This window comes from Chiloscyllium plagiosum, unplaced genomic scaffold (genome assembly GCF_037043375.1).
Source record: "Chiloscyllium plagiosum isolate Xiang-an unplaced genomic scaffold, Cpla_swu_hap1 HiC_scaffold_48, whole genome shotgun sequence".
NCBI classification, from domain to species: Eukaryota; Metazoa; Chordata; class Chondrichthyes; order Orectolobiformes; family Hemiscylliidae; genus Chiloscyllium; species Chiloscyllium plagiosum.
This window is the reverse complement of record NW_028270186.1, coordinates 49,253,665-49,397,843: the sequence shown is the minus strand read 5'-3', so window position 1 is coordinate 49,397,843 and position 144,179 is coordinate 49,253,665. Positions and strand designations below refer to the sequence as shown.

Here is a 144,179-nt window from a genome sequence, read left to right as displayed (position 1 = left end):
TGGATCTTCATTGTCTGCCAGGACAATTCGTTAACATGTTTCCCTATGAGCTATAAAGAAAAAATGAACACAAGAAATAGGAGCATGAGTCTGGAATTCGGCTCCTCGAACCTGCTCCGATTTTAAATACAATCATGGCCGATCTCATCTATGAAGTGCTTGAAGAGGTTAGGAATGGGGGCAAACATTACCTCCGAGATTGATCAGGTCCTCGAGAATTCGCCTCGATCGTAATCGATCCATGCAGACCCCATCTCTCTGGCACTTCACTCATCTCTGGAACATCTGGATAACATGGACAACTACATCAGACTTCTGTATATTGGCTTTAGCTCTGCCTTGAAGACCCTAATGCCAATAAGACTCATCGACATTTCTGAGTCCTAGGACTTTCCTCACATCGAGAACTGGATCTTTAACTTTCTGACCTGCAGATCACAATGAATGAGGATAGTTGGAATCTCCTCCTCTTCAATAGTACGCAATACTAGTTCCTTCAAGGCTGTTACTCAGCCCCCTTCAATATTTCTTACCCTCTCATGACTGTCCCGCCAAATTCAGCTCTAACTCCATTTACAGATTTACTAATGACACCACGATAGTGCGTAGGTCTCAAAACCGACCTAGATTACACCTCCTCCCACCCTGCCCTCTGTAAAAACGCCATCCTATATTCCCAATTCCTTCACCTCCACCGCATCTGCTCCGAAGTGGACCAATTCCAATACCGAACAACCCAGATGGCCTCCTTCTTCAAAGACCGCAATTTCCCCTCAGACGTGGTTGACGATGCTGTCCACCGCATCTTCTCCACTTCCTGCTCCTCCGCCCTTGAACCGCGCCCGTCAAATCGCCACGAGGACAGAACCCCACCTTAGGTCCTTACCTAACACCCAACCAACCTCCAAATATCGTATCATCCTTTGTCATTTCTGCTACCTCCAAACAGACCCCACCACCAAGGACATGTTTCCCTCCCATCCCCTATTAGCGTTCTGGAAAGACCACTCCCTCGGCGACTCCCTCGTTAGTTTCACAACCCCCACCAACTCAACTTCCACTCCCAGCACCTTCCTCTGCAACCGCAAGAAATGCAAAACTTGCGCCCACACCTCCCCCTCACTTCTCTGCAAGGCCCCAAGGGATCATCCCATATCCGTCACAAATTCACCTGCACCTCCACACACAACATTTACTGCATCCACTGCACCCGATGTGGCCTCCTCTACATTGGGGAGACAGGCCGCTTACTTGCAGAACATTTCAGAGAAAACCTCTGGGAAACCCGCACCAAACAACCCAGCCACGTTGTGGCTGAACACTTTAACTCCCCCTCCCACACCGCCAAGGCCATGCAGGTCCTTGGCCTTCTCCATCGCCAGACCATGGCAACAGACGCCTGGAGGAAGAGCACCTCATCTTCCGCCTAGGAACCCTCCAACCACAAGAGATGAATGCAGATTTCTCCAGCTTCCTCATTTCCCCTCCCCCCACCTTATCTCAGTGCCAACCCTCGGACTCAGCACCGCCTTCTTGACCTGTAATCTTCTTCCTGACCTCTCCGCCCCCACCCCCACTCCGGCCTATCACCCTCACCTTAACCTCCTTCACCTACGCATTCCCAACGCCACTCCCCCAAGTACCTTCTCCCTACCTTTTATCTTAGCCTGCTTGGCACACCCTCCTCATTCATGAAAAAGGGCTTATTCCCGAAACGTCGATTCTCCTGCTTCTTGGATACTGCCTGACCTGCTGCGCTTTTCCAGCAACACATTTTTCAACTCTGATCTCCAGCATCTGCAGTCCTCACTTTCTCCTACAGGATATAGAGCTTAGTGACATGGTGTAAAGACAACAATTTTCCCCTCAATGACAGCAAAACAAGGGAACTGGCCATTGACTTCAGGAATTGGACTGAAGGACACACACTGGTCTCTGTCATTGGTGCTGATTTGGAGGTGATGGACGGCTTCAAGTTCCGAGTAATAAATATCACAAACAATCAGTCTATCCATGTCAACTCTACAGCCAAAAAAGCACATCAATGCATCTACCACCTCAGACGGGTAAGAAAATGTAGCATTTTGGCAATGACTCTGATCAATTTTAATATTGCACTGCAGAAAACATTCTATCCAGACGCTTCGTATGGTAACTGCTCTGGCCTTACTGCAAGAAATTGCAGAGATGCGTGTACCTAACACAATCCATCACGCAAGTCACATTTCCTTCCATTGACTCGGTCTTGAATTCCCACTGCTTCAGGAATGCAGCCAACACAATCAAAGGCCCCTCCCACCACCGCAATGCTGTTTCCCAACCTCTTCCATCGGACAGAAGATGCAAATATTTGAAAATACGCACCAATGCATTCAGGAACAATTTCTTCCGTGTTGTTATCAAACTTGTTAATGGACCTGTCATATATAGAGTTGATCCTTTTCTGCACCTGTTCAAAAGCTGTGAAACTATATTAAACTGATGTCCTTATGTAAGGTATGATTTGTACTGGAGAGAATGCAACACAATATGCTTCACTGTTTCTCAGAATGTATGACTATCACAAAACAAGCAAAATCAATCTGCATACCATACATCTGGGTCTGGTCTGCTCGATAACACTTTAAACCTATGTCTCCAGTGGTCTGTGTAAAAGACTTCCATTATCCATTACTTCCATGCCTGTCATAATTTCGAAAGGATCTATTTCGTATCCCTTAGCCTCGACGTTCATGTGAAAGAATTGATTTATTATATTGTCCCGCATAATTTATGATGGGAGCTGGCAGGACTGCAGAGTTTATGTCTGATCCGGGAGTGATGAAGTCAATTAGCCTTGTCTATCCGTTGCTTCTTATGGTTTCTGGCATGCAACTATTTCTGTGTCGTAGCCTCACCAGGTTGACACCTTACGTTTAGATATACCAAGTGTATGCACTCATAGAACATAGAACAGAGAAAAGTACAACACAGAACAGGCCCTTAGGACCACGAGATTTAATCCTAATGTCAAATATAGTAACTTAACCTACGCACTCCTCAACTCACTGCTATCCATGTGCATGTCCAGGAATCGCACCACTGTCCCCAATGACTCTGCTTTCATGACCACAGCTGGCAACTGATTCCATGCATTCACAACTCTCTGCGTAAAGAACCTACCTCTGACATCTCCTTTATACCTTCCTCCTAATATCTTCAAACTATGACTTCTCATACCAGTCAATCCTGTCCGGGGGAAAAGTCTCTTCCTATTGATTGTATCTATTGCACACATTATTTTCTATACCTCGATCAGGTCTCCTCTCTTCCTCCTTCTCTCCAGAGAGAAATGTCCGAGCTTATTCCAACTTTCTTCATAAGGCAAGCCCTCCAGTCCAGGCAGCATCCTGGTAAACCTTCTTTGTACTTTCTCCGAAGCCTCTGCATTTTCCTATAGTAGGGCAACCTGAACTAGGCACAATACTCAAAGAGTGGTTTCACCAGGGACTTGTAGAGCTGCAGCAAAACCTCGCAGCTCTTAACCTCAATCCCCGTTAATGAAGACAATACTCCATATGATTTCTTAATAACCCTATCCACTTGGGTGGCAACTTTGAGGGATCTATGTTCTTGCATACCCAGATCCCTCTGCTCATCCACACTGCCAAGGATCCTGTTTTTAATCTTATATTCAGCATTCGTGTTCCTCCTTCCAAAATGCATTACTTCGCGTTTATCCAGGTTGAACTCCATCTGCCATGTCTCAGCCCAGATCTGCATCTATCTATGTCACGCTGCAGCCTGAAGTAGCCGTTTATACTGTCGACAATACCTGCAACCTTAGTGCCACCTGGAAACTTACTAACCCAATCTTCAATCTCCTCATCCAAGTCATTTATAAGAACTACAAAGAGCAGAGGCCCAAGAACAGAGCCCTGCGGGACCCCAATCAACACTGTCCTCCAGGCAGAATGTTTTCCATTTACATCCACTCTCTGCCTTCTGTCAGCCAGCCAATTGTGAATCCAGATCGCCAAATCTCACCGTATCCCATACTTCCTGACGTTATCTACTCTACTCTTCATTTATCTTCATCTACTCTTCTTAAACCAGGTTTGATCACTGGCTCCAAGTCATAACCCTCCCATTCATCTGCTTCCCCTGCCCTTCCATTCTTCGTTGTCATGTCTTTGGAATGTACTTTGTTTAGAGCCTTGGTAAGTTTGTGCAGTGCATCTTGGAGGCTGTCATTGAGTTACACCATGCAGAAGGACTGGTTAATACTTACAAACAGTCTCTAACACACTCATTAAAAGGCAGAGCTCATAGGGACAGCTGAAACAAAAATAAACCAGGTTTCTTCAGGATTAAAGCACCTATCACTGCCGCGAACAGAGAGCTCCTGAGCAGTTGAAAACTTCCCTGTATCTTGTTCAGAGTCCCAAGCTGTTTAATTGCCTGAGAACCAATCACATCGTTGCTGGTAGCAGACAGCCTTTGTCAGTGGTGAACTAGTGGCCAATAATCAATAAGCTCCTTGTCACAAACAAAGACTGCATCTGTGTATAACTCCGTTCATCTCCAATCACATTTTAATAATTGGGTCACTATCAGGTAAATTGCTGTCAAACCGTGCAGCTATCCTCCACTTTCGATCTGTTTGTAAGGTCGCTCTTTTCACATTTTAGTCCACAATTACACTCAATTTTAAAAAAAAAATGTTTTTACATGTATTCGCCCTGAGAAAACTAAAATTCCATTTCAAAAACGCATTTACTTGCAAAATACATGAAGCCCATTTTTTTTTTAAAAAGTGCAGTCTATTTATTATTTCTCCCTTCTTGCAATGTTATGCAACCTTCACATTTCTTAAAGCTTTTACGTATTTCACCATTTGTATTTTAGGACAATATATCTGAATTCACATTCGGTTTTCTAGTGATCTGTATAATAAAATGGTTACAACAAACGACACCATCAAAATATGTTGCATTGTTAATTTGAAACTTTTAAAGAAGTCCAGTGGATTACAATCTGTGTAATTTTGTATTTCATTATTCTTTGTTGGGTGGTCTTCGAAGTGCTGAAGATCTAACAGCAATCCCAAAGTCCCCTTTCCTATGGAAGAGGACTTTTCCAATTATCGGCATTGATTCTAATAGAAATATCCTCCAGGTTCTCAATTCCTAATTCATCATCCTGGAACAAGACAGTACGTCGATCCAATTCAGAAGCATCAGCGGCCATTTTGAAAAGACTGGAAAACGCAGGTATGGTAAAACAGGTTCATCAATTCAAATTGCTTTCATCCTTTCAACATTAACCTCGCACTCTACTAACTAAACCACCTTTCTCTTACTTTGTTCAAAAACTTGTTAAAGGTGCAGCTGTCCAGACAAAATTATGGACAAATTTCCTGTAAAATCAAACAATCCAAAAATCTATTAATTTCTCATTTAGTTTTATGAAGGAAATCCTAATAGTATCACTTTTGCTGTCTCCATCAACATCTGTGCGCTTGTGTGTGTATGGCTGTGTGACTGTATGTGCACGTGTGTCTCTTTAAGTCGATATGTGTGCTTCTGTCTGTAGGAGCCTCTGCACATCTCTCTGTATATGTGATTGTGTCTGAGTATTTGTATGTATTTCCATCTGTCACACGCACACAGAGACAGGCACAAAATACACACACACGCACACACAGACAGGCACAAAACACACACACACACACACATTCAAACATAACAAAAAGCAATGTATCACTTCACGCCCAAGAGGAAGAGTCAGAGGTACAGATATATTGAGGTTTAAACCTCATTTCAATTGTTACAATCCCGAAAATAACAGAGAGCCCGCTGCACAGAGGTACAGACCCAGAGATACATAAACATGGAGACACACACTCATACACACAATGAGACACAAACACACTCACATAAGCACAGATACTCAGGCAGAGATAGATGGGTAGACACACAGAGAATCACAAAGACAGGAACACACGATAATACACACACATTCAGAGAAACACATGCATAAAGCCAAACAGATTCAGTGTGCAGTAACTGACACTGCGCTGTGTCTAACCATCTGCAGCACCATCTGTGTCCCATCAGCTCGTTCCCAGTTTTTACAGATGAAATGTTGATGAGAAAGTGGAACAGTCGCGTGAGGTATCTCAGCATAATTCCCGTGAAAAGGTGAATCTAGTGAAAAGATCATGTTCATTTGAGCAACTGACAGACTTGTACACCACATCCGTGTAATTACTGGATGTCAAGCTGTGAAATGGATTGATGATGATGGCAAGTAGTTATATTCCCCATAATTAGTTGGAATTAACTTGCATTGCAGCTTGCTCAGCACCACAGTCACAAACATTCTCTGTCTCCACCATCCACACTCAGTACCAATGGAATATACCACTGACAAGATGCACTGTAGAAATTACCCAAAGTTCCTCACAGAGCAGCTTCCAGAACCACAGCATTATCGCGTGGAACACTGAGCACAGCAGATACACGGGACACCAGTTGACAATGCCACATCAAGCCACTCGCCACCCTGGCTCGGAAAATCGTCTCAGTTCCACAAGTGCCATTCGTTGGAAATCCTCGAACTCCCTCCCTTACATCATTATGGGTTTATCTGGACAAAATGAATGGCAGCAGTTCAAGACGCCAACTCATCGTCAACTTCGCCAGAACAATTATATCTGAATAATACGTGGTAACCCAGTGGCAATGAGCCAAACACATTAATGAACCACAAAATAAAGGTCACTGTTTGAAACCCACGTGCTCCAATGCTGAGCTTTTGAATAAATTGTGTCCATATTCGAGAAAATTGAAATACGATTTCATTTGAATGCATCAAATTCTGAACAGGCTTCAGAGGGTAGATGGTGAGAAATTGATCCTGTGGGTCTGGGCATCTAAAACACGATAACGCAGTCTCAGGAGTTGCGGAAAAGCTTAGCATGTCTGACAGAATCTGTGAAGAGAAGTCAGTGTTAAAGTTACACAATTTACAGATCTTTTGGTATTATTGACAGCACCCTCAGTGTAAGGGTCAGTTTATTTGGGAATGAGATGAGGAGAGAGCGTTTAACTCTAAGGCCTCTGAGTCTTTAATATTCTCTGTCCCTGACGATTGTTGATGCACCCTCATTGAGTGCATTTCAGATTGGAAGACACAGATTGCTGGTTTCTCAGGGAGTCACGGGATATGTGGATTGCACAGGAAACTGGATATGAAATCTAAGTCTAGCTTTGATTGGATTGACTACTAGAACAGACTGAACATTTTAAACAGGCTGTATAGACCTCTCATTCTTTCTTCAGAGTTATCCCCCTTCCAATTGTTCAGTAATTATTACTTTTCTAACTTCCTACCGCTCTGCTGAATTCCCCTTCTCTCATAACACATGAGCTAACCTTACCCTTCTCTCGGCAGATGTTGCATGACCTTATCAGATTCCTCTGAATGGCCTGTGTTTATTTCAGAGAGAATTATAACTCCCTATTCCTGTTTCTGTGAGAGAAAACATTCCCCAAAACGATTCCTTTAATTCTATTTGTTCACAGAGAAAGGAGGCATTGTTCTGTCCAAATGCATTACATGCTCATGAGGGCATCAATATATTGTGATGATTTTTAAAATAAAATATATTAAACATAATGAAATTCATGATGAAAACACGAGACCCAATTCGATCTGTAAGGGGCAGGAATTCAGTCATGCGAGGTGAAAGTGAGGACTGCAGATACTGGAGATCAGTGTCAAGATTAGAGTAATGCAGGAAAAGCACAGCAGGTCAGGTAGCATCCGAGGAGCAGATGAGTCGACATTTCAGGCAAAACACCGATATCGGGAATGAGGCTGGGAGTGTCCATCGTGGACAGATAAATGGGAGGGAGTGGGGCTGAGGAGAAGGGAGCGGAGAGCGCAATTGATGGATGGAGGTGGGGGTAAAGGTGATTGGTCGGAGAGGACGGTGGAGCGGATAGGTTGGAAGGAAGATTGGCAGGTAGGACAGGCCATGAGGATGGTGCCGAGCTGGCAGGATGGAACTGGGATAAGGTGGTCGGAGGAGGAAATCAGGCAAATGGTAAAGGCCACATTGATGCCCTGGGGTTGGAGGTTCCTGAGGAGGAAGATCAGGCGTTCTTCCAAAAGGCGGCGGGTGGTGAGTGAGTGGTGATAGAGAAGTTCCAGGTCCTGCATGTCCTCGGCAGATTCGGAAGGGGAATTCAATTCTCCCTCCGCCAGTTGTTGTTTTGTATGTTGCTCCTGATCCATCAAAACGCAGATCTGTGTGAATGCACAAACAACCTCTCTCTATACATTTCACTCAAAATAATGTCAATGACAGGACGGATTAAAACAAAATGCAAACTGTGTTGAATACTGGATGTAGGGAATCACGTTACTGTAGAGGCTTTACAGCACTGAGATCAGGCTTTCGGCCCATCATTCACAAACCAGTCTGCACTCCCTCTTGAAACTTCTCCAATTACCCAGATCCCTGTCTGATTGAAGACTGTCTGGGTGGAGTTTGCACATTATCCCTGTGTCTGCGTGAGTTTCCTCCGGGTGCTCCAGTTTCGTCGCACAGTCCAAAGATGCGCAGGTTAGGCTGGAGTTGCAACGCTCAATAGTCAATAGTGTCCAGGTGAGTGTTGGTTATATGGTTAGCCATGAGAAATGCGGGGTTACAGGAATAGCGTAGAGGGTGAGACTTGGTGGGATGCATGATGAGCCGAATAGCCTGTTTCTACACTGTAAGAATTTTATGATCCTATGCTCCATCCCATCTATATCTGTGGATGAAAAGGACTATCACCTGATCAAATATCCCCTTCAATGGGTCAACGTTTGTTTTCTATCTGACAAAGAACTGCCGATGTTGCAGATCTGAGAGACAGCTCAAAAATTGCTGGGAAACTCAGCAGGTCCGTCAGTTTTTGTGGAGAGTGAACCTTTTGGATCCAGTGATTGTTCTTAAGAGCTGAAGGCTTCTGATCTGGTGTTTTCAGACCTGTTGACGTTTTACAAGCAATTTCTTGTTTTGCTTTCAGCCCCAGTTCAGTTGGTGACTATCATGGCCTTGTTGTGTGTGTTTGGGAAAAGGGACAATTGAGCTGCTAGAGCAGTGGTGGTGTACTGGTGAGCATAGCTGCCTTCCAAGCAGTTGATCTGGGTTCGATTCCCGGCCATCGCAGTGTTGTGGCTTTTCCTGTGGTTTTGCAAGGAAATGTCTTGAGCACCAACGTTGCATTCTGTGGCGAAATGGATTTGTCAGGTTGCTTTCGGGTTTTCATGGCGATGGTTCCTATTAATTGCCGTGACAATCCGGGCACCGTTGCTCGAAAGCTTTCCTCTCTGCTGCCCATTGCTAATTTGAATATTGTTCGCAACATAAGGTTCGTTTTGTTTTGTTGGAAAAGTGAGAGATTGCTATCGTCAGAAACCTTAAATAATTACAGAAGACGCTAAAAATTCGGAACAGATTCAACAGCTTCTATCGTGGACAGGAAGGAGGTTCAAATGCGTCAAATTTCTTCAAGGTAGCTTAAGAATTACAAACGTCACATTATAACTTTTCCTCATCCGTTCAAGTTTCACAATATCATTCCGGTAGCAGGAAGGCCAGATTTGTGTGGTTTATGCAATGTTACTATATTCGAACATTGACTGTTTCGTAGTTAAATGATGTTTCATTTCGTTCAGTTTTCCAATAGAGTTGGGTTAGTCCACACTTTGTTTTTTGTTTGTGTTACAACGATAGTTCAAAGTAAATTATGTTTCGGTTCAAGCCTGGAAGTTTCACCAATTGAATTGCATTGCCGTACATTTGCCTTCAGGAGAAAAGAAAAAGGGACTGAGACCATCTTTTTAACTCATAGGTGTTTGATCTGGTTCAAAACCTCCTCAATTTCGGTCAATAAATGTTCCTACAGTCCGCAACAATGATTTTCACAGATTCGAGGAGGATACATAGACATCGTTATTAATTGTTATTACCTCGGACATGAGACGTTTGGGAATGATATTTCTCAGATCATTGCTCAGCCAAGGTTTAAGGTCTGGACTCCGGCAAAATTGGGAACAATGCATTTTCCAGGAGACTGAGAGGTTACTAACAGAGCGGGAGGTGGAGAGTCGGTAGCAGAACTACAGGGACAGTCCTCTCTGATCGCTGACCCTTCAACGTCAGTATATCCAGTGCCAGGAATGACTGCCATTGGTCAGAATGACAAAATGTTGTTATGGAAAATAAACAGCGTGAAAGTAAGGGAAGGTTTATAGCATGAAAGCAAGGGAAGGCTTAAAGCATGAACCCCACTGGCGATCTGTTGCAAGGGGTCTGTAGAATGCAGGATGAGATAAGAATAGTGGGATTCTCTTACACCAAATAGCAAAGAAAGGTTGACGCTGAAAGGTCTCGACGGTGAGATTAGATTACAGTTAATAAAGTTAGGCTTCCTGTTAAGTATCATTATGACTCGATTGGGAACATAAATATTTGGGACATTGCATTAAATATCTAAATAATAGTTAATAGAGTCAGCCTGATTCAGATTATTGACAATAAATAACTAATTATGGCATCGGGAAAATATGAAGTATGGTCTGGAATGAAAGACCATTGTAGCGAAAGATTGACATTAAATATCAAAGCGTCACATGAGAATAACGTTAAGTAGAATGAACAATTAAAGAGATGATGGGAACTAAGATCACACTTTTATTGTGTAGCGAGTGTGAGGTGCTTTGATTACTATATTTAGACATGCTGATAAGCAAACAAAGCATGGCAAAAAATTATAAAAAACCATGGAAAATGAAGTTCGAGAGCATTCGAGAATCTGCTTTCTCGGTGTCACGGTTTTTCGTTTGCAAATAACAGACCGACTTCATGAAGAACTCTCTACGTCTCCTGGTGATTCTCTATACTTTTTCCACGACAAAACTCAGCAGGTCTGGCAGCATCCATGCAGAGAGAATCGTGGACAATATTTTACAATTTCATCAGAACTCAATAATCTCCCACAGGTACTGCCAAACCAGATAGTTTTGTCAGCAGTTTCTGATTTTGTTTCAGATTCCCAGAGGCAACAGTTCATTACATTAACCTTTAAACCATTGCAGAAAGTTCTTTGTGTTTCTTCACACGGAAATTTTCCGTTTGAGGAACATTTTCCTGCCCCCATTAGAAACAAGAAACACTGCAGCAGAGAAAACAGATGCTTTAACAACAACGATCGCTGTCGCCTTTGGAGATCTTGAACCACCAGCCTTTCATTTAATAGTCGAATACGCTGAAACGTCCAACCTAAAACCTTGCCCGAAGATCTAAAGCAGGCTGTGACAGACTTCAGTCTGTCCTTCCCAGACCGAGAAGTGTCCTCTTACCAGTTTTATTTTTCCAAAATAAAGTCTGGAACATTCATTATGGAGGCATGGGAACAGTCTTATCCCATCCACGACAGACACACCCATGTCACTGAGCACCAACTCTCCTCCAACTGGGACCATCTCCCTTCGAGCCTCCTAGTCCCTTGTGTGGTCCCGAGTTTTTTCATTGTCCCGGATTCAAGATGATGTATGTATTTGACATGTACAGGAACGAGAATTATTTCAATGTCTTAGATCAGTTCATGTCCCGAGAACATCAAATTTAATGGTCTGTCCTCTTAAAGAAGGGGAAGCTGCCTTGACTGTCTCTGCTCATTTGGGCAGTTCACCCTTCTCCATTCTCCTTGGATTTCTCTTCTCACAGAGTTTCTGAAGATACACAATGTTGGAAACTGGGTTAAATGGTTTGCCTCTTAAAAAATTTTTCCACCTGTCAATTGAAAATATTTTCCTAAAATCTCTTTAACACTCCTCTGCTTTGCACCATGTCCAGGGTCGAGATGTCCTGGCATTTGGAGAGAAAAACTGAGGTTTTCTTTGCAACCAAGACAGTTAACTGAAGATGGTAAAAACAATGACTGCAGATGCTGGAAACAGATTCTGGATTAGTGGTGCAGGAAGAGCACAGCAGTTCAGGCAGCTTCGAAGGAACTTCGAAATCGACGTTTCGGGCAAAAGTCTTTCATCAGGAATAAAGGCAGTGAGCCTGAAGTGTAGAGAGATAAGCTAGAGGAGGGTGGGTGTGGGGAGAAAGTGGCATAGAGTACAATGGGTGAGTGGGGGAGGGGATGAAGGTGATAGGTCAGGGAGGAGAGGGTGGAGTGGATAGGTGGAAAAGGAGATAGGCAGGTAGGACAAGTCCAGACAAGTCATGGCGACAGTGCGGAGCTGGAAGTTTAGAACTAGGGTGAGGTGAGGGAAGGGGAAATGAGGAAACTGTTGAAGTCCACATTGATGCCCTGGGGTTGAAGTGTTCCAAGGCGGAAGATGATGCGTTCTTCCTCCAGGCGTCTGGTGGTGAGGGAGCAGCGGTGAAGGAGGCCCGGGACCTCCATGTCCTCGGCAGAGTGGGAGGGGAAGTTGAAATGTTGGGCCACGGGGCGGTGAGGTTGATTGGTGCGGGTGTCCCAGAGATGTTCCATAAAGCGCTCTGCTATGAGGCGCCCAGTCTCCCAAATGTAGAGGAGACCACATCGGGAGCAACGGATACAATAAATGATATTAGTGGATGTGCAAGTAAAACTTTGATGCATGTGGAAGCCTCCTTTAGGGCCTTGGATAGAGGTGAGGGAGGAGGTGTGGGCGCAGGTTTTACAGTTCCTGCGGTGGCAGGGGAAAGTGCCAGGATGAGAGGGTGGGTTGTATGGGGGCGTGGACCTGACCAGGTAGTCATGGAGGGAACGGTCTTTGCGGACGGCGGAAAGGGGTGGGGAGGGAAATATATCCCTGGTGGTGGGGTCTGTTTGGAGGTGGGAGAAATGTCGGCGGATGATTTGGTTTATGTGAAGGTTGGTAATGTGAAAGGTGAGCACCAAGGGCGTTCTGTCCTTGTTACGGTTGGAGGGGTGGGGTCTAAGGGCGGAGGTGCGGGATGTGGACGAGATGCGTTGGAGGGCATCTTTAACCACGTGGGAAGGGAAATTGCGGTCTCTAAAGAAGGAGGCCATCTGGTGTGTTCTGTGGTGGAACTGGCCCTCCTGGGAGCAGATCCGGCCGAGGCGGAGGAATTGGGAATACGGGATGGCATTTTTGCAAGAGGTAGGGTGGGAAGAGGTGTAATCCAGGTAGCTGTGGGAGTCGGTGGGTTTGTAAAAAATGTCAGGGTCAAGTCGGTCATCATTAATGGAGATGGAGAGGTTCTGTTCTGCAGCTGTTTATCTTGATGCGGGAGGGAGCGGTTGGGATTGGCACATTGACGAGCAGGAGAAAGTATTGTCACTGAACAGGCTCAGTGTCCAGAGGACTGTGATTGAAGGAATTTAATGAAATGCAGCACTTATACACAGTAAATTCACAGAATACTGCAGAAAACCGACGGATCTAGCTGTACTTGTGGAAAGAGAAACAGAGATAACATTTTGAGAGTGATATATTTGTGATCAAGCACTCGACTTTCTAGCGCACCACACTGCCAGCGAAATTACAGCCAATGAAGTGTTTTTGACGAAGATTAAAGTCTGTTTGTTCATTCAAAAGTCAAAAAAAGACAATGCTGCAAACTCTCAGAGCTGGCACTGGACAGTGCAGACCGACCTTGAGGGTTTTTTCTGCTCTGATATTCACCTGGGATAATGTGGCACCAGAAGGCCTCCTCACAGTGGAAGGGGCCAATTATGTAAGACTTAGGTGTGGAGGATATTTTCTCTTTCAGAGGGTAGCAAATCTGTGAAGTTGTTTGCAACAGAGGGTTGTCAAGGCTGCATACATGCAAGGCTGAGAAAGATAGACATTTGGTCACTTCGGGAAACGAGGGCCACAGAGATGAGGCCGACAGGGGATTTGAGGATTAACCAAATCAACCGTGATCTCATTGAAACTTGTCGCTGACTTGATGGGTTAAATTGCTTCCATCTGCTCTAATGTCTTTGTTGTCATTTCGAAAATGTGAACCACCATTGCAAATTAAGAACAGCAGAAAGTTTAGAAGAGAAGATTACAGTCACACTGAGTCAACATCATTTTTGAAAGGAAAAACATACAATGACAATCTGACAGATTTCTTTGGTAGCATGACCTGCAGACATGGTGCAGGACGATGCTCAGTAAAGTTCATTTGAATTTTAGCAAGCAATCAATAAGGGGCTATATAAAAGTCTGTTGCACAAGATAGGAGTTCTCGGTGTTGGGTCATAAAGCAGCATTGTCTGTCCATTGTCTATTTAACAGAAATCACCGAATCAAGATTAATGAGCAGTTTTCAAGTTGGAAAGATATATTTAGTGAAATCCAAACTGGTTAGTCATCGGATTTAATGTTTTATCTGACCGAATGACTTGGAGGAAGTGGCAGAGTGAAATGCTGCGATACGCAATAGGTGGGTGAGCATATTGTGATAAGGATGTGGAATTTTGCAAACAGGTATCAATTGTATGAGTGAGTGGAGAAGTCTTGGCAGATGCAGTTTCATGTAGGGGCACTTTTATCTGTTAATATTTTCACAACTCTCCATTCAATTTGCAATGTTGCAACCCCACACAAGAGCGCATTCGCTCGCTGTTGGAGATTTTGTTGACACATTGTTACCACTGTTTTTGATCATGTGTTGGTTTCTGAGTGAAAATTGTTTCCACTGTACCAGAGGTGCCAGAGACACGTTTATCAGTTCAGCCGAATATACGATAAACAATGTCCCTTTCAAAACGTGAGGTTCCATTCCAACCATGTACCAACCAAAATATCCAGGGCCGTGGAATGCGAACGGCCACAAGCTCGGGGGATTGAGAGTGACGGCTCCATGTCAAATAGTGCTGAAACAAAAGTAACTGATTTAGAATGCTCTGAATGAAACCGAACGGAACTCTCCCTAAACTTTTCCCAATTCACTCGGAAAATGATGCTGTTGCGTGCACGTGGGTTTACGTAATGAACAGTTTATTGTCAGTAACAGGGGTGGGGTGGGGCAGGATAGTGAGGTTTCCGCGTGGCTGAGATGTGATCTAGTCGAACGGGGAATTCAAACGCCCACAGAACAGAGAGCTGGTTGATCCAGGAACTCAGTCCCATCTTCTGTTCCCAACCCAATTCTCTCGCCTTCTGTCTGTGACACTAAGCTCCCCTGAATTCCTGATCCAGTCTATTTCCCAGAATGGGTCTGAATCCGCCCCAAACTTCTCCACATCTGCTGGCAGCTGATACACCGCGTCTGTGTGTGATCGAACACAGTTTCAGTCCCACACAGCAAACCCCGTCTGTTCGGAGCAAAGCAATACCTGCTGCGGGACAGATATACGGGTCTCTGGCCCCAAATGTTTTTCTGCGAGGGAGGAGTTAGCTCCTTCACCACTCACGGCAAGGACTGGTGCTTCAAAATGTGGGGAGAAAGAAAATAGACACAAAAGTTTGGACAGGTTAGTTCAAGGGTTATTGTCAGCATCAGTGGAGTCCCTGCTTCAGAGTCTGAGTTTGAATCGCACAGACCTGGATCCAATTCGCATTCAGGAAATAAAGATTTATTTCTCTTCTTTTGGTTTATCTGAATGAAAACTATTTCCTGCTTCCACACAGCGCACAGACGCGGATCTGCCAGAATCAATCCAACGAGAAGGATAATTGATTGCATCCAACTGGAAGGATCATTGCGGCAGATACACGAGACACCTGTCACCGCAAATCGCCTCTAAGAATCTCGCCTTTCTCAGCTGAAACTATCTCACTGTTCCTTCAACGTCGTTTGTTATAATTCTCGGAACTCCCTCCCGAGCGACATCATGGATGCATCTCTGTGCTGAGTACTTCCACGATTCTGTAAAGTAACTTACTATCGCAAGCTCTGGAGTAATTATGGATGGGCAGTAAAGCTGATCCCAAAGATTGACTTGCATACTCCAGAAATTCGTTTCAAACGGCTGCAATTTCGAAGTGGAAACACGGAAGTATTCGGGAAAAAGTGAGAAGTTTCGAAGGGGGAGTCGGATAAACTGAAAGTCAATGATGACTGGGAGACGTGAGGCAAGAATTGAGTTTGATGCTGTTGATGCAAGGCGCAATGTCAGTGCTAATGGGTTAGCCCTTACTACCCACTGTTAACACCGACTCACACATCACTCCTGGTAAATTCACCACAATTACCCTGATCTTTTGGTATGAGATTCCCTCTGTGCATATTCACGCGTGTTATCGGCCCCGAGAGGATGAACGCATCCTTTTTATCCTGTCAGATTACAGAGGGGAAGGCAATAGTTTGAAAGCAAAGCAAGAAGAGATTTCCTCTTTCGGTGCATTTTCACTGAAGGAAGACCAGCTGTGAACTGTTCTTTCCTGCATAAGCACAGGTTGATATATATTCTCATCGAGCAGCTTTACTACTGCAAGGAAGTCTGAGTTACTGTGATCAAATAGTTAATTAAATGCACATATGGATTTGAAGAACACCGTATGTGGCTTTGTCAGTTAAAGCATCTGGTAATAACCAGGCGAGTATGGTGTGAAATGCTCTCAAATGTTCCGTACATTGAAAGTTCATTACATAAACTTATTGTAAAAGCCGTATTGTTGATCCAATATCGCGAAAGTGACGGCTCAGCATGCGTCTTGTGTTTGAGCTCAGCCCGTTGTTAGTTGGTGATACCAAGCCCTGCCGCCTGCTGTGGACCCATTAGTCAATGTTCTATCCTGCTCATCTAACGCCGAGATTCTTTACTCTGTTCAACAATGATTTCTCCATCTATTCTACTTTTAGTCTCTCGCTGTCAGAGCAAGTCTTTTTTTAAAATAATGAAGTGAGACAGGAGACACTGCAGACTTGCCAGGAAATGTTGTGGTAATAACGCATCCATTGCGAGATGACAGCTCTCATTGTCTGCTGTCACCATTCATTAATTTTAGGCAAACTGCAATGACGTCATTGAAATCCTATAATTGGAGAGAAACTGCTTTTCTTCTGGTCGGTTATGAATTCTAATTACAATTGTAAATGATCATAGTTTGAGGGAAGAAATGTCACCTGACTTCAGACCTAAGTGACAGAGATATTACCTGGAGATTGTGAGCCCAGTTCTACACACTCTGGCGGCGTGGGGGGGGGGGGGGGGGGGGGGGGTGGCGGATTGGGAGGGAGGCGAAGAAAGCCACCGAATTTCAGACTTTTCCAAGAGTAGGAATAGAAATTGAGGGATATTGACAGACAGAGAGTGGGAGAATGTAGAAGAGAGTGAGATGGTACAGAGAGACAACGGGAGACAAATAAATAAGCATACGAAGGTAGACACTGAAAACAGAAGCTCTCCATTCAACGTTGTTGCTCATGGACAGAAAGGACAAGATAAAGGTAATGAGTAAGGCCAGCCTTTCACCAACTTAGGAGAACAGCAACAGCATTACAGCCGATATGACATTTTTCATTTTACAGATGACGTTTGTCAGCTAATGAGAGATTCTGATATGTATGCTGATTCGTGAATTGAAAATGGCAATTACCCAGGAATTAAAACAATAAAATGCACAAGTAACCTGATTCTGTCGATATGAAACATTAAATCTCTTTGTCTCCACGGGTGCTGTCAGGCCGGCTGAATTTGTCTGTCAATTCCTGTTCTGGATTCAGATTTCCAGGATTCGCACTTACTTGTTTTACGCCAGTCTGAATCGTGTTTGTGACAAAACTCCATCAATTGCCAGCACCATACAACATTCCCTGCTTTGGGAAGGCTGTCAACAGGATAACCCGTCAGAGGAAATCTCCCATTGCCACAGCAGTAAGAGTACTGAATCCTTACCACTAGACTTCCAGGGAAATTGAATATGGTGCTGTATGTTTCCATGATGAATCCCCTTTTATCTTTTCATTTGTGATCATTTTAGCTGCACATCAATTTCCTTCTTTCTTCCATTCCTTTCAGCGTGGAAAAGGCCTTTCCGCCTATCTGCAGTGCGGGAGACCGGATATTTATCTACTCTCGTCCCAGTTTCCAGCATGAGGCACTTAACCTTGCATGTTCTGATGTTTCCAGGGTAAATTTCAATGAGATACTCCCTGTGCTTTAAATGACACAATCATAGGACTGAACTTTGACGTGGTCACACTGTATGATAATCCCCCTGAGGAAATCATCCTCATTTTCGTCCACACAGGTGGACAGACAGACAAATTTCCGAGAGCAGGAGAGATGTCAGGATGAGACCAGTTTAACGTGCTTCACATCCGCCAGTTTCTCCGACCACCTCACCGCAGCATGTCAAAGATTTCTGCAGCACAGAAAATGCACTTCAGCTGAACAAGTTTGCACCAGTCGAACACGAGTCCCTGACTGTTCTTGTCTCATTTTCCAACAGTTGGCTCACAGTTTCAAACGCAGTTGGTGGTAGACGTGTACACCTCAATGCGTCTCAAATTTCTGTAGAAATTTCTGCTTGTTGCACCCTGACAAGCAGTGGGCTGCAGATTCCGACCATGCCCAATTTGCCCATTTTTGTTGTTAAGCTGACTCTTCCAGTCGAAGTCAGGGAGTAATTTCCCTTCGCAATTATTGGCATTTCTCCATCACCATCAGTAGGATTCGAGGCTGCATGGTGAAAGCCATATGAATTTCAATTCCATTGGCTTAACCACTCATCCAGGACGACAGGACGACACTGTGCAATTCACTTCCCATGTCTCTTACCTTGTGGAGATGAGGAAGAGTAAATCATTATTGGGTTTGTTTGAATCCAATCATTTCACAGCTTCCAAACGTGTAAAATTTCGGTGCATGGTGAGGCTGGCTGCATCATCCTGATGGATGGAATGGGCATTTAGTCAAAATAAAAACAGAACTTGCAAGAAAACCTCAGCAGGTCTAGCAGCATTTCTAGAGAGACATTAATAGGCAATGTTTCAGAACGTCATCAGTGCTGTGTTTTCTCCCACAGGTACTACCAAATTGGCTCGTTTCTGCAGCAGTTTCTTTTTGGTTTCAGATTCCCACAAGTCACAGTTCTTGACATTAATCTTGACAGCAATGCGGAAATGTCATTGTGGTTAGTCACACGATAGTGTTTTCAATTTGGAGAATATCTTTTGATCTCATTAGAAATTGAAACAGTGCAGCAAAGCAAACAGATGCATTAAGGGCAGCAATCTCAGTCGCCCGGGGGGCTCTTGAATCAGCTATCTTTCATGCGCTGACAGTGCAATCCAGCACATCACACGATCCTCCAAAGTAGGCGGTTACTGAATCTCAACTTCAGTCTGCCCTTCCCAGAATGACAACTGTCCTCTATCAGATGTATTTTTTTCAAAATAAAGCCTGGGACGCTCATTATGGAGACATAGGAACAGTCTGATCCCACTCACTGCAGGCATACCCATGTCACTGGGAAGTCTCTCACACAACCAGGACAGTCTGGGTTCCAGCCTCTCAGTGTTTGTCTGGCCCGAGCTTTTTCAATATCCTGGAGTCCTCATATACAAAAACGAGAAATCTTTCAATGTCTCAGATCAGTTCATGTCCCGAGAACATCAGAGTTAATGTCCCGTCCCCTTAAAGAGGGGGAAGCTGTTTTGACAGTTTCTGCTCAGTCCGACAGTTCACCCTTGCTCATTCCCCTCCGATGCCATTTCCCAAAAAGTTTCTGAAGATCCACAAAGCTGGAAACTGGTTTCCATGTTTTGCCTCCTTAACATTGTTCCGCTCTCAAATGTCAATATTTCTCCAAAATCTCTTCACTATCCTCTGTCTTGCACCATGTCCGGGGGTGAGAATTGCCTTTATGAGGAGAGAGTCCAGAGGCTGGTAAGTTTCACGTTGGAGCGAAGAAGGTGAACCAGAGATTTCCTGAGGATGTTTATAATGGTGTGGGAGGGAGCGGTGGGGATGGGCGCTTTGACGAAAAGGAAGAAAACTTGCCACCGTCCAGGGTCAGTACATAGAGGACTGTGATTAACGGAATCGAATGTAAAGTTGCACTTTTGCACAGTACATTCAGAGGATACTGCAGAAACTCGATGCGTCCAGCAGTATCTGTGGGAAGAGAAACGGTCAAGGTTTTGATAGTCGTACGGTTCTGATTAAGAACTCGAGGTGACAAAATCAAATCGAACAACTGGCATGGTTTGTTGAGATTGTTCTTTTTTCAAGTTTGAGCGCGAAATCGTCCTTTCGGAAATCATTGAAAACGTAGTCGGCAGAATTCGAAACTGCGTGGGGATTCCCAATGGATATCTAACCCATCACCTTTCCCACTCGGACACGACTACACATTTACCTCCCGTGCTTAATACATCTTATGAAATGAATGGTTCCAACCTGAAACACCAGTATTTGGCTTGCCCTGTCCGCAGCCTGACCCCAGTATTCGCTGTCCCCCTCTCTTGGTTCAGAACGGAGTAGGATGCTGGGAAATCCAGTTGAATACACGCGTTGATGAGAGCTGATTGTGGCTCAGCAACTAGCACTGCTGCCTCGCATCACCATGGTCCCAAGTTTGCTTCCAACGTTGGGCCACTGTCTGTGTGATGTTTGCACATTCTCCCCCTGTCTGCGTGGGTTTCTTTCCACAGTCCAAACATATGTTCGTCAGGTGAATTTGCCGTTGTAAATTGCCCATAGTGTTTGGTACATTACTCACAGGGAAATGAGTCTGGGTGTATTAATCTTCAGAGGGTCAGTGTGGACTGGTAGGGACGAAGGGGGGCGCACTGGAGGGAATTTAATCCATTCAAGTGAATCAGAAGAATCCATTTTCATGTGCAGAGAGATTAATAAACATAGCAATGGATCGAGAAAATAAAAACGTTGTTGTATTGGTCCAGTGCATTCATCGCCAGCTGAGTTACTGAGGGTTACCTCAGATTACAACAGGATCTGTACCAGATGGATCAATTGGCTGAGACGTGGCAGCAGGAATTTAATTGAGATAAATGCGAGGTGCTGTATTTTGGGAAAGCAAACCTTAGCAGGACTTATGCCATTAATGGTAAGATCCTTGGGAGTGTTGCTGAACAAGGAGATCTTCGAATGCAGGTTCGTAGCTTCTTGAAAGTGGAGTCGCAGGTAGGTAGAATAGTGAACAAGGCGTTTGGTCTGCTTTCCTTTATTGGTCAGAGTCCTGAGTACAGGTGTTGGGAGGTCATGTTAGCGGCTGTACAGGGCATTGTTTAAGCCAATGTTGGAATATTGCGTGCAATTTTGTTCACCTTCCTATCGGAAAGATGTTGTGAATAGATTTCAGAATAGATTTACAAGGATGTTACGAGGGTTGGAGGATCTGAGCTGCAGGGAGAGGCTGATCAGGCTGGGGCTATTTTCACTGCTGCGTCGGAGGCTGAGGGGTGACCTTCGTGAGGTTTACAAAATTATGAGGGGCATGGATAGGATTAATAGACAAAGTTTTTTTCCTGGGGTCGGGGAGTCCAGAACTAGAGGGCATAGGTTTAGGGTTGGAGGTGAAAGATATAAAAGAGACCTATGGAGCAATGTTTTCACGCAGAGGGTGGTACGTGTATGGAATGCGCTGCCAGAGGATGTGGTGGAAGCCGGTACAATTGCAACATTTAAGAGGCATTTTGATGGGCAAATGAAGGGAAAGGGTTTGGAGGGAAATGGGCCGGGTGCTGGCAGGTGTGACTAGATTGGGTTGGGATATCTGGTCGGCATGGACGGGTTGGACCGAAGTGTCTGTTTCCATGTTGTGCATCTCTATGACTCTATGATTCTACGTGATCTTGAAGAAGATTCGCTTTTGGCAAATCTAATGTGCAATTCATGTCTGTTTGTGTCATCTGAGGTTAAGATATGGAAATGTTTCAAATACTCACAGCTGGCTCTGCAGAGTGAAGACCGATCTTCCGGTGTTTTTTCTGCTCTGATTTACACCTGGGAAGATGTGGGACCAGTGGGCCTTATCACAGCGGATGGGGTCAAACATGTAAGACTAACGTGAGGAAAATATTCTCTCTTTCGGAGGATAGCAAGTCTGTGGAAATGCATCCAACAGAGGTCTGTCAAGAATGGGTACATTCAAGGCTGAGATAGACAGTTATTTAGTCAGTCCGCAATCAAGGGCCACGGAGATAAGGCTGAAAAGTAGAGTTGAGGATTATACAAATAAGCCGAGATATCATTGAAAGCTGTCGCTGACTTGATGGGCTAAATTGCTGCTATCTGCTCTAATGTCTTTGCTGTCATTTGGAAAATGCTATCACCATTTAAAATGAGTAAAACACAACGCTTGGAAGAGATGTTTGCACTCAAACTGAGTCAACATTATTTATTGAAAGGAAAATCACACTTGCCAATTTGCCAGATTTCTTTGCTAAGATGACCAGCGGAGCTGATCAAGGGAGCTGTTCGGTATAGTCCTTTCGAATTTCTGTCAAATACTCAATTAGGAGTCATATAATAGATCATTGCACACTGAGAGAGTTCACGGTGTTGGGTAATAAATCATTATTAACTGTCCACTGTCTACTCACAAGAAGTCACCGAATCTGGATTATTGAACAGTTTCCAAGTTGAAAACATATAATTAGTGAAATTCAAAATGGTCAGTCATCGGGCTTCAATTATTTATCTGTCTTAATGACTTGAAGGAAATGGCAGAGTGAAATGTGTCCAGTTCTGCTGCCGATACGCAATCAGTGAGCGGGCTTATTTTGATGAGGACGTGCAAAACTGCAAAAAGATAATGATAGTATGAGTGAATGGAGAAATCTTGCAGTTTCATGTTGTGAGTGTGAGGTCATGCACTTTGTTAGGAATAATCAAAAGACTAATATTAATATGGAAAGAAACCCAATAAAAGTGTGGTTCAGATAGTTTCCAAGAAAAGACGGAAATTAAGTCGGCTGTAAAGTAATCGATGACCAAGATATGGCTTGTCTTGTTCTATGGGCCATACGTATTTTATTGATTATTGTTCTCCAAAGATTCTTTACAATAGAACCGGGAGTGGGAGAGGGGAAATTAAGATCACCCATGATTACTGCCATCTTTTAGCACTCACACACAGTACTTTTTCTTGTACGTCTTATTTCTCACTCTGGTTACTGCGAGTGGGATTGTCAACTGCACCTGCTACTGACTTCTTTTCTCACTGTTCCTTATCTCGACACAAAACACATTTTACATCCTTTTTTCCTGAATCAAGGCAATCTCTAATCATTGCATAAATATCACTAAAATCTCGGCATTTCGCACGCCTCTGAATGTGGTCTTTCAATATTAATTGATTCTTTACTGTGTTGTAATTGCACATGATAAGAGAAAGACAAAAAAGACATTGGTGGACCTGGGCTTCATACGCGCGTTATTGAAGTTAAAACGCAGATTCCTGCCCACAATACGATCATAGAAGCATTCACTTAATCTTCAGCAAGCACAGAATAAGTACAGTGTCGTAGGGCATGTCAAGAGTAGCACTAGAAACACAACAGAAATACTGCTCTGGGCTACTTTTTGTATGTATTTCTCAATGAGCAATAGATTTTTACATGTGTTCCATCAGGAGGTACTTCACACAAGGAAGTAACCAGTGCTGCAAACGGTCATATAATCCCAGTTCCAACTCCCGGGATCAGAGATACTCAGTGTCCTGCATATCGATATGAGGAACAGTTGTCCGTGGCATTTACGGGCTAGATGAACTTTATGAATTCAGCTCGCACGTTGTCAGCCATTTTCTCCTATACATTGTTTCGTGCAGTCCCTTGGTGGAATCTCGTCAAATACTTTGTCCTACACTTGATGGGTATTGGGTCTTGTGTTCTCAAACCCCAACAATCGGAAGCGGAAAATATTGATTGAAACTAATTCAATTCTTAACACTCACAGGACCGCAGCGTTTCACATGAGCTTCCGCAGCGCTGAGAATGTCATCAAGAAAGGGGAGAAAAAGGCTGGAAACCTTCTTCCCAGCTCCGCTGAAAATTCCAACAACAACTCCGAGGACCGGAGCTTCACATCTTTCTGCTCCAAAACTCTATGGTTTTCTGCCGCAGAGAATTGCACCCTCAACTCCCGCGTGCAAGGTGAGGATACCAAGTCCTACACTATCAAGGATGGTAGTTAGAGCGAGGGCAACACCGGTCACTGTCATATGGACAGCCACAAACACACTCTTTTCATATGGAAGTCCATTCCTTCACACTCTCTTCATTTTACCATCACCCCAGAGATTATTCTGATAAAACAGCTTTGCACTGCTTCTGTGACAAGGAGACCATTGATTTATAAAGGTCAGAAAGTCTGTCCACAATAGGCGAAATACTGCCTCAACAACACTCCACAACTCCTACACATGATTCATTTTGTAATGAAGGCTGACATTTCATTTCCTGTCCTGGTTAATGGATGCCCTGCATAAATTCTGTTCGTGATGTCTGACCAAGGACATTCCGGTCCTTTTTGGCAAAAGCACTTCCCAACCTCTCACCTTCGAATAAATACAATATGAAAATGAATGTATAAGTTAACAAAAAAGAACAAAGGAAATTTACAGCCCAGGAACAGGCCCTTCGGCCTCCAAGTCTGAGCCGATCCAAATGTACTGTCTAAACCTGTCGGTCAATTCCTAAGCATCTGTATCCCTCTGCTCTCCATTTACCACATCTGTCCACAAGCATCTTAAATGAATCTACCGCGCCTGCGTCTACCACCTCTGCTGGCAACGCCTTCCAAACGGCCACCACCCTCTGTGTGAAGTACTTGCCGCGTGTATCCCCCTTAATCTTTCCACCTCTCACCTTGAAAGCGTGACCTCTCGTTATTGAATCCTTTATCCTGGGAGAAAGCTTGTCTCTATCCACCCTGTCTATACCCTTCACGAATTTGTAAACCTCAATCAGGTCTCCCCTCAATCACCTTTTTATTAATGAAAATAAACCGAACCTACTCAACCTTTCTTCATAGCTAGCACCTTCCATCCTCGTAAACCTTCTCTGCACCCTCCAAAAGGCGTCCATATCCTTTTGATAATGTGGCGACCAGAACTGTATACAGAATTCTAAGTGCGGCTGAACCAACATGACTTGCCAGCTCGTATACTCAATACGCCATCCAATGAAGGCAAGCAAACCATATGCCTTCTTGCCTACTCTATCCACCTGTGCAGCAACCTTCAGGGCACAATGGACCTGCACTCCCAGATCTCTCTGCCCAACAACTTTTCTCAAGGCTCTTCCGTTCATTGTATAAATCGCTCTAGAATTAGGCTTGCCTACATGCATTACCTCACATTTGTCTGGATTGAAAACCATCTGCCACTTTCCGCCCAAATCTCCAGTCCCTTAATATCCTCCTGCATTCTCTGACAGTCCCTTATGCTTTCTGCTACTCCAACAATCTTCGTGTCATCTGCAATCTTGCTGATCATACCAACAGTGTCCTCTTCCAGATCATTCATTTATATTACAAACAACAGTTGCCCCAACACTGGACCCTGTGGATCACCACTGGTCACCTTTCACCATTTCAAGAAACTCCCTTCAAATACTCCTCTCTGTCTCCTGTTTCTCAACCAGTTCTTTTTCCACCTAGCTAGAATACCCTGCACACCATATGACTTCAATTTCTCCATTAGTCTACCATGGGGAATCTTATCAAACGCCTTACTAAAGTCCATGTATATGACATGTACAGCCCTTCTTTCGTCTGGCAAATTGCTCACTTCCTCAAAGAGCTCAATTAAGTTGGTAAGGCATGATCTCCCCTGCACAAAACGATTTTGCCTATCACTGTAAACCCATTATTTTCTAAATATAAGTAGATCCTATCCCTCATTACCTTCTCCAGCAACTTTCCCACCACTGACGTCATGCACACTCGTCTTTGGTTACCCAGAATCTTCCTACTACCCTTCTTGTACAGGGGGACAACATAAGCTACCCTCCAATCCTCCAGCACCTCACCTGTATTTAAGGATTCCACAAAGATATCTGTCAGGGCCCCAGCTATTTCCCCTCTCGCCTCCCTTAGCAACTTGGGATAGATCCCATCCGGTCCTGGGGATTTGTCCACCTTAATAACCACTAGCCTACCCAACACTTCTTCGCTACTTATGTCAGCATGATCAAGACTAATAAAACTTCTATCTCTAATCTCAGCATTCACCATGTTCCTCTCCTCAGTGAACACTGATGCAAAGGAATCAATCAGAATCTCACCCATTCTCTCAGGTTCGACACACAGCCTTCCTTCGTTATCCTTTAGTGGACCAATCCTTTCTCTAGTTACCCTCTTGCTTCTTGTATAAGAATAAAATGCTTAGCGATTCTCCTTAATTCTGCTCGCTAAAGTTTTTTCATAACCCGTTTAAGCCTGCTTGATTCCTCGTTTAAGACTTGTTCTACTTTTCCGATATTCTTCCAGGGCCCGTTCTGTTCTTAGCTGCCTAGACCTTATGTATGCTCCCCTTTTCCTCTTGGCTAGTCGTAGAATTTCTCCTGTCATCCACGGTTCACGAATGTTGCACTTCCTATCCTTTGCCTTCAACGGGACATGCCTATCCTGCACTATCCTTAACCTACCTTTCAAAGCATCCCACATCTCAAATGTGGACTTCTCTTCAAATAGCTGTGTCCATTCCATATTTCCGAGCTTCTGCCAAATTTTGAAATAATTGGTCTTGTCTCAGTTTAGTACTCTTCCCTGAGGACCACTCTCTTCCTTATCCATGAGTATTCTAAAACTTACAGAATTGTGGTCACTATTCCCAAAGAAATCCCCCACCGCAACTTCTACCACCTGTCCTGGCTTGTTCCCCAATACCAGGTCCAATATGACCCTTCCCTCGTCGGACTATTGACATACTGCAGTAGAAAACACTTCTGGACATTTCTTACAAATTCCACCCCACCCAGACCTCTGACGCTAAGTATATCCCAGTCAATGTTGGGAAAATTAAAATCTCTCATCACCACTACCCTGTTGCCTCGACATATTTCCAAAATCTGTTTACCTATTTGTTCTTCTACCACATGCTCACTGTTGGGAGGCCTGTAATACAGCCCCAACAGTGTAACTGCACTCTTCTAATTTCTCTGCTCCACCATAATGCCTCACTAACCAAGACCTCCATAGTGTGCTCCTTTAGCACAGCCGTGATATCGTCCTTGACCAGCAATGCAACTCCACCCCTCCCTTTTACTTCCCTCCCTGTCCTGTCTGAAGCGTCTATATCCAGGGATGTTTAATTGCCAATCTTCATGCCCTTACTTCAACCAAGCCTCTGTGATTGCAATGACATGATACTCCCAGGCACCAATCCAAGCCCTAAGTTCATCTGCCTTTCACACTATACTCCTTGAATTAAAGTAGACGCATCTTAGGCTCCCAGTTTTTTTTGTGCTCATCTACTCTCTGTCTACTCTTCCCTTTATGAATGCAATCTTCATAATTCTTACAGTCTCCGGTCTCCACATCACTGCCTACTTGTTTTCTCTTCTGGTTCCCAGTCTCCTGCCACATTAGTTTAAATATTCCCAAATGCAGTAGCAAAAAACCCACGAAGGACATTGGTTCCAGTCTGGTTCAGATGTAGACCGTCTATTTTCTAATAGTCCCACCTGCCCCAGAACCGGTCTCAATGTCCAACAAATTGAGCCCCTCCATTCTACACCATCTCTCAAGCCATGTGTTCAACCTGTCTTTTTTTATTTCTACGCTGGCTAGCACGTGGCACTGGTAGTAATCCCGAGATCACTACCTTTGAGGTCCTCCTCTTTAACTTCTCTCCTAGCTCCCTGAATTCTTCTTTGAGTTCCTCATCTAATTTTCTACTTGTATCGTTGGTGTCCATAGGCACCAATACAACTGGCTGTTCACCCTCCCCTTTTAGAATGCTCTGCAGCAGATCGGTGGCATACCTGACCTGAGCACCTGTTAGGCAACATACCATCCAGAAGTCCCATTCCAGCACAGAACCGCCTATCTACTCCCTTCACAAGACAATTCCCTGTGACAATGGTCCTACGAGTCGTTTTACCGCCCTTCTGAACAGAAGTGCCTGCCACGATGCCATGAACCATGCAACTGCTGACCTCCCCTGGTAAGTAATCTCCCCCAACAGCATGCAAAACGGTACACCTGTTTTGGAGGGAGATGACGGCCGGGGACACTTGCACTGTCTTCTTACTCTTTTTCTGTCTTTTGGTCACCCATTCACTATCTCCCTCAGCAATTCTAAACTGTGTTGTGACCAGCTCACTAAACGTGCTATCCACGGCATCTTCAGCATTACAGATGCTCCACATTGAGTCCATCCGCAGCTCCAGAGTCGTCACGCGGTCAAACAAGAGCTGCAGCTAGACACACTTCTTACAAGTGTAAGAGTCTGGAGCGTCAGCCACGTTCCTAAGCTCCCACATCAAGCAAGAGGCACAGGCCACGGGTCTGAGTCAACCATTGTTGTTTTGCTAAAAGGTTGACATAGTACAGTGGAAGTTTATTGTATCAATTTGCCTTACAGACATCTTACATTTCATGATTTCCCTTATCCATGGTGTGTGTGTGTGTGTATGTGTGTGTGTGTGAGACAGTGACAGAGAGAGAGAGGGGTGCTGACAAGAATCTTATTGTTATTTTGGTATACTCTAATTATATTCAGGGGTTCAGCCTTTTTTGCATGAATGTTCATTACTTCGGTGTTTGTTTGGAACTGAGAATTAACCAGAGTTCAGAATGGTTAGGATAATATAACTTGAGCAGCTATTTAAAACAAATCTGTATCTGCTCAAATCTTCAAATTATTGACTCACAGTCCATGACTCACGAAGGAATTAATATAAAGCTGACATGACAAAGAAAGGCTAAAAAATAACTTCGCAGGACATTGGGGCGCTATAGAGAAATATAGGTTAAGTGAGTAGTCAAAGGCCTGACAAATAGAGCTTTCCGTGGATAAAAGTGAAGTTGTCCATTTTGACTGGAAGAAAAGCATTTTGTTTTGATAGAGGGAGATTCCATAGCTCTGAGATGCAGTGGGATCAGAGTGTAACATTACCTGAATCACAAAGTGCTAGCAGTACGTAATTAGGACAGTGAATAAATGTTTTCCTTTTATCACGGGGAAATTTAAACACAAAAGTAGAGAGCACTGTTGAGCTTGTATCTTGAATCCTCTAATTCTTATCGGTCACCCTGTTTATGGAAGGAAGTAAATACATTGGAGGGAATTCGGAGAATGCTTACCAGAATAATACTTACAGAATGACTTGTCATACAATGGGAATTCGGATAGTCGAGGCTTTTTGTCAGTTTGTGGTTCGGCGAGGAAGAGGCAAATTAATTGAAACAAGATGTTTCCTCTGACAGAAGGGACGGGAATGAAGGATTGCTGTCTAAATGTCAGTGGTTGCCCATTTAAAACACATCCAGATGATTTGTTTTCTCTCAAAATGTGGAAACTATGGCACGTTATTAAAGCAGATTTTGGAATATTTTAAAGGCAAACATAAACAGTTTATTGTTGAGAGAGAGATGGCGAAAGGTTTTCAGGGTAGGCAGGAATGTGGATTTAAAGTTACAATTAATGAGACATATTCATGTTGAATATCTAACTCATCCCTGTTTGTATGGGATGTGGCAGGTTGATTAAACTGATAAATTGGAGTTTCAATGTAAAGATCCAACAAACAAGTTTATAATGCTGAAATCCTCCATCTTCAGAGCTTTTTCAATGGTTGAATTTTTCAAGTGTTTGTTTAAAATCACTTAATTTGTGCTGTAACAATAATTGCCGATATGGAAACTGTGACACTTCCAAGGCAGAAGAGATTCCAGTAATGAATGCAGTGATCACAAAGAAAGTTTTAGTCCAATGTGTGACTTAATTAAGATTCATCTGGAACACAACAATGTGAAAGAAAATGAGTGCCACTTCCTGTAAGTTCTATGGAGGGGCTTCTGTCTGAGTAATGCCACAGTAATGCAACAAACACCAACCTACGGCAGTCACATTAACAAATTTGCTTTAATATGTCTATAATGTTTGCATTTTTCTGAGGGATTAGAGATTTTGTTTGCTTAAAATATAGTTGCATCAATACAAAACCTTCAAAAGTGGTCAGTGGAAAATTGCTTGCCGATTCAATATTCAGATCTCAATTTGTATTCGAACATTTAGATAGCTGAACTCTGAAGAAAGAATAAATATATTGAACAATTAGGACTCCTATATCCTCTGCTCCCCTCATTATGCCTGTGATGTCTTTCAAAGCCCCTATGATAGTTTTAAAGAAAAAAAACCCCTACTGTTTTCCATTGTCCCACTGCCTCTGGAAGTTGATCTACTTAATAAATACAGTTGATCAAAGAATATAATACTGAATCCCTGAGCATCCAGCAATTTTATACCAGCCATCAGCCAATTGTGCATACAAGACCTATCTTAAAATGTTATCTTTCATGACTAATTTCAGCTGCTTATACTGTGAAGAACCGGGAAATCTAATTTCTCCAGGGATAGTTGCAGAAAATAAGTTTGCTCCAGTTTGTGTATAAATGATCCTTGATTCAGAATTCAAAGACGTGAAAGGAAATTGCTGGAGAGCTGTTGTTTAGATTGTTCATGGGCTGCCTCTTGAAAGCATGTGACAGCAGTGCAACAAACACCTTTGCAGACTAGACCACAGCAATCGCTCTAAATTTCCATCCCTAATGCTTGCTTTGTTCCTACTGATTGATGCTCTTATTTAACTAGAACAACAGAAAGCATCCAAATAAAACCCGAAAGAACTGCGAATGCTGTAAATCAGAAATAAAAACAGAGTTGCTGGAAAAGCCATTGCTTTAAAACATCCCAATCTCTTCAGTGAAACGTTTCCCCTTCATCAGCCCGGTCCTGAACGTTTTACCTCCCATTGACCTCTCTGGTCTGTACTGCAAGGAAAAATTCCATCTCCCCGACATTCTCTGCCTCTCCCCCCTACCTGTGCTCTGACCTCTTGCAAACCAGTTATGTAAGTTTGACAAAAAAACAATCACCAACTCATGCAGTCATCCTTCTGCAGTGTGAGCTGTTTTTTTAAAAAAACATATGAATAAGTGCTGTAATACTGAATCCAGATCCTTCAGCCATTCCAGCGGCTGGCACACAATTGTATATGCAGACAAATGCTGATTTCAGTGACTAAACTTGCCTGTTCAATTGCAAGCCGGGTAAACGTGACAGCCTAAACTGCGATGGAGATGGAAAACCGTGCCTTCCAAATCTAAGGCGGTCTCGAAAAAGTATGTTTGATACGATATGTGATCATGATTTTGCTTCATTCAGAGTACAAGAAAGTGAAACTAAGTTGCTGGTGGGCAGGCAGTTATGGTAAGATAACGTACAGACCCCTCATGAAAACACCACACAGCAGTGCAGAGATTACCATTCCTGACCATAGCAATCACATACTGCCTCTCGATTATCCACATTGTTCTTTGGGTCGGAGAGTTCTTTTCAAAACAAACAGTTTTAGGAGAGGACATCAAAGAAGCTTGAATTCAAATTGCTTGCAAGTTTGGGTTACTTATTCCTGATCATTTTAGTCTCTTAAAATGAATATATTCAAGAAATATGTATCCCATCACACACTCACCCTTATCACCAGCTATAGTGTCCTATGAAAGGGGTTGAAGAATAAAATCAGTATTGATTGCAGTATCCGTCTGGATTGTAAGAAGTTTAACAAAAGCAGCTGAACTCAAGCTGCACAACTGAATCCAGAGTCTTCAGCCATTCAAGCAGCTAGATTAATTTAGATTACTTACAGTGTGGAAACAGGCCCTTCGGCCCAACAAGTCCACACCGACCCACCGAAGCGCAACCCACCCATACCCTTAACCTAACACGATGGGCAATTTAGCATGGCCAATTCACCTGACCTGCACATCTTTGGACTGTGGGAGGAAACCGGAGCACCCGGAGGAAATACCACACAGACACGGGGAGAATGTGCAAACTCCACACAGTCAGTGGCCTGAGGCGGGGATTGAAACTGGGTCTCTGGCGCTGTGAGGCAGCAGTGCTAACCACTGTGTCACGTTCCGCACATCAATCATACTCCATAGCTGGCACTCAATAGTAGCTGGAGGCAAATGCTAACATAAGGATTTAATTTATCTTGCCTGATCAGTTACAGACATGGCAATTTTGACAATCCAAACTGCTTGGGGTATGGAAAATATAGTTCTCCAGTATTGGTTGCAATAACTACAAAATATGTTTGATCTTTTGTGTACTTCGTGCTTCATTTGATATTATATTCTCCAAGGCAATTACTGGAGAACAAGCAGTTCCTGTGAAGTTATGTAGATATTTCCTTCTGCATCCAGGAACCATGTAGCAGGCCCTAGTTACCACACTCAGCTTAACCCGCAAAATATGTATTACATCCAGAAGTTGGAAGATGGTGTTCTTTCTTACACAAGACCTTTGCAGTCATAATTTTATGAATTCTGGTGAAGCATGCTAGTTGAACTGAGAGCTGGATTATAACGCGATGGTTGGCAGTGCCAAGGGTGACATGGTACTGACAGTAGCTAATACAGAAGTTGCTGCCTGGTCACAAACCATTATTGAAATTGCATGATCCCAGGAGCTAACAGCAATACCAGAGTGAAGGCAAGGCAACTACGTTTCCTTTGCTGCCATTAGTGATGGGTATTGCTGAGCCTGTACTAAAGAGATTTCCAGGCAAAAGCTCACTGTGGGAGTTGAGGAGCTCTATTGTTCACAACACAGACAGACATGAGTGGCTCCCAAATGGTGCCTTCATTTGCCCACCACTGACAAGATAATATAATGGTGCAGAAGGGATTGGGCTTTGCTCCTGAACCGCGCTCCACTTGGCCTGACTCATCAGAATCTTGGCAAGAGCCAGGTGACGTGGAAAATTCAGCCCTGTATGTCGAGACAGTACCAAAGGTCCTCATTGGAGACATTGGAAAATTGGTTGCCTCGTCTCCATTTGGGGTTGGAACTCTTTAGTTGAGATATTTTGAGACGTTTCAACAAGTATAAAGTATTGAAGAAATGAATTGGTTGCATCGTATCTCCCTTCTTTGCTCCAACACTCCAACCTCATTACCTTGTCTTGCAAAGAGCCAATGAGGGTTTTGGGGTAATAAATCACCATCTACTGTAATTGTGCCTTGAACTAGTTTTACAAAACTAGCTGTCCATGGCTTGAAATACTTACTCAATGTTTCAGGTTAATAATGATGATTTTATTGTGGATGTAGATGTACGCTTAAAATGACTGAATAGCACTTTTCTGACTATTAGCAAACCACCTGACAGTCCATAGTACAAGGTCGATGGAAAATTGTACACTCCAAAATCTATCATGAAAAAAGTAAGTTTGAAAACAATATGTGATTAATGTTTTGTTTCATTCAGAGTACACAAAATAGAAAGGAAATTATTTTCTCGGTACTTTTCAGGAAACATCACACAGCAGCGCAGGGAACACCACTCCAGGCAAGAGCATTTGCATTACTGTCTCTCTGTTATCTGCATTAGAATTAGGGCTTCAGAATTTTGGTTCAAAAATATTGTATTAGGAGAGGACATCAAAGACACTTCATTGTAAGTTTGCTTTCATTTTGTTATTGAAGTTTCCAAACTCTGAATATGAATACATTCAAGAACTTGATATCCCCTTTCTGTCGCTAATCGTTATCACCAGCAACAAAGGTTTTTAAGAACAAATTCACCATCTATTGCAGTCACCCATCTGGAGTGTGGCCAGTTTCACTCAAACGGCTGAATGCAGGCTGCAGTCCTGAATCCAGAATCTTCAGTCTTTCCAACAGCTGGCACACAATTGTGGGATGGAGCTCATTTGAATAACTTCATTTATCTTTTATGACCAATTGCAGGCATGGTAAGTGCGACAATCCAAACTGCGATGGAAATGAAACCTATAGTCCTTCAGGAACAACTGAAGAAATTAAAGAGTCAGTTTGATCCAAAGTGCAATTTAATTACTGATTAATATTGTATTTGGAATAAAGGTTATTGCTGGAGAACCAGCAATTCCTGTGAAGTTATGTAGATATTTCCTTCTGCATACATGCGAGAACAATGTAAAATACGCTATTCCAGGCCATAGTTAGCACATGATGGAAACTGCTGGGCTCTGCCTCCCAAGTGTGTATTTTTTCTAGAAGTTAGATTGTGGTGGTTTTTCTTAAACACAAGCCATTTGCAGTAATAATGTTGTGAATTGTGGTGGAGCCCTGCTGCTTGGACTGAGAGCTGGCCCCAGCGCTGCTGTGAATGATGGTACCACTAATGTTGACATGCTGCTGATGTGGACTGATCAAGAAGCTGTTGCGGGGTCACTATCCCAAGAAGGAAACGGCCAAATCTAAAGAGCTGATGGATCAATTGGAGCAATAGCAGAGTGGCAAACCTTTCTGTGTCACTATTAATGTTTGCAATTGCTGAGCCAATACCCATTGATGAGGAAAGGTCAATCCTGTATGTAGAACCAGAATCCAAAGCTCTTAAATGGAGAAATTGGACAGTTAGTTGCCCTTCTCTAATTGCCCTAAGCTCTTTATTTGAGACTCTTCTAGACTGTGCAACACGTGTAAAGTATTGATGAAATGGGTTTGTCACATCCTTCATTTCCATGTTCCAGCCTGACTGTCAGTGGCTTGAAATCCTGACACTCCTATTAAAGTTTCTAAAAATATTTTTATTCTGAACGTAAATGTTTGCTTCAATTGACTTAATGGCACTTGATGACCATTTGCTGCTCTAAAAACATTAACTGCTGAAAGTGCAAGGGAGCTGGTGTTTCTGCTTCTCCAGAAACTAAGAAGGTCATTGAAAAGTAAGCTGAACACAATGTGTGACTGTCTACTAACAGCAAGCAGATCTGGCTGCATTTGTGGAGTGAAAGCAGAGTTAATGTTTTTCGTTGAATGACTCATGTTCACAACTTCAGATCTCTCTGAAGAAGGTTCACTTGACTCCAGGTGAACTCTGCTTTCTCTCCGCAGATGCTGCAAAATATGTTGAGTTTCTCCAGCAACTTCTGTATTTCTTTCAGATTGTCAACTTCCACAGTTTGTTATTTTACATTAAAGAAATTATTGACTGGCATATAATCTTTGCTCTATCGTTAGTCTTGTAAAAAAACATTTTAGGTGAAGCTTGCAGTGAATGCTGCAGACCTGATGCTGGGACTGAAACCTGGAGGTTTAGGCGTATGTTAAGGATGGTATATTGCCAGCAGTGACCAATGAAGAGATTCTTCATTGATGAAGGGCTTTTGCCCGAAACGGCGATTTTCCTGCTTCTCAGATGCTGCCTGATCTGCTGTCCTTTTCCAGCTCCATTTTAATCTAAAATGAAGAGATTCTTGCCAGGGTTACTCATCAGTTGACAGCGCAGCTTAGTTTCAAGAGTTGCTACTCCAGTAAGAGGGAGGACAGATCAACCTGCCACCTCCCAGTTCAAAGCCAGTGAATAATTGAGCATGCATTCACATAAAGTCGTTCAATAATCATTTCCAGACCTTCAATGTTCAGGCCTTCAGTTGTTCACTTCTAAGCACTGGACTGTGCAATGAGGCTAAACATATTGAAAACACATTGACTACCTAACTCTCTGCTTCCCAATACTATAACATCGGCCACCTCCCCTCATCCCCATCTCTTCAAAAAGAACTGACCATGGTGTCCTGCAAACCTCTGTGCAAGTTGAAAATAAGGCAACATATATTGCAGTCATAGCTTTTGAAAGTGGCCTTTTTTAAGAGAATGTAATGTGAACAGGAATTTCTGGAAAGCAGGAATTTCTGTAAGATTCCTCTTGACAACATCTCCCAGTGTTATAGCAACACCCCCATTCCAGACTACAGTCCCTCCCAATATTTGCATTACTCCTGGTGAGTAGAGTGATTCCTCTTTTTTTTAAAAAAATGTTGTATCAGCTCAATAGAGCCTTTTGATCTTCAGGGTTTATTTCCAAATGTTTGCAAATTGTTTATAGGTGTAAGCCTTTTGCTTAATTTGTGCTTCATGATGACTTGTGACTGGGGACGTTTTGACAGACCAGATTGTCAGGAGGATGGGAATCAAAGTTTGCCAGACGTGAGGGCAACCATGAGGAAGCAAGTTTGATTTGATCTGATTTTGATGTGGTTTAATTATGCTTCATTTGGAATACAACAATGTGAAAAGGGAATGTTGGAGAACCACTGATTCCTTTAAAATGTTTTGTGCAATGCGACAAATGCCAGTTCAGACAACAGCAGCTACATTAAAGAGGCTGCTAGACTGCCTCCCAAGGAATTTAATATTAGTGACAGAGTTGTCTTAAACAGTAGTACCACCACCCTAAATGCTGAGACAGGAAATTACTTGCTGATCAATATTGAGTTTTTGTTTCTGGCCATTGGAGCTATAGTGAAAATACTGAAGAATTGGGTTCCTCTCCTTCACCCCACCTCATCGCTTCTCTTTGTTTCTCTTTCCTGCTCATCCTCACTCCCCCACCCACCATTCCACACTCCCTCCAAAATCATTGCCATGGCCTCCAGACTTTGGTGAAATATGGCTATTGATTGGGACCAGCTCCTGGTCTCCTCGCCTTGTCTATCTCCCATACAATGTCGCCATTGAATGCTTCGCACTTTTTATAATTTAAGTTGACCAGAGGCCATGTGTATCCACGGAGTCAGGCACATTCCCTAGTAATAGTTATTTGTTTGAATCAAGCTTATAAAGTGCTTTCATGGTGAATTCAATACAGGCAGCATCACATCCACACCGTTTCACTGATGGCATCAATTAATCGAAGCCTAAATACTGAGGTCATTACACTGCTCTGGGTCAGAGACCTGTAATTATTTCTGGGTTCATTATGGTCAGATCTTGCAGTAAACTCCGAATGGATGAAGGAGCAGGAAAGGAAAAGGAATAAAATTGTCTTTTCAACAATACAGCCAATACTGACTAAAATGACATGAACCTTCAGTGAATTTGAAAAATGAGAAATTACTATATTCGGATTCTGAATCAAACATTGAGTTACAAATTGTGCTTGTAAGGGTTAAATTAGCAATAGTATGTGAAGAGCTTGAGTTTCTTTTTCAAAGATCAGGAAGTTAAACTTAAATCCTTGCATTTGGGATGTTTTCCCTCTGTCCCAGTGCAGAAAGTCTTTATTTGACCTCTTTACTCCCCAACCACCAGCTCCTGCCCTCACAGCCAAAACTCTCGATGTTGATAAGAAGTGCCAAATATTAACTTGGTGATCATGCACATATTTAAAATGATCTAACTGGTACTTTATGATGAGTTGCGGCTGTGAAAATGTTGAAACCTCAAACTGTGAATTAGGTGGAAACCGAAGTTTGTCAGAAACAAAAGGAAACAGATTGGCAAGTAAGTATGGTATAATGTCAGATTTAAAACTGCTATGTTAGGGATCCAATATTGTGAAAGGGAAGTGCTGGCAGTTGTTGTAAGATTATGTCAGGGTTGCCTCACGAAGGCATCCAATGGCAGTGTGGTGAACACTAACACAGATGAGAACAATCACAGAAAACAACTGCTTGACTGGTTCAGAAATGCTTGACTTATTTTGAGAGACCAATCTTGAATCAGCATAAAACATCCAAAGTTTTTCAATGGTCGGTTGAATTTTGCTTGTTTTTTAGTATGAAGGTCTTGCATAGCCCAGAAATGGCTATAAACAATGGTGACATACTAAATAAATGGTTTTCTCTTCTTTTCACCCTGTACTGACTCTTCCATACCCCGACCCCAGCATTCCCTCATTGTGGTGTACTGTAGACATCCTGTGGAAGTCAAAAGAACCACATACCAACACGACCACGATGGTTCATGATGCATCTTGAAAACAAATAAAGTCCCAGCAACATTTTCCAGATCATAGGACAGCATTGCCAATACACTCCAGGGGGATGGGTGGTGATAGCAGCAAAACTAATAACATTAGAAAGATTACAAGACTGGGATTCAGGGTATACTGCTTTGTCATTACCCCCTCATTAAATTCATCCTTACAAGGGTAAAATCGGGAGCATTGGAATCTTCACTGCTCACCTGGTAATTGGTTTAATTGCAACAATAGTCAAGAAGCTCAATATGATCAAAGAGATTGGCTGGCAAAAGAACTAACATACCTAATTTCCACCCCCTTCACCATCACTGAGCTACAATGTTGGGCTACCTAGCACTTGCACTCCACGGAATGGACTACAGCAACTCATTAGACTTACACTGAAAGGATATTTCCTGTCTATAATCTCTATTTCTGAAGAGAACAACGATCAGCTAAAGGCCTGTTACACCTGATTCTGACTTTGCATGGATATCTCTGTTCTTTTATTATCACTATGGCAAATAATGCGATTTATTAAAATTGCACAGTCATTGACTAACTTAAGAAAACTAGTCGATCAGGCTTGGAATATTGAATCTCAAGTCTGCGATTTTTTTTGTTAAATTGCTTTGGACTTGATTCTGGATAAGGTTACTGATGTTAAATGACTGAATTTGTGCTCTTTGATGAATTGCAGTTCTGGAAACATTGTCAGTGCGAACAGTGAGGGAAATGGGAATGCAGGTTCTCCTGGATCAAGTGAAGTAATTGCAAAGTAAGTTTAGTTGCAGGCATGACTAAGTTAGTCATTATATCAGAATATGACAAACCATTAGGAAATAACTGGTGAGCTGGTAGTTTGTGCAATGTTATACAACGATCAATGGTAACAGATCGGACACAATGATTTAATCAGCTCTCAAAGAGGAACTTGCCTATGTCCACTCCCAAGTCCGTTTACTATGTGATACTGCAAAACCTCTCCTTATGAAAATTGTAGATTCCTTTTGAAGACCTCAGTTGAAGCTGCCTCCTCCACTATACCATTAGGCAGAACATTCCAGTTTCCGATCTATGCTGTTTTTTGTTTAAAGGTTTCCTTGTCACCATTGATTTATTTTGTTGATCATCTTAAATCAGTATCCTTTTCTTCTCAAGCCTTTTTTAAATAGAATTCCCACAGTATGGAAACAGGCCACATGACCCAATAAGTCCACACCAACCCTCCACAGAGTAACAAATCCAGATGCATTCTCCTACCCTTTTACTCTACTCTATGCAAATCCCTCTTGATTTTGAACACTTGTAAAATGTCTTATTTATCTTCAGTTCTCCAAAAAGAGCAGCCCGAGCTTCTTCAAACTATTCAAATAGTTGCCCAGTTGCTCATCTCTGGTACCAATTTTGTGTACCTTTTGTGCACCATCGCAAATCCCTTCCTGAAGCGTGCTGCATAAATACTAGACATGAGGGAAAAGCAGGACTGTTTATAACCATTTGGCATTATTTCGTTATTTTGCATGCCACGGTCCTATTTATAATATTCATAATCCTAATGATATCTTCAATCTGCACTGCCAACTTCATAATTTGTGTGCATACACACAATATGTATAAAATGCATTAAATATTAGACTGGGATCATTTAAGGAAGCATTGATACTTGTATAGAAAGAATTTAGCTTGTGTATAAAATGAACAAGGAACAATCCAGAATAATTCTGAGCTGGAGGAGAGCTGAATTCAATGGGCCAAGAGGGCATTTGAGCACAAATCTGGGCAATGTTCAGCTTCAGCTGTACAGTACAGCTTAACATTTCCACAAGCAGGAAATGGTGGCAAAAACAATACTCTAATTCCCTGCATGATGTTGCAAAGAATATGGATTATTGTTTACCCCAGTGAGAATCATACTAAATATAGACAGTTCAGAGGAGAAATAAAGAGTAAGGGAGACTGGCAGCTAACTTTAAAACGGAATCTAAAAGTCATCATTAGTCACAAACAGTGAAAGGGTGGCAAAAGAATGAGTGGGGCCAATGATCATGAATCCCCTGTTTAAAATTCACAGGTGCAGGGGCCTGGCTGTGGTATTATGAAGAGGAAGTTCATGCCCAGTTCATGGCGAAAAAAAGTAGTTGAGACTTGGATGAGATGAAGTTTGACAGAATTTTAGTAAGGCTAAAATAAAGCAAAATTGCAGATGCTGGAAATCTGAAACAAAAATGAAACTGCTGGAGTATCTCAGCAGGTTTGGCAGCATCTGTGGCGGGAAAGCAGCGTTAATGTTTTTGAGTCCTGTGACACTTGAGCATCTCCAGCTATTTCTGCTTCATTTAGAAAGGCTGATTGTCATTGAGTGTTGGTAACTGACAACAACTGAATTGGAGCCACCTGAGGATACAGAGAAGAGGAGCATTGAAGCTGCCGCGGTAATATCCACAACAACCTAATCCTGTTCAAATAGAGGCATGGAATCAGAGACTGGAGAATCACAACATTTAAAATATTTTTGTTCAAAATTGTCTGGATAAATCCAGCAACCAGATTCATCTTAGTGGTGGGAAAGCTTCTAATGAACTGTAATCTCAGCCTCAAGCAACAATACTGGGAGATCATATGGACTAACTTTATATGCTGACTAGAAAATCTAATGTGTAACCTGTTTACCTAAATCATCTGATGACGGCTTATAATTCTGAATCTTCAGTTTTCTTGGATATTTAAGCCGGTTTAGAAACGTAGAAAATAGGAGCAGGAGGAGACCATGCAATCTTTCGAGCTTGCTCTGCCGTTCATCATGATCATGGCTGATTGTCCAACTCAATAGCCTAATCATGCTTTCTCCCCATGACATTCGATCCCATTTGCCCCAAGTGCTATATCAAGCTGCCGCTTTAATTGTAGTTGAAAGTGCTTGCTTGAAGTGTCTTAATTTGTCCTTACGTTCAATTGAAGCTGAGAAACAAACATGGAGTCCAAACTCTGTCCAAAGTCTGAGGAAGTTGACAATTTAAGTTCACGAGAAAAGACAGTGACAGTCAAAAAGTAAGTTTGATCCAATGTACGACCATGTTATGCTTCAGCATGTGTTCAGTCTCTTTCTGAACCTGTGCCAATCTTCAAAGTTTAAGTCCGTAGGATGTTGCTTGATTGGAACAGCATTTCCTCAATCAATATTATGTGTAGTGAGATTAGCAATTCCCAGGTTATTCCCACATATCTCCCCATGTGATTATACCAACTCTGTCAGGTCATTTCGATTTTCATCTGGAAGTAACTCAGCAGTTTATCCCAGTTTTCCAGAACTTCCTCATTGTTCAATTTAATTTGAGGAATGTCTAATTCACAATCATCTTGATTAGCTTTTGAAACAAAATCCATCTCTTCAAGCCACGGAATGGTCACAGAAATAGGTGGAGCAGTAAGCCATTCAGCCCCTTAAGCATGCGCTGCTGTTCAAAATGATGATGGCTGATTATCCAACTCAGTACTCTGTTCTATCATTCTTTGATCCCTTTAGTCCGAAAAAAAATCTATTATGTTTTGGACTCAATCAATTTCTATGACACTGAATTCTAAAGTGTCACCACTGTCAGGGTGAAGAAATATTTCCTCATCTCAGTCCAAAATGCCCGAGCCAGTCTCCTTAGACCGTGAGCCCTGGTTCGGGACTCCCCAGCCATGGAGAACATCCTTCCTGGTTATCTAATTCTGGACAGAAACACTGGCTTGTGCTGCATTTTGTGATCTTCGCCTGGGTCATGTATGGGGAGGGTTGTTCTCTGTATTGCCACACTTTGACAGTGCAAGTTAACCTCTTGCTGGTAGCAGGCTGGAAGCAGGGTAGCCATTTGTTGCTAAAAAAGAGATAGGACTGAGTGCTCACTGCCCATATTCAAAAGGGAAGAATGACCTACTGAGGAGAGATATTAGAGAACTTTTTGTAGCTTTAACGGGTGGACACTGATAGAAATTACTGACTCCAGTAGAACACACAGGGAATCAGCAAAGGTGACCCAAAGTACTGATTCCTAATTACACATGTTGCACTTTCCAAAAGACAACAGCCCATTTTCCTTTTCTAAAAATTAAAATGTTCAGCGATGTATGACACACCTCTGGAGTAGGTGGGACAGGAATCCAAATCTACTAAATCTAATTTAGGAACTTAAGCCTACTGACCAAGGGTAGGGAGACTATCATTCTATCATCAGAGGTCTGTTTTGCATCTCATAAAGAATTGATGCAATTGCCCTTAATTGCTTCATTAATCCCTGGGGATGTAAATAATAAGCTACTTGTCAGAGCATTGTGTGTTGCTCAGGTGCCACTGAGTATAATGCTGATCGCTGAGTCGGAGGGTTCAAGATCTACCCTCAGGGTTAGAATACACCAACTGATACTGCCACTGAAGTGCAATCCTGAGATAATCCTGCACATCAGACATGTATGAGGCATTAAACCAAAGCAACTCTGCCCTCTAATGGGACCCTTATTATTTTGAATTAAAGTGAGATTATATCTGGTGTCCCGGCCAATATTTATCGCTCAATCCCGATGAGCAGACCATCTGGTCATCATCTCCTTTCTTCTTTTCTCACGGAACACAAATTAGATATCACATTTCTGACATGTGACTACATGATCAAAAGTACTTCGGTTGTTGTATAGAACATCTCTGATTGAGAATTGGCTTTGTCAGAACCTGCATGTATTATTACTGAACTTGGCCGTTCATTTTTCACTCTCTTGACCCTCTGTTGTAAGAAAGCACTCCTTTCCAACTTCCACCAAAGGAGAATGAGACAAAGCTCAGTGCTGTAATATTCCACTTTATACTAACATCTGGATCAAACTGAAATACCATTCAATGCAAATATAAAACGAACTGAACCAGTTTTAAAGGATTAAAACAAATCATATTTGTCACCAAAGGAGTGTATTGAAATATTTCAATAGTTCTCATTGTGTCAAGTACAAGCAAGCAGTGGAGTCTGTTGCAATCTATTTTATCTTGTCTAAAGAATAGGCTGAGGAAAAGCATTGCAAGCTCTTTAAATTCGAGAATGAGGAAAGGAATACAGTGTGGAACAGTGACTAACAACAGGAAAATTATTCTTCAGATTAGAATAGATATGTAGTAGAATATACTAAAATGATAGAATGAGAGAAGCTAAAGTGGGGTATTGTCAGCGGAATGTTTTATAAGCTTGTTAATATCGGGTCAGTGAGGATCTTATTGAATAGTGGAACAAGCTCGAAGCGCCAAGTGACATATTCTCATTTACTGTTCATACCTCGAAAAAATTTTGTTAGTTACTCGAACGGATGTGTTAAACACATTTTAAACTGTTACATGGGCACATGCTGATATTTCCGTCTATGATTCCTTGGGTTTGATAGTATGTAGTTGACAGTGTCCCCAGGGGTTCTGCACTTGTTTCAGAGATCTGGAAAGAGATGTTTAGGATACTCTGAGGTGGCATTAAGATGTTATATAAATACGCAACTTTTCTACTCTGCTAGGGTAGAGAGGATTTTGCTCTCTATCAAACCTGTGCATCATTTGACTTCAATCTGCTTTTCTATGTTGCATTATTGTATGGAGTTTATTCTCTTAAGTCAATAGCCTGGGATTTGCCAAAGTTTAAGACATTTTTACTCAGATTGGTGAGTTTCTGGATCCCATGAGGTAGATTCATTGCAATCAGTAATGGGAAATATAGCAGATCAAATATAATGTTGTTAATTATTATTACATCTTTTAACATGGATAACTATGTGCTGTTCCATGAACCTCAAGATTTAAAAGCCTTTTCAGTGGAGCCACTGCTGATTTAACCAATACGCTATACTGGTGAACTCACTGATGCTGAAACATCTCTCATCTGGGACAATGATGAAATAGAAACTGACTGGAACTGCAACTTATCAAGAAAACTAGGGATCAGCGAGAGGTTGGGGCCGAAGCTCAGAATACAGAGGCACTGCAAACCCAAACACCCACTGACACAGTTTCTCAAGGTGAATTATGATGTGGTTCTGCCCTATTCGGTTCTGATCTCTGTGGTTTGTGGAAAAAAATGATATCTGCTAGAAGACAACTACAAAGCTCTCTTGCGATAATGTGACACAGAATCAAGTCAAATTTGGAGTTCCCCTTATGGGGCTTCTTTCATTCTTTCAAGTGGCAGCTGAATTTGCTGATCAGGTATCAGTTACTATCAAATTGTATGAAATCTTGATAGTGATTCCTTTATTTACATTTCCTTATCTCTGAGGTTTGCCCCATTTCTTTATTAAAGAGACAATGTGTGTGAGATCTCTTTAGTGCTGTCCATAGGATAGCCGTGCTCCTGCCACTGTGCAACTTCATATTGATATCTGCCTTTAAAAACAATCTAAATCAATGGTCAAATACTGGTGTCGGAACTAACCAGGGTTCATAATAGAATGACTAATTATTCAACTGCTGCAAACCAATATGGGCTAGATTTTCAAACTGTCATTATCACAAAGGTGATTTTGGTGCTACATTCAGTATTCAGAATGACAATTAGGTTTTCTGTCAGTGCAGAATTTCTCGCTATTACTTTAAATAATAGTGTGCTGTGTGTATGTGCATTTATTTATTCTGTTTCTATTTATTTCTGTTCCTCAATGGCTTTGAAATTGTTGTTGTATAGTATCAAAGGCAAAGTAATGTCTCCACAAGGACATTGTTGCTGGTTTTCCTCTGAGACCAGTGCAGAACTTTACCAGTTTATTGTAGGCCTGATACATTATAGTTAAGTTTCACCTCTGCCAGCTGGTACAACATGGAAATGTGAGTATTGATGAAAATAAAGTTTTTTTATATATAAATGTCTTTAATATTGTACTTAGCAGGACACTCTCAAGAGTTCCAATGGAAAGGGAGAAAGCATTTAATCTGTCTGGGTAATGAGTGCTGATTGATAAAGGCATGGAGAGTGGACCAGGTGATGGTTGGCAGTTAACTGCCAATGCTTGTTGTGATTCGACTAAATTGGTGATGGCCATTCTCTGCCTCATTTGGCATGACAATACCGTGACCACTCAGGCAACCTGCCAATTGAAAACATAACAAAGTTCAGTTGTCAACGTCCATCACCATCTGACCAGGCCATTTTTCCATTGGGAACATCTCGATCAATTATTGTGCACTTTCCAAAGCATCAGAACTCTTTTCTTGTTCAGTATAAAATGTTGTTTCCCTTTATGTCAAAATATTTCTGTATTTGCAAACAATTGTTTGAATTTGGGAAACTTTTGTTAATGGAGTATCCAACATCCAGCTGATATGATTAAAATAGAATCTAGTTTTTGAATTTGAAATGATTTAACCCCCTGACAAGCCCACTTTGTTCATGAAGATCCTCTTTGTATATTGTATCAGTCTGGTTGTTGAAAGACAGCTTTTGAAAGTTGTTTAATCGGTCAATTTCTATTTAATGAATTGCTGAAATGGTGCAAAATGCATTCTATTGCATTTACAAAACTAAGATATCTTGTGAAAGCAGGAGATGTGCACAGTGCAAATAAAAATCCCATTTACTGCTGGCCTGGACAAGACTGATAAACTTAAACTTGTGATCATAGAGAAAGGACTGAGATCTTCACAGGCTCATTATCATCTAATGTATTGAGTTTAAACTTATGTCGATCTCTAAATTCTTCAAAGCCTTGATCCACGCTGTCTCTTGTACCCCTTATATACACAATCTGTTCTTTGGTTCTCTGATTGCTTCATATCTTTTTGTCCATGAGTATGGCCAAGCCCCCTTAATTAGCTGTACTTTACTGATAAACTTCCTCAGATGCCATCTGGTACTGATTCCCTCTTTGAAAGCTTGCTTAAAAGCCGAATTCATGTTTTTGGTCTTGGTCCTAACTCTTCTGATACATGCCAATAAACTTCTCCTGTTTGTCATTTGGTGCATCCTTTTCTAGTTTGGAAGGTCGAACTCGAATAAATATAAGGCTAAAGACAGGATTCTTGTGGAGTGACAGAGGGATTTGGGTGTGCAGTACATATATCCCTCAAAGTTACCACCAAATGGATGGGTTGTTAAGAAAGCATTTGGTGTTTTGGCTTTCATTAACAGGGGGATCGAGTTTGAGAGCCGTGAGGGTTTGCGACAGCTCTACAAGTCCCTGGTGAGACCACACTTGGAATATTGTGTCCAGTTCTGGTCGCCCCACTATAAGAAAGATGTAGAGGCTTTGGAGAGCATGCACAGAAGGTTTACCAGGATTCTGCCTGGACTGGAGGGCTTGCCTTATGAAGGAAGGCTGAATAAGCTCAGACGTTTCTCTCTGGAGAGAAGGAGGAAAAGAGGAGACCTGATTGAGGTATACAAGATAATGAGAGGAGTAGATAAAGTCAATAGCTAGACACTTTTCCCCAGGGCAGGATTGACTGGTACAAGGGGTCATATTTTTAAGATATTAGTAGAAAGGTATAGAGGAGACGTCAGAGGTAGGTTCTTTATGTAGAGAGTTGTGAATGCATGGAACGCATTGCCAGTGGTGGTGGTGGAAGCAGAGTCATTAGGGACTTTTAAGCGACTGCTGGACATGCACATGTTTAGCAGTGAATTGAGGGGTGTGTAGGTTGTTATTATATTTTACATTAGGATTAAACCTTGGCCAAAGGGCCTGTTCTGTGCTGTACTTTTCTATGTTCTATGTTAAAGCATCTCATAAATGTGAGTATTTAATGTCCACTTTGGCAGAATTAATTGATTCTAATTGGAATGTATCTGCCAAAGCTTTAGCAAAACTGAATCAGCAAACAGCTTCAAACTGTGCACACATCCATCATATAACATTGCTGCTCCACATTAACGTTTCAAATGCACTGCTCCATTCCAAATAGCGGACCACCCGTTCCCTTCATAGAAATTTGTTTCTGATGGATGGAAGTGGTTGTTTCGGTACTTCTGCCATTTTTATGGAACTCATCTCAAGTTACACTTTAGAATTTAACACTCAGGCCAAGACTGTTTGTGTTAAGCTTTATCAATTTTGACCAGTTTGCCAGCTCGTCATGTTTTTGAATATTGGAATGGGATTGGGTTCTATGAGCCCTCTAGGGACAGGCTGCAAGGTCATTAGGTGGATAATAATAAGGGAAGGAAGGAGTTTCAGTGGCTCTCATATTTCCACCTCCGTAGTATTTTATTGATCCCAAATTAGGGAAAGGATGGCCACTCAGGTGGTCAATGTAGAGTCTGTTCCCGCCAATGCCGGCAGTTTGTTAGCAGTAGGTGGGTCCTCCATTGTGTGGGAGACCTCCTCCTGCATCCTAGAGACACACCTGCAGGATGTCCCTCCTAATGAAGTACCTTATGGCTCACAACAGGGTATCCCATCTGCATACTGGAACAGTCTCCTGTCCATGGTGGCGATCATTACGGGAACTGGAAATCAGAGTAAGTAAGTGAAAGAAGCCGTGAAGGCTAGAGTGTTCACAACATTCCCAGGACCAGGTTGGCAGTTCCTACTGAGACCATTAATAAGTCATTAAGATCCCCCAATTGGTGCATGGACACTGGGTTACTCCTGCTCCTAGTAAGAGTACTGTGATTACTGCTGTTTCAGTGCTATCAAGCAAATAGTGAAGTGTGGCCATGTGATAAAATCATTTATATTCAATGCTGAATATTTGAGACTTTTTTGTGAGAAACTTTATAATTCTTCTCGATGTTCTTAATACACTTTTTGTTTCATATAATGGTGATTTTCTACATAGGATTACAGAGGAAATACAGACCATTTGGCACAATCAGTTCATGCCAGCGCTTATGTTCCACTCAAGGTGTTTCACATCTTTTCTCATCTAAATCGCCCATTGTAATTCTCGATTCCCATCCCTTCCAAGTGCTTGCCTAGTTTCCTTGAAATACATCTCAACTATTGATTTCAACTATTCCGTCTGGTCACATATTCCCCATTCTCATCATTCTTTCAGTGAAGAGGTCTCTTCTGAATTCCCATTTGGATTTCTTGAGGTACCGTCTTATATTGACAACCTCTTGTTATGTTCTACACCATACTGAAATGTTTTCTCTGTACCTTCTCTTTTCAAAATCTTTCATAATTTTAGAACTGTCATCCTTCTTTTCAAGAGAGAAGTGAACAGCACAACAATTCTTCCTTGATATACACAGCCAGAAACTTGTGTAGCATTCTTATAAATCTTCTCTTCACTCTCTCTCATACATTCTATAATATGTCAACTCGAACTGCAGGCAATACTCTTAATTATAGTCAACCAAATTTCTATAGTGACCCTACTTTCAAATCTATCCCTTTAGAGATAAAGCTTAGAGCCTTGTTTGCAGTTTTATGGCCTTTGGAACCTGTGGTGAAATTGTTAGTGACTGATGTAATTGGCTGAAATCCCTTTGTTTGTCTCCCTCACTTAGACGTGCATCTTTGAATAAATGACCTGCATATTATTCCTACCAAGATCTAACACATTTCGTTTATCTGTATGGTTCTTCATTTGCAAATTATTTGAACATACCGTAAATTAATTAATGATCTCTTGCAACTTCTTGTAGTCATCAGAATTGGCTACATTTCAGCATTCCTTTCCAATTTGGTGTCATTGAATTGCTAATTTTTTTTCGTAATTAGATGCAATATTAGTTTGCAGTTTTACTTTATTTTGTTTTGAATTTTTAGAGAGGTGCAGTAATCCACACGGTAACTATAACAACTAAATGTAGAATGACAGATAGATGAAAATTATTACACACACATGACTAATTCATAGACTCTATTAACTTCAAGGTCAAAGCAGGGAATTATTTTTTACACGAATGATATGGTGAGATTATCCGTCGTGCAATCACTTTTGTCCATTTCTTTTTTGTTGCAGTTTATTTCCCCAGGTCGTTCTGTGCTACTGATATGAAATTGAAAAGGCACACATCCTCCATTTTAAACTAAATGATAATAAAAAAAAAACAGCGTTTATATAAAATGTAACATGATTTATGAAACCATCCCTCCAGGCTTATACATATTCACAGCCATGTAGAGTTATATAGCGAGAGGCTGAATGAGCTGGGGCTGATTTCCCTGGAGCGTTGGAGGCTGAGGGTGACTTTATAAGGGTTTATAAAATCATCAGAGGCACGGATACAGTGAATAGACAAGGTATTTTTCCCTGGGGTGGGTGGAGTCTCGTCTAAACCTATACTCGTGAGTATAGGTTTAGAGTGAGAGGGGAAAAAGTTGAAAGTACCTAAGGAGTAACTTTTTCATGCAGAGGATAGTGTGTATGGAATGAACTGTCACAGGAAGCAGTGGAGGCTGGTGCAATTTCAACATTTAAAAGGAATCTGAGTGTGTAGACGAATAGGAGGGTTCAGAGGGATATGGGCCCAGTACCAGCAAATGGGACTAGATTAGTTTAGGATATCTGGTCAGCATGGGCGAGTGAGACTGAAAGATCTGTTTCCAAGTTGTACATCTCTATGACTGTAAGATCTCCCCCTTTGCTCTTAATGTACGAGTCGAATCTCTTTGGATTATCTTTAACATTATGTCATTTTCCTTTCTTGCCCTCCTCATTTCCCTCTTTACAATGTCCCTGCACCTCTTGTACTCTTCGGGATTCACTTGATCCCATTTCTCTATATCGAATATACGATTCATTCTTAATCTGAACCAGAGCCTCAATACCTTTATTCCTCCAGTGTTCCCTCATCTTACCAGCCTTATCTTCACACTAACGGAACATCATGCCTCCGAACTCTCGTTATCTCACTTCTGAAAGCTTCACTCTTGCCGGCCGTCCCTTGAGCTGCAAACAGTCTACTCCAATCAACCCTTGAAAATTTTTGTCTCATACTATCAAAATTTGCCCTCGTCCAATTAAGAACTTTAACTTATATATAATGCCAATCCTTTCCATAAATATTTTACAACTAATCGAATTATGACCCCGGCCCCAAAAAGCTCCCCTACTAACCATTCAGTCACTTGCCCTGCCTTATATCAGAAGAGTAGGTCAGGTTTGCTCCTTCTGTGATAGTTACATCTGCATATTAATGAAGAAAATTGACTTTAGCACTTACCAAATTCCTCACCATCCAAGCTCTTAAGACCATGGCTGTCCCACTTTATGTTTGGAAGGTTAAAATTTGCTATTACTACAATCCTATTATTCTTACATATAAATAAGATCTTTCGACATATTTGCTACTCAATTTCACTCTGAGGGGGGACTATTACAATCGCATCAAAGAAATCATGCTTTTCTTATTCCTGAGTTCCATCCACATAGCTTCACTCGACCATCCCTCAGAAATACCTTGTGTTAGAACAGTAGTAATGTTTCACCACAAGAAAAATTGATTCCAATCTCCTTCTAGCTCTTCCTACTTCTGCCGTACCTTTGATGATGGAAGGGGCTTTGAACATAAATTATTCAACTTACTGGTGATGGTTAGTAGCTGAAAATAAAGATACAATGGGTGACTTGGGTGATGGGAAATAAAAGGTTACATTGTGTGGAAGGAAAATTCTGGATAGAAACAAGAATTTTAAAAGAACGAACTCCATTCTGTCTGCCCAGGTTTGCCTACACCGCTATACCTCCAGAGTACTTTCCTTTTATTTTGATGAGTTCAAGTTAATCTCGGCCGCTGTTTTGTACTTGTTAACCATTTGTTAACGGGTGTTTGCCGTTTCAGAATGTAGATTGCCTTATTATGTACGTTCTCAGAGTTCAGTGTTTGGAGTCCTTGTTGGTTCAACCTGTGCTTTGGTCTATAATGCTAAATTACAGAAAAATATTAATAGCAATTTAAAATAAAATGTTAGGATATTGGAAGAACAGCTAAGAGCTTCAAAGCGTGACAGAGGGGTTGTGGGAAAGGACATGGACAGCAGCAGGGTTTCCAGAACTTCTAATCTCTGCCTTCCCTGATCGAAATCAACCTGTGATTTATAATTGTTGAGGATTGTTATTCATTAATATCGGTGTGTCAGATAGATCTCAGTCTCAGGGAGGTGTGACCTGCTTCTTTGTTTTGTGATGAACTCAGGGGAACATACAATAGTAAGGGTGTAAACCCAAAGGGGTGAAGGAGCAGAGGTTCATCCGCGTGTATGTGCACAAATCAGGAAATGTACCATGACACATGGACAGAAGAGCAAATAAACCCAGCTTCATCACCCTACGCTGTAGAGAACAAACACAAAGCAATTGTGTTAAACTGAAATAAAACAGTCTCTTGTCTCACCTGGAATGTTGCATCTAGCTTCAGGTGCCAAGTTTTTGAAAAGAAATGCAAATTTATGAGATTGGGTGCGTGACTGATTCACAACACTATTCCCGGGATGATACACCTCACCAACTCTGAGAAATTGAGAATGTTCTCCTCTGCTGATAGTTTCCAGACTCTGTGAACAGTTGCTATGATTGGTTCTCAATTCCGTCTTGCGTTATATGGATCTCAATGGCCTAATATTTCAAGTACTCATGAGCTGTGCCTTGCCTGATCACAGCCACCTCTGATTTATTATTTTTGAGGTTTGCTGTTCAGTAATATGTCTGTATCAGATGGATCTCAGTCTCATTCCCTGGGATCTGACAGGTGTGGTGTGTCAAGTAGATCCCAGGAATTGTGGTCCATGAGATTTATGTGTGAGAAAAACTCCAGTTCTGAGAATCCGCCCTTGGATTGTGCAAGTGTTGTTGTCTGAATACCTAACAGAACGTTGACATTTTTGGCTGATGAATGTTTCGTCGGGCGCTTTAGGTGGCGATTTCTGCATTACTAACCCAGGCTGCCCTGACATTGGGAGTACTTTTAGGTTAGACAGTGCAGAGTAAACTTTCAAACTCCGTTGTCTGCCTTTTTTCCGCTTCTGGTGGAGCCTATAAAATTATCATGAGTTGACCCGAGGCCGTGACCCTTGGTGCATAAGCGGAAATGTTCTCTAATCATTCTGCCTCTGGAGTGTTCCATCAGGCATATCGTGTGAAAGATGTATTTACATTAGTGGGCTGCATGGTAGCGCAGCATTAAACTAAATGACTGGATGAAACACAACCAAACAGAACAAGTGAAAGTATTTGGCTGGGAAAGGAGTAGAATGTGGGAAAATGTATTATTACTGACTGGCCTTGAAGAAAGAATTAAGCAAACTCAAGGTTAGTGCATATTCATTCGAGATTTATTAACTATTTCATAAAACATCTTTCTCCAAAAGATTGATGTAAAAGCTAACAGAAGTGAATATAATGGCTGGATGCCACATTGAGACGAGAACACATGCGCTGTGAGCTGGAAATTTTCTGTACATCAGTAACAGTCACAAGAAAGGGAATACAAAGGCTCATCAGAAAGGGTAGGCAACCATTCTGAGTAAGGAACAAATAAAAACAAAACAAATGGGCTTCAAACAACTGGGAAGCTACAAATTCTTCCAACCACAACCATCTCAAAGATATCAAAGTAAAAAGGAAAATAATTGTCTCAGTTACAGGCTGATAAACTGAAGTCATCTCACTGTTAGAGTCAGCAACAGGACAGATTGGGAATTCAGAGACCTTGATAAGCAGATCAGGAAAATCAAAGGGGTCCACAACTCATTCACTTAATCTGGAAAAAGAGAGAGAAAGCAATGACGCAGATATTTATGCTCAGGGACTTTCAGATTTAATGTTTATTCAATGGCACACTTAGAGATTTCACAAAACATATTGGGCTGCTTGGCATGAGAAAGATGTGATTATTCTCACATTCTCCAGACTGACGGCAGCGCTGTAGAAAATACTCAGGAAGAACAAGGTGATGAACGTGGAAGCAGTTGTCCAGATGTTGCTGTTATCATCCTCATAGTCTTCAATCCAAGTGTGATCTATTGAATCTATGAATATAAAGCCGAGAGAACGCATTTAGATTGTGTATTGATCCAGATCAATCTATCTGCATCCAAGTCATGTAATTGGAGACCATCACATCTTCATAAAGCAGTCAGGTATTTCTCAAGTGTGACTCTTATCTGTATCTATTAGTGCATTATTGACTCAGCAAGAAATTACAAATACCAACTGCACATGTTCTTTCTTCATTGTCCATGTCAGAACGTTTTAAATTATTTTTCTTTTCATCTATTATTTAAGGATATTATTATTTAAGGAATGCTTATTACGAATGATGATTTTAATTATATCATTGTATTATAAATATAGGCTGTGACAGCACTTTAGTTGAAAATTGTAGCCATCACTGAATAAAAGTTCAAATGTGATTCTCATCTTTTATATTGGTGACCAATTGCTTGGCAAATCATGAATATAAGTGACATCACAGTCAGGACATTGCTTCACATTTTAGTTTGTAGGATCTGTATATTTAGGAATAAGTTTTAGTACGTGTGTCCCTTAATTTATTTGATCTACTGCTTGGTGTGTTTGTTTTCCCTTTAATGTTTGTGTATGTGGTTATAAGAGTCTCTTACTTCACTCCAGCCCATGTTGGAGTCTGTGCATGAATAAACATATTTCTGTTCCTTTACTACTGGTGTGCTCATGTGTTTGTGCACCTAAATTTTGGTCTTTTCCCAGTGTGTAAGCATCATCATGCTAATATGGCACTTCGTTGCTGCCTATGCTTATCTTGTAATGTCTTTGTGAGTGTTCACTTTTCATTAGTGCTATCTAAAACGTGTGCTTATGTGTCTGTTTCAGATCCTACCTACACTGGGTTATTTTCATGTTTATGCTTAATAAATGTTAGCATGCAATGTTATGTTTTGATGGATGTTTGTATTTATATGATGATGATTGCTTGTGTGGCAATCTTTCCCAAACTATCTACTGATCAGCTTGTTTGTGCTATTGTTTGTGGATGCTTGCTGATGCGTGTGCCCATTATCCTTATTGAATAAACACTCCTCTATTTGTTCATCTATGCACTTGTGTGTCTGCATGTGAGACTCTGAATTTGTGTCTGCGTGTGATATTGTATACATGCTGATCAATGTGGTTTAAAAAATAACTAATTAAGCTGCCTCTGACATCGTATGTTTGTGATTCTGAAAATGGGAAAATAATGATATTAATGTTTATCTCTGTGCACTTACGTGCCTGTGTGAGTTGACATGTGGGAGGACATTTTTCGGAATTTGTATCTGTGTGTTCATGTGTGTATGACTGTACGCATTGTGCTGTATGAATGTATATGTATTCATGCCCATTTGTGTGTTACCATGTGTCGATGTTTCTCATGGTTATGTGTGAGTACTCCTGTTCATTTGTGCAAATGATTTTCTTTCGGTGTATGTGAGTTTTTGTATGAGCTTAGGTGGGTGTTCAAGTACCACTTGCATGTGTGGCTCTGTGCGAGTATGTGTGTGTGACGTCTTATCTATATGCACATTTGAGTGTGCACATAAATATGTGTCTTTAGGTGAGAGCCCGTATATGTGACATTACGTGTGTATTTGCGATCATCTCTCTGTATCTGTTCTTATACCAGACTGCAATCTTTATTATTCTAATTTATTGTTCTAATTTTAATGCATTGCCCATAATTAGATTTGACCTTGGTGTTGCAGGAAACATTTCCCATCGTCGTGCAGAGATAAGCGTTTTATGAGCAACTCTTCTGTTGCAGTGATAGAATTTCTGTCTCTGAGAGAAAAGGCGTGAGTTCAAATCCCCACTACCCCAGAGATAACATTTCTGAATATGTTTATTAGAAAATGTCTACTTGTGTTCTGTATGTGAAACAAAATGATATCAGGTATTCAAATACCAGAATTGATCCCATGTGCTCCAGAAAACTGAGACAAAACTATGGAATTCAAACTGGGACGATGCAAACATCAGTTTTGGATTATGGGAATCAATGTTAATCATTTGTTAACAGAGCCAAGTGTGTCTAACATGCTTCAAAGGTATTGTTTTGCATGGAAATGTTAAACCTTTGGACAGTAAGCAAGAAGCTGACTGTTCCTGTTAGTAACTGGGTTACATTACAGAGGACATCCACCATGAAAACTCTGCACAGGGAGCAAGAGGACAGACCATTCATCGTTCCCCTCCCCTCTGCTCCACAACAACTTATCTGTTGATTCTTGTTGGTGTGAAAGTGAAGATACATTCTGTCAACTCATGCGCTGGCGCAAGATCCCTGGCGGTTCCCCAGAAACAAAGGTTGCATTCAAACTGTTCGGCACTCTTTACGATTGGTATGTTCCAATCAAATTTAATTTTAAAGTGTCTTAAATTTACATTTCCAATTGGTGTAATTTGGCAGTTTAAAACTGGCATGAATTTTGTAAGAATGTCCAATCGGGGGAATCAAAAACACCAAGTTCAAAACTCGTGCCCTACCCTTGACATAAAATGGACATTGTCAGATTTTGTCACAGAGGGATTTAGGATGAATAAGGTACTTGGTGGAATCCTGCAATGAGTGAGCTTTACTCTGTCACTGACCCAGGGTGTATCTGAGCAGAGAACATTAACTGCACAAGACACTCATCCTAGACCTGCTAATAATCCACTTTAACTACACAGATGGAATGTAAGTCAGAGTGAGAAACAACTAATTCAGTATTTAACTCACAACTGGAGGAAAAAAAAAACTTCATTACTTCTGTTAAATTAATAAATGCAACTTTGAGATTTTTATTGACATGAATTAACAGTGTCCATCAGTGCAAGTGAAATGTTTACAAAACTCGGTTTACCGCTGGATTTATCGACTGTTCTGTTGATGATCTTCAATGGAATCGCTTCATGTCCCACCACACAGGAGTAAGAAGCACCGCTGGTCCACTCCTCCACTGTAATGGATAACAGGCTGCAGATGAAGAAGGAGGTGTTGTCGCTCTCCGCCATCACCTCAGTGTTCTTGTAGTTACTGGGATTCACCGGCTTGTCATTGCTTGTCCATTTGACGAAGATCTCTCGGGGGGAGAAACCTCTCACTAAACAGGTGAGGGAGAGAAACCTCTGAGCGGAGATTTCTTCTGTTGGTGGCAGGAGGACCGACACTGACGGCTCCAGCGGATTAATCACTGCAGAATATTTGAGACAAATATAAATCAACCAAAAAAATCCTGAACCAATATCACAATTTCACTAAATATTAAAATACGCCATGTTTAATTTGAGATTTATTCACTTTTTTTTTGTAAAGGAGCAGTATGTTACACATTCTGTTCAGTAAAAAAAGGAAAGTTTAATGTGAAAGTTGCCTCCATGTTTCCATCCCACAACGAGGACATTCTGGCAATTTGTCATTGCTGATGATGACGTCACAACCCAGGTTTCTTCCCACTATATCTGACTTAATCAGAATACAATATCCTTTGGTCCATCTTTTCCTTAATCAGCTACTTAGCTATCCTGCCTTCAGATGCATCATTAATGCTCCCAACGGTGTTGGTTCATTTCCAATCAAAGCCTGCCATTGATGTAACTGGATCTGGATTACACATGGGATCCTTTGTGCTTTAATCTCACCGCTCACCTTTCTCCTTGTGGATGGAGTCTCTCAGCGGAGTCGGTAGATTCTGATGGTACACCACACATTCAAAAGTAACGCCACTCAGCCAGGCTTCAGTAGAAATGTCTAATTTGCTGATCACACTGTCGGGATTCTGTCCAGCCTGCTCAGCAAACTCTGATTTCAGAGGCTTCTTTTCTTGTCTCCAGGTCACATTGACTCCAGAAGGAAGATTGGACACAACGCAGGTTACCGTCACCGTCGCCTCCAGTAAGACTTGTTCTACTGGCGGTGGGAGGATTTTCACGGTGTTAGGGTGGCACTCGGTATCTTCTATGAAACAAAAATCAAAGTCAATGAAAAATGCCCCTTTCTGATACAAACAGCCAATCTTCAGATTACTCCTTCACAGGGTGAAGACACCACCTTCAAAATGGCAACTCCAACTATTGCTGAAACGATGCTTACTATTGTTGATGTATTTGATCTGTGAAACATTTGTGATTACCTATAACATACCCTGTGTAATTATTCCTAAAGAACACTGGCTTTGTAACAAGTGAAACCTGTGAAAAAAGTAAAATCATCGAAGATACCATCATGTAACCCATGGAATTATCTTTCTTTCTGAGTTTGTCTCTCACTTAAGACCATCCATTGATACTTGTGACAAGAGTAATCTGAATATAATGAGTTCATTTCCATGTTCATAACCTTTAGGTGCAAGTGCTGCTGGTCACACTGACTGCCAAATCACATCCCAAATTTTGGACAGATTATAATAAATAATAATTATTCGCTTTGCAGAGTTCTAAAGTGTTACAGGAGCAGTGAACAGCCATGGGTATTCTGTTCATTATATTTAACATGATTAAAAATACTTTGCGTTATTGGTGTGATGTCATTCTCTAAGTTATGTTATTGTTCCTCGTGGGCTGTGTTTGGAATAGATCTGAAAACAAGACATTGAGTACAGCATTGGATATCGAGAAGGACACCCATCTCCTTAAGTCTTTCCCTCCATTCAGTTAGTTCATAACTGGTCTGTCCTTTCACTTTATTTACCAATCTGCACTTTTTAATTTCTTCATAGAGCAGGGGAGGAAAAAAACAAACAAAAGAGTCTTAAATTAATCTACAAACGCGATGGAAATGTCACTAATTTTATAGACATCCACTACTCACTGTGTAAACATCGCCACCCCAAACCAGGCTAAATCAGCCTGTCTCGAGTTCCGAGTTCATTCATCCCTATTGGAGCATTCCCACCAGAATTTACTCTCCTGCCTCATCCACTAATTACAGAGAGCATCTTAAAGAAGCTCAGTGAGATCACGTTTATCCCAGTTTATCAAATGTGATAGCCACTTGGTCTGTGGTCTGATCCCATAAATGAAGTTAAAGAGCTCAGTACCAGATAAAAATCGATGTCGTACAATGTCCAACCAACAGGTCATTCCTGAGCAGGGAATGAAGCATTGAACGCATTTTGATTTATTTTCAAGTAAGGGTCACTGCATATGTTAACCATGTCAGTTTGATAGAGCATCAGAATAAGGCTGTTCAGCCAATCCAGAGTTTAGATCAGAATGATGCTGGAAAAGCACAGCAGGTCAGGCAGAATCCGACGAGCAGGAAAATCGACATTTCAGGCTAAAGCCATTCTCCTGCCTTCTCCCCGTACTAAACAAGAGCCGATCTATCTCTGGCTTGAGTACACACAATGGCCTGGCCTCCACAGCCCTCTGCAGCAACATGTTCCACAGACTCATCACCTTCTGGCTGAAGAAACCCTCCCCATCTCAGTTCTAAACGGTGCCCCTTTGACCCTGAGACTGTGCCCTTGGGTCCTAGTCTCGCCTACCAGTCAAAGCATCTATTCCACATTCACTCGACCTCAGTCTCTCAGTATTTTCTATGTTTCAATCAGATATCTCTCCAATATCCCCCTCCAACCCAAACTTATCCTTGAAGCAGCTACCAGGCAAGCATTCAGCACTCTGAATGTCTCTCCCAGCATGGTCAGGCAACAAACTATTTAACAAAGCTCACTGTCTATATATCTATCTTCAATAGAGAGGAAACATGCTTTTCTGACTTGCCTAAAGGTTGAATTATGAGCAATGCTAATGTAACACTCAAACTGAAATGAGATACGTGGCATGTTGGGAAACGAGAAGCTGTACTGTGCTGTTTACTCCGCCTGATAAATTAGTGTGTTTGATTCACATCAGAGTTCAGAATGATTTGTAGCTCTCTCAGTCTGTGTCTCTTACCCTGGAGTGCGGTGATGTTTTTACTTTGAGTGTTCTCTCCACGAGTGACCTGGCAGGTATAGACTGCGCTGTTGAACCATTCACCATAAGGGACCATCAGCCGACTCGTCACCGAGAAGTTCCCGTTCGCCTCACACACGGGAGACGTGAAGAAGCCAGAATCCAAGGGTGGCCATTTTTCAACCAACTCACGGAGATTGACTTCGGACGGAACTCGATGATTGAACAGACGACGGTTGCAAACTTGCTGCTTGCGATGTCTTCACTGGAGCTCACAGTTAGGAGAAGGGTTGGTCGGAGAGGACCTGTACCTTTAGGAAACACATCGCATACATTATCCGACGAATTTCATAACAAATACAATCAGTTCTCATATATCAAGGTTTCTTGTGGTTAATGTATACAAGAATCATAATTGTGCAGAGTGCTGGAGAAGCTGGGATCCACACAGAAAGATCAGGGCAATGTGAAAGGCTAAACTTAGAGGACACAGCAAGGGAGTCAAGGAGGCACAGAAACTATAGGCCAGTAACATCAGAAGGGAGATAGCAACGTTGGATGGTATTCGTTTTAATGACAGAGTCTGATGAACAAGGCAGACGAATTACTGGCATAAATGAAGAAATGATGCCGTTGCTATCACTGAGACATATTGAGAGCCGGGCAGGAGTGGCTATTCAATATTCCAGGATTTAGTGCCTTCAGGCAAGACAGGGAAAGATAGAAAATGATGGGGGTGGGGGTATGCGGTACAGAATGTTGTTTCTGTTGCAATTCTGACAAGAGTATTTTAGGCTGTAAAGAGAAATGAAATCATGGATACCTCCTTGAACAAAGGCAAATGGACAGTACTTCAAAACCAAAACACAGCAAACATAACTATTGGGAGAGCACGATAGACCTTACTATTGGTCCAAAATACCAAGTGCAAATACATGGGCAAATTTCAGAGACATGTAAATTAAATAGGGGAATGAGAAAAGAGGTTTTTAACTTCCTCAGCATAGGCTTGGATATTCATTTTATCAAAGATTTAGAGGGAGCACAATTCTGAAAATGCCTCCAGGAGAATATTTGAACAAAGTATGTGTTTAATACAGAGAATTTTAATCCAGACCTTGCAAGAGAGGGGTGAACCTGAACTTAACTTTAGGGAATGAAGTCGACCCAGTGGGTAAAACACCAATGGTGGAGCACTTTGCAGACAGTGATCGTAAATCAGTTGGATTTCAGATTGTACTGCAAAGGAATAGAAATTGGCCCAAAGTTCTGAAAAGGGGAAGGACAGTTTTAGTAAGATCAGGTAATGACTTGACCAGAGTGGACTGGAAGCTGACACTTATTGGTAAATCTGAGTTAGAGCAGTGTGACACATTTAAGAAAGTGATAGGAAAATCACAGGGAGGGCATTTCCCAGGAAGCCACTGCGTGGGACCAAGAATGCAGCGGGCTCTGGACACCAAAGGGCATGGAGGGGGAGATAAAGAGAAACAAGGGAGGCTTCCGGTCTATACTGAAATCTCAAAACAATAGAAACTAATATGGAGTACAGAACGTGCAAGGGGGAGTTTGAAAGACAAAGGAATTAGAAGAGCAAAAGAGACCATGAGAAAATAATAGCAGTCAAAATAAAGGAAAATATTTTTAAAAGTTACAGACTCATTCATAATAAAAGAATTATTCGGGAAACAGTATTGCCCATTAAGTGTTATTATTGGAGTGGAGCCGGAGGATTAGTTTGTGGTCAAAACGAATGTGTTGTGTCAGTGTTCACTAGTAAGAGTGACAATGTGGGGACAGAAATCATGGAGGGGTGTTGTGATGGACTTTCAGAAATTAGGACACATGACGTGATGTTCTGTGTTGTCTTGCTGAATGAAAAGTGGTTGTATTTCCCGGGCAGATGAAAAATATACCAAGCGGTTGAGCAATGCAAAGGATGAAATAGTTGGGTCGCTGACAATAATTTAGAATTCCTGTCTGGCCACAGCAGTTGTGCCGAGTGAGTGCAGATCAGCCAACGTTGCACTGTTATGCAGGACGAAGGAAAGGACAAATAATGAAAACACAGATCTGTCAAGCTAGTCTCAGTGGTAAGGAAACTATTGAGAAGTGAAATTAGTCTTCATTTGCAAGATAAATCAACAATTTTCAGCACGATTTTATTGAGAGGAAGTCATGTGTAACAATTTGATAGTAGTTTTCATAGAGATAACTCGATGTCCAGATGATAGCAATAATCAGAGCCAATGGGATCCGAGTTAATTTGGCAGATTGGATCTAGAACTGGCTGAGTGATGGGAGCTGGCGATAATAGTCATCGGGTGTCTGCGTGACAGGAAATCTATGTCTCCTGGTGTTCTGTAGGGATTGGTGTTGATTTCCTTGCTATTTCTCTTACATACCAATGATGGAGACTCAAATTTAGGAGGATTAACCAGGGAATTCACAGATGAAATGAAAACTGTCATGTTGGTAAGTCATGAGCACAATGGCTTTAGATTGCAGGAGGATATGAAAGAGTTGGTTGTATGTGAAGAGAAAAGTTGCAAATGGAAATTATTCTGAATAAATGTAAGGTGATGTAATTCGGCAGAAGAATCTGTGAGGTATGACGTTTTGAATGGTGGAACCATGGAAAGGCCTGAGGATCTTTGGTGCATGTACCCACCGATCCCCTATAGTACTGTGTCGTCTGGATAAAGAGGCTAAGAAAGTGGGAGGATATTTGCTTTTATTAGCCTAGACATTGACAATGAAGGGTGGTGAGATGATACTGGAACTTAATAAAACACTGGTTAGGCCATACGGAAGCGTTGTGTGCATGTTATCGAAGGAATGTGATTACACTGAAGGCAGTATTCATGAGAATTGCCAGGGTCTTGCCTGGGTTGGAGGGTTTTAGTTAAGAAACTAGTTTAGATAGACAGGGGTTTTCCTTGGAGCAGAGGAGAATTAGGGAGAAGATTATCATGATATCTAGAATTATTTTAGGCATAGACAGGGTAAACTGGATGAAACCTTTCCCCTTGATGGAGAGATCAATGCCTCAGGGGCACAAGGTGAAGGTAAGGCCAAGAGGTTCCAAGTGGATCTCATGGGAAAACAAAATCAAACAGAGGGTGGTGTTAGCCTGGAGCTCAGCACCTACAAGTCATGGAGAGACTGAGCCCCTCATTATAAGTAGGAAGTATCCTTGCAAGGGCAAGTCACACAAGGCAATGGATCGTGTGCTGGCACATGAGACTGGAATAGTTAGGTGGCTGTTATTGATAGATGTGACTTGGATGGATCAAAGGGCCTATTTCCTGTGCTATATAAGGTGATTCTGTGAAAACCTTCTTCATGTTAATCACAGATGATCTGTTTATCTCAGTTCCCACAACACTGACCTGGACATGGCATTACTTTTCTCTTGTGTGTCCCGCTGTGTTGAACCTCACAGGAGATTTTGCTGGGGCAATCCACCGCTGACCCGGGCAGGGTTAACTGGCTGCTCAGGGTATAGGTTCCCTTCTTGTTTCTCACTGATGGGTAAGTCTTCAATCCAGTCGTGATTAGCTCCCCACCTTTCTTCCAGGTTACCTTGGTGACGTCAGGGGAATAGTCCATCGCCAAACAACCAAAGATCACAGAACCGGTGTTGTGCTCCTGACAGGAGGAGACCAGGCCATAAAGCGTGGGGGGAGACGGTGTCTCTACAACAGAATGACCAATTGAGCATGTTAGTTTCTGTTAATTTGACCTTCTCAGTTACTCAAATGTATCCTCAGCTGTAAACGTTTGCCAGTACGCTCCCGCTGAAGTCGACAGCATAACTGGGGTTTATTTTTGTTTCCTATCAGTTGCTGATCATGATCATTGGTTGCCTCTTTAGAAACATGCCCTCGACCTTGACCATTGCCATATAATTTCGGAAGAAGAACATCCTGATGCCACCCCAGTAACTGTTTGAAGATCTCACCAACTGACACTTTCACTGGATTGCTGTGAAGAGCAGAGACATTTCACAAAATACAAACCAAGGAAATGCAGATTCATCGAATTTCTACAGTGTGTGCAAACAGGCCATTTGGCCCAACAACTCCACACCCACCCTCTGAAAAGTAACGCATCCAGACCCATTCCCCTACCCTATTATGCTACAGTTAACCCTGACTAATGCACCTAAACTCCCAATCACTGAACACAACATTTGCAATTCCCAGAACTTGCACATCTTTGGAGTGTGGGAGGAAACACACACAGACATGGGGAGAAAGTGCCAACTCCACACAGACAGTCACCCGAGGCTGGAATGGAACCTGAGTCCCTCGCACTGTGAGGCAGCAGCACAAACCACGGAATCAACTTCTGCTCCACGAGGTGCCGTGCTGCTGGAAATACCCAACAGCTGGCAGTACCCCCGGAGAGAAGTCAGAGTGAATCATAGAACATAGAACATGACAGCGCAGTACAGGCCCTTCGGCCCTCGATGTTGCGCTGCCCTGTCATACTAATCTGAAGCCCATCCCACCTACACTATCCCATGTACGTCCATATGTTAGCCCAATGACGACTTAAATGTACTTAAACTTGGCGAATCTACTACTGTTGCAGGCAAAGCATTCCATACCCTTACTACTCAATGAGTAAAGAAACTACCTCTGACATCTGTCTTATACCTATCTCCCCTCACTTTAAAATTGTGTCTCCCCGTGTTTGCCGTCCCCATACTTGGAAATCAGGTCCAGTGAGCCTTCCTCACTTATCAATGCAAGGCAGAATGTTCTCTCTGGGAGGAAGGTCACTGCAGCAGCAGCACAGGCAGGAGCTGAGCACTGGGACTGGGAGGATGGTTGTTACGGCTGAACTCATGCCAATTGGCTGGAAGTTGAAACATCTCATTTACAATTATCTGAATTCTGGAGGCCTCTGAAAATTGGAGGACCATTAAGGTTCAGCGACTTTGGAGTGTTACAGCTGAGTATTTACGTAAATATGATTTGAGAAACGAACAAGTAATCTTTAACTTTAATAACTATCAAACTGACACACAGTTCACCACCAAACCTCATGTCGCAGACTAACCACTGCACTTATTCTGTCTCGACCTAAATTCCCACTCACATTGACAAACCCTACCCTGCTATACACCCATTCATGCCCGGAACACACAACCCCTATCACACGAAACACATCCAAGGCAATCCATATCGGTAGTGTAGCTGAGCAGAGAGATCTCGGTGTCCATGTACATAGATCCCTAAAAGTTGCCAGCCAGTTTGATAGAGTTGTTAAGAAGGCATACTTTGTGTTGGCTTTCATCGATAGAGGGAATGAGTTTCAGAACCACGAGGTTAGGCTGCGGCTGTACAAAACTCTGGTGTGGCTGCACTTGGGAGTATTGTGTACTGTTCTGGTCACCACATTATAGGGAGAATGTGGAAGCTTTGGAAGAGTTCAGAGGAGGTTTACCAGGATGTTGCTTGGTATGGTGGGAAGGTTTAATGAGGAAAGTATGAGGGTCTTGAGGCTGTTTTTATTTGAGAGAAGAAGGTTGAGAGGTTACTTAATTGAGACATAAAAGATAAACAGAGGGTGGACAGTGAAAGTCTTTTTCCTAGAATAGTGATGGCTAGCAGGAGAGGACATAGATGACAGATGTCAGAGGTTGTTTCTTTACTCAGAGAGTAGTAGGGCCATGGAACGCACTGCCTGCAACAATAGTACACTCGCCAACTTTAAGGGCATTTAAAAGGTCATTGGATAAACATATGGATGAAAATGGAATCGTGTAGGATAGATAGGCTTCAGATTGGTTCCACAGGTCAGCGCAATATCGAGGGCTGAAGGGCCTGTACTGCACTGTAATGTTCTGTATTCTATGTTCCAGATGGACATATGATCACAATCCCTTTCACTCATTTACACTCCTGCCGCCCTGCACCTGGCCCATGGTGATTCTGGCCCTGACTGGATCTGGCACCATCATTTTCACAACCTCAGACAAAAGCCCACTACCCAAGACATGACCTCAGTCCATGATCACTGACCTCTCACCTTACCCAAGTCAACTTGTGCACATTGCATCCCAGCTCCTTTCACATCTGTCATTTACCACCCACCATTTTGCCAGACTCCGAGCTTTGCATTTTGACAACACGTCCCCCTGTCACTTCATTACAGTGACCTTCCACCCCCGAAACATCCTGGCACACTGCCCACCTCAACACTAACCAACCTGGCACACTGCCCACCTCTACACTAACCAGCCCGGCACATTGCCCACCTCTACACTAACCAGCCCGGCACACTGCCCACCTCTACACTAACCAGCCTGGCACTCTGCCCACCTCTACACTAACCAGCCCGGCACACTGCCCACCTCTGCACTAACCAGCCAGACACTCTGCCCACCTCAACACTAATCAGCCTGGCACTCTGCCCACCTCTACACTAACCAGCCCGGCACATTGCCCACCTCTGCACTAACCAGCCTGGCACTCTGCCCACCTCTACACTAACCAGCCTGGTACACTGCCCACCTCTACACTAACCAGCCCGGCACACTGCCCACCTCGACACTAACCAGCCTGGCACACTGCCCAGCTCTACACTAACCAGTCCGGCACTCTACCCACCTCGACACTAACCAGCCTGGCGCACTGCCCACCTCTACACTAACCAGCCTGGCACACTGCCCACCTCTCTATAAACCGGCCTGGCACTCTGCCCACCTCTACACTAACCAGCCTGGCACTCTGCCCACCTCTACACTAACCAGCCCGGCACACTGCCCACCTCTACACTAACCAGCCTGGCACACTGCCCACCTCTACACTAACCAGCCTGGCACACTGCCCACCTCTGCACTAACCAGCCTGGCACTCTGCCCACCTCTACACTAAGCAGCCTGGCACTCTGCCCACCTCTACACTAACCAGCCTGGCACACTGCCCACCTCTGCACTAACCAGCCTGGCACTCTGCCCACCTCTACAATAACCAGCCTGGCACTCTGCCCACCTCTACACTAACCAGCCTGGCACACTGCCCACCTCTGCACTAACCAGCCTGGCACTCTGCCCACCTCTACACTAACCAGCCTGGCATCCTGCCCACATCTCCATAGACCAGCCTGGCAAAGACAGACCTCCCGCATTTCAGCTCAAACTACCCCTCACCTACCAAGCACAATTCGACCAAATTATCCTGTGACCATTACCATTTACCTTGATGCCACCTTGCCAGACAGAATGCATGCAAGCTTACCCAGCAGCCAGCCAACACCTCACAGCCTACCAGCCCAAACTCTCCCACATGCCCAATCTAGCCCCTCACTTGCTCACCACCTTCTAACTTTGAGCCTACTCCACCATAAAGTCAGTGAGTCATAAAGTCATACAGCACAGAAACAGTTCCTTTGGTCCAGCTCATCCATGCTGACAAGAGTTCCCAAATTAAACTAATTCCACTTGCCTGCCTTTGGCCCATATCCATCCAGACCTATCCAGTTCCTGGAGCTGTTCAAATGTCTTCTAAATGTTGGACCTATCTCTGCATTTACCACTTCCTCTGGCAGTTCATTCCAATGTTTTGGACAGTTACAACATGAAGCCCTAACTCCTGCACTCAGTGCTCTGACCAATGAAGGTACATGTGCCAAACACCTTCAACACACTAGCTACTTGAGACAACGCTTTCAAGAATCTATGAGTCTGCACCCTCAGGGTCCTCAGTTTTCAATATTACTACCCAGTGCCTTACCATGAACTCTGTAAGACTCTATGAGTCTGGACCCTCAGGGCCCTGTGTTCAACATCACTATCCAGTGCCCTACCATTAACTCTGTAAGTTGTGACCTGATTTGACTTCTCAAAAAGCAACACGTCGTATTCATTTAAATTACACTCCATCTGCCACTCCTCAGCCCATTGGCCCAGCTAAGCAAGATCTCATTGTACGTTTGGATAACTTTCACTGCCAATTATAACACCAATGTTGGTGTTACGTGCAAACTTACAAACCATGTCCCATTCAATGTTTTCATGGCTTTCAACCAATATTGTACCCTGTTTGCCTTTCTCCATATATCCGGAGCATTTTTTTAAGGATTGAAGGAATCTATCTCCTTATTGAAATCATTTAATGTTTTGTCCTGAATCAATTTCTGTGGTGGAGAATTCCAAAGGTTCACCATTCTTTTGCTGAACAGCAAACAATCAGGTTCAAAGTTATTGGTGTGTTGGGAAGACTGGTGAGCAGCATGATTAATGTTGATCCCATGATTGGAATAGCATTCTAGAGGGGCCGAGGGGCCTTCTTCAGCTTCCAGATTGCATGCCGACATGTCCCTTTGACAGCATGTTCCAAAGCTGTGATCCTTGAGGATAAGGGCGCACATGCATGTAAATGCTTCACCTGAAAGCTCTCCTCCAAATTAGACTTCAACTTGACTCTCAACTATTTCGCTGCCCGTTTCCTCTTCCTCAATCACAGCCATGGGACTCACTTCCTAACAGCGGTGTGAATGTGCTAATGCCACACAAACTTCAGCAATTCAAATAGGCTGATGATAACTGGTTTCTCAAGGCGATATAAAAAGTCTGACACTTCCACACCTGTCTAGAGATTCAAACAACCACTGGAAGAATTGAAAATTATGTGAGGCACTTGTGTGTCTGCACAAGATGACGTGGTTTCCTTTTGTGTGATTTGACTGTGTTTTCACTGAATGAACAGAGCTATTTCTTAATCATGTATTGGGAAGGAAGCTTCCCTCATTTTTAGCAAGGCAATCACACATTATATTTCTTTATTCCAGGGAAGTATAGGGTTAAGTTAATGAAATATGATGATTGGGATGTTTCAATTGGAAATTGTCAGAGATTGAAAGTTTACTTTCATGAGCAATTAATTCCAGCCTCATTGTGTCACAGTACTCACAGGAATGTCTTTCAGAAATGGTGTCTCCCTTTGTTGCGGGCAGTCGAATCAGTAAATCTGGGATAGTTTTTGCTTGTTAATAAAAGGGGTTGAAGAGTTTTAGCCAAAGGGAGACCTGTGGATTTAGCTCACAGATGCACCATGATCTAAGTAAGTGGTGGAACAGCTCGAGGGGCTGAGTGGCCTCCTCTTGCTCCTACCTTCCTATCATTGTGTCATTCATTAAGCTAGCACTGGTGGTGAACACTTTTTATTAAAATATTTCAACAAATTAATTGTTTCACACATGCTGCAAAAAAACATTCTGTTGATTATTTGGAACGTGATCATTGACATTCTCTATCTGAGTGATCAAAATAACTTCCACCCAATTACAGCAGCCACTGCGCTCTGGAGTGTGTTGTTACTTCATCATAGTTTCTTGTGAAACTACAGCTCGAGATCAGGGCGCTCCAATTCAATGATTCTCTGATATTTAATATCTCTGAACATTCGCAATTTGTTCAAATGCATCTTTTCTCTGAAGAACGTGCTTCATCGAACACAACGTTTTTCAATGAAACAACAAACTTTAAATGCTAGAAAACGAAAATAAAGACAGAAATTTCTGAAGAAACTCAGCAGGTCGAGCAGCTCCTGTGGAGAGAAGGCAAGGTTAACCTTTCGCATCCAGAGACCCCCTCCCCCCCCTTCACCAAATTGTTTTCATGTTTTTGGCACAAGAGCTCACACCTGTTGAGATAAACAGTGATTACGTTGGCTTGACTCCTGTTGGAAAAAGAATTCTTAGCAGAGATACTGGATGGTCTGAGATAGCAATTGAAGACCAACTGAAAAGCTTTCACCATCTGCAGCAAGTGTTGGATTCAGCGGAACTCCCACCGTACTGAACAATCAAATTCAGCTCCAGCACTGGTTTAATATAAAGTAAAACAGCCGAAGCATAATCTCATCAAATATGCTGCGAAAATGATCTATTCTGGATTAGTTATAAATGATATTGTTAGAACAGCAAGTCAAAAGCTGGGATTTCTTTGAGCACTTACTCCATTAACACCATCTAGCGATGCCCAAAAGCTTGTGAATAAATATTGATCTGGAAAAAGCTGCTCACCACCAAACTTCTGTTTAATATCTAAGAGACACAAGTCAGGACAGCGATTGAATAGATTTCATTGGCCTCTGTGAGTGGAATTCCAACAAACACCCAGACATGTCAATCTGCTTTCTTGCACTGAAGTAACCTGATAAGAGATTGTGTTACATACCTCTCTAACAGGTTGTAAGTGAACACAGGCCACCTGGCACAGAATCAGGGACTCTACTACAACATCACAACAGACCTGAACACAATGAGCTTGACACTATCACGGAGAACACAGCCCACATGTTTTGACAGTACATAAACCATGTTAGTTATTATCACCTTCCAACAACCAGGGATTGCTCCAGAATGTTTGTACAATGAAAGTAACATTTCAACATTTATCGAAGAATGCTTTGACAGCAGCACCAAATTGTTCAAACTCTATGGGAACTACAGAGGAATAAATCTAGGAATTACATTGCCATCAATTCACTGTCACTGGATTCCAACCTAGAACTCCCTTCCTCTTTCCCCTGTGAATGTTGCTGCACCAGACGCTCTACTTAGTTTGGAAAAGATTAAAATGTTTTGAAGTGTAATATGACCGTTTCCAGTGACACTAAAAGCTGATAATAGGTTTTCAAATAATAAGATGCAAAAAAATTCTGATTCTACATTGTGCCTCGAAACACGTCCTGCATAACTGAGGCACAAAGAAAATATACAGCATATTTCCCTCTGCCTCTCTCAATCAAATATCTCTTGTTGCCAACAACCAATTTCAAAACTCTTGCTATCTGCCTGTTGTTCCTGAAACGTTCATTCTGATTGGAACAACTTAGTCAGGGCTCTCAATTCTGAGGCACCTAATCGAATATTGTATTTCTGGCAGATAAAAGTGGTTTTGAAGCTCAAGATAAAATTGAACTGTCTGAGATTCAGGTATCCGAACTGGACAATTTACAAATGGTCAGGACCATTGACAAGTTAGTCAGACATAGCACTGAAATAAACTGCACAACAGACTTAATCCTAGAGGATAGATTGCTCAACTCCTCACGTCAAATATATTCACTGTAATTGAACATTCATCAGAGGAACTAACCAGAGTATTAATGTGAACAAGAATGTGTTCACAATGAACATAAATAACCACTGAGTTAATAAACTTAATAAGTCATTGTATTTAACAAAATTATTGAGGTGGGAAATATCGCCAATTAAAGCACAGATCCGGAGGAAATGGATTATTCTCTAAATTGTTTTTACATATTCTTAAAACGTTCCTTGAACTGTGGAGATTTTGCATGCACTGCATAAAGTCAATACTGCATTCCAGTGTGGAAAGCATTTCTGTTGAAGGAATTAGGGCAAGGTCATTTTCTTTGTTAACTGCTTTTAATGAACGAAAATGTTTAAAAAGGTATGAATTGAAAACATGCTTCTGTCTGGAGTTGCCCGCTTTAGCGGATGTCTAAGTAAATGTGGGCACTGCTGCCTCACAGATCCAGGTACCCAGGCTCGGTTCCAGCCTCGGGTGACTGCCTATGTGGAGTTTACACAATCTCCCCTGTGTCTGTGTGGATTTCCTCCCACAATCCAAAGATGTGCATGTCAGGTGAACTGGTCATGCTGTATCGTCCATAGTGTTAGGTGCATTAGTCAGGGGTAAATATAGGGAAGGGGAATGGGTCTGGGTGGGTTACTTTTCAGAGGGTCGGTGTGGACTTGTTGGGCCAAATGGCCCGATACATACTGCAGGAAATCTAATCTAAATGATTGTCACACTTAACTAATGTGAGCAGATTCCTTCCGATCGCGACATTGCAATAAATCGGTCAAGTATATTAATTAAAATAAATATTACTCTATTTTCAGTGTCTGAATAAACCATGTGCTCTGTTATCCTCTAGTTCATGTCTTCTGCAAATTTGTGAACACTGCATCCGTCTGAACACATCGATGTAAAATGAATTCTCTGCGTTTGCAGCAAGCACTCCCATGGTTTTAAGAGTAGGGTTCCTACAGTATAGAAACAGGCCATTTGGCCCAACAATTCCACACTGACCCTCTGAACAATAAGTAGTCCAGCCAGACTCATTCCCCCTAATTTATATTTACCCCTGACTAATGCACCCTAACCTACACATCCCTGAACACTATGTGCAATTTAGCACAGCCAATCACCTGACCTGCACATCTTTTGGACTGTGGTAGGAAACCAGAGTGCCCGAAGGAAACCCACGCAGACACAGGGAGAATGTGCAAACTCCACACAGACAGTCACCCGAGGGTGGGATCGAATTTGGGACCCTGACACTGTGAGGCAGCAGTGCCACCCACTGAGCCACCATGCTGCCCTGCGAGGTCATGAATGGATTATTTTAATTAATTTGAAATTTGGCCTTGGTCACATAATTCATTATAGCAGTTGCTCCGAAAGAATGACTCTTCAGTTGATATTTTGTTGTAAAATGTAACTATTTATTTAAAATGCACAGATTGGGAACACCTAAAGCACTGTGCAGATTAAATAATTCAATTAATGTTTTATTTTATCCAGTAAATCCAGTTTAATCAGGGACATAATTAATTAACTCAAGTTACATGTGAAACTGATCAAAGCAGTGAAACTGTCCAGTTCTTCATAGAATTGAGCAGAATTTCCAAATGGTCTTTGCCAATGATCTTTTCCAGCCAGAAAAATATGTATGTAGTGTACAGCGGAATTGAAAGGTGTGTGTTGATCAATTATAACACAGTCATGGCATTTTTGCTCAAGAGCAAGAACTATTAGAACATTAGACTTTTGGAATTCTATTTATATTTCTCTATGACTTGTAAACTGTTAAAAAACACACCTTGTGATTGAACTAGATAGTGGAGTTCTGAATTTGGATTGTAAAGCATGGATTAGATTAATCCTTAATTATTACTTTTAAGTAAAAATGGCGCCCGAAGGTATCTGTTTTCCCTTCATTTCTAAAACCTTTGCGATTTGCCTTTCACTTAATAATAGGCTTTATGAAATTTCACCTCGCATGCTGATTGCATTGAATGAGGAACCTGGAGCGGTTCACTGTCACCAACCATGTTAACATTGCAAAAACAATGTAGAAACCAGAAACGGTTTCCCAATTATAACATATTTAATGTTACCCAAGCACAGTCCCTCCTCAACTGATCATCGATCACCAGATCACAACACGGTGTGTTTGCAGCAGAACTAGCTCTGCAAACATTTTCAACAGAACCAAGAACATGATGTAACCTCACAAAAAAAAATAAATTGAAGTCTAACAAAGCTGCTCAGAATCCAGCAAACTAATGATTAAATTGAATAGAAATAGCAAGTCATAACAGCAGCCTTGTTTGTGAGGGGACTTAACACTTAAAGCTGTAACGTTTCTGGCAACAGTTCAATTTATTTCCAACCTGTACACACTTCTTGATCGTGACAATCTTGTGCAGCGCACAGTAGAGCGATTGAAGGCATATATTGATTAATCACTTAATGATCAAAACAAAATTACTGAATGGACAAATATTACCACATTATAATTTTAAGTTAGTTTCAATTACATAATCTGATCAATTCTGCAGTTTCAGATTTTAGTCCCAAATTTTATTTTGAATGAGGCTACTCAAAACAAAATTCAGTTAGTTTACAATTAGAACTGAGTTTTTTTTAAAGTCAATGCATTAAAAACTCGTTTTTGTTTCATTTCTCACACTTCCGGGTTTCTGCCTTAAGTTGTTTTTCAGACCGTTACAAATGGATGTAATGTTTTCAATCAAGCAGAGAAAAATGTGTCATATAATTTTAACAAATGCAGAAATGATTCATGAAAAACCAAAGAACTTCACAAATATTGGTAATGAAAAGTAATCCAAAGAGTCAATCTCCTCACCAGAAAGAAAACACCGATTACAGAAAGCATGAAAACGCTGATCAATTTCACAAACTGAATAAGATCCAATCAACTCAATTCAACAGAATCAAGGAAAATAAAATCAGAATCCAATCAACTCAGAACAACAGATTTGAATGAAACATAATCAGAATCCAAACAATTCAATTCAACAGAATCAAATAAACAATTTCAAAAGCCAATCAACACAATTCAACAAAACCAAGTAAAACCAAAGTCAGAATCCAATCAACACAGTTCAAACCGAATCAACTAAAACAAAGCCAAAATCCAATCAACTCAATTCAACAGAATCAAGTAAAACAAACTCAGAATCTAATCAACAGAATGCAATATAGCACCGCAAGAAAATTTTATGACAGTTTCTAACCTGCTTGTCATCAACAAAATTAACAAAATAAATGCGAAAATAAAAATAGGGTAAGAACATATATTCACGAAGTGAATAATGATATTTTAGCATATTTTAATCATGTTTAGTAATATCTCGAACATCTTTGAATTCTTAGCGTTTGTTGTTGAAAATAAAACTCACAGTCAGGGTGTCACTGACATTAAACATTATTTATAGCTGACTGATTAAGAGACATTAGGTGTTTCAAGTAACCCAGCCACACAGAATGCCCATCTGATCAAAAAAAGCGATACAACGAGCAACTGACTCCATTATCCCCATTGTAACTATTTGCTGAGCCTTAACTGAAGTCCGTAATCAGTCTGAACAAAAATCAATCCGAACCAAACCAAACTCAGCACAGAATCTGAGTTTCATTTAATTCAGAAATTAGTAACATGTATAGAAAGTTTTTAAAAAGTCACTAAAAAGTTCAAGGGTCTTACCTGAAGTCACTGTCACCATGGTCCCTTGGCCCCAGTAATCAAGATAGTCACAGTGTTACATTCTCTGGACTGGGTCACACAATAACTAGCTCTGCATAAAACAAATCAAAAATCTGCCATCATTTTAAATTTTCAGAACCACAGGCAAAATAAAGTCACGATAAATCTTCATCACATAATTGCGCTAGTGAATTCTGATCATTCTTGATAAATTTTAATACTGTTTTATACTTCACAGAGTAACACATGAGCTGATTCTCAAAATCCCCAACTGGTGTATCAATAATTACCCAAACACTTTCACAAATTAAATAGTGATACTGGCATTAAACCGCACAGAACTAATACTGACTGCAAGTTAAGACGGTTTGTAGAAGTAATCACTGACTAGTTTCAAACAATGGAGGCTGAATAGGTTTTTGTATTGGTCATAATTGCAGTGTCACTCCAGCTATATCACTGTGAGACACGTTGTCTCAAATACTATGACAGACTGTAAACTGTAAAATGCAGAGAATTTCTTCACTTCCTAGAAAGCAGTGATTCAGACTCCTCTAAAAATGATTCAGTGTGTTATTCCAGCTTTTACGATCCATTGTATTTTGAAAGCTTGGAATACTTTTCCAGGTTTGGTCTGCATTGAACTTGACAATCAACACGAAGAAGGTAGAAAAATTATACATTTGTACAAACTAGCACTACTGGATTGCGATTAAATTGCATCTCACATTATTTCTCGCTCCTGCCATGGTAGAAATCACCAATTTGAGATAAACACTTGTCAGTGGTTTTTGTATGAGGATGTCGCTGTGCACAACACTGTGACCCACTGTAGTATCACAATGATGTGGACCAGTACACTCATTCTCTGTTCTTTACTCGAGGTCTCAATTTTCATTTGAAAGAGCCATTTAGTACTGATCATGTTTAGAATTGATGCCATAGTTGACATAACAATGAGCAGTGATTTCCTGAGCTGTCAGATATATTAAAACGAACATTTTGTCCGAGCATTTAATTGATGGAAGTGTTAGCAGTACATATGACATGCCCAAAACATTGTCCCATTGTGTCACCAGTTTGCTAGTTTAAATGGTACATTTCCTCTTTGATAGTTTTGTAAGAGGCAGCCTGAGGTCTGCTTCAGATTGCAGTTGGTATAATTGCATTTAAAACTCGTACTGACCGTCAGTTTATGGTGGAATTGACAAAATGTTCCCTCGAGCTGTTTTTGAACGGGTCCAGCCCTGGTTCCTCTCGCTGTGGTATCTTGCACAGTAATAGATGGCGGTGTCTTCGATCTTCAGGTTCTCCATGTCCAACGCGAAAATGTTGTTTGAAGTGTCTTTGGACGCAGTAAATCGACCCTTAATCGCTGGCGCATAGCTATTGTCCGATGAACTATAGTAGTACAGCAGCCACTCCAGACCCTGTCCGGGAACCTGTCGGACCCAGTGCATGTAGTAGCTGCCAAGATCGAACCCGCTGGTTTTACAGGTCAGTTTCAGGCTGCCTGCGGGACGGCCAGTCTCTGCCTCTGGCTGGGTCAAAACAACCTCCGACTGGACACCTTTAAAAAAGAAAACAAATAAACCATGAGCATTAATGTTGGTGAAATGATGGCTGAGTCGTTTACATTCCTGCCGTAGACTAACATTGAGACAGTCACAAAGAGAGACTTGAACAACAAACACTCACATGATTAGAAAGTCAGTAACAAACTGAGAATAAGTGTCGACACAATCATTCTGATAACTTGTGGGAAGCGGTTCTGCTAAGATCTTTCTAAACAGAGCCGACCCAGGAGTGTTGAATTACGGTCCAGTGCCCAGGATTTATATGGCCATTGGAAGGGGCAGGCTTACAGCTTCCGCAGGTTGGTTTCCTGCTGGAGGCTCAGACTGGATCCTGGTATCAGCTTGTACAGCCCGAACACATGGGATCATGTCTTTACATGAGGTTCTGCTTAAACATGGACACATACACATCTTGGGATATTGGTTTTGCTGAATAGCTTCTTTGGAAGTAAATTTGAGTAGCTTCAGGTCTGTTTCACATGATAGTTGCATGTATTTTGTTTAAAAAAAAAACAAATTCAACTGGAAGTTAGCTCAATTTATTTCTACATTCATTCACAAGCAGATAAAACTAAAATCAAAGTTCAAACATATAACTAGCTAATAAAACAGTTGAGCTTTTCTTCTCTGGATACTGCAAGTCTCTGTCGCACTCAAAATAACATGTAATTCATACTAAACATTTCAAAATTCAATTTAGGCAACGGAATACAGAGCGTGTCCAAAGTGATTATATTAAGAATATTCAATTAGAAGTTAACTCCCTTTAATCCTACATTCCACCACAAGCAGATAAAGCTAAAAAGAACTTCAATAATATTATTAGCCAACAAAATGAATGACTTTATTTTTGCTGTCACTCAAAGTCTCTCTCACATTACCAAATAACATACCATTTCTAATCTGCGTTTCTAAATTCAGTTTCGGCAACCTAATATGGAGCATGTCTAAAGTGATTATGTTCAGAATGTGAGTGTATGTCACTAAACAGTTTGGACCCGGAGATTAGAAGCACCTCCTTACATTGCAGAATGTCTCTCCCTGCATCTATTTTTTCAAATTGCTCCGACACTAAAATGCACAGTAAAGGAAAGCTGTGTGCCTGAGAAACAAAATGTGAGTCCGCAGTGATACATAACACCGAGGTAAACTTTTGAAAGAGCATCTAATGAACTAGAACAAGACAGTCCATAAGTTTTTTTTTAAAATCCTCAATGTCTAAACCATTGCATGTAACAGTCTGGGTACATCAGGAATGTTTGGCTAAATTAGAGAGTATTACAGTAATAATTACCACGAATGTAGGTTATAAACAGTACATTTCTCTGCTCACTGATAGCTCTGACAGGGCAGTTAACTCATAAAAATAAGCAAAAATTCGCTGTTACACTATGGCAGTGTTAACCATGTATAAAGGGCCCACTCAGTTTTAATGAGATGCATGAATCAGGGAATGGTGTAACAAGTGATGTGAGTTTGAACCAATTCAATTTTGTTAATTTACTTTGAGATGATAACAAATGTTACTGCAATGTGGGATTTTGGATCCATTAACTTCATTTTCAGGAGCTTTAAAGATACTCAATAAACAGACTGAACTAACCAGAACGTCACTGCATTCAATGTCCTGTTTTCTGATAGTCATACAGTGAATGCTGTATTCAGTGACTTTCCTTTTAAAGGGAGAAATACCAAGTGAAATGCATCCATTGTGAGTTAATGGGAAAATATAGTTTGTTTGGTAGGATTTTACTTTAGTTGATTCATTTTCCCTTTCATCGGCCGGATACAGTAGTTGGCAGCAATTAAGCTGACTACAGAAAAGGTCCTTGAGTTCCCAGTTTCATTTACTGGAAGCAGGTGGAGTTTCTGCAGTGGATCAAAGATATTTTGTCGCACGGTTGACCAGTTGGTGGAAAGCAAACTGCAAACTATGACCACCGCCTCCGCAGAAACAAAACAACTCAGCAACAATGCTGGAGAAAAGTTTATTTTCAGTTGTGTAACTTGGAGAACTAGTCACTCCTCTCATTGAAGGAAATATTCGCAGAGTCTCAGACACAACCGAAACATCAACAGTTCATTCAAGGATCACTACAGCACTGTTTAGTATTGAGAAAAACTGATCAATAGTCAGAGAGTCATGTAGTGATACAGCATGGAAACAGACCCCTCGGTCCACCCAGTCCATGCCAGCCCTCATCCCAAACTAAACTAATCCCACCTGTGTGTACTTGGCCCATATCCATCCAAACATTTGATATTCATTTACTTATCCAAATATCTTCTAAAGGTTGTAAGTATCCACCACCAAATCATCCCACACACAAACCATTCTCTGTGTCTCTGATATCCTTTTTAAAATTTTTCTCCTCTCATTTGAAAAACGTGTTCCCTATTGTTGAAATCCCCCACCATAGGGAAAATACACCAATGTCTGGGTCAAAAATTGAAAACAATCCCAGCTCCAAACATTTACAAAATATCACTGTTTATATTCCTCGAATCCAAAAAAGATTGTCCCCTTTGATCAATGATTTATAAAATTTACTCGTGTATCTACTGTGATAGACGTTTTCAAATAACGTCTTAGGTGCAAATTTTTTTTCACATCAATCGGATTAAAGTAACATTTCGTGCGCTACGCCCACACACAAAAAAACAAGTTTGTTGACATAAATTGCTCTGAGGAAGTCTACGATGGATTCTTTTATCAAACAAAATCATTTCCAATGTTGTGAGAGCTCGTCTATCTTCTGTGCAATGGTCTGAATTTTAAGTTGTGTCTGACTGCAGATGAAATTGGCTGAAGTGGGTAAAAGTACAGTTTGTGCCTTTCACATTGTGAATGTATATTGCTGACTTTAGTTGAGTAAAGTGATGCTGTTCCGGCATCGTCTGGCACCATTAATTATACCATTAATTTCCACATCACTAACCGTAGGGTCAGGTGTAGTTTATTGATATGTGATATTTTTGAAACGGAAGCTTCGTACATTCCCAGTATGAATCATGTCAATTAGAGCCATTCACCTTTCCACTCATGGTTTCATAAACTTATATGAGGTCACCCCCCCCCCCCCCCCCCCCACCCCCCGCCCCGCCGAACTCTCACCCTCCAGTGAAACAAGTTCCGGTCTATCTGGATTTCCAACATGATTCTGTTCCCTCACATTCTGCTGTGAAAGATCCTCCTGCCACCCCAGATCCACAGACAGTGTCCCTTGTTACTAGTTCAAAGAAATGAAAGGAACTTCTCCCACCATATTGTTCAATTTTAGTTGGCTTCAAACACTATCACAAATAAATGTTCATGTCATTGCTGATTTTTGGGAGAATTCCGTGTACACAGTATCTGCTGAAATACCTGTAGTACCATCCTGAATCTGGTTCGCAGATTCATCTGTTGCTCACAAACGCAACCAGACATCAGGGAATAGCGAACATCGCCCACCCCCACCCCTCCACCCTTCCCCTCTGTACTTTGCACTTTGTGAAATTCGTGTTGTCAATAATCAGTTAAAAGAAAGTTTTTTCAAAACTTTCTTAATTCATGTTGCTGATCCTGGCTGAATAAAGGTATGTTGCTGTCAGCATTTCTGGGGAACATGTCTGCATTTTTTTCATGTCAGTTTACAATGATATTAAGTCAAGAATAGTCAAAACATCCTGAGAAACAACGTTTAGAAATGGGCCTATTAGCTCCTCAGGGCTGGACCAACTGTTTGAATATTGATACAGTTCTGCCCCTACTTTTTCCCCATAAGCCAGGATTTACAGCATTGGAGATCATATCGATGTTGATAATGGGTTAGACCCTACACAATGTTCCCGAATGTTTACAGTGCTATCACCTGCAGGGTTATGGACAACATACTATAAAGTGGGTGTTGGCTGGAAGGCTCTATCTTCACGTGATACAGGTGCGATGGGCGAAGTGATCTCTCTCTGTCGTGAAAACATCCTACTACTCGAAATTCACATTTCCTACTTTGTCTCCAGGACGTTGCCTGGAATGGACAATAGGTCGCACGAGGATAGGTTGAGAGTGCTAGGCCACTTCTCATTGGAAAGGTGAAGGAAGAGGGGTGACTTGATAGAGGTTTATAAGATGATCAGGGGAATAGATAGAGTAGACAGTCAGAGAGTTTTTCCCCGAGTATAACGGAGTGTTACAAGGGGACATAAATTATAAGGTGAAGGGTGGAAGGTATAGGGGTGATGTCAGGGGTATGTTCTTTACCCAGAGAGTGGTGGGGGCATGGAATGTGCTGCCTGTGGGAGTAGCAGAGTCAGAATCATTGGTGACCTTTAAGTGGCAATTGGATAGGTACATGGATAGGTGCTTAAGCTAGGACAAATGTTCAGCACAACATCGTGGGCCAAAGGGCCTGTTCTGTGCTGTATTGTTCTATGTTCTATGTCTCGTTCAGAGGCTCCACTTCACATGATTCATACCGGAAATATTCCAAGCATTCGTTTCAATGAGATCAATACACCCCACCTGATAGTCTGGCTAGTGATGTGGAAATTAATGGTCTAATTAATGGTGCCAGACGATGCCTGGGACAACATCACGTTATTCAACTAAAGTCAGCAATATACATTAACAACGTGAAAGGCACAAACTGTACTTTTACCCAGATCAGCCAGTTTCATCTGCAGTCAGACACAAAATTCAGACCATTGCACAGAAGGTAGACGAGCCCTCACAACATTGGAAATGATTTTGTTTGATAAAACAGTCCATCATAGACTTGCTGAGAGCAACTCGTGAATATTGCTTGATTTCTTTTTGTGTGGGGTAACACATGAAATGTTAGTGTAATCCGACTGATATGAACCATTTGCACTTCAAGTTATTTGAAAACCTCCTTCACAACAGATATGTTAGTAAATTTTAGAAATCATTGATCAAAGGGACAATTTTTTTTGGATTCCAGGAAGATCCATAGTGATATTTTGTAAATGTGTGGAGCTGTGATTGCTTTAAATATTTAACTAAGACATTGGCATACAGTGCACAACTTCACAATTTGCTGTAACATGGAACTCGCAACCACTGTGAACCTGGAAGGCGATGGTTCAGAATTTAACAAGGACCTCGCAAGGTTCGTGGAATGGACCAACAAATGATTCATGAAATGATTTCTGAAATGATTAATTTAGCTAGGAAGAATGTCGAGACACAAATTCACATCTCTGTTTGCATTTCAATATACTATAAATTACCTTTCTATTATATCCTAAAATACTTGTGTCTTTGTTCATATTTAATACACTCTATCTTGTTCCGGAGCTAACACAGTTTCTTTATTTATTTCACTCAAGACTGTATGCTGTATTTTTGCCTCAGTATTGACCAAACTCGGTTTGGTGCCAGCTTATATCACTTGAGCTGCTTTTTCAGGAAGTGAATCTCTCCACCTGTTTTGTCAAAATAATCTGTTCATGCTTAGATCAAAATAAATCCTGTTAATATCATCCCAAATTCAGGCTCGGTTATTTTGTATTTATTCATTGGAAATGAACAGAATATGACCGACCTGTTCTTGGTGGAGTGGGAGAGGGAGTTAAAGTGGTCAGCCACGGGGCCGTGGGGTTGGTTGGCACGGGTGTCCCAGAGATGTTCTCTGAAATGATCCGCAAGTTAGTGTCCTGTCTCCCTGATGTAGAGGAGACCACAGCAGGTGGAACAGACACAGTGGATGACATTTGTGGAAGTATAGACAAATTGCTCCGGGATATGGTAGGATCATTTGGGGCCTTGTCGGAGGTGAGGGGGGAGGTGTGGGCTGGTGGAGGGGCATGGACCTGATGAGGGAGTCACGGAGGGAATGGTGTCTCCGGAATGCAGATAGGGATAGGGAGGGAAATATACCCCGAGTGATGGGGTCTGTTTACAGGTGGTGGAAGCAGTGGAGGATGATATGATGCATGCAAGGTTGGTGCGATGGAAGATGAGGGCCAGGAGGGCTCCCTGTTGCGATTGGAGGGTTGGGGTTCAAGGGCATCGTCGACCACATCGGAGGGGAAATTGCAGTCTTTGAAAAAGGAGGTTATCCGGGATGTTTTATGGTGGAACTGGTCCTCCTGGGAGCAGGTGCAGTGGAGGCAGAGGTATTGACAATAAGGGATGGCATTTTTACAGGAGGTTGGGTGGGAGGAGTGTAGCCCAGGTAGCTGTGGGAGTCAGTGGGCTTGCAGTAAATGTTTAGTCGGTCACTGGAGATAGAGGTGGAGAGGTCTAGGAAAGGGAGGGAGGTGTCCAAGATGGTCCCTGTGAAGTTTAGGTCAGGGTGGAAGGCTTTAGTAAAGTTGATGAACTGTTCAATCTCCTTGTGCGAGCATGAGGTGGCGTTGATACAGTCATCAATGTAGCGGTGGTAAAGATGGGCAATGATACCGGTGCAGCTGTGGAAGATTGACTGTTCCACATATCTGACGAAGAGGCAGGCATAGCTGGGGTCCATACAGGTGTCCATGGCGACCCCTTTGGTTTGGAGGAAGTGGGAGGATTGAAAGGAAATGTAGTTGAGGTTGAGCATGTAGTGCTTGGGTGGCGTGACAGGAAGAAACGGAGGGCTTCGAGGCCGACATCATGGCGTTTGGATGTGTACAGGGCCTGGACATTCTGTTCTCTCTGGGGCTTATCAATAGCTTGCAGTTATTATGGAACTGAAAGTGCAATGGCTGGGAACTCGGAGAAACCAATGCTTAAGTCTTCTGCTTGAAGCACATTTTGACCAGAACATTTAAACACCACAAAGTTCACTGTAGGAAATGCCAGGGCTGCAACTTTTAATAATGTTTGAAACTTTGTTAAAAATAGGGATTTTTAGTCATAGTTTCTGAAATAATCAAGAAAAGAATTAACCGTTAGAACAAGCTCTTTCAAAGAGAGAGGATTTGCAAAGATTGAAACCATACAGTGCTGTGCTTTATTTGAATTCAATGTCAGTCAGAGTTCGATACAGCCAAGGTGATCTCTCCATATATTGGTTCTGTTAATCTGACACACCAACATACCTGTCTGTACAAAACTGTATTATTTGTTTAGTTGATCAAAATTTAGGAAACAGATCAAACAGAATGTATTCGGCTGGGAAGGTGATGGATACAGAAGACAGAATCAAAAACTGGGAACATTAAATCTGAAAAGAGAGTAACAAGTAGTACAAGATCAAAGACATGACAAGGTGCATGTCGATATGTCCCAGACCTTAGTGAATCGAATGAGCTTGTTAGATGGTCGAGAGACTCGTCCAATGATGTCCTGGAATCAGACCGTGAAACAGAGATCAAAAGGTCAATTTGCAAATGTCACTTCAATGTAATCACTTCATACTCTGTGTCCTGATATAGGCCACATTGGCAGATGTTTCCGCTAGATTGCATCCCCCGATTTATTTTCTGATCAGAAGTGAGATGTGTAGCTTACTGCTGGCACATAGAAACAGGAAGTTGTGTGCCAGCTGAGAATGATACATCAGGCGCTACTTTCCGTATTATCAGCACAAAGTCTTCCTGCCTCTGAGGGGGAACATACACTGACAGTGTCAAGAACAAACGGATAGATTGCTGTTGGTTTCAACACTGTATTCAATTCCATTCCCATTTCCCAGAATGAAACAGAAGAGACACAAGATTATTTCAGCTAGAGTAAATTATCTGTCAGAGAGATAAGAAGAGTTGTCATCGGGTGAAAGGAGCTAAGTGACAATGTGTAGTTTCACTCATAAACCTATGTTTAAAAGTAGAAATCTTGAGGGAAGTTAATAAGTAAATCTAAGAGACAGCATTCATTAAAAGTTGGAATTGTAAGGTTTAAGCAATGAAATTCAGCATGGCTTTGGTGGAAGTGATATCAAATCGGAAGTGGTTGATTCTGTTTTCCGGAGAGGCAATGAGATGTAACATCGGGTGTAAAAAGTGGATGTAATGCTTCTAGACTTCAATCAGGTTTTTGACCAGATCTTGCATCTTTAATATGGTAAGGGTTCATGGGAGCTGGTGCAGTTTGGCAAATGATTCGAAGGTTTATTTGTTGGCAGAAGGTAATGGTCGAAGGTAGTCATTGTGAAGACATCTTGTGTCCAGTGGCTTACGACATGACTGGTTGCTGGATCCTTTGATGTTTGCAGCGTATATGAATGGTCTAGTCAAGAATGTAGCAATTTTCATCAGTAAGTTCAAAGATGAGGTGAAAAACGTTTGGTTTTGCAATTAGTGAGGAAGAAAGCCAGTGTGACATCGATGACCTTGTCTGTCGGAGAGAAGAATTGAAAACAGAACATTATATCCTAAAGTCTGTGAAGTAAAGCATTATCGAGACTAACAATTTAAGCGAATATACGATGCATTGTTGGAATCTACACAATACAAAGGATAAGCAATCTTCTGTTGTGAATATCCACATTATGGAGTGGGGGTTGGAATTATAGTCTGGAGATATTGTGCCTAGACCATTCTTTCAGGAAACAGGGGTCTGAGCCCACAGTGCTGCCACATCAAGACATGAATTAAAGTTGATAATTAAACAACTCATTGAAGGAATAAGCTCCACAGATATTTCCTTGCTCTGCTTTGGAGAGCACAACACATCAGCACAAAAGTTAAGGCTGAAGCATTCACAGCAATCTTCAGCTAGAAGTGCCAATTGTGTGATCCATCTCGGCATTTTTCATAGATCACCAATATCACAGCTACCTGTCAGCAGGGAATTCGCCTCTCTCCATGTGAAATCAAGACACTGTTGGCCGGTGAGGGGGGGAGGGGGGGGCAGGGGTTACTGCAAATGCTATGGAGCCTGACAAAATTCTGGCAATAATACTGATGACTTGTGCTAGCCAAGCAATCCCGGTACAGCTTAAACACTGGCATGGACAATGTGGAAAATAGGCCAGGCACGTCCTGTGCACAGAAAAGAGGTCAAACCACCCTGGCGAATTACTGCCCCATCAGTCCATGCTCAATCATGAGTTAGATGTAGGGAGGTGCTATCAAGCAGCACTAGCTCAGCAATAACCTGTGTAAATGTGGGTTACGCAAGGCCTACTCAGCTCATGTCTGAATTACAGATTTGATTTAAACATGGACAAAGAACTGAATTCCAGAAATGAGAGGAGAGTGACAGCCCTTCACATTAAGGTCACATTCGACAGAGGGTGATATTATGGAGCCTCGCAAAACTGGGTTCAATGGGTATCAGGTGACAACCTCCCTGCTGCCTGCAGTCATACCTCACACATTGAAAGATGGCTTTTCTTGTTAGAGGGCAGTCGTCTCAGCCAAAGCAAATCCCTGTTGGAGTTCCTGAAGAAAGTGTCCTTGGCACAATCATGTTCAGCTGCTTCAGCAATGACCTTCCCTCCATCAGAAGGTCAGAAGTGAAATATGCATTAATCTCGCACTTTTTAGTGACTCCTCAGTCCACATTCAAACACAACAAAATTTGGACAATTTCCAGACTTGAGCTGACAAGTGGAACATAGCATTCACACCACAAAGCTGCGAGACAATGACCATTGACAATAAGAGACAACCTAACCAAAACCCCTTGACATTCAATAGTGTTACCATCACTGAATCCCTCACCATCGACACTCTGGGTTTTATTGTTCATTAGAAATTGAGCTGGACACTCCATATAAATACAATGGTTGTACGAGCAGGCCGGAGGCTAGGAATACTGCAGCGATTAACTCACCCTCCTGACTCGCAAAGCCAATTGACTGTCGAAGAGACAGAGGTCAGGAGGCTAATAGCACAGCTCGCCCCTTGACTGGATAGGAGCAGCTTCAACTGCACTCAAGAAGCTTGGCATTGTCCAGTACAAAGCATCCCACGTGATCAGTAGCACATCCACAAGCGTCCATTGCCTCCAAATCTGATTCTTAGTACCTGCCATATGCACTATCTAAAATCCTACACTGCAGTAACTTAGCCACTTCCTTAGACAGTACCTTCCCACTACCACTTGCATCTCGAAGGACAGGAGCAGCAGATACATGGGAACAGCACCACTGTAAGCTCCTCTCTAAAACACTCGGCATCCTGACATGGAAATATGTCACCGATCCTTTACTGTAATTGGGTCAAAATCTGGAATTCCCTTCCTCAGGCCATTTTGGAACATGTTATTTCAGAAAGGCAGCTTACTGCCATCTGCTGAAGGACAACTACGGACAACTAAAAGCAACCACCATGTTTCAGGAGTCAATAAAAAAATCATTGAAGCTAACATGACAGTTTGATAAAGTGGTTGAGGAGGCATTATGAGTATGTAATAAGCAATCAAAAGGTTTGAAGTAAAGTTCCAGAATCAGTCCCTACCATGGTAGCTTCAATTAATAAAAGAGTATGAAATGAAAATGCTGGAATAATGAACGATAATCACAGACCTACCAAAGGTTTGAAGCATGTTACATGGTTCAGTATTGTCCTTCAGAGGAGGTCGTCTGACCTCCCTACCTGGCCTGCACTACCCGTTCAACAATAAGGTGATGGTCCTTTCCTGTGCCGAACCTGACTAAGAATCCCATCAGGAGAAAGTGAGGACTGCAGGTGCTGGAGATCAGAGTTGAGAGTGTAGTGCTGGAAAAGCACAGCAGATCAGGCAGCATCCGAGGAGCAGGAAAATCAACGTTCCAGGCATAACCCCTTCATCAGGTATCCTAATGAAGGCCTCATGCCCGAAACGTCGATTCTCCTGCTCCTCGGACGCTGCCTGACCTGCTGTACTTTTCCAGCACTACAGTCTCGACTGAGAAGCCATTTGGCTGTAATAAATCTTCTTAAGAAAGATCAACCATAATTAGCCGAGTAAGATGGCAGGCCTTCAAAAAGGTAGCTGATGAGCACCTTCTTGGGATATGTGACGAACTTTTTCATAAGTCAGTGAAGAATTCAAAAAATGCAAATTATGGTGAGTCAGGCTCTTCAGACAGAGTCCGGTACACAGTTTAGATTGATGATTGGATGCAAAGTCTCCTGTGACGTTGCTGTGAACAGCAGGAGAGTTCTTGCCAGTATTGCACTCCAATATTTGTTCATGATGTAAAGTGTCAGATTGATTGCATTTCTGTTTGTGACCGCTTTCTGTGCATTCCCAATATTAGGATCACAGCGGTGACACCATGACACCAATATTCCCAAACTCCAGTTTGATGCTGAATGGACGGGGTTTGGAATACCATCGTTTGCCCAGGGTGAAATTTGAATTCAAAGAAAGCCTGGAATTGCAAAGAAAGCCAAATGGTGACCATGTCACCCGAGTCAATGGGAAAATACAAAAACAGCTGGTTCACGAACGACAAGGCAACTGTCACCTTTCCATGGTCTGGCCAACATGAGATTCCAGACCCACTGTGTTCTGAAGTGGCTTTAGCAAGCTATTGAATGGGCAGTTGGGGATAGGGACTCATTGCTGACCCTTACCAGAAAGTGATACGTGTAACAAAACCTCACAACAACTATATCAATTAAATGTAATTGTTGCGCAGTTCCTGATGTCATTTCAAGTATTTCATGTGAATATTCTAAAATGCACTTTGAGTGATGTTGCACCGTCTAAACGGACTACAATATATGGGACATTCAGAGTAGGAGAAAGTGAGGACTGCAGTTGCTGGAGATCAGAGCTGAAAATGTGTTGCTGGAAAAGCGCAGCAGGTCAGGCAGCATCCAAGGAGCAGGAGAATCGATATTTCAGGCATAAGCAACACATTTTCAGCAGCGACATTCAGAGTAGATCCAGTTCAACATTGAAGTTTAATTGCAGAATTTTCAGCACTGAATATTTAACCTAAATAAAAGTTTTAAATTGTGTTTATCATTCAGAAATAAATAAAATCTGTTGCAATTCGTCTTCATAAATTGGTATTCACTTCTGAAAATGGTCACCATTCTTAAAATAAACTTGTTTCGATTTGAATCTTACCAACAAATCACTTCTTTCATCTGGCTTTGCTGTCCCCATCACTTCATTGAAACCAATTAAGCATTTATGTAAATAAACACAGAAATAGAATTCTCAGAATAAATTACAGAACAACAAAACCGCAATTTATATTTCCCCACAAGCACAGCACACGAATTGTGGAAAAAATGCAAATAACTCAATGGATTCCAGTACTAATTGATGTTAGGACTTTTTAATACATAATTTGTATAATTGTTGAATGACAGAGGTATCAATTGTCATGTTTGGTCAAAACAAAACAATAATTAAGTGATACATTGGCACAGCTAATATTTCTGTCTCTCTTTTTCTCTCTTCCCCTCCTGCCTCCCCCCATTTTCCTTTATATCGGATGCCTTGTTTTGCCTCTCCACAATCGGACAACGTTTTCCTTAATAACATGAAGCCAACACCTCACCAACATATGCTCTCAGCCAAATTCATCCATTTCTTTCGAGAGATTTGAGTCAGTACAACCAGATTTTCTCAAAAATCTGTCTGAGTATTGAGTGATCTGGAAATGCTTGATCGGAAAGACTTTACTGTGATAGTGTTTTCATTGTAACTCAGCAGTATTATTCTTGGCTGAGGAATGTTTAATGGTTCAGTGCAATGCATATTCAGTCTATAATTAACTTTTACTGCACATCTCATGGAATGTTTAATATTGTAGAGGGTGATTTATTCTGTGTCGACTCTGTGTTGTACCTGCTCTGGGAGGGTTTTCTTTAGGGAATCCTGGATGCGGATCTATACTGTGTCTAAACCAAAGTGTATTTGACATGTTTGCATTGGACAGCACAATATAGAGGGAGATTTACCCAGCACATTACATGAGCTGTACAATCACAGAAAACATTTGATGTAGCCGTGTAAAGGGGCTTGAACTCCTACCCACTATCTTTCTGATTTTGAAATGCTTGATACCAGAATAAAAAGGGAACAACAAGATGCATCGAAACTTTGTTATACAAGTAGATTATCATCTACAGGCACAGACATACATACACACATAAGCAAATCAGCTATGAACAACCCTTGCAGTGTTTAATGGATAAGTGCAGAGAGACCTTTAATATGCAATGTGTGTATTCCATGCAATGCATACCGACAATGCGTTTGATATGGTAGTTTAAATGTAGTTTTGATCTGTCTTTAACCTTTTCTGTGATAGCTGTGGTTGTGTTTGACAAATATTCAACAGAACTGGAGGACTATAAATGCAGTCACTGCATTAGAGGCAGAATGCAATGCCATCAAACAGGGAGAAAGGCGATCCCTGTCTTTTTTCATGATGAGGAGGCATTGAAGCAGCCGGGCTTCAAACATGAAATGGAGGTTAATTTAAATGAGGCCGAGATAATTCTGAAAAGACTAACTTAGAGCAAAGGTGAATGATAGGGAACCAGAAGCAGCCTGTTCAGCCAATGGGGTTTGGTCTTCCAAACAATGACATCATGGCTGAACTGATAACCCTCACCTCCACTTTCCAGCGTTTTAACTGTCAGCATTGATTCAATTACCAATCAAAATCTGTCCATTTCCGCCTTCAAAATACTGAATGACCCAACCTCGACAGTTTTCTGTGGTAAAGAATTCCACAAATCCTCTACATTCTGGGAGACAAAATTCTCTTCTGCCCGAAATTTGTGACCTCTAATTCAGAGATTCTACTCCCTGGTCCGAAACTCTCCCACAAGGGGAAACAACATTTCTGCATTTACACCATCAAGTTTCCTGAAAATAATAGATGTTTCAGAATGTCAGTACTGAATCTTCTATGTTCTAATGAGTATAGGCCCAAACGACTCAATCTCTACTCTCAAGACAGTCCCTCCATCTTTAGGATCAGTCGACTGAACCTCATGTGGATTGTTTCTCTGTCCAGTGTACCTTTTCTTTGTGATATGAGTCCCAAGAACAGGTCACAGTATTCCAGCTGTGGTAAGAATACAGCTTCTTTTCAGTTTTAACAAACATTATAGTCATACAGATATCCAGCACAGAAACAGACCCTTCGGTCCAACTGCACTGACTAGATATCCCAATCTGACTGAGTACCATTTGCCAAACATTTGGCCAATCTTCCTCTAAATGTGACCTGTTCATACACCCATCCAGGTACCTTTTAAATGCAGTAATTGAACGCGCCTCCACCACTACCACTGGCAGCTTTTCCTACATACACGTGAAAAGGTTACCCCTCAGGTTCTTTTCAAACGTATCTCCTCTCACGTTAAACCGCTGTCCTCTAGTTTTGGACTCTCCCGCTCGAGGAAAAAGGCCTTGGCTATTCACCATATCAATGCCCTGCATGATTTTATAAGTCTTGTTCAGGCTACTCCTTAGCCTCCTTTTCTCTCACTGCAGGGAAAAGAGAAGCCCCAGCCTATTCAGCCTCAGCTTATACCTTAAACACTCCAGTTCCAGCATCATTCTTGGAAATCTTTTCTACACCCTCTTAAGTTTCACAAAATTCTTCATAGAAACGGTCAGCCAGATTTGTCTATAATAATTCTAAATGTGGCCTCACAAATGTTCTGTACAGCTGAGCCATGACATCTCGACTCCTACACTTAACATTATGACCAATGAACGAAAGCGTGCCAAACACCTTTTTCCCCACCCTGTCTCCCTGCAACTCCACTTTCAAAGAATGATGCATCTGCACCCTTTGGTTTCTTTGCTCAGCAACACCCCCCAAGGCCCAGCCATTAATTATATAAGTCCTGTCCTGGTTTGCCTTTCAAAAATGCAACACCTACATTTATTTAATGAATCATGGGTTCATGAAAGGCAAGTCATCTTTAACTGATTTATTGGAATTCTTTGAGGTTATAATGAGCGTGGTAGACAATGGGGAACTGGTGAACGTGGTGTATCTGGATTTCCAAAAGGCATTCAGCAAGGTGCTGCACAAAAGGCTGCTGCATAAGATAAAGATGCACAGTATTACGGGCAATGCATTAGCATGGACAGAAGAATGGTTAACTAACAGAACCCAAAAATTGGGGATAAATGGGTGTTTTTCTGGTTGACACTCAGTGGCTAGTGATGTGTCTCAGGGATCAGTGTTGAGAATGCAACTGTTTACAATTGTTGGGACTGCAATTGTTTACAATTCAGGGAGATTGCTTCGAGTTAGAGGCCAAGTGTAATGTGTTGTAGTGCACAGAAGCCACTTAAATGAGTGATGGAACAAAGTGTGCAGAAGGATATAGACAGGTAAAGGGAGTGGGCAAGGGTCTGGCAGATGGAGTACAATGTTAGTAAACATGAGGTCATCCATTTTGGTAGGATTAATAACAAAGTGGTCTACATTAAAATGGTGAAAAATTACAGAATGCTGCTGTGCAGGGGGACCTGAGTGTTCCTGTGCATGAAACACAAAAGTCTGGTTTGTAAGTCCAGTAGCTAATTAGGAAGACAAATGGAATACTGTCCTTCATTGCCAGTGGATAGAGTTTAAAATTAGGGCTTTCTGCTGCAGCTGTATAGGGCGCTGGTGTGGCCACGCCTGGAGTACTCTGTACATTTTCCATCGCCTTACATGAGATGGCACTGGGGTGGGGTTTGCTGAGGAGTTTGACTACGTTGATTCTGGAAATGAGGGGGTTGGCTTATGAGCAGACTGGGATTATACTCATTGGAATTCAGAAGAATGGGGGAGGGGATTGTAAAATTATAAATGCGATAGATAAGACAGAAGCAGGGAGGCTCAAAGTTTGTAAGAAGATTTGTAGCTCGGGTGCTCGTTGTTGTGGTTCTGTTCGCCGAGCTGGGAATTTGTGTTGCAGACGTTTCGTCCCCTGTCTAGGAGACATCCTCAGAGCTTGGGAGACTCCTGTGAAGCGCTTCTGTGATGTTTCCTCCGGCATTTATAGTGGTTTGTATCTGCCGCTTCCGGTTGTCAGTTCCAGCTGTCCACTGCAGTGGCTGGTGTATTGGGTCCAGGTCGATGTGCTTATTGATTGAATCTGTGGATGAATGCCATGCCTCTAGGAATTCCCTGGCTGTTCTCTGTTTGGCTTGTCCCAATAGTAGTGTTGTCCCAGTCGAACTCATGTTGCTTGTCATCTGCGTGTGTGGCTACTAAGGATAGCTGGTCAAGCCAACGTCTTCACTCAAAGGGTTGTGAATCTCTGGAATCCCCTGCCTAGTGAAGCAGCTGAGGCTAACCTGTTGAATGATTTAAAGGTGAAGATAGATTTGTGAAGAGTAAAGGAATGAAGGGTTATAGTGAGCAGTGGGTAAGTGGAGTCTCAGTCCATTGAAAGATGATCCATGATGTTATTGAAAGGCAGAGCTGACTCATGGAGTCAGATGGCCTACTCCTGATTGTATTTCTTATGTTCGGATGTTGTTATGTTTTAACAGGCCTCCAATTCAAAAAGTAATGTTCTCTAACTACTAAATAAAAACGGAAAGAACTGTGGATGCTGTGTATCAGAAACTGCTGGAAATGCTCAGAAGCTCTGGCAGCATCTCTGGTGTGAAAGGCTCACCAGTTTATGGTTCCCTTGCTTTTCCATACAACTTTCTTCAATAATGCTGCCACATTAGTCACTCTCCAGTCTTCTTGCATCTCATCTATGATTATCAACGATACAAATATCTCAGCAAGGGGACCAGGAATCTCTTCCCTAGCTTCCCACAAAGTTCTGGGAAATACCTAATCAGGTCTCCAGGATTTATTTCCATTTTCCTACTTTAAGACCTCCAACACCTCCTTTTCTGTAAAATAAACTCATTTTAAGATCACATTATTTATTTCCCAACTTTCTTAGCTTCCATGCTCCTGTCTACTGTAAATATTGATGCGAAATATTTCCTTAGTGTTTCTGCCATCTCCTGTGGTGACATGCAGGAAAGCCATGTTGATCTTTCAGGCCTGTATTCTCTCCTTAGTTATTCTTTTAAACTTAAAATAATTTTAGAATCTTTTCGGATTCTTCTTAATTCTATTTGTCAAAGCAATTTTATGTCCCCTTTTTTCCCCTCATGATTTCCTGTTTAAGTATACTCCTACTGCCCTTATACCCTTCTCAGGATCACTCAATCCCAGCTGTCTATATCTGATGAATGCTCCCTTCTTTTTCTGGACAGGAGTTGCAATTTCCTTCATCATTGAGCTTTTCCCATGCCTTGCCCTTCATACAATCGGAAACATACCATCACTGAACTCTCATTGTCTCATTCTTAAAGGCCTCCCACTTGTCAGCCATCCCTTTACCTGTGAATAACCTCCCCCAATCAACTTCTCAAAGTCTAAGACCATCGAAACTGGCCACACTCTAATTTGAAACTTTCATTTTTAAATCAATGTTATCCTTTCTCATCATTATTATTAAACCAATAGAATTATGATCACTTTCCCTGAAGCCTGCCCCTATGGACACCTCAGTCACTTGCCCTGCCTTGGTTCCCAACAGAAGGTCAAGTATTGCGAACTGTCTAGTAGGTGCATCCACATATTGAATAACAACTTTTTCTTGGACACACTTAACCAATTTCTCCACATTCCAAGATCTTAACACCGTGTGGGCGGCACGGTGGCGGTCGGTGTGGACTTGTTGGGCCGAAGGGCCTGTTTCCACACTGTAATGTAATCTAATCGACCCCAAACTCTGTTTGGAAAGTTAAAATTGCCTACCATTATCCTTTTTTGTTACAGATAGCATAATCGCTTGTAAATTTCCCACTGACTATTAGGAGGCCCATTTTACAATCCCAGCAAGGTCATCACCTCTTTCTTATTTTTAATTTTCATCCATACAACTTCACTGGGCAGTCTCCAAGAAATATCCTCTCTACATCCAGCTGTAATGTACTTTCTAACCAAAAACACCACTCCATCTCCTCTCTTGCTCCTCTGTCTATACATTCGATAGCATCTATATCCTGGAACATTAAGCTGCCAGTCCTGTACATCCCTGAGCCACATTTCTGTAATGGTAATGATATCCTTGTCACACATTCCCATCTATGCCCCATGTCCATCTGTCTCACATGTCAGGCCTCTAGCATCGAAGTAAATGCAGTTTCGCAGTCTTACCTCGCTCTTGCCAAACTGTTGTCTGCCTTGACCCCTAGAATTGCTCACCGCATCTCAGCTCAAACATTTCTCCTTTCTCACTACCTTGTTGGTTCCCACCATTCCCTCTTACTAGTTTAAAACCTTCAGCATACTGCTAGCAAATTTCCCCACAAGAATATCTGTCCCCTTCCAATTCAGCTCCCTCTTATACAGGTCATTTCTATCCCTGAAGAGATCCCAGTGATTGAAAAATGGGAATCCTAACCCCTGCAGCAGCTCCTCAGCCACCCATTAGCTGCTCTATCTGACTGTTCCTAATCTCAATATTCCATTAGTTTTTAAACAAACCCCAACATGACATTTGCCATCCTTATTGACAGTTGAAATTAAAAGCTAACTTTTTGTGGTTCGGAGATGCGGACTCCCTGTAGATTTCTGAATTCAATCTCTATCTTGCCCGTTAAAATGCATAACTTCACTGTTTATGTCTGTTCTCATTTATTTCATCCACATTACATTATTATGCAAAGCTCCTTGTTCACTCTCTTGTCCTATCTGTATCCCTCCGCAAACTTCTTTTTGTGTCATACTCACCACTTGTCTCTGCTCCAATTTTTGAGTCATTCGCAAACTTGCCTACAATATACTCACTTTCCTCATCTAAGTCATCAAAATACTTTGTAATTTTTTTTTGTCCCCAGAACAGATTTATGTGGTACTCCACAGATTGACATTCTGTAAAATAAAATTCTTAATCAAACTTTTCTGATTGGGATTTCAAAGATCCTCTCTCCGTGTTAATACAGTAACTCCAAAGCCAAGGCTCCGATCTTATTCAGTAATCTTATGCATGGGTGCTATCAAATACCTTCAGAAAATTAAAACATATTACAATCACGGTTTCCTCCATTTTCTCCAAGAATTCCGATACTTTTATCAGGCAAGATTTCCATTTTAGAAAGCCATTCTCAGTTTTCTGCTGTAACATCCTTTTTTAAACACTCGACCATATTTTTCAATAAATGATGTTACACTAAGTAGCCTCAGTCAATCTTTTGAGAGCCGTAACTTTTTTATGAGTGAAGGTGTTGGGTGAAGGATCTACTATCAGCTCTCACTTCCAACTGCTGGAGAAGCACTGTCATCTACTGTGAAAATCTCAACAAAATGTATCTATGTTCATTTACTGAGAAAGCAATTCCACAAATGTTCTAGCTCATCACCTTCTGCTGGCGCTCCCAGATTTTATGAAGCAATTCATTGAAAGTCGACAAGGCTAATTAGCATCAAACCAAGATCAATATTTGAGCAGAAATATCTCAATTCCTGGTCACGTATTTTTGCTCATCTCTTTTTAGGACATTAGCTTCGACAATGTGGAGTCTGTGTGGGTGGAGCTATGAAATACCAAAGGACAAAAACATTAGTGTGTGTCATACAGAGACCCCCAGACTGCAGTGGTCATGTTGGAATAGTATGAAACAGGAAATTCGATGATGCCCTCCACCGCATCTCCTCCACTTCCCGCTCCTCCGCCCTTGAGCCCCGCCCCTCCAATCACCACCAGGACAGAACCCCACTGGCCCTCACCTACCAACCTCCATATTAATCGTATCATCCGTCGTCATTTCCGCCACCTCCAAACGGACCGCACCACCAGTGATATATTTCCCTCCTCTCCCCTATCAGCGTTCCGAAAAGACCACTCCCTCCGTGACTGCCTTGTCAGATCCACTCCCCCCACCAACCCAACCTCCACTCCAGGCACCTTGCCCTGCAACCGCAAGAAATGCAAAACTTGCGCCCACACCTCCTCCCTTACTTCCCTCCAAGGCCCCAAGGGATCCTTCCATATCTGCCACAAATTCACCTGCACCTCCACACATATCATCTATTGCATCCGCTGCACCCGATGTGGCCTCCTCTATATTGGGGAGACAGGCCGCCTACTTGTGGAATGTTTCAGAGAACACATCTGGGACACCCGGACCAACCAACCCAACCACCCCATGGCTCAACAGTTCAACTCCCCCTCCCACTCCACCAAGGACATGCAGGTCCTTGGACTCCTCCATCGCCAGACCATAGCAACATGACGGCTGGAGGAAGAACGCCTCATCTTCCGCCTAGGAACCCTCCAAGCACAAGGGATGAACTCAGATTTCGCCAGTTTCCTCATTTCCCCTCCCCCCACCTTGTCTCAGTCCCAACCCTCAAAATCAGCACCGCCTTCCTAACCTGCAATCTTCTTCCTGACCTCTTCGCCCCCACCCCCACTCCGGCCTATCACCCTCACCTTGACCTCCTTCCACCTATCGCACTTCCAACGACCCTCCCCAAGTCCCTCCTCCCTACCTTTTATCTTAGTGTGCTGGACAAACTTTCCTCATTCCTGAAGAAGGGCTTATGCCCGAAACGTCGATTCTCCTGCTCCTTGGATGTTTCCTGACCTGCTGCGCTTTTCCAGCAACACATTTTCAGCTCTGATCTCCAGCATCTGCAGTCCTCACTTTCTCCTTAAACAGGAAATTAGCCAAGCTAATGATATGGAGACATCTGTGATCATGGGTGATTTTAATCTGCATCCAGATTGAACAAATCAAATTAGCCACAATGTCTACTAGGGGGAATTCCTGGCCTACATATGGGATGGTTTTCTTAACCAACATGTGGATGAACCAACTAGAGAGGAGGCCATCTGAGACTGGGTACTGTGTAATGAGAAGGGAATCATTGCCAATCTAGCTGCGTGTGACTCCTTGGGGAAGAGCGACAATGACATGATACAGCTTTTTTATCAGGATGGAGAGTGAGCCAGCTGATTTGGAGACTAGGGTGCTGAATTTTAATAAAGGAAACTATGAAGGGATATAAGGCATGAGTTGGCGTTGATAGATTAGTGGAAGTTGCTTAAAGGTGCGACAGTAGATAGGCATTGGCAAATATTCAACAAAATCATGGGGGAACTGCAACAACTATTTATTCCTGTCTGGTACAAAAGCAAAATGGGTAACAGGGCCAATCCATGGCTTATAAAGGAAATTAGATAGTATCCAATTGAAGGAAGAAGCATAGAGATTGGCCAAGAAGAATAATAGGTCTGATGTTTGAAAGCAGTTTCGAATTCAGCAAAGAAGGACCAAGGGATTGATTAAGATGGGGAAAACACAGTAAAAAGGAAAGTAAGCTAACAGGGAACATGAAGACTGACACTACAAGGTTCTACAGTACGTGAAGAGAAAGAGATTGGTGAAGACAAATGTAGGTCCCTACAGATAGAAATGGGGAAATGTATAACAAAGGACAAAGGAACAGCTGAGCAACTGAATACATACTTTAGTTTTGTCTTCACAAAAAAGGACAGTTGTACAGGAGGTTGGTGAGGCTGCAGTTGGAGCATGTGTTCAGTATTGGTCACCTTGCTCGAGGAAGGATGTTATTAAACTGGAAAGAGTGCAGAAGAAATTTATAAGGATGTTGCTCGCACTCAGTGGTCTGAGTTATAAGGAGAGGCTGAACAAGCTAGAACTTCTTTTCTTGGCAGTCTAGGAGACTGAGAGGGGACCTTACAGAATTGTACAAAATTATGAGAGGCATACACTCGGTCTTTTTTGCCAGAGTTGGGGAATCGAGGATTAGATGGCATTAGTTTAAGGTTAACGGGGAAAAGTACAAAAGGGAACCTGAGGGGCAATTTGTTTACACAGAGGCTGGCACGTGTATGCAATGAGCTGCCAGCGGAAGTGGTTGAGGTGGGTACGTTAACAACATTTAAAGGCATTTTGACAAATACATGGATAGGATGTGGACCAAATGCAGGGAAATGGGGTTAGCATGGATGGACAATTTGGTCAGTATGGACCACTTTGGGCCAAACGACATGTCTCTGTGCTTTAGGGCTCTCTGACTCGAAGATACAAATCAAGTACCAGAAATCCTGGAGAATGCAAGATTTAGTGAGAGGGAAGAACTGAGGGAGGTCAATATTAGTAGAGAAATGGTGCTGGGAAATGGAGGGGATTGAACCTGATAAATCCTCAGGGCCTGATAAATCTGCATCCCAGAGCACTTAAGGAAGTGGTTCCAGAAATAGTGGATGCTTTGGTTGTCAGGATTCTTCAGAATTTGGTGCAGTCCCTGTCGATTGGAGGGCAGCTACTGCCACTCCAACACTCAGAAAGAGAGATACAGAGAAAGGGAATTCGAGACCAGTAAGCTTCAGATCAGTAGTGGGGAAAATTCTCAAATCCTTTACCCTTTATGACTGAGCATTGAGAAAGCCATGGCAAAATCAAACAGAGTCAGCATGGAGGTATGGAGGGGAAATCATGCTTGACAAATCTATTGGAATTCTGTGAAGATGTAACTATCAGAGTTGACAAAGGGGAACTGGTCAATATGGTATATTTGTACTTACAGAAAGCGTTTGACAATGCCCCATTTAAGAGGTCACTGTACAGGATTAAAGCACATGGGATTGGGGTAAGTGTACTGAGATAAATAGAAAACTGGTTGGCAGAGAAGGAACAGAGGAGGGCTTAAGGGGCCCATGTCAAACAGGCAGACAGTAACTAGTGGGGTGCCACAGGGACTCCAGCTATTAACAATATATATTAATGATTTGGATGAAGGAATAAAATGTAACATCTCAAGGTTTGCAGATGATACCAAGTTGGGTGGGAGGGTGATCTGTGATGAGGATGCAGAGACCCTATGGCATGGTCTGGACAGATTGGGTGAGCAGGCCAATCAATGGCAGATGCAGTTTATTTTAGATAAATGTCAGGTTATTCACTTTGGAAACAAAAGGAAGATGGTGGATTACTACCTGACTGGCTGCAAATTGGGAGAGGGGAGTGTGCTGCAGGGCCCACATGTCCTTGTGCACCAGTCGCAGAAGGTACGCATGCAGGTGCAGCAGGCAGTAAAGAAGGAAAATGTTATATTGACCTTCATTGAGAGATGTTTTGAGTACAGCAGCAGGGATACGTTGTTATAGTTGTACAGGGCCTTGGTGAGGCCACACCTCAAATACTGTGTGCAGTTTTGGTCTCCTTTTCCGAGGAAGGATGCTCTTGCTCTGGAGGGAGTACAGCGAAGGTTTACCTGACTGATTCCGAGGATGGTGGAACGGACATATGAGGACAGGTTGTCTAGCTTAGGATTGTTTTCACTGGAGTTTAAACGAATGGGAGGGGATCTCATTATAACAGGACGAGACAGGGTAGATACAGGGAGGATACTCCTGATGGTGGGTGTGTCCAGAATCAGGGGACACAGACTGAGGATTCGGGGTGGATCATGTAGGATGGAGATGAGGAGACATTTCTTCACCTAAAGAGTGATTGAGCCTGTGGAATTCATTACCACAGGAACTTGTTAATGCCAAAGCATCGAATGTATTGAAGACGCGGCTACATGTAGCATTTAGAGCAAATAGGACCAAAGGTAATGGGGAGTAAACAGGACGAGGCTATTGAGCTGGATGATGATGAATGGCAGAGCAGGTGCAAAGGGCTGAGTGGCCTTCTCCTGCTCCTATCTTCAATGTTTAAGAGGATATTGCCCTGAGAAAACCGTGGACATTAGTGCTTTCCCGTTTACCTCAAAATATCACTCATCACCCCACCCGAAAAATAATGTGGAGACGTAACCTCTCAAATTTCAATGACACAGCTCCTCCCAAGAGTCAAGGTGTGATGGTTGAGGTGCACCTTTGTTCATTCTTAACACAGGATGTCATTTTGTTCTGTGAGTGCTTGTGTGTGTCTGTATTTGTGTGTGTGTGTGTGTGTGCATGTGTATTTGTGTGTGTGTCTGTGTGTGTGCGCGTGTTTGTGCATATCCATGGCTATGTGTCTGTCTCTGTGTAGGTGTGTATGTCTGTGCATATCCATGGCGATGTGTCTGTCTCTGTGTAGGTGTGTGTGTGTGTGTGAGAGAGAGTGTGAATGTGAGTATGAGTGTGTGTCGCGCACGCGCGCGCGGATGTACATTTCTGTGTCCGTGGCATTTTGAAGCACATCATATTTCCTTGAAACTACTTTCTTTGTCAGAGGCCACCAGCATGCTCCAGTTGCTGGAAGGTGCTCTGATGTATTTCAGATTGCGTGCCTCCATGCAATGTAACTTTGCTGCTTGACGAAGATACTAATTCAGAACAGACAGCTTTTATCACCAGTTTCTCACTAACACTTACAGAGTGTCATTTTATGCCTTTAGTTTTAGCGTCTAAGGTGATGTCTTGTCACCCTGATAGCTCATGTCAAACCAATGGAAATCTTCCCATTCATTTCTCTCAGCCAATAGGGACTCTCTCCATGTATAGTCGATGTTCAGGGCTGTCATACCATTCTTCAGCATTCCTGAAGCAGACCCTTTGGTCCATCACTAGCTGCCTGGCTGTAGGAATCTCATCATGCAGGAAGTAAATTCACACGTCACATGCTTCCATTCTGTTGACATGTCCAAGACACACTTGTTGGATGATTTAGGACTTCTCCATTTGAGAGGACACAGAATTCAAGAATTTGTCATGTCACTTCCAAATCTCAGCATTCCAACTGGGATACCCTCGCCCACATCTCAATTAACCCAACAACCTCTGGAAGTCTCCATACAACAGCCTTTTCACTCCTCCCTCTGCATGTTCCAGGACCACAAAACTCCTTGCAAGTGCATCTGTACCCCTCAGCTTACTTCAGACCAGACCAGACATCCGAGGGAAAAGGAGAAGGTGAGGATTGCAGATCAGAGACAAAAAGTGTGGCGCTGGAAAACCACAGCAGGTCAGGCAGTATATCCAAGGAGTAGGACAGTCAACGTTTCGGGCATAAGCCTTTCATGGAGTTTCCTGCCCAAAACACCGACTTCTCGGTCAGGAGTGAAGACTATTGTTGGGACAAGGTCTGCTCTTGGAATTGGGCAGTAAAAATCAATAACTTCGTCATCATTCTAATAGAGGGCAATAATTCAACATCCTTGTGGATGGATTATCTCATGTTCTAAATAAAATACAATGATCATCACTGCTATGTGAATCATGAAAGAATTGGAAAACATTAACGGAGAGGTAACAAGGTCATAAAGTCACCAATTGAAACAGGAGAAGAAATCAAAGAGTACAGAAAAGCAAGTTGAAGCAGAATGATCAGAGCACACATTTGATTGAATGGCTCAGACAAAACAAGAACAGATGGAGAATTAATGGATATTTTTAGTTCAGAGAAATGAACTCAGCTACAACAGAAAGATGAAAAACTGAAGCAATTGCATTGAAAAGCAAAGACAGAAGAAGAATCTGAGTGCATTCCCAAATGTGACTAACTTAAACATGATGTCTTGATGAGACATTCAGGCAGATGGGAACGTGGGAGAAATTCATTACCAGGGACTTATAGAAAGGAGGTATGGCAGGTAGCACATCAGTCACCTGTGGGTCATTGTGGGAGTGAGAAGAACTCCCGGCAAAATACAAAAACATTTTTACTGGTCTGGACTTCATTTAGGTGGAGATGAAAATTGCCCGAAATGTCACACATGTCATGTAACTGGAAAACTTCAGGCAATAATAAAACCGGCAACTTTAATGCCCATCCCTGCATTTGAGGAACCTTTTACAAGGGTCTTACTTGATTGAGTAGGACCCCTACACAAAACAACAAGTGGTTATCAGTATTTGTTAACAATGATAGATGCGTCCATTTGATATCCACAGGCCATTCTATTTGTGCAATCCCACTGCTAGAAAGGTTGTAGAAGAGGTACACCAATGTTTAACTCGATACAGACCACCCACAGAGATACAATCAGGTCAAGGGGCAAATTTTACATCAAATGTATGCATGGAAGGTATGGGGAGCTTATCGGAGGAGAAAGTGAGGACTGCAGGTGCTGGAGATCAGAGCTGAAAACGTGTGGCTGGAAAAGCGCAGCAGGTCAGGCAGCATCCAAGGAACAGGGGAATCGACGTTTCGGGCATAAGCCCTTCTTCAGGAAAAAGGAAGATTCCTGAAGAAGGGCTTATGCCTGAACCGTCGATTCTCCTGTTCCTTGGATGCTGCCTAACCTACTGCGCTTTTCCAGCAACACATTTTCAGCATGGGTAGCTTATCCACTGCTTACCAACAAGCATGGTAAGGGAGTGTTCGAAAGGTGGCGTTAAACTTTAAAGACCATTAGTGAGCTTAGAGAAGACCATATCGAGGGCTTATTGTCAAGACAATCCAAACGACTGGATAAAGGAATTCCATTTGTACATCAATGAGTTTTGGGGCATGAGCTGAGAGGACCACTGAAAATAAATAAGGAGAAATTAGTGAGTCAGAGTTCAACGACTACATATTTGAACTGTGAATGATTAAATTGAGAGGGAGAGTTGGCTCCAATTATGCAATATCCTTACACACTTATGCCAAAGAAAGTTGGCATATGTTCAAAGACAGACTGAACGGATGTTCCAAAAACAACAGAATCAAAGTGAGTTGCAGCAACTGGAGCTCAGCCATAGTAATGGTGCCAAAGCCAGATGGTACCCATGGTTGTGTGCAGACTGTGGCAAAGTGAATGCAGTTGCAGAGTCTGATTCATATCCGATTCCACATTGGGAAGGCTGTATTGGAAAAGGTAGGACAAGCAACTTAGATTTGTAATTTGTACTTGCTCAGAGGATACTGGCAGGTACCTTTATCCGAAGGAGTGAAGACTATTTCGGCTTTTGTTAACTTAAAGTCATGCCAGTTGGTATGGAAAATGTGCCAGCCACATTTCAAAGGATAACCAATAAAGTCATTCCTGGGTTATCCAATTGTATGATGTACATCGACAAACTTGTGCTCTTTTACTCACACAGGGAAGTAACATTTGCAGCCTTTATTGGAACTATTTAATTGACTTTGGGAGGCAGGCTGGTGATAAACGTGGATAAGCGTGAATTCACCAAAGTCCGAGTCATGTGCCTGGGCCCTGTTATCAGGCATGGACATATGGTCCCAACCATAACATTGACAAAGAGAGCAGGACTATGATTCCTGGCAGTGAACAGGTTTACCAGAAGTTTGTACAAAATTGTAGTAGTGTGGTTGCTCCACTGACTGACTAATTGAAGAAGTGCTGGATATTTTAGCGGACAGTAGAATGTCAGAAGGCATTTGCCAGCCTGAAGGCTGTGTTAACCACTGCCCCAGTGTTAGCTACACCTAATTGCACAAAGCTACTCGAGATGGCTATTGATGTGGGTGTTGGTGCTGTATTCTTACAAGACGGCGATGAGAAGATAGGAAGCCCCATTGGTTATTTCATCAGGAAACTGAATATTTATCAGGAATATTCCATGATTGAGGAGACCTTGAGCTTGGTGTTCCAACATTTATATTGTCAGTAATGGGTCTTGTACAATTGTCTGTACTGATCATAACCCATTAAAGCTTTTGGAGAAATGTAAGGGCTGCACTTCCAGATGGTTTACATGGAGCTTATTACTGCAGCCATTCAATTTGAAACTTATACACGTGGCAGGATGAGAAAATGTAATTGCTGATGTGTTGTCACAACTTGGATGATGTAAGATGGAGGGAGTTGGTTGCAGGAGTAAATGGACAGAAACAGAATGCAGTAATGCATGGTTACAGTTGATGCAATTTGCGTGTATTGTCGCGTAATAATAGATTAAGACGAAGGGTTTTTAAATGAAATAATCTTTGTCTCTTATTAATGTTGCAGTAAAAGTACAACACGGGTACATAACCAACAATGCTGAAACTTGCCCAGGGATGTCCTGTACACACAAAGAAAACAGGACAAATTCCACCCAGCCAATTAACGCCCCATCAGTCTATTCTCGATCATTAGTAAAGTGATGGCAAGTATCATGAACAGTGCTGTAAAGCAGCACTTGCTCAGCAATAAGCTGCTCAGTGAGGCCCAGTTTGGGTTCTGCCAGGGCCAGTCAGCTCCTGACCTCATTACAGCCTTGACTCAAATATGGACAAAACAGCTGGGTGCTTGAGGGAAGGTGAGAGTGACAGCCCTTGACATCAAGGCTGCTCTCGATTGAATGTGGCTTCAAGGAACCATCGGAAATCGGGAATCAATGGGTGCAAACTCTCTGATGGTTGGAGTCATACCTGACACATAGGAAGATGGTCGTGATTGTTGGAGGTCATTCACCTCAGGGCCAGGACGTCTCTGCAGGAGACCCTCAGGGGAGTGTCCTCGGCCCGACCATCTTCAGCTGCTTCATCAATGCCCTTCCCCTCCATCACAAGGCCAGAAGTGGGGATGTTCGCCGATGATTGCACTATGTTCAGCACCATTACGACTCCTCAGATTCGGATGTCCATGTTCAAATGCTACAAGATCTGGACAATATCAAGGCGTGGGTTGACAAGTGGCAAGAAACGTTTCCATCAAAAGTAAAAGACAATCCAACCACTGCCCCTTGGCTTTCAATGGTATTACCATCACTGAATCCCATAATGTCAACATCCTGCGGGTTATCATTGACCAGAAACTCAACTGCACTTACCACAAACACAGTAGTTACAGTAGCAGGTCAGAAGTTAGAAATACTGCAGCAACGAATACTGCAGCCTGTCCACCATCTACAATGTACAAGTTGGAAGTGTGATGTAATACTCCCAACTTGCCTGGATGGGTACAACCCCATCAACACTCAACAAATTTGACACCATCCAGGAAAAGCAGCCCACATCCACGAGTGTATACTCCCTCCACCACACATGCTCAGTACACACTGCTGCTACTATCTACATGATGCACTGCATAAATTCATCGAGGATCCTCAGACAGCACCTTCCAAACCCACAACCACTTCCATCTAGAAGAACTAGGGCAGCGGATGTGTGGGAACTGCACTACCTTCAAGTTCCCCTCCAAGTCACGCACCATCCTGACTTGAAAATATAATGCCGTTCCATCACTGTCACTGGGTCAAAGGCCTGGAATTCCCTCCCTAATGGCATTGGGGGTTAACCCACAGCAGGTGGACCACAGTAGTTCAGGGCGGCAGCTCACCTCCACCTTCTCAAGGACAACTAGGGAGAGGCATAAAATGCTGGCCAGCCAGTGACACCCACAACCCATAAAATGAATAAAAGATAATAGTTCATTGTGTGTGTGAGAGAGATCGAGAGAGAGAGATCGAGAGAGAGAGATCGAGAGAGCGAGAGAGAGACAGAGACAGAGAGAAAGACCATATATCTGTGTGTGTGTGTGTAAGAGAGAGAGAAACACTATGCCTAAGAGTGTGTGTGTTTGAGAGTGAGTGAAAAGAGAGAGAGAAAAAGACCATGCCTGTGTGTGTGAGAGAGAGAGACAGAGAAAGACCGTATGTGTGTGTGTAGAAGAGAGAGAGAAACACTATGCCTGAGTGTGTGTATGTGTGAGAGTGAGTGAGTGAGTGAGAGAGAAATAGAGAGAGAGAGAAACACATGCCTGTGTGTATGTGCGTGTGAGAGAGAGAAATCATGCCTGTGTGTGAGAGAGAAAGAGAGACCGACAGACGCACAAACAAAGACCATGTCTGTGCATGACAGAGGGAAAGACCGTGTGTGTGTGTGTGTGTGTGTGTGTGTGTGTGTGTGTGTGTGTGAGAGAGAGAGAGAGAGAGAGAGAGAGAGAGAGAGAGAGAGAGAGAGAGAGAGACTCTGTGTGTGTTTGTGTGTGTGGTGTGTGAGTGTGTGTCAGGGGGGCAGGGGGAGTGGGGGGTGTGGTGGTGTGAGGATGCTGTCACTTTCAAAAGGTTACTTTGGCCTGTGTTTTTTTGAAGAGGGTTGTAAAGGCAGAGGTGCCAACGAGTCTAGAGTGCCTGTAGGTTTTTCTTAAAAATAGTTTAACAATGGAAAAAGAGTGGCCAGTTCAGGTTCTTCTAGTTTTGGTCTCGCTGCAGCAATCCCAAGATGTTTTGAGTATCAGAAGGTTGCAAGCTTCAGTAAATGATTCCTAACTGAGCACTCGGACATTTCTCTGGATGTTGTTCCCTCCGCCTGTAAGAATACGAGTTTGAATTTACATTTTTGCCAAGAGGTGTGTTTATGAGATGTTACAACATTGGATCAGGAAATGAGTAAGTTACTGTATCAAGTAGTCGGTTATGTTTTTCAATTGTTTACTTATTCTTAATGCCACTTTCTTTTGTTTGTGTTTAAATAAATTCTGTTTGGCTTAATGCAGAGTGGTTTAACCAACTGAATCACACCTGGAACGTCAATGTCACATTTCCTTTAAACAAAGAAAACCTTATTAACCGGAACTATGCCCCTCATGATTTTACAAACCTCTATAAGGTCACCCCTCAGCCACCGACGCTCCAGGAAAAACAGCTACAGCTTCTTCAGCCTTTCCTTGTCGCTCAAACCCTCCAACCCTGGCAACTTCCTTGTATATCTTTTCTGAACCCTTTCAAGTTTCACAGCTTCCTTCCTTTAGGAGGGAAACCAGAATTGCACGCAATATTCTAACAGTGGCCTAACCATTGCCCTGTATAGCTGCAACATGACCTCCCAACTCCTATATTCAATGCTCTGACCAACAAAGGGAAGCATACTCAATGCCTTCTTCACTATGCCTTCTTCCTGGGACTACACTTCCACGGAACTATGAACTCCAAGGTTTCTTTGATCAACAACACTCCCCAGGACATGACCATGAAGTGTGTAAGCCCAGCCCTGATATGCCTTTCCAAAATGCAGCACCTTGCATTTATCTAAATTAAACTCCATCTACCAACCTTTGGCCCATTGGCCCATCTGATCAAGATCCCGTTATACTCTGAGGTCACCTTCTTCGCTGTCCATTACACCGACAATGTTGGTGTCATCTGCAAACTTACTCCATATACCTCTATGCTCACACCCAAATCTTATAGCAGTGGATCCAGCACTGATCCTTGTGGCACATCACTGGTCATAGGCCTCCAGTCCGATGATCAAACATCCACCACCACCCTCTGTCTTCTACCTTCAAGCCAGTTCTGTATCCAAGTGGCTCGTTCTTCCTTTATTCCGTGAGATCTAACCTTGCTAACCAGTCTCCCATGAGGAACTTTGCCAAATGCCTTACTTAGGTTCATATAAATCACGTCCATCGCTCTGCCTCACTAATTCTCTTTGTTACTTATTCAAGAAACTCAATCAAGTTTGTAAGATATGATTTCCCATGCACAAAGCCATGTTGACTATCCCGAATCAGTCCTTGCCTTTCCAAATACATGTACATCCTGTCCCTCAGGATTCCCTCCAACAACTTGCCCACCGCCGAGGTCAGGCTCACTGGGCTGTAGTTCCCTAGCTTGTCCTTACCACCCTTCTTAAACAGTGGCACTACGTTAGCCAACCTCCAGTCGTCCAGCACCACACCTGTGACTATCGACGATACAAATATCTCAGCAAGAGGATTTACCCACCTTTATGTATTTTAAGACATCCAGCACCTCCTGCTCTGTAATCTGGACATTTTTCAAGATGTCACTATCTATTTTCCCACATTCTATATCTTCCATGTCCTTCCCCACAGTAAACATTGATGCAAATACTTCTTTTGTATTTCCCCCATCTCTTGCGGTTCGACACACAGGCTGCCTTGCTGATCCTTGAAGGGCCCTATTGTCTCCCTAGTTACCCCTTTATCATTAATGTATTTGTAGAATCATTTTGGATTCTCCTTAATCCCATTTGCCAAAGCTATCTCATGCCCCCTTTTTGCCCTCATGATTTCCCTCTTAAGTATACTCCTACTGCCTTTATACTCTAAGGATTCACACGATCTATTCTGTCTCTACCTTACATATGCTTCCTTCTTTTTCTTGACCAAACCCTCAATTTTTATAGTCACCCAGCATTCCCCACACCGACCATCCTTGCCTTTCACCCCAACAGGAACACTCTGTCTCGGTATCTCATTTTTGAAAACTTCATCATTTTCCAGCCATTCCTTTACCTGCAAAACTCCGCACCCAATCACCTTTTCAAAGTTCTTACCTAATACTGCCAAAATTGTCCTTTATCCAATTTAGAATGTTAACAGTTAGATCCTGTCTATCCTTTTCCATCACTATTTTGAAACTAATAGAATTCTGGTCGCTGGCCCCAAAGTGCTCCCCCACTGACACCTCACTCACCTGCCCTGCCTTATTTCCCAAGAGTGGGTCAAGTTTTACACCTTCTCTTGTAGGTTCATCCACACACTGAATCAGAAAATCTTCTTGGAAACACTTAACAAATTCCTCTCTATCTGAAGAAGAAGGGCTTATGCCCAAAACGTCGATTCTCCTGTTCCCTGGATGCTGCCTGACCTGCTGCGCTTTTCCAGCAACACATTTTCAGCTCTGATCTCCAGCGTCTGCAGACCTCACTTTCTCGTCTCTATCTAAACCCTTAACACTACAGCAGTCCCAGTCTACAGTTAGAAAGTTAAAATCCCCTACCATAACCACCCTATTATTCTTACAGATAACCGAGATCTCCTTACAAATTATTTTCTCAATTTCCCGCTGACTTTGTGGAGCTCCATAGTACAGTCCCGAAAAGGGAATAATCTCTTTCTTATTTCTCACTTCCACCCAAATGACTTCCCGGATGTATTCCCAGAAATATCTTCCTCAGTACAGCTGTAATGCTATCGCTTATGAAAAACGCCACTCCCCCCCCCCCCCCACCCCCTCCTCCTGTCTTGCCTCCTTTTCTATCCTTCCTGTAGCATTTGTATCCTCGAACATTAAGCTGCCAGTTCTGTCCATCCCTGAGCCATGTTTCTGTAAATGCTCTCATATCCCAGTCCCATGTTCCTAACCATGCCCTGAGTTCATCTGCCTTCCCTGTTAGGCCCCTTGCATTAATGTAAATGCAGTTTGATTTATCGGTCCTACCTTGTTCTCTGCTTTGTCCCTGCCTGCCCTGACTGTTTGACTTGCTCTTCTTCCCAACTGTACCAGTCTCAGATTGATCTCTTTCCTCACTATCTCCCAGGGTCCCACACCCCCACCTTATTACTTTAAATCCTCCCAAGCAACTGCAGCAATCTCCCTCTAATTCCCTCCCAATTCAGGTGCAACCCATCCTTCTTGTATAGGTCACTCCTACCCGAGAAGGGCTTCTAGTGATCTAAAATGTGATCCCTTCTCCCATACACCAGCTCCACAGCTATACATTCATTTGGACATTGCCCTCCCTCCCTTTCCTGGGGCTCTCCATCTCCATCAACAGTGACCGACTCAACACAGACATCTTCTACAAACCCACCGGCTCCCACAGCTAAACAAGGACAGAATCCCCCTGATCTTCACCTTCCATCTCACCAACCTCAGGATACATTTCATCATCCTCTGCCATTTCCACCACCTACAAATGGACCCCAGCACCAGAGATATATTTCCCTCCACACCCTTATTTGCTTTCTGTAAAAACCATTCCCTCCGCAACTCCCTTGTCAGGTCCACACCCCATACCCCACCAACCCACCCTCCCCTCCTGGCACCTTCCTCTGTCACCACAGGAATTGCAAAACCTGTGTCCCGAACTCCCTCTCACTTCCCAAATGCCCCAAAGGAGCCTTCCACACCCATCAGAGCTTTTGCTGCACTTCCACACGTCATTTACTGTATCCATTGCTCCCGATGCAGTCTCCTTTACATCGGGGATACAGGTCACCTACTTGTTGAGCTCTTAGAGAAAATCTCCGGGACACCCGCACCAACCAACCGCACCAACCAACCCCACCACCCTGTGGCTGAAAACCTCTCAACTCCCCCTCCCACTCTGCCGAGGACATGCAGGTCCTGGGCCTCTATCACTAAACCCTAACCACCCGACACCTGGAGAAAGAATGCCTCACATTCTGCCTTGGGACATTGCAACCACACACTATCAATGTGGATTTCACCAGTTTCCTCATTTCTCCTCCCCCTCAACATCACCCCCCCCCAATCCCAGCCCCAACCTTCCAATTGGCACCGCCCTCATGACCTGTCCTGCCTGTCAATCTTCCTTCCCACCTATCCACTCCACCCTCCCCTCCGACCTTTCACCTTTACCCCCAACTCCATCCAGCTAATGAACTTTCAGCTACCTTACCCCAGGCCCACCCCCTTCCATTTATCTCTCCACCTCCTTGGCTCACAGCCTCATTCCTGATGAAGGACGTTTTCCCAAAATGTCGATTCTCCTGCTGCTCAAATGCTGCCTGACCTGTTGTGCTTTTCCAGCACCACATTCTCGACTCTGATCTCCAACATCTGCAGTCTTCACTTTTTCCTAGACGTTCATCTGCTCGATCCTCCTATTCCTAGCCTCACTAACTCACAGCATCGGGAGTAATCCAGATATTACTACCCTCGAGGACCTCCTTTTAAAATTCCTGCCTCACTTTCTTTCTCCTCTCTTCAGCATCTCATCCTTTTTCCTTCCTGTGTCATTGGTTCCAGTGTGCACAGTGACCTGCTGCTGGTCCCACTGCCCTTTGAGAATATTCTGCCTTGATCCTGGAAACAGGGAGACAACACACCATTCTGATTTCTCGCTGTCGGCCGCAGAAACATCTGTCTGTGCCTCTTACTAGAGAGTCCCCTCTCACAATCGATCGCTTGGTACCTGACATACCCCTTGTTACATTACAGCCTGGCTCGGTCCCAGAAACTTGACCGTTCATGCTGCTTTCTCCTGAAAGGCAATCACCCCCTACATTTTCCAAAACAACATACTTGTTTGAGATGGGGTTAGTCACAGGAGACACCTGCACTACCTACCTCCCTCTCCTACTTTTCCTGGTTTTTCTCCCTTCCTTAAAACTACCATCCGTCAGATGCCCCTAGCTCCTGTAAATTCCTCATTGCCTCAAACTGCCGCTCCAACTGATCGATGCGATCTGATACGATTCAGAACCAAACACACTTACTGCTGACATCATCATCAGTATTAAGGAAACTCTCCCTAATCTCCAACAGCTGACAGGAAGAGCACATCACTCCACTCAAGGCCATCTTTGTACCTTAACAACCTCCAGAAAATAGCATAGTCTTATGCACTAAAAAAAAACACTAATCCAGTCTAACTGAGTATCTATGTTTCATATTTTTTTTTATTTTAATCAAAGGACAGATCTAAAAAAAAACAAAAAATAACCAACTCCATTCACTATTAAAAATGACAGCAATATTACACTTAAAAACCACGCACTTATCTGCTCCTGTGCTGTGTGCTCTCCAACATAGTTTCTTCGGATGACAGCTGTGAATTTCACTGTTTGTCAATTTTTCTCCAACGCACCCCAATGTCCGGAAACACTTGAACTCAAACAGCAAAGGCAGTAACTGTGCAGATTCACTGCTGTGTCAGTCAGCAGTGTAGGTTTCTTTCTCTCTGTCTCTGTCTCTCTCCCTGACCATGTGGTCACTACCTTTGTTCACTTCCTCCTTTTTAAAGTGTCATTGTTTTGATCTTTTCTCCCAAACTTCCAAAACAATGCAACAGCTTAAAAAACAGTAATTGTTGCTTGTGGAATTCGAGAAACTCACTTCCAACATCTAATATACCCTAAAAGCAAGCAGTTCTTACAGCCAAAGCTTTTCCCATCCTCCATCGTGGATTACCCAAATCCTGGTAGCTTTTGCTCCATCTCCATGGCAATCCCTATCACTCATCAATTGGTTTTCCCTGTTTCAGTTTGCTTACTTGTCTTCTAATCCTGACCAGTGTAGGGCAGAAATGTTCAATTTTGTTTTTCTTTTAGCAACATTTCGGTTTTGTTCAGTTCTATAACAATAATTCACTATCTTTTTTATAAGACCTTTCCACTTCTCTAATGGCTACATTTAATGCCTTCAGTTGTGAGGAATATTTGTCCGTATTCTCGAAGAAACGGAGCCCATCTTGTACCAACCTGGTTGAATGTCAGACAGATCAGGGAGTCAGGTATCATTCACCCCTAGATGGACACTGTCAAGGAAAGCCCAGACTTCAGTCAGGTTTTCTCTTGTTTCTCACCAGCTATTCCTTAAGATACTGAAAATTGACTGTCCTCCAGTCCATTTCGGGAGTTCTTAATCAATGAACCTTCAACCGTCAGTCGGGCCAATGGGGGTGCCACAGTGGGGGTGATCCCTTCAAAAAGGAACTAACTTGCATCAGAGATGCTAAAATGGCTCAATATATCTAATGCAAAACTAATTTATTTGACTTTTATCTAAAATATTAAACCTGTCTCACACAGGTTAATGAACCTGAGCATAAACAGACTCAGTGAACATGGCTTGGGCCTGGGTGTGGTTAACAGCACAATCTCATTGCTGTAGTTCGTTATGAACACGTCGGTGTCTCAGCAGGTGGAATGAGTGAGCAAACCCTTCTTACACACGGAGCAGGTGAATGGCTTCTCCCTGGTGTGAACTCACTGATGTTTGATGTCAGATGATTGACTGAACCTGGTCCTGCAGTGAGAGCCGCAGAAAGGTTTCTCATCATTGTGAACATGTTGGTGGAACATCAGTTTCCTGGAACCTTTAAAGCACTTCCCACATTCTGGACATTTAAAAGGCCTGGTCTCAGTGTGAACTCACTGGCCTCCCAGTAGGACAGAAGAGTGAGTAAATCCCTCCCTAAACACGGCGCAACAAAATGGTCTCACCCTTGTATGAACTCACCGGTGTTTTTGCACATAGGATATGGTACAGAATGCCTTCTCATTCGGCTCAGGGGAACCGTCTGGGTTTGCCGATATATCTGCAGCTGGATGACTGAATGAACGCCTTGCTGCAGTCAGAGCAGGTTCTCAGCCTCTACCCAGTGTGATCTCGCTGGTGTGTAGTGAGTTGAAATGATTGCCTGAACTTAATGCCGCAGTGAGAACTCCTGAATGGTCTCTCCTCTGTTCGAATACGTCAATGGGGCACTTCAGTTGCCCAGAATTTCTGTGACATTTTCCACAGTCTTGTCATTTTAAAAGGTCTTTTATCTGGGTGAACTCTATGGTCTGCCTGCAGTTGAGAAGACTTAGTGAATCCCTTCCCACACTTGGAGCAGGTGAATGGTCTTTCCTCAGTGTGAGTGCATTGATGAATTTCCAGTTGAGGTGGGGATTTGAATCCTCCCTCACTGTCCTCATATTTCCATCCTTTCTCCCCAGCATGACTGTGATTATATCTTGACAGTTCAGATGATTTCACCCACACACAGGACAGGTGCACAGTTTCTCCTCACTTGGTGTTTTCTCCTTCCAATTCCAGAGTTGAACAATATTCCAAACATAAAATAAAAATCAATCTTTCCAATTCTAATATGATACCTGGTTCTGTTTCCTGACCACAGACTATCCCCTTCACATAATCTGTGAAGCTAATTAAAGAGGAGAGTGAGTGAGAGAAGCCCACAGTCTGACTGAATGGTCCTCCCTGAGACCTGGCTGCAGGGTGAAGTTCATGGACATTCCTGAAGAGGGCGCGCGATGTCTATCCCAAAGGACACCAGTGCGCAGGCGCCGATTGAGCAGGTTGGAGCATGCGCACATTGACTGAAGGCCCCATTTTCAGTCTCCAGGTAATGGCGGGGAGAGGGTGGTTCTGGAGGAATAATAGAGCCAGCGGTGGGAGAGGTGGTGCGATCCGTCTTGGTAATGCCGAGTAAACGTCCCGCGAAGTATTAGCGGGTCCCGCGGTTTCAGCCCTGAGTTTAATTCCCGGGACCTGGGCCGTGGCCGCCATTTTGTTTGGGACGAGGCGCATGCGCGGTTATTCTGGTGACGCACAGCGAGTGGGCGGGGCCTGCGGTCCCAGTGACGGAGACAATGGAGACAATGGAGATGGGGCGGGGCCTGTGGGGCGGGGCCTGTGGGGCTGACCCGAGGGGGGGGGGGACAGGCATTCCCAGCTCTGGGGGAGGGGGGGGAGACAGGCATTCCCAGCTCTGGGGGGACAGGCATTCCCAGCTCTGGGGGGGGGGGGGAACAGGCATTCCCAGCTCTGGGGGGGGGGACAGGCATTCCCAGCTCTGGGGGGGGGGACAGGCATTCCCAGCTCTGGGGGGGGGGACAGGCATTCCCAGCTCTGGGGGAGGGGGGGGGGGAGACAGGCATTCCCAGCTCTGGGGGAGGGGGGGGGGGAGACAGGCATTCCCAGCTCTGGGGGAGGGGGGGGGAGACAGGCATTCCCAGCTCTGGGGGAGGGGGGGGGGGACAGGCATTCCCAGCTCTGGGGGAGGGGGGGGGGACAGGCATTCCCAGCTCTGGGGGAGGGGGGGGGGACAGGCATTCCCAGCTCTGGGGGAGGGGGGGGGGACAGGCATTCCCAGCTCTGGGGGAGGTGGGGGGGACAGGCATTCCCAGCTCTGGGGGAGGGGGGGGGACAGGCATTCCCAGCTCTGGGGGAGGGGGGGGGACAGGCATTCCCAGCTCTGGGGGAGGGGGGGGGGACAGGCATTCCCAGCTCTGGGGGAGGGGGGGGGACAGGCATTCCCAGCTCTGGGGGAGGGGGGGGGGGGGACAGGCATTCCCAGCTCTGGGGGAGGGGGGGGGGGGGACAGGCATTCCCAGCTCTGGGGGAGGGGGGGGGGACAGGCATTCCCAGCTCTGGGGGAGGGGGGGGGACAGGCATTCCCAGCTCTGGGGGAGGGGGGGGGGACAGGCATTCCCAGCTCTGGGGAGGGGGGGGGGGGGACAGGCATTCCCAGCTCTGGGGGAGGGGGGGGGGACAGGCATTCACAGCTCTGGGGGAGGGGGGGGGACAGGCATTCACAGCTCTGGGGGAGGGGGGGGGGGGACAGGCATTCCCAGCTCTGGGGGGGAGGGGGACAGGCATTCCCAGCTCTGGGGGTGGGGGGGACAGGCATTCCCAGCTCTGGGGGTGGGGGGGACAGACATTCCCAGCTCTGGGGGAGGGGGGGACAGGCATTCACAGCTCTGGGGAGGGGGGACAGGCATTCACAGCTCTGGGGGAGGGGGGGGGGGACAGGCATTCACAGCTCTGGGGGGGAGGGGGACAGGCATTCACAGCTCTGGGGGTGGGGGGGACAGACATTCCCAGCTCTGGGGGAGGGGGGGACAGGCATTCACAGCTCTGGGGAGGGGGGACAGGCATTCACAGCTCTGGGGGAGGGGGGGGGGACAGGCATTCACAGCTCTGGGGGGGAGGGGGACAGGCATTCACAGCTCTGGGGGTGGGGGGGACAGGCATTCACAGCTCTGGGGAGGGGGGACAGGCATTCACAGCTCTGGGGGAGGGGGGGGGGACAGGCATTCACAGCTCTGGGGGGGAGGGGGACAGGCATTCACAGCTCTGGGGGTGGGGGGGACAGACATTCCCAGCTCTGGGGGAGGGGGGGACAGGCATTCACAGCTCTGGGGAGGGGGGACAGGCATTCACAGCTCTGGGGGGAGGGGGCAGGCATTCACAGCTCTGGGGGGGGGGGACAGTCATTCACATCTCTGGGGGGGAGGGGGACAGGCATTCACAGCTCTGGGGGGGAGGGGGACAGGCATTCACAGCTCTGGGGGGGAGGGGGACAGGCATTCACAGCTCTGGGGGGGAGGGGGACAGACATTCCCAGCTCTGGGGGTGGGGGGGACAGGCATTCCCAGCTCTGGGGGTGGGGGGGACAGGCATTCCCAGCTCTGGGGGAGGGGGTGGGACAGGCATTCACAGCTCTGGGGGAGGGGGGACAGGCATTCCCAGCTCTGGGGGAGGGGGGGGGGGACAGGCATTCCCAGCTCTGGGGGGGAGGGGGACAGACATTCACAGCTCTGGGGGAGGGGGCAGGCATTCACAGCTCTGGGGGGGGGGGACAGTCATTCACAGCTCTGGGGGAGGGGGGCAGGCATTCACATCTCTGGGGGAGGGGGGGCAGGCATTCACAGCTCGAGGGGAGGGGGGGACAGGCATTCACAGCTCGAGGGGAGGGGGGGACAGGCATTCACAGCTCTGGGGGAGGGGGGACAGGCATTCACATCTCTGGGGGAGGGGGGACAGCCATTCACAGCTCGGGGGGTGGGGGGGACAGGCATTCACAGCTCTGGGGGGAGGGGGGACAGGCATTCACATCTCTGGGGGAGGGGGGCCAGGCATTCACAGCTCGGGGGGGAGGGGGGACAGGCATTCACAGCTCTGGGGGTGGGGGGGACAGGCATTCACAGCTCTGGGGGAGGGGGCAGGCATTCACAGCTCTGGGGGGGGGGCAGGCATTCACAGCTGGGGGGGAGGGGGGACAGGCATTCACAGCTCTAGGGGAGGGGGAACAGGCATTCACAGCTCTGGGGGAGGGGGGGACAGGCATTCACAGCTGGGGGGGGACAGGCATTCACAGCTCGGGGGAGGGGGGGACAGGCATTCACAGCTCTGGGGGAGGGGGGGACAGACATTCACAGCTGGGGGGGGGCAGGCATTCACAGCTCTGGGGGTGGGGGGACAGGCATTCACAGCTCGGGGGGAGGGGGGGACAGGCATTCACAGCTCTGGGGGTGGGGGGGACAGGCATTCACAGCTCGGGGGGAGGGGGGGACAGGCATTCACAGCTCTGGGGGAGGGGGGGACAGGCATTCACAGCTCTGGGGGAGGGGGGACAGGCATTCACAGCTCTGGGGGTGGGGTGGACAGGCATTCACAGCTCTGGGGGGGAGGGGCATGCATTCACCGCTCTAAGGGTGGGGGGACAGGCATTCACAGCTCTGGGGGTGGGGGGACAGGCATTCATAGCTCTGGGCGAGGACAGATATTCACAGCTCTGGGGGTGGGGGGCACAGACATTCACAGCTCTGGGGGTGGGGGGGACAGGCATTCACAGCTCTGGGGGAGGGGCGGACAGGCATTCACAGGTCTGCGGGTAGGGGGGCAGGCATTCACAGCTCTGGGGGAGGGGGGACAGGCATTCACAGCTTTGGGGGGGAACAGGCATTTACAGCTCTGCGGTGGTAACCGGCATTCACAGCTCTGGGGGAGGGTGGGTACAGGCATTCACAGCTCTGGGAGGGGGGGCAGGCATTCACAGCTCTGGGGGATGGGGGTTACAGGCATTCACAGCTCTGGGGGGGAACAGTCATTCACAGCTCTGGGGGAGAGGGGACAGGCATTCACAGCTCTGGGGGGAACAGGCATTCACAGCTCTGGGGGAGGTGGGAGACAGGCATTCACAGCTCTGGGGGAGGGGGGGCAGGCAATCACAGCTCTGGGGGAGGGGGGGACAGGCATTCACAGCTCTGGGGGAGGGGGGACAGGCATTCACAGCTCTGGGGGTGGGGTGGACAGGCATTCACAGCTCTGGGGGGGGGGGCAGGCATTCACCGCTCTAGGGGTGGGGGGACAGGCATTCACAGCTCTGGGGGTGGGGGGACAGGCATTCATAGCTCTGGGCGATGGGGGTTACAGGCATTCACAGCTCTGGGGGGGAACAGTCATTCACAGCTCTGGGGGAGAGGGGACAGGTATTCACAGCTCTGGGGGGGAACAGGCATTCACAGCTCTGTGTGAGGGGGGACAGGCATTCACAGCTCTGGGGGGTGGACAGGCATTCACAGCTCTGGGGGAGATGGGGGACAGGCATTCACAGCTCTGGGGGAGGGGGGACAGGCATTCACAGCTCTGGGGGAGGGGGGACAGGCATTCACAGCTCTGGGGGAGGGGGGACAGGCATTCACAGCTCTGGGGGTGGGGGGGCCAGGCATTCACAGCTCTGGGGGTGGGGGGGCCAGGCATTCACAGCTCTGGGGGAGGGGGGGACAGGCATTCACAGCTCTGGGGGAGGGGGTGACAGGTATTCACAGCTGTGGGGTAGGGGGGGCAGGCATTCACAGCTCTGGGGGTGGGGGGGGCAGGCATTCACAGCTCTGTGGGTAGGAGGACAGGCATTCACAGCTCTGGGGGAGGGGGGGACAGGCATTCACAGCTCTGGGGTAGGGGGGGCAGGCATTCACAGCTCTGGGGGTGGGAGGACAGGCATTCACAGCTCTGGGGGAGGGGGGACAGGCATTCACAGCTCTGGGGGTGGGGGGGACAGGCATTCACAGCTCTGGGGGAGGGGGGCAGGCATTCACAGCTCTAGGGGTGGGGGGACAGGCATTCACAGCTCTGGGGGAGGGGGCAGGCATTCACAGCTCTGGGGGGGTGGGGGGACAGGCATGCACAGCTCTGGGGGAGGGGGGGCAGGAATGCACAGCTCTGGCGGAGGAGGGGACAGATATCCACAGCTCTGGGGGTGTGGGGAACAGACATTCACAGCTCTGGGCGAGGGGGGAACAAGCATTCACCGCTCTAAGGGTGGGGGGACAGGCATTCACAGCTCTGGGGGAGGGGGGACTGGCATTCACAGCTCTGGGGGAGGGGGGACAGGCATTCACAGCTCTGGGGGTTGGGGGAACAGGCATTCACAGCTCTGGGGGAGGGGGGACAGGCATTCACAGCTCTAGGGGTGGGGGGACAGGCATTCACAGCTCTGGGGGAGGGGGGACAGGCATTCATAGCTCTAGGCGTGGGGGGGACAGGCATTCACAGCTGTGGGGGAGGGGGGACAGGCATTCACCGCTCTAGGGGTGGGGGGACAGGCATTCACAGCTCTGGGGGTGGGGTGGCTGACATTCCCAGCTCTGGGGGTGGGGGGGACAGGCATTCACTGCTCGGCGGAGGGGGGGCAGGCATTCACAGCTCTGGGGGAGGGGGGACAGGCATTCACCGCTCTAGGGGTGGGGGGACAGGCATTCACAGCTCTGGGGGTGGGACGACAGGCATTCACAGCTCTGGGGGAGGACAGTCATTCACAGCTCTGTAGGGAGGAAGGGACAGATATTCACAGCTCTGGGGGTGGGGGAGACAGACATTCACAGCTCTGGGGGTGTGAGGGTCAGGCATTCACAGCTCTGGGGGAGGGGGGACAGGTATTCACAGCTCTGGGGGTGGGGACAGGCTTTCACTGCTCTGGGGGTGGGGGGACAGGCATTCACAGCTCTAGCGGTGGAGGGTTACAGGCATTCACAGCTCTGGGGGAGGGGGGCAGGCATTCACAGCTCTAGGGGTGGGGGGGACAGGCATTCACAGCTCTGGGCGAGCGGGGACAGGCATTCACAGCTCTGGGGGAGGGGGGACAGGCATTCACAGCTCTGGTGGAGGGGGGACAGGCGTTCACAGCTCTGGGGGTGGGGGTGACAGGCATTCACAGCTCTGGGGGTGGGGGGACAGGCATTCACAGCTCTGGGGGAGGGGGGAACAGGCATTTACAGCTCTGGGGGAGGGGTGACAGGCATTCACAGCTCTGGGGTGGGAACAGGCATTTACAGCACTGGGGTGGGACCAGGCATTCAGAGCTCTGGGGTGGGGGGGGGGGGGAACAGGCATTCACAGCTCTGGGGGAGGGGATGGACAGGCATTCACAGCTCTGGGGGGGAATATGCATTTACAGGTCTGGGTTGGGAACCGGCATTCAGAGCTCTGGGGGAGGGGGGTCAGGCATTCACAGCTCTGGGGGGTGACAGGCATTCACAGCTCTGGGGGGTTGGTACAGGCATTCACAGCTCTGGGGGGGTACAGGCATTCACAGCTCTGCGGGGGTACAGGCATTCACAGCTCTGGGCGGGGGGAACAGGCATTCACAGCTCTGGGGGAGGGGGGGACAGGCATTCACAGCTCTGGGGGAGGGGGGACAGGCATTCACAGCTCTGGGGGAGGGGGTGACAGGCATTCACAGCTCTGGGGGTGGGGGGGCCAGGCATTCACAGCTCTGGGGGTGGGGGGGCCAGGCATTCACAGCTCTGGGGGAGGGGGGGACAGGCATTCACAGCTCTGGGGGAGGGGGTGACAGGTATTCACAGCTGTGGGGTAGGGGGGGCAGGCATTCACAGCTCTGGGGGTGGGGGGGGCAGGCATTCACAGCTCTGTGGGTAGGAGGACAGGCATTCACAGCTCTGGGGGAGGGGGGGACAGGCATTCACAGCTCTGGGGTAGGGGGGGCAGGCATTCACAGCTCTGGGGGTGGGGAGGACAGGCATTCACAGCTCTGGGGGAGGGGGGACAGGCATTCACAGCTCTGGGGGTGGGGGGGACAGGCATTCACAGCTCTGGGGGAGGGGGGCAGGCATTCACAGCTCTAGGGGTGGGGGGACAGGCATTCACAGCTCTGGGGGAGGGGGCAGGCATTCACAGCTCTGGGGGGGTGGGGGGACAGGCATGCACAGCTCTGGGGGAGGGGGGGCAGGAATGCACAGCTCTGGCGGAGGAGGGGACAGATATCCACAGCTCTGGGGGTGTGGGGAACAGACATTCACAGCTCTGGGCGAGGGGGGAACAAGCATTCACCGCTCTAAGGGTGGGGGGACAGGCATTCACAGCTCTGGGGGAGGGGGGACTGGCATTCACAGCTCTGGGGGAGGGGGGACAGGCATTCACAGCTCTGGGGGTTGGGGGAACAGGCATTCACAGCTCTGGGGGAGGGGGGACAGGCATTCACAGCTCTAGGGGTGGGGGGACAGGCATTCACAGCTCTGGGGGAGGGGGGACAGGCATTCATAGCTCTAGGCGTGGGGGGGACAGGCATTCACAGCTGTGGGGGAGGGGGGACAGGCATTCACCGCTCTAGGGGTGGGGGGACAGGCATTCACAGCTCTGGGGGTGGGGTGGCTGACATTCCCAGCTCTGGGGGTGGGGGGGACAGGCATTCACTGCTCGGCGGAGGGGGGGCAGGCATTCACAGCTCTGGGGGAGGGGGGACAGGCATTCACCGCTCTAGGGGTGGGGGGACAGGCATTCACAGCTCTGGGGGTGGGATGACAGGCATTCACAGCTCTGGGGGAGGACAGTCATTCACAGCTCTGTAGGGAGGAAGGGACAGATATTCACAGCTCTGGGGGTGGGGGAGACAGACATTCACAGCTCTGGGGGTGTGGGGGTCAGGCATTCACAGCTCTGGGGGAGGGGGGACAGGTATTCACAGCTCTGGGGGTGGGGACAGGCTTTCACTGCTCTGGGGGTGGGGGGACAGGCATTCACAGCTCTAGCGGTGGAGGGTTACAGGCATTCACAGCTCTGGGGGAGGGGGGCAGGCATTCACAGCTCTAGGGGTGGGGGGGACAGGCATTCACAGCTCTGGGCGAGCGGGGACAGGCATTCACAGCTCTGGGGGAGGGGGGACAGGCATTCACAGCTCTGGTGGAGGGGGGACAGGCGTTCACAGCTCTGGGGGTGGGGGTGACAGGCATTCACAGCTCTGGGGGTGGGGGGACAGGCATTCACAGCTCTGGGGGAGGGGGGAACAGGCATTTACAGCTCTGGGGGAGGGGTGACAGGCATTCACAGCTCTGGGGTGGGAACAGGCATTTACAGCACTGGGGTGGGACCAGGCATTCAGAGCTCTGGGGTGGGGGGGGGGGGGGGAACAGGCATTCACAGCTCTGGGGGAGGGGATGGACAGGCATTCACAGCTCTGGGGGGGAATATGCATTTACAGGTCTGGGTTGGGAACCGGCATTCAGAGCTCTGGGGGAGGGGGGTCAGGCATTCACAGCTCTGGGGGGTGACAGGCATTCACAGCTCTGGGGGGTTGGTACAGGCATTCACAGCTCTGGGGGGGTACAGGCATTCACAGCTCTGCGGGGGTACAGGCATTCACAGCTCTGGGCGGGGGGAACAGGCATTCACAGCTCTGGGGGGGGGGGGGGGACAGGCATTCACAGCTCTGGGGGGGCAGGCATTCACAGCTCTGGGGGAGGTGGGGAACAGGCATTCACAGCTCTGTGGGAGGGGGGACAGGCATTCACAGCTCTGGGGGAGGGGGGACAGGCAATCACATCTCTGGGGGAGGGGGGACAGTCATTCACAGCTCTAGCGGTGGGGGGGTACAGGCATTCACTGCTCTGGGGGAGGTGGGGCAGGCATTCACAGCTCTGGGGGAGGGGGGACAGGCATTTACAGCTCTGGGGGAGGGGGGACAGGCATTCACAGTTCTGGGGGGGAACAGGCATTTACAGCACTGGGGTGGGAACAGGCATTCAGAGCTCTGGGGGGGTACAGGCATTCACAGCTCTGGGGGAGGGGGGGACAGGCATTCACAGCTCTGGGGGAGGGTGGACAGGCATTCACAGCTCTGGGGGAGGGGGGACAGGCAATCACATCTCTGGGGGAGGGGGGACAGTCATTCACAGCTCTAGCGGTGGGGGGGTACAGGCATTCACTGCTCTGGGGGAGGTGGGGCAGGCATTCACAGCTCTGGGGGAGGGGGGACAGGCATTCACAGTTCTGGGGGGGAACAGGCATTCAGAGCTCTGGGGGGGTACAGGCATTCACAGCTCTGGGGGAGGGGATGGACAGGCATTCACAGCTCTGTGGTGGGAACCGGCATTCAGAGCTCTGGGGGGTACAGGCATTCACAGCTCTGGGGGAGTACAGGCATTCACAGCTCTGGGGGGTACAGGTATTCACAGCTCTGGGGGAGGGGGGGGACAGGTATTCTCAGCTCTGGGGGAGGGGGGACAGGCATTCACAGCTCTGGGGGAGGGGGGACAGGCATTCACAGCTCTGGGGGTGGGGTGGGACAGGCATTCACAGCTCTGGGGGAGGGGGGCAGGCATTCACAGCTCTGGGGGAGGGGGGGCAGGCATTCACAGCTCTAGGAGAGGGGGGCAGGCATTCACAGCTCTGGGGGAGGGGGGGACAGGCATTCACAGCTCTGGGGGAGGGGGGACAGGCATTTACAGCTCTGGGGGAGGGGGGACAGGCATTCACAGCTCAGTGGGGTGGATCAGGCATTTACAGCACTGGGGTGGGAACAGGCATTCACAGCTCTGGGGGGGGGGGTACAGGCATTCACAGCTCTGGGGGGTGACAGGCATTCACAGCTCTGGGGGGGTACAGGCATTCACAGCTCTGGGGGCGGAACAGGCATTCACAGCTCTCGGGGAGCGAGGACAGAGAATCACAGCTCTGGGGTAGGGGGGCAGGCATTCACAGCTCTAGGGATGGGGGGGACAGGCATTCACAGCTCTGGGGGAGGGGGACAGGCATTCACAGCTCTAGGGGTTGGGGGGACAGTCATTCACAGATCTGGGGGAGGGGGACAGGCATTCACAGCTCTGGATGAGGGGGGACAGGCATTCACAGCTCTGGGATGGGGGGGACAGACATTCACAGCTCTGGGGGTGGGGGGACAGGCATTCACAGCTCTGGGGGAGGGGGGGGACAGGCATTCACAGCTCTGGGGGAGGGGGGACAGGCATTCACCGCTCTAGGGGTGGGGGTACAGGCATTCACAGCTCTGGGGGTGGGAGGACAGGCATTCACAGCTCTGGGTGTGGGGGGACAGGCATTCATAGCTCTGGGCGAGGACAGATATTCACAGCTCTGGGGGTGGGGGGCACAGACATTCACAGCTCTGGGGGTGGGGGGGACAGGCATTCACAGCTCTGGGGGAGGGGGGACAGGCATTCACAGCTCTGGGGGAGGGGGGGGACAGGCATTCACAGCTCTGGGGGAGGGGGGACAGGCATTCACAGCTCTGGGGGAGGGGGGGACAGGCATTCACAGCTCTGGGGGTGGGGGGACAGGCATTCACAGCTCTGGGGGTGGGGGGGACAGGCATTCACAGCTCTGGGGGAGGGGGGGACAGGCATTCACAGCTCTGGGGGAGGGGGGACAGGCATTCACAGCTCTGGGGGAGGGGGGACAGGCATTCACAGCTCTGGGGGAGGGGGGGGGACAGGCATTCACAGCTCTGGGGGAGGGGGGGACAGGCATTCACAGCTCTGGGGGAGGGGGGACAGGCATTCACAGCTCTGGGGGAGGGGGGGGACAGGCATTCACAGCTCTGGGGGTGGGGGGGACAGGCATTCACAGCTCTGGGGGAGGGAGGGGGACAGGCATTCACAGCTCTGGGGGAGGGGGGGACAGGCATTCACAGCTCTGGGGGAGGGGGGGGACAGGCATTCACAGCTCTGAGGGAGGGGGGCAGGCATTCACAGCTCTGGGGGTGGGAGGACAGGCATTCACAGCTCTGGGGGGGGGGACAGGCATTCACAGCTCTGGGGGAGGGGGGGACAGACATTCACAGCTCTGGGGAGGGGGGACAGGCATTCACAGCTCTGGGGGAGGGGGCAGGCATTCACAGCTCTGGGGGGGGGGGACAGTCATTCACAGCTCTGGGGGAGGGGGGCAGGCATTCACATCTCTGGGGGAGGGGGGACAGGCATTCACAGCTCGGGGGGAGGGGGGGACAGGCATTTACAGCTCTGGGGGAGGGGGGACAGGCATTCACAGCTCGGGGGGAGGGGGGGACAGGCATTCACAGCTCTGGGGGTGGGGCGGACAGGCATTCACAGCTCGGGGGGAGGGGGGACAGGCATTCACAGCTCTGGGGGAGGGGGGGCAGGCATTCACAGCTCGAGGGGAGGGGGGACAGGCATTCACAGCTCGAGGGGAGGGGGGGACAGGCATTCACAGCTCTGGGGGAGGGGGGACAGGCATTCACATCTCTGGGGGAGGGGGGACAGCCATTCACAGCTCGGGGGGTGGGGGGGACAGGCATTCACAGCTCTGGGGGGAGGGGGGACAGGCATTCACATCTCTGGGGGAGGGGGGCCAGGCATTCACAGCTCGGGGGGAGGGGGGACAGGCATTCACAGCCTTGGGGGTGGGGGGGACAGGCATTCACAGCTCTGGGGGAGGGGGCAGGCATTCACAGCTCTGGGGGGAGGGGCAGGCATTCACAGCTGGGGGGGAGGGGGGACAGGCATTCACAGCTCTGGGGGAGGGGGGGACAGGCATTCACAGCTCTGGGGGAGGGGGGGACAGGCATTCACAGCTGGGGGGGGACAGGCATTCACAGCTCGGGGGAGGGGGGGACAGGCATTCACAGCTCTGGGGGAGGGGGGGACAGACATTCACAGCTGGGGGGGGGCAGGCATTCACAGCTCTGGGGGTGGGGGGACAGGCATTCACAGCTCGGGGGGAGGGGGGGACAGGCATTCACAGCTCTGGGGGTGGGGGGGACAGGCATTCACAGCTCGGGGGGAGGGGGGGACAGGCATTCACAGCTCTGGGGGAGGGGGGGACAGGCATTCACAGCTCTGGGGGAGGGGGGACAGGCATTCACAGCTCGGGGGGAGGGGGGACAGGCATTCACAGCTCTGGGGGTGGGGGGACAGGCATTCATAGCTCTGGGCGAGGACAGATATTCACAGCTCTGGGGGTGGGGGGCACAGACATTCACAGCTCTGGGGGTGGGGGGGACAGGCATTCACAGCTCGGGGGGAGGGGGGGACAGGCATTCACAGGTCTGCGGGTAGGGGGGCAGGCATTCACAGCTCTGGGGGAGGGGGGACAGGCATTCACAGCTTTGGGGGGGAACAGGCATTTACAGCTCTGCGGTGGTAACCGGCATTCACAGCTCTGGGGGAGGGTGGGTACAGGCATTCACAGCTCTGGGAGGGGGGGCAGGCATTCACAGCTCTGGGGGATGGGGGTTACAGGCATTCACAGCTCTGGGGGGGAACAGTCATTCACAGCTCTGGGGGAGAGGGGACAGGCATTCACAGCTCTGGGGGGAACAGGCATTCACAGCTCTGGGGGAGGTGGGAGACAGGCATTCACAGCTCTGGGGGAGGGGGGGCAGGCAATCACAGCTCTGGGGGAGGGGGGGACAGGCATTCACAGCTCTGGGGGAGGGGGGGACAGGCATTCACAGCTCTGGGGGAGGGGGGACAGGCATTCACAGCTCTGGGGGTGGGGTGGACAGGCATTCACAGCTCTGGGGGGGGGGCAGGCATTCACCGCTCTAGGGGTGGGGGGACAGGCATTCACAGCTCTGGGGGTGGGGGGACAGGCATTCATAGCTCTGGGCGATGGGGGTTACAGGCATTCACAGCTCTGGGGGGGAACAGTCATTCACAGCTCTGGGGGAGAGGGGACAGGTATTCACAGCTCTGGGGGGGAACAGGCATTCACAGCTCTGTGTGAGGGGGGACAGGCATTCACAGCTCTGGGGGGTGGACAGGCATTCACAGCTCTGGGGGAGATGGGGGACAGGCATTCACAGCTCTGGGGGAGGGGGGACTGGCATTCACAGCTCTGGGGGAGGGGGGACAGGCATTCACAGCTCTGGGGGAGGGGGTGACAGGCATTCACAGCTCTGGGGGTGGGGGGGCCAGGCATTCACAGCTCTGGGGGTGGGGGGGCCAGGCATTCACAGCTCTGGGGGAGGGGGGGACAGGCATTCACAGCTCTGGGGGAGGGGGTGACAGGTATTCACAGCTGTGGGGTAGGGGGGGCAGGCATTCACAGCTCTGGGGGTGGGGGGGCAGGCATTCACAGCTCTGTGGGTAGGAGGACAGGCATTCACAGCTCTGGGGGAGGGGGGGACAGGCATTCACAGCTCTGGGGTAGGGGGGGCAGGCATTCACAGCTCTGGGGGTGGGAGGACAGGCATTCACAGCTCTGGGGGAGGGGGGACAGGCATTCACAGCTCTGGGGGTGGGGGGGACAGGCATTCACAGCTCTGGGGGAGGGGGGCAGGCATTCACAGCTCTAGGGGTGGGGGGACAGGCATTCACAGCTCTGGGGGAGGGGGCAGGCATTCACAGCTCTGGGGGGGTGGGGGGACAGGCATGCACAGCTCTGGGGGAGGGGGGGCAGGAATGCACAGCTCTGGCGGAGGAGGGGACAGATATCCACAGCTCTGGGAGTGTGGGGAACAGACATTCACAGCTCTGGGCGAGGGGGGAACAAGCATTCACCGCTCTAAGGGTGGGGGGACAGGCATTCACAGCTCTGGGGGAGGGGGGACTGGCATTCACAGCTCTGGGGGAGGGGGGACAGGCATTCACAGCTCTGGGGGTTGGGGGAACAGGCATTCACAGCTCTGGGGGAGGGGGGACAGGCATTCACAGCTCTAGGGGTGGGGGGACAGGCATTCACAGCTCTGGGGGAGGGGGGACAGGCATTCATAGCTCTAGGCGTGGGGGGGACAGGCATTCACAGCTGTGGGGGAGGGGGGACAGGCATTCACCGCTCTAGGGGTGGGGGGACAGGCATTCACAGCTCTGGGGGTGGGGTGGCTGACATTCCCAGCTCTGGGGGTGGGGGGGACAGGCATTCACTGCTCGGCGGAGGGGGGGCAGGCATTCACAGCTCTGGGGGAGGGGGGACAGGCATTCACCGCTCTAGGGTTGGGGGGACAGGCATTCACAGCTCTGGGGGTGGGACGACAGGCATTCACAGCTCTGGGGGAGGACAGTCATTCACAGCTCTGTAGGGAGGAAGGGACAGATATTCACAGCTCTGGGGGTGGGGGAGACAGACATTCACAGCTCTGGGGGTGTGGGGGTCAGGCATTCACAGCTCTGGGGGAGGGGGGACAGGTATTCACAGCTCTGGGGGTGGGGACAGGCTTTCACTGCTCTGGGGGTGGGGGGACAGGCATTCACAGCTCTAGCGGTGGAGGGTTACAGGCATTCACAGCTCTGGGGGAGGGGGGCAGGCATTCACAGCTCTAGGGGTGGGGGGGACAGGCATTCACAGCTCTGGGCGAGCGGGGACAGGCATTCACAGCTCTGGGGGAGGGGGGACAGGCATTCACAGCTCTGGTGGAGGGGGGACAGGCGTTCACAGCTCTGGGGGTGGGGGTGACAGGCATTCACAGCTCTGGGGGTGGGGGGACAGGCATTCACAGCTCTGGGGGAGGGGGGAACAGGCATTTACAGCTCTGGGGGAGGGGTGACAGGCATTCACAGCTCTGGGGTGGGAACAGGCATTTACAGCACTGGGGTGGGACCAGGCATTCAGAGCTCTGGGGGGGGGGGGGGGGGAACAGGCATTCACAGCTCTGGGGGAGGGGATGGACAGGCATTCACAGCTCTGGGGGGGAACAGGCATTTACAGGTCTGGGTTGGGAACCGGCATTCAGAGCTCTGGGGGAGGGGGGTCAGGCATTCACAGCTCTGGGGGGTGACAGGCATTCACAGCTCTGGGGGGTTGGTACAGGCATTCACAGCTCTGGGGGGGTACAGGCATTCACAGCTCTGCGGGGGTACAGGCATTCACAGCTCTGGGCGGGGGGAACAGGCATTCACAGCTCTGGGGGAGGGGGGGACAGGCATTCACAGCTCTGGGGGGGCAGGCATTCACAGCTCTGGGGGAGGTGGGGAACAGGCATTCACAGCTCTGTGGGAGGGGGGACAGTCATTCACAGCTCTGGGGGAGGGGGACAGGCATTCACAGCTCTGGATGAGGGGGGACAGGCATTCACAGCTCTGGGATGGGGGGGACAGACATTCACAGCTCTGGGGGTGGGGGGACAGGCATTCACAGCTCTGGGGGAGGGGGGACAGGCATTCACCGCTCTAGGGGTGGGGGTACAGGCATTCACAGCTCTGGGGGTGGGAGGACAGGCATTCACAGCTCTGGGGGAGGGGGGGACAGGCATTCACAGCTCTGGGGGAGTACAGGCATTCACAGCTGTGGGGGTGGGGTGACAGACATTCACAGCTCTGGGGGTGGGGGTGTCAGGCATTCACAGCTCTGGGGGTAGGTGGGCAGGCATTCACAGCTCTGGGGGAGGGGGGGAACAGGCATTCACAGCTCTGGGGGAGGGGAGACAGGCATTCACAGCTCGGGGGGGGGAACAGGCATTCACAGCTCTGGGGGAGGGGAGACAGGCATTCACAGCTCTGGGGGAGGGGGGGAACAGGCATTCACAGCTCTGGGGGAGGGGAGACAGGCATTCACAGCTCTGGGGTTGGGGGGTGCTGACATTCCCAGCTCTGCGGGTGGGGGGGGGGGGACAGGCATTCACAGCTCTGGGGGTGGGGGTGGACAGGCATTCACAGCTCTGGGGGCGGGGACAGGCATTCACAGCTCTGGGGGTGGGGGGGACAGGCATTCACAGCTCTGGGGGGAGGGGGACAGGCATTCACAGCTCTGGGTGTGGGGGGGACAGGCATTCACAGCTCTGGGGGGTGGGTGACAGGCATTCACAGCTCTGGGGGAGGGGAGACAGGCATTCACAGCTCTGGGGGAGGGGGGACAGGCATTCACAGCTCTGGGGGTGGGGGGGACAGGCATTCACAGCTCTGGGGGGAGGGGGACAGGCATTCACAGCTCTGGGGGTGGGGGGGACAGGCATTCACAGCTCTGGGGGGTGGGTGACAGGCATTCACAGCTCTGGGGGAGGGGGGACAGGCATTCACAGCTCTGGGGGTGGGGGGGACAGGCATTCACAGCTCTGGGGGGTGGGTGACAGGCATTCACAGCTCTGGGGGAGGGGGGACAGGCATTCACAGCTCTGGGGGTGGGGGGGACAGGCATTCACAGCTCTGGGGGGTGGGTGACAGGCATTCACAGCTCGGGGTTGGGGGTGGGGGGTGTGGAACATGACAGGGACAAATAATTCACCAATACTGGAAATGGTCTGAACTTCTCTCCTGTCCTGACAGTGATCACTTTTATAAACTTCTTTTCCAGGGGATCAGGAGAGGGCCAGGGAAAGGAAACTCAAACCAAACCAAAAACAGTCCAAATCTGATCCAACACAATGAATCAGGAACTGAATGCTATCGGTGTTTGAACGTTGAAGCAGGAGTGTTCCAACCAGATGCACAGCCTCGGAAAAGCTTTGCACCATCCACAGCAGACAGGACCTGGACAGCATGGAGTTACAGAGATCGACAGCACAGAAAAAAGATCCGTGAGCCCTTCTGCAATTTAAACCAAACGCAGAAAAACTCACCTTGCCTCGTAATCTGGTAAAGGGACAGAGGACTCCCAAATACCACTATTTAAAGAAACTTATCAATTTTATTCTTTAACCCTAAAAGTGAACATTAAACATTTTAAAAAGTGAATGTTTTAACTGGGGAAAATGAAATTATGACGCGATCAGACAGGAGTTGGGGCGTACAGACTGGGAGCAATTGTGCCATAGAAAGGGCACAGCAGACATGTGGGGCAGTTGTTGCGAGTGATGCACAAATATGTCCCTCTGAGACGGGTAAGAAGGGGTAACAAGAACAGAGGAGCTTCTCCTCAAAAGGAAGAAGACAGCTTACGTAAGGTGGAGGAGGCAAGGATCTAGCACAGCTTTAGAGGATTACAGGCTTGCTAGAAAGGAGCTCAGAAATGGACTGAGGAGAGCCAGGAGGGGGCATGAAAAGGGCTTGGCAAGAAGGATTAGGGAGAATCCAAAGGCATTTTACACAACCGTGAGGAATAGAGAATGATCAGGGAGAAGGTCGGGCCAATCAGGGATAGCGTAGGGAACTTGTGCATGGAGTCTGAGCAGATAGGGGAAGCCCTCAATGAGGTTTTTTGCTTTGGTTTTCACTAAGGGGAGGAAGCTTGTTGTGACTGAGAAGTTTGAGGAGCTGGGATACAGGCTGGAACAGATCAGGATTGATGAGGTTGATGAGCTGGAAATTTTGGCAAACATTAAGATTGATAAGTCCCCATGACCAGACCTGATTTATCCCAGGCTACTCCGGAAGCAAGAAAGGAGGTTGCTAAGCCACTGGTGAAGATCTTTGCATCCTCACTCCCCACGGGAGTCGTACCGGAGGATTGCTAGGAGGCGAATGTTGTTCCTCTTTTCAAGAAGGGGAATAGGGAAATCCCTGGCAATTACAGACCAGTCAGTCTTCCGTCTGTGGTCAGCAAGGTTTTGGACAGAATTCTGAGGGATAGAATTTATGACTATTTGGAAAAACATAGCGTGATTAAAGGCAGTCAGCATGGCTTTGTGAGGGGCAGGTCATCCCTCATAAATCTTATTGAGTTCTATGAGGAAGTGACAGGACAGATCGATGAAGGTCGAGGTAGTGGATGTGATGTATAAGGACTTCAGCAAGGCATTCGATAAGGTTCCCCATGGTAGGCTCATCCATAAAGTCAGGAGGTATGGGTTTTGGGAAATTTGGCTATTTAGATTCAGAATTGGCTAGCTGACAGAAGGCAGAGAGTGGTTGTAGATGGCAAGTTCTGCCTGGAGGTCAATCTTGAGTGGGGTCCCACAGGGCTCTGTTCTTGGGTCTCTGCTCTTTGTAGTTTTTATAAATGACTTGGATGAGGAGATTGAGGGGTGGGTTAGTAAATTTGCAGATGGCACATAGGTTGGAGGTTCTGTTGATAGTATTGAGGGCTGCAGCACAACATAGACAGGATGCAGAGCTGGGCTGAAAAATGGCAGATGGAATTAAACCTGGATAAATGCGAAATGATGCAATTTGAAAGGTCGAACTAGAATGCTGAATACAGGATTAAAGACCTGATCTTGGCAGTGTGGAGGAACAGAGAGATCTTGGTGTTCAAGTACATAGTTCCCGCAAATATGCCACCCAAGTGGATAGGGTTGTTAAGAAAGCATATGGTGTTTTGGCTTTCATTAACAGGGGAATCAAGTTTAAGAGCCGAGGGGTTTCGCTGCAGCTCTACAAGCCCCTGGTGAGACCACACTTGGAATATTGTGTCCGGTTCTGGATGCCCGACTACAGGAAAGATACAGAGACTTTGGAGAGGGTGCAAAGAATGTTTACCAGGGCTGCCTGGACTGGAGGGCTTGCTTTATGAAGAGAGATTGACGAAGCTCAGACTTTCATCTCTGGACAGAAGGAGGAAGAGAGGAGACCTGATCGAGGTATACAAGGTAATGAGAGTAATAGATAGAGTCAATAGCCAGAGACTTTACCCCAGGGCAGGATTGACTGGCACAAGGAGTCATATTTGTAAGTTATTAGGAGAAAAGTTAAACGGGTTGTCAGAGGTAGTTTCTTTACGCAGAGAATTGTGAACGCATGGAATGCTGTTGCCAGCGGTGATGGTGGAAGCAGAGTCATTGGGGACAATTAAGCGACTACTGGACATGCACATGGATAGCAGTGAAGTGAGGGGTGTGTAGGTTAAGTTATTTTATTTTACATTAGGATTAATCCTTGGCACAACATCGTGGGCTAAAGGGCCTGTTCTGTACTGTACTTTTCTATGTTCTATGTAAACAATAACTATTTACAACTCTGAACCACTTTTCTCTTAAAGATCTGTTTTCTATGTCCAACACTATAACAATATACTGATCCAATAAACCCCGATTAAAATGTGCAACATATTAAGTTTTAAAGCCAGACAGCGGCTGCCATCTCCGGTGTCGGTCTTCCTGTTTTAGATCTCCCTGGGTCGGCTTTAGACTTCTGCTGCAAGGGTAAAAAAAGTACCTTTGATCGAGAGTGTTTTGGATGGCAGTCTCTCTCTCTCTCTCTCTCTCTCTAGCTAACTCTCAAAATGCTGACCTTTGATACCCCAAATATCGGATCATCTCACTGGTTCTAAGTTGTCAAAACGGTAAAATTCAAATTCCATTGGGTTTTAGTATACTGGGGCATAATTTAACTGGATTGGTTGAATTCAAATGGTGGTCAAACAACTGAGGTATCTAGTTTACAACCAAATGTTACATATTTTCAAGTCATAGTCAAGTCACACGACAGTTGCTCTCACTGCCAAACATCCTTCACTCTCCCTTAAAGGTACAGTATACACCTTCAACTTCGTAACAGCATCTTCAATATTTGGAGAGTTCTGCGTTCGGAGCTGTGTCGTGGCCATTCGCCTGCCCTGTGTGAGAGGAAGGATTCACAACTTCATCCAACTTCTGACCCATCAGCAGATTCACACCTGGGAGTGACCTGTTCAACCAGTGCAAGTGGATGTAGTCAGCTCCCACACCAACAAGTCTACAAGGGACTGCAGAGGTTGGAATATTCCATCACTCCTGTTGCTCTGACATCCAGCACTGAATCAAATTTGTCCTGACAGTTAGGGCTTGCTTCTGCTGAAGTTACTTCCTTATCACTAGAGAAGAGTTGAAAATTCTTGTCATCGTAGCTGACAGCTTTCTTCAGGGTATAGCGACCCTTTAAAACCAGCTCTCTGTGATCAGTCTGTCAAATTCAGAAAAATATCACAGACAATTAGTGTGCAATTAACATTGAATTTCTGCTTCAAATGGAACTTGCTCCCTGGGAAAAGAACTGAAATTTGATATCTGAAAAGTTCCCCGGCATTAAAATCTCCAAAAAGAAAGTTGATGAATCCTTGCTGACAATTCTTACTGACTTGAACATTACACACATGGCCCTACTTTCCTACCAGGAAGAATGGGAATCAAAGTTTACGTCAGACCCGAGGAGATTAGTGTCAGTGATGGTGGGGCTGGTTTATATCAGACAAGGGGAGATTGGTGTCAGTGACTGTGGGGCTGGTTTATATCAGACAGGGGGAGATTGGTGTCAGTGACTGTGGGGCTGGTTTATATCAGACAGGGGGAGATTGGTGTCAGTGACTGTGGGGCTGGTTTATATCAGACATGGGGAGATTGGTGTCCGTGACTGTGGGGCTGGTTTATATCAGACAGGGGGAGATTGGTGTCAGTGACTGTGGGGCTGGTTTATATCAGACATGGGGAGATTGGTGTCCGTGACTGTGGGGCTGGTTTATATCAGACAGGGGGGGAGATTGATGTCAGTGACTGTGGGGCTGGTTTATATCAGACAGGGGGAGATTGGTGTCCGTGACTGTGGGGCTGGTTTATATCAGACAGGGGGAGATTGGTGTCTGTGACTGTGGAGCTGGTTTATATCAGACAAGGGGAGATTGGTGTCAGTGACTGTGGGACAGGTTTATATCAGGCAAGGGGAGATTGGTGTCAGTGACTGTGGGACAGGTTTATATCAAACAGGGGGAGATTGGCGTCAGTGACTGTGGGGCTGGTTTATATCAGACAGGGGGAGATTGGCGTCAGTGACTGTGGGGCTGGTTTATATCAGACAGGGGGTGATTGGTAAAAACAATGACTGCAGATGCTGGAAACCAGATTCTGGATCAATGGGGCTGGAAGAGCACAGCAATTCAGGCAGCATTCCTGTGTCAGTGACTGTGGGGCTGGTTTATATCAGACAGGGGCAAGTTGGTCTCAGTGACTGTGCGGCTGGATGACATCAGACAGGGGGAGATTGGTGTAAGTGTCTGTGGGTCTGGTTTATATCAGACAAGGGAAAATTGGTGTCAGTGACTGTTGGTTGGTTTATATCAGACAGGGGGAGATTGGTGTCAGTGTCTGTGGAGCTGGGTTATATCAGACAGGCTGAGATTGGTGTCAGTGTCTGTGGGGCTGGTTCATACCAGACAGAGGGAGATTGGTGTCAGTGACTGTGGGTTGGTTAATATCAGACAGAGGGAGATTGGTGTCAGTGATTCTGGGTCTGGTTTATATCAGACAGGGGGAGATTGGTGTCAGTGTCTGTGGGGCTGGTTTATATCAGACAGAGGGATATTGGTGTCAGTGACTGTGGGGTGAGTTTATATCAGACAGATGGGAGATTGGTGTCAGTGACATTGGGGCTGGTTTATATCAGACGGGGGAGAGTGTTGTCAATGACTGTGGGGCTGGTTTATATCAGACAGGAAGAGATTGTTGTCAGTGACTGTGGGGCTGGTTTATATCAGACAGGGGGAGATTGGTGTCAGTGACTGTGGGGCTGGTTTATATCTGACAGGAAGAGATTGTTGTCAGTGACTGTGGGGCTGGTTTATATCAGACAGGGGGAGATTGGTGTCAGTGACTGTGGGGCTGGTTCATATCTGACAGGAGGAGATTGGTGTCAGTGTCAGTGGGGCGGGTTTATATCAGACAGGGGGAGATTGGTGTCAGTGATTGTGTAGCTGGTTTATATCTGACAGGAGGGGATTGTTGTCAGTGACTGTGGGGCTGGTTTATATCAGACAGGGGGAGATTGGTGTCAGTGACTGTGGGGCTGGTTTATATCTGACAGGAGGAGATTGGTGTCAGTGTCAGTGGGGTGGGTTTATATCAGACAGGGGGAGATTGGTGTCAGTGACTGTGGAGCTGGTTTATATCTGACAGGAGGGGATTGTTGTCAGTGACTGTGGGGCTGGTTTATATCAGACAGGGGGAGATTGTTGTCAGTGACTGTGGGGCTGGTTTATATCAGACAGGGGGAGATTGGTGTCAGTGTCTGTGGGGCTGGTTTATACCAGACAGAGGGAGATTGTTGTCAGTGTCTGTGGGGCTGGTTTATATCAGACCCGGGGAAATTGGTGTCAGTGACTGTAGGGCATGTTTATATCAGATAGCGGGAGATTGGTGTCAGTGTCTGTGGAGCTGGGTTATATCAGACAGGCTGAGTTTGGTGTCAGTGTCTGTGTGGCTGTTTTATACCAGACAGAGGGAGATTGGTGTCAGTGACTCTGGGTCTGGTTTATATCAGACAGGGGGAGATTGGTGTCAGTGACTGTGGGGCTGGTTTCTATCAGACAGGGGGAGATGGGTGTCAGTGACTGTGGGGCTGGTTTATATCTGACAGGGGGAGATTGGTGTCAGTGACTGTGGGGCTGGTATATATCTGACAGGGGGAGATTGGTGTCAGTGTCTGTGGGGCATGTTTATATCAGACAGGGGGAGATTGGTGTCAGTGACTGTGGGTCTGGTTTATATCAGATAGGGGGAGATTGGTGTCATGGACTGTGGGGCTGGTTTATATCACACAGGGGGAGATTGTTGTCAGTGACAGTGGGGCTGGTTTATATCAGACAGGGGGAGATTGGTGTCAGTGACTGTGGGGCTGGTTTATATCTGACAGGAGGAGATTGGTTTCAGTGACTGTGGGGCTGGTTTATATCTGACAGGGGGAGATTGGTGTCAGTGACTGTGGGGCTGGTATATATCTGACAGGGGGAGATTGGTGTCAGTGTCTGTGGGGCATGTTTATATCAGACAGGGGGAGATTGGTGTCAGTGACTGTGGGTCTGGTTTATATCAGATAGGGGGAGATTGGTGTCATGGACTGTGGGGCTGGTTTATATCACACAGGGGGAGATTGGTGTCAGTGACTGTGGGGCTGGTTTATATCACACAGGGAGAGATTGGTGTCAGTGACTGTAGGGCTGGATTATATCAGACAGGGGGAGATTTGTGTCAGTGTCTGTGGAGCTGGTTTATATCAGACAGGGCGAGATTGGTGTCAGTGTCTGTTGGTGCTGGTTTATATCTGACAGGAGGAGATTGTTGTCAGTGTCTGTGGGGCTGGTTTATATCAGACAGGGGAAGATTGGTATCTGTCTCTGTTGGGCTGGTTTATATCAGATAGGGGGAAATTGGTGTCAGTGACTGTAGGCATGTTTATATCAGACAGGCAGAGATTGGTGTCCGTGTCTGTGGGTCTGGTTTATATCAGACAAGGGAAGATTGGTGTCAGTGTGTGTGGGGCTGGGTTATATCAGACAGGCTGAGATTGGTGTCAGTGTCTGTTTGGCTGGTTTATCCCAAACAGAGGGAGATTGGTGTCAGTGACTGTGGGTTGGTTTATATCAGACAGAGGGAGATTGGTGTCAGTGACTGTGGGGTTGGTTTATATCAGACAGAGGGAATTTGGTGTCAGTGACTCTGGGTCTGGTTTATATCAGACAGGGGGAGATTGGTGTCAGTGTCTGCGGGGCTGGTTTATATCAGACAGAGGGAGATTGGTGTCAGTGACTGTGGGGTGGTTTATATCAGACAGGGGGAGATTGGTGTCAGTGACTGTGTGTCTGGTTTATATCAGACAGGGGGAGATTGGTGTCAGTGATTGTGGGGTGGTTTATATCAGACAGGGGGAGATTGGTGTCAGTGACAGTGGGGCTGGTTTATATCAGACAGGGGGAGATTGGTGTCAGTGACAGTGGGGCTGGTTTATATCAGACAGGGGGAGATTGGTGTCAGTGACAGTGGGGCTGGTTTATATCAGACAGGGGGAGATTGGTGTCAGTGTCAGTGTCTGTGTGGCTGGTTTATATCAGACAGGGGGAGATTGTTGTCAGGGACTGTGGGGATGGTTGATATCAGACAGGGGGAGATTGGTGTCAGTGACAGTGGGGCTGGTTTATATCAGACAGGGGGAGATTGGTGTCAGTGACAGTGGGGCTGGTTTATATCAGACAGGGGGAGATTGGTGTCAGTGACAGTGGGGCTGGTTTATATCAGACAGGGGGAGATTGGTGTCAGTGTCAGTGTCTGTGTGGCTGGTTTATATCAGACAGGGGGAGATTGTTGTCAGGGACTGTGGGGATGGTTGATATCAGACAGGGGGAGATTGGTGTCAGTGACAGTGGGGCTGGTTTATATCAGACAGGGGGAGATTGGTGTCAGTGACAGTGGGGCTGGTTTATATCAGACAGGGGGAGATTGGTGTCAGTGACAGTGGGGCTGGTTTATATCAGACTGGGGGAGATTGGTGTCAGTGACTGTGGGGCTGGTTTATATCAGACAGGGGGAGATTGGTGTCAGTGACAGTGGGGCTGGTTTATATCAGACAGGGGGAGATTGGTGTCAGTGACAGTGGGGCTGGTTTATATCAGACAGGGGGAGATTGGTGTCAGTGTCAGTGTCTGTGTGGCTGGTTTATATCAGACAGGGGGAGATTGTTGTCAGGGACTGTGGGGATGGTTGATATCAGACAGGGGGAGATTGGTGTCAGTGTTAGTGGGGCTGGTTTATATCAGACAGGGGGAGATTGTTGTCAGGGACTGTGGGGATGGTTGATATCAGACAGGGGGAGATTGGTGTCAGTGACTGTGGGGCTGGTTTCTATCAGACAGGGGGAGATTGGTGTCAGTGTCTGTGGGGCTGGTTTATATCAGACAGGGGGAGATTGGTGTCAGTGACTGTGGCTGAAACTTTATTGCTGGAACGGCACAGCAGGTCAGGCAGCATCTAGGGAACAGAAGATTCGACGTTTCGGGCACATGCCCTTCTTCAGGAATGAGCAGAGAGTGTTCAGCAGGAGAAGATAAAAGGTAGGGAGGAGGGACTTGGAGGAGGGGCGTTGGAAATGTGATAGGTGGAAAGAGGTCAAGGTGAAGGTGATAGGTCGGAGTAGGGTGGAGGCGGAGAGGTCAAGAAGAAGACTGCAGGTCAGGAAGGCGGTGCCGGGCTGGAGGGATTCGGCTGAGACAAGGTGGGGGGAGGGGGGATGAAGAAACTGGTGAAGTCCAAGTTCATCCCCTGTGGTTGGAGGGTTCCCAGTCGGAAGATAAGACGCTCCTCCTCCGACCGTCGCGTTGTTGTGGTTTGGCGGTGGATGAGTCCAATGACCTGCATATCCTCGGTGGAGTGGGAGGGGGAGTTGAAATGCTGTGCTACAGGGTGATTGGGTTGGTTCGTCCGGGTGGCCCAGAGGTGCTCTCTGAATCGCTCCGCAAGTAGGCGGCCTGTCTCCCCAATATAGAGGAGGCCACACCGGCTGCAGCGGATGCAGTAGATGATGTGGGTGGAGGTGCAGGTGAATCTGTGGCGGATATGGAAGTTTCCTTTGGGGCCTTGGAGAGAAGTGAGGGGGGAGGTGTGGGCGCAAGTGTTGCACCTCCTGCGGTTGCAAGGGAAGGTGCCGGGAGTGGAGGTTGGGTTGGTGGGGGGTATGGATCTGACAAGGGAGTCGCGGAGGGAGTGGTCTCTACGGAAAGCTGATAGAGGAGGGGAGGGAAATATATCCTTGGTGGTGGGGTCCGTTTGGAGGTGGCGGAAGTGACGGCGGATGATGCGCTGTACATGGAGATTGGTGGGGTGGTAGGTGAGGACCAGTGGGGTTCTGTCCTGGTGGCGGTTGGAGGGGCGGGGCTCAAGGGCGGAGGATCGGGAAGTGGAGGAGATGCGGTGGAGGGCATCGTCGATCACGTCGGGGGGGAAATTGCGGTCCTTGAAGAAGGAGGCCGTCTGTGTTGTGCGTATTTTGTACTGGTCCTCCTGGGAGCAGATGCGGCGGAGACGAAGGAATTGGGAGAATGGGATGGCGTTTTTACAGGGGGCGGGGTGGGAGGAGGTGTAGTCCAGGTAGCTGTGGGAGTCGGTCGGTTTGTAGTAGATGTCCGTGTTGATTCGGTCGTCTGAGATAGAAACAGAAAGGTCTAGGAAGGGGAGGGAGGAGTCCGAGACTGTCCAGGTGAATTTGAGGTCGGGGTGGAAGGTGTTAGTGTAGTGGATGAACTGTTCAACCTCCTCGTGGGAGCACGAGGTAGCGCCGATACAGTCATCAATGTAGCGGAGGAAAAGATGGGGGGTGGGGCCAGTGTAGTTGCGGAAGATGGATTGTTCCACATATCCTACGAAGAGGCAGGCATAGCTGGGGCCCATGCGGGTGCCCATGGCTACTCCTTTTGTTTGGAGAAAGTGGGAGGATTGGAAAGAAAAGTTGTTCAGGGTGAGGACCAGTTCAGTCAGTCGAAGGATGGTGTCAGTGGAAGGGTACTGGTTGGTATGGCGGGAAAGGAAGAAGCGGAGTGCTTTGAGTCCTTCGTGATGGGGGATGGAGGTGTACAGGGACTGGATGTCCATGGTGAAAATAAGGCGCTGGGGACCGGGGAAGCGAAAATCATGGAGCAGGTGGAGGGCGTGGGTGGTGTCACGAACGTAGGTGGGGAGTTCTTGGACTAATGGGGACAGGACCGTGTCGAGGTATGCCGAGATGAGTTCAGTGGGGCAGGAGCAGGCTGAGACGATGGGTCGTCCGGGGCAGTCAGGTTTGTGGATTTTGGGCAGGAGGTAGAAGCGGGAGGTGCGGGGTTGTGGGACTATGAGGTTGGAGGCGGTGGATGGGAGGTCCCCTGAGGTGATGAGGTTATGGACGGTCTGGGAGATGATGGTTTGGTGGTGGGGGGTGGGGTCATGGTCAAGGGGGCAGTAGGAGGAGGTATCTGCGAGCTGGCGTTTGGCCTCAGCGGTGTAGAGGTCGGTGCGCCAAACTACTACTGCGCCTCCCTTGTCAGCTGGTTTGATGGTGAGGTTGGGGTTGGAACGGAGGGAGTGGAGGGCTGCGCGTTCCGAGGGTGAGAGGTTGGAGTGGGTGGGGGGAGTGTGGGAGTTCAGGTAGCGGTTAATATCGCGGCGGCAGTTTGCAATAAAGAGGTCGAGGGCAGGTAGGAGGCCAGCACGGGGTGTCCAGGTGGACGGGGTGTGTTGGAGGTGGGAGAAGGGGTCGTCAGAGGGTGGGTGAGGGTCTTGATTGAAAAAGAAGGCACGGAGGCGAAGGCGGCGGAAGAATTGTTCAATGTCACTCCGTGTATTGAATTCATTGACCCGAGAACGTGTGGGAACGAAGGTGAGACCCCTCCTGAGGACTGATCTCTCATCCTCAGAGAGGGGCAGGTCCGGCAAACGCCAGCTCGCAGATACCTCCTCCTACTGCCCCCTTGACCATGACCCCACCCCCCACCACCAAACCATCATCTCCCAGACCATCCATAACCTCATCACCTCAGGGGACCTCCCATCCACCGCCTCCAACCTCATAGTCCCACAACCCCGCACCGCCCGCTTCTACCTCCTGCCCAAAATCCACAAACCTGACTGCCCCGGACGACCCATCGTCTCAGCCTGCTCCTGCCCCACCGAACTCATCTCCGCATACCTTGACACCGTCCTGTCCCCATTAGTCCAAGAACTCCCCACCTACGTTCGTGACACCACCCACGCCCTCCACCTCCTCCAGGATTTCCGCTTCCCCGGTCCCCAACGCCTTATTTTCACCATGGACATCCAGTCCCTGTACACCTCCATCCCCCATCACGAAGGACTCAAAGCCCTCCGCTTCTTCCTTTCCCGCCGTACCGACCAGTACCCTTCCACTGACACCCTCCTTCGACTGACTGAACTGATCCTCACCCTGAACAACTTTTCTTTCCAATCCTCCCACTTTCTCCAAAAAACAGGGGGAGATTGTTGTCAATGACTGTGGGGCTGGTTTATATCAGTCAGGGGGAGATTGGTGTCAGTGACTGTGGGGCTGGTTTATATCTGACAGGAGGAGATTGGTGTCAGTGTCTGTGCGGCGGGTTTATGTCAGACAGGGGGAGATTGGTGTCAGTGACTGTGGGGCTGGTTTATATCAGACAGGGGGAGATTGGTGTCAGTGACTGTGGGGCTGGTTTATATCAGACAGGGGGAGATTGGTGCCAGTGACTGTGGGGCTGGTTTATATCAGAGAGGGGGAGATTGGTGTCAGTGTCTGTGCGGCGGGTTTATGTCAGACAGGAGGAGATTGGTGTCAGTGTCTGTGCGGCGGGTTTATGTCAGACAGGGGGAGATTGGTGTCAGTGACTGTGGCGGTGTTTTATATCAGACAGGGGGAGATTTGTGTCAGTGACTGTAGCGCTGGTTTATATCAGATAGCGGGAGATTGGTGTCAGTGACTGTGGGGCTGGTTTATATCTGACAGGAGGAGATTAGTGTCAGTGACTGTAGCGCTGGTTTATATCAGACAGGGGGAGATTGGTGTCAGTGACTGTGGGGCTGGTTTGTATCTGACAGGAGGAGATTGGTGTCAGTGTCTGTGGAGCTGGGTGATATCACACAGGCTGAGTTTGGTGTCAGTGTCTGTGGGGCTCGTTTATATCAGACAGGGGGAGATTGGTGTCAGTGACTGTGGGGCTGGTTTATATCTGACAGGAGGAGATTGGTGTCAGTGTCTGTGGAGCTGGTTTATATCAGACAGGCAGAGATTGGTGTCAGTGTCTGTGGAACTGGGTTATATCACGCAGGCTGATATTGGTGTCAGTGTCTGTGTGGCTGGTTTATACCAGACAGAGGGAGATTGTTGTCAGTGTCTGTGGGGCTGGTTTATATCAGACAGCGGAAGATTGATGTCTGTCTCTGTGGGGCTGGTTTATATCTGACAGGAGGAGATTGTTGTCAGTGACTGTGGGGCTGGTTTATATCAGACAGGAGGTGATGGGTGTCAGAGACTGTGGGTCTGGTTTATATCAGACAGGGGGAGATTTTTGTCAATGACTGTGGGGCTGGTTTATATCAGACAGGGGTTGATTGGTGTCAGTGACTGTGTGGTTGGTTTATATCAGACAGGGGGAGATTGTTGTCAGTGTCTGTGGGGCTGGTTTATATCAGACAGGGGGAGATTGGTGTCAGTGACTGTGGGCTGGTTTATATCTGACAGGAGGAGATTGTTGTCAGTGACTGTGGGGCTGGTTGATATCAGACAGGAGGTGATTGATGTCAGTGACTGTGGGTCTGGTTTATATCAGACAGGGGGAGATTGGTGTCAGTGACTGTGGGTTGGTTTATATCAGACAGAGGGAATTTGGTGTCAGTGACTCTGGGTCTGGTTTATATCAGACAGGGGGAGATTGGTGTCAGTGACTGTTGGGCTGGTTTATATCAGACAGGGGGAGATTGGTGTCAGGGACTGTGGGGCTGGTTTATATCAGACAGGGGGAGATTGTTGTCAGTGTCTGTGGGGCTGGTTTATATCAGACAGGGCGAGATTGGTGTCAGTGACTGTGGGGCTGGTTTATATCTGACAGGAGGAGATTGTTGTCAGTGACTGTGGGGCTGGTTTATATCAGACAGTGGGAGATTGGTGTCAGTGTCAGTGTCTGTGTGGCTGGTTTATATCAGACAGGGGGAGTTTGGTGTCAGTGTCTGTGGGGATGGTTGATATCAGACAGGGGGAGATTGGTGTCAGTGTCTGTGGGGCTGGTTTCTGTCAGACTGGGGGAGATTGGTGTCAGTGACTGTGGGGCTGGTTTATATCTGACAGGAGGAGATTGGTGTCAGTGACTGTGGGGCTGGTTTATATCTGACAGGAGGAGATTGTTGTCAGTGTCTGTGGGGCTGGTTTATATCAGACAGGAGGTGTTTGGTGTCAGTGACTGTGGGTCTGGTTTATATCAGACAGGGCGAGATTTTTGTCAATGGGTGTGGGGCTGGTTTGTATCAGACAGGAGGAGATTGGTGTCAGTGATTGTGGGGTGGTTTATATCAGACAGGGGGAGATTGGTGTCAGTGACAGTGGGGCTGGTTTATATCTGACAGGAGGAGATTGTTGTCAGTGACTGTGGGGCTGGTTTATATCAGACAGGGGGAGGTTGGTATCAGTGACTGTGGGGCTGGATTATATCAGACAGAGGGAGATTGGTGTCAGTGACTGTGGGGCTGGTTTATATCTGACAGGAGGAGATTGTTGTCAGTGACTGTGGGGCTGGTTTATATCAGACAGGAGGTGATTGGTGTCAGTGACTGTGGGTCTGGTTTATATCAGACAGGGGAGATTTTTGTCAATGAGTGTGGGGCTGGTTTGTATCAGACAGGAGGAGATTGGTGTCAGTGATTGTGGGGCTGGTTTATATCTGACAGGAGGAGATTGTTGTCAGTGACTGTGGGGCTGGTTTAGATCTGACAGGAGGTGATTGATGTCAGTGACTGTGGGTCTGGTTTATATCAGACAGGGGGAGATTGGTGTCAGTGTCAGTGTCTGTGTGGCTGGTTTATATCAGACAGGGGGAGATTGGTGTCAGTGTCTGTGGGGATGGTTGATATCAGACAGGGGGAGATTGGTGTCAGTGTTTGTGGGGCTGGTTTCCATCAGACTGGGGGAGATTGGTGTCAGTGACTGTGGGGCTGGTTTATATCTGACAGGAGGAGATTGTTGTCAGTGACTGTGGGGCTGGTTTATATCAGACAGGGGGAGGTTGGTATCAGTGACTGTGGGGCTGGATTATATCAGACAGGGGGAGATTGGTGTCAGTGACTGTGGGGCTGGTTTATATCTGACAGGAGGTGATTGGTGTCAGTGACTGTGGGTCTGGTTTATATCAGACAGGGGAGATTTTTGTCAATGACTGTGGGGCTGGTTTGTATCAGACAGGAGGAGATTGGTGTCAGTGATTGTGGGGCTGGTTTATATCTGACAGGAGGAGATTGTTGTCAGTGACTGTGGGGCTGGTTTAGATCTGACAGGAGGTGATTGATGTCAGTGACTGTGGGTCTGGTTTATATCAGACAGGGGGAGATTGGTGTCAGTGACTGTGGGTTGGTTGATATCAGACAGAGGGAATTTGGTGTCAGTGACTCTGGGTCTGGTTTATATCAGACATGGGGAGATTGGTGTCAGTGACTGTGGGGCTGGTTTATATCAGACAGGGGGAGATTGGTGTCAAGGACTGTGGGGCTGGTTTATATCAGACAGGGGGAGATTGTTGTCAGTGTCTGTGGGGCTGGTTTATATCAGACAGGGGGAGATTGGTGTCAGTGACTGTGGGCTGGTTTATATCTGACAGGAGGAGATTGTTGTCAGTGACTGTGGGGCTGGGTGATATCAGACAGGAGGTGATTGGTGTCAGTGACTGTGCGTCTGGTTTATATCAGACAGGGGGAGATTGTTGTCAATGACTGTGGGGCTGGTTTATACCAGACAGGGGTAGATTGGTGTCAGTGACTGTGGGGCTAGTTTATATCTGACAGGAGGAGATTGTTGTCAGTGACTGTGGGGCTGGTTTATATCTGACAGGGGGAGATTGTTGTCAATGACTGTGGGGCTGGTTTATATCAGACAGGGGGAGATTGGTGTCAGTGACTGTGGGCCTGGTTTATATCTGACAGGAGGAGATTGGTGTCAGTGTCTGTGCGGCAGGTTTATGTCAGACAGGGGGAGATTGGTGTCAGTGACTGTGGGGCTGGTTTATATCAGACTGGGGGAGATTGGTGTCAGTGACTGTGGGGCTGGTTTATATCTGACAGGAGGAGACTGGTGTCAGTGTCTGTGGGGCGGGTTTATATCAGACAGGGGGGGAGACTGGTGTCAGTGACTGTGGGGCTAGTTTATATCAGACAGGGGGTGATTGGTGTCAGTGACTGTGGCGCTTTTTCATATCAGACAGGGGGAGATTTGTGTCAGTGACTGTGGCGCTGGTTTATATGAGATAGCGGGAGATTGGTGTCAGTGTCTGTGGGGCTGGTTTATATCAGACAGGGGGAGATTAGTGTCAGTGACTGTAGCGCTGGTTTATATCAGACAGGGGGAGATTGGTGTCAGTGACTGTGGGGCTGGTTTATATCTGACAGGAGGAGATTGGTGTCAGTGCCTGTGGGGCAGGTTTATATCAGACAGGGGGAGATTGGTGTCAGTGACTGTGGGGCTGGTTTATATCAGACAGGGGGAGATTGGTGTCAGTGACTGTGGGGCTGGTTTATATCAGACAGGGGGAGATTGGTGTCAGTGACTGTAGGGCATGTTTATATCAGACAGATGGAGATTGGTGTCAGTGAATCTGGGTCTGGTTTATATCAGACAGGGGGCGATTGGTGTCAGTGTCTGTGGGGCTGGTTTATATCAGACAGAGGGATATTGGTGTCAG

At 45.8% G+C, this 144,179-nt stretch overlaps 2 gene segments (V, D, J or C); both read right to left on the bottom strand.

Moving 5' to 3' along the window:
* Positions 1 to 52,094: 52,094 nt before the first annotated feature.
* On the bottom strand, positions 52,095 to 62,083 carry LOC148135921 (Ig heavy chain C region, membrane-bound form-like). The segment is given in 6 exon segments: positions 52,095 to 52,538; positions 52,679 to 52,806; positions 55,639 to 55,968; positions 56,424 to 56,732; positions 58,676 to 58,980; positions 62,068 to 62,083. Coding segments are annotated over 5 exon segments (873 nt in total).
* A 151-nt stretch (positions 62,084 to 62,234) lies between these two features.
* On the bottom strand, positions 62,235 to 112,030 carry LOC148135920 (Ig heavy chain V region-like). The segment is given in 4 exon segments: positions 62,235 to 62,373; positions 73,462 to 73,552; positions 74,648 to 75,031; positions 111,690 to 112,030. Coding segments are annotated over 2 exon segments (420 nt in total).
* Between the last annotated feature and the right edge of the window lie 32,149 nt (positions 112,031 to 144,179).